General features: G+C 39.1%; 5 protein-coding genes across 9 annotated transcripts in view; 3 read left to right on the top strand and 2 right to left on the bottom strand.

Moving 5' to 3' along the window:
- The window catches only part of si:dkey-157g16.6 (uncharacterized protein LOC561837 homolog), a 26733-nt gene extending 3085 nt beyond the window's left edge, over positions 1–23648 (top strand). The window contains exon 3 of one of the 2 annotated variants that reach the window (XM_017707599.2): positions 18041–23648. In XM_017707599.2, coding sequence (XP_017563088.1) covers positions 18041–20067 — 2027 coding nt within the window. In that variant the 3' untranslated portion in view covers positions 20068–23648. Of the gene's footprint in view, positions 1–18037 lie in introns of both variants that reach the window. The other variant, XM_017707581.2, reaches the window with a different exon arrangement.
- Positions 23649–33499: 9851 nt separating this feature from the next.
- Positions 33500–86535, top strand: stat6 (signal transducer and activator of transcription 6, interleukin-4 induced). 2 transcript variants are annotated; one of them, XM_017707564.2, is made up of 21 exons: positions 33500–33864; positions 40573–40721; positions 42826–42970; positions 44062–44145; positions 44275–44461; positions 49882–49973; positions 55108–55256; positions 57059–57193; positions 60062–60235; positions 64560–64647; positions 64780–64902; positions 69590–69682; positions 69789–69989; positions 71193–71287; positions 71819–71952; positions 72958–73107; positions 80178–80238; positions 80940–81008; positions 81487–81510; positions 82932–83024; positions 83866–86535. In XM_017707564.2, exons 2-21 carry the CDS (start codon positions 40591–40593, stop codon positions 83924–83926), a joined length of 2289 nt encoding a protein of 762 aa, XP_017563053.1. In that variant the 5' UTR covers positions 33500–33864; positions 40573–40590; the 3' UTR covers positions 83927–86535. The 2 variants fall into 2 exon arrangements, with proteins under 2 accessions (XP_017563053.1, XP_017563058.1); XM_017707569.2 differs by having other exon boundaries at positions 83789–86535.
- A 3482-nt stretch (positions 86536–90017) lies between these two features.
- mipa (major intrinsic protein of lens fiber a) lies at positions 90018–91852 on the bottom strand. Its single transcript, XM_017706165.2, has 4 exons — positions 91404–91852; positions 90844–91008; positions 90557–90637; positions 90018–90305 (listed from the first exon to the last, which is right to left on the bottom strand). The coding sequence occupies exons 1-4, from the start codon at positions 91761–91763 to the stop codon at positions 90120–90122; spliced, it is 792 nt and encodes a 263-aa protein (XP_017561654.1). The 5' UTR covers positions 91764–91852; the 3' UTR covers positions 90018–90119.
- A 6309-nt stretch (positions 91853–98161) lies between these two features.
- Positions 98162–102738, bottom strand: ptges3a (prostaglandin E synthase 3a (cytosolic)). The gene is made up of 8 exons (XM_017707550.2): positions 102509–102738; positions 100523–100636; positions 100352–100421; positions 100172–100270; positions 99990–100079; positions 99849–99905; positions 99366–99393; positions 98162–99221 (listed from the first exon to the last, which is right to left on the bottom strand). Coding segments are annotated over exons 1-8 (480 nt in total). The 5' UTR covers positions 102511–102738; the 3' UTR covers positions 98162–99201.
- Positions 102739–104595: 1857 nt separating this feature from the next.
- dtx3 (deltex E3 ubiquitin ligase 3) lies at positions 104596–112509 on the top strand. Of its 3 annotated transcripts, XM_017707520.2 has the most exons (5): positions 104596–105111; positions 105266–105307; positions 107305–108116; positions 108561–108778; positions 109308–112509. In XM_017707520.2, the coding sequence occupies exons 2-5, from the start codon at positions 105295–105297 to the stop codon at positions 109381–109383; spliced, it is 1119 nt and encodes a 372-aa protein (XP_017563009.1). In that variant the 5' UTR covers positions 104596–105111; positions 105266–105294; the 3' UTR covers positions 109384–112509. The 3 variants fall into 3 exon arrangements, with proteins under 3 accessions (XP_017563009.1, XP_037397407.1, XP_017563025.1); XM_037541510.1 differs by lacking the exons at positions 104596–105111; positions 105266–105307 and adding an exon at positions 105361–106599; XM_017707536.2 differs by lacking the exons at positions 104596–105111; positions 105266–105307 and adding an exon at positions 106607–106934.
- Positions 112510–121817: the final 9308 nt, after the last annotated feature.

The following is a 121817-nucleotide window of genomic DNA, read 5'->3' as shown; positions in this document are numbered from 1 at the left end:
GCTTGTAAACAGCATTGGACATTTTATTTGCAGCTTGTAACAGGCATAGTAACATTGCTTTTACCTTGTAGAAGTTTACACTGACTCATTCAGTAAAGAAGCCTGGCTTTGAGCTACTGTTTTTATTTCTGACTGAAATGCAGTGGTCAGTCTACCACTCATACTCGCAATCAGTGACATATCTAGAACTTCCAGAAGACCAAGAGTGACATTTTTCCCCAAAAAACTGGTCCCTTTGTATATCAAAATGTGATCGGTTGAGTCTGCTTTTCCTAGTTATGTTAGAGGTTAAGCTGATATATTAGGCCTTCTGTTCAGCTCCTAAAGACCTAACCAATAGGTTTGTTCATTTTGCTGTATCTACCTATAGACCACAGAGAAAATAATTATTAGATTAACTGATTAGATTATTTTCCAGTGAGCATTTCAGGAATTTAACACTTTTGTTTTGTTTGCAACTAAGAATGAACAAGCGTACAAGTTCAATAATTGCAGAGTTTAAACACAGCAGGCATATTTATGTTAAATCAAAAAGAAGAACAAAACATTTCTGACATTTATTTTTTATCTCACAGAAATTGAAATGTTTTAAGGCCTAGAATGCCCAGAGGGTTCATCTCTGCTACATGCTATATTAGTTTAATAGTAGCTGAATAATTCAAAGTTACTGAAAAATACGATTAAGATTAATAAGTGAATAACTAGCCTATGATTCAAGGTGATGACTGCATATCTTATGTTTGTGTTTAATTGTAGTTAGTTACTGAGTTTTAAGATAGTTTACTAAACAATAAGCCTGCAGTTTAAGGGGTTAAAATGCCTCATTTGACCAAGACCACACCGCACAAGGGTGCATGTTTCGTGTCAGGGATGGAGGGAAAAAGGAAGGAGAGGGTGGGGTGGGTGTGTGTGAAGGGGGCTGATGGCTTTAGCAGTAGAATCCCTGCAGTTCTGACAGTGTCATCTCACAAACCCCACTCAGCTTAGCAGTACTCAACTCTCCACTCACTCACTACCCCCTCCACAATCACACAGAGCAGTCTTCTCTCTTCTCTCTGCCCTAATAACTGACATGTCCAGTTTTAGCCCCCATTCCAAACCCCCCTGCTAGGCTTCATTTGAGCCAGGCGCTGGCCCTCTCCAAAACAGCATTGTTTGTTAGTCAGCATGGGGTTTTTTTCTCCGGCGGAACGGCCTAAAGAGCTACTTTAGCCGCTGTCTTCAGCTCGCCTCCTCTCCGCTTTATCGGCATGACAGCTACATGAAAAGAGGGAGAAAAATCAAACCCCACCGCCAAGTCCAATCAATTTTAGATGTAATTACATAATAATGAATGGCACTGAGCCTTTTTTATCCTTGACTTGAATGTGTTCCAGGATGTAAATGCTATTTGTAGCTCTGAATATGCTGTTACTGTTTAGTTGAATGCATTTAAAAGCACCAAAACTAGTGTTGTTTCTGAGAACAAATGATGTTTGGCAAACTCTCCTTGAAAGTCCTTTTCATTCCCATTGTCTGTTGCATAATCTGTAGACAGATTTATTTTCTCTGTGCTTAAAAGAAAGGATCACAGTGTTCATTTCTCACATGAACCTATCCACTGACTATCAGTGCTGACGATCTTGACGTTGTTAAAAAGTTAGTCGCTCAGAGCATCTTTTGTGCGCTTCATGACTTAAGTCTGGACATGTCAATTTAGTCAGATCTGTCCTGAACAGTTCTTGACATGCCACATTTTTTTCTCTTGCCTAAAGTGACATGACCACAATGGAAGCTTAGCCCTAGTTAACCACCAATCTATATAATCTCTTCAAACGTAGTGCTCACAAGCCTGAAAGTCTTATACATCATCTGTAAAATGTTGCATAATTTCCTGTATTTACAAGCTGGATAAACTTTTACTTTCCTTCTCTTGAGGTCTTCTCTGTGTGTTTGTTTTCCAGAATGTCTCAAAGACCTGGTGGAATATTTCACATTCCTTCAAGACATTGTCACTGACTTTTATTTTTGTGTTATATCTGAGTATTTTAGCTGGCTCACTCTGAAGTGACTGGAGTAGCTGGACAGAGCCTGTTCGTCCAGTGTTACAACACTCGGCGGCTTTAATGGAACTGGTCCGGTTTTTGTTGGTGGGAGCTGGTGTGATCTGATGAGAACAGGCTGTTTGTGTGTCTTTCTGAGCATGTAGTGTGATGTTAGGACAGCACACACGGGTGTTAGATATCCCTGATGTTTACTCTCTAAGCACTTAAACACAGGAAAATTCCTTCCTCTCCCAAGCCCTTTCACCAGTCCTGATATAGTCTCACTGTGGTAAAGACTTTATGGTAAACATAAAGAAAAAGGAAAGAAAATGTTTGATAGTATAACAAAATGTTGTTCCTAATAATGTTGGACGTTTTGTTTCACACAATGGAAAGGAAAGCTGGTGTTTTCAAAAGACGCAAAAAGAAATAAAAACCAAAAAGAACTGGAGTTACAAGGTTTTGTTATGATGGTGGTGGCATTCTGTTGCACATATTTCCTCAGTGTCTGAGTCATCTGAACACAAGCCCATGTGAATAGTGTCACGTCCATGCTGGAATGTTTTTTTGTGGAAGGAGCCAGTGTTCTCTGCACTTCTGTCCATAAAGCATAAGCATACGTATACACATATACACATACACTTTCTTATAGGATCTCTCATGCTTTCACCCTGATACTTAAACAGTGTTCTTATGGATGAGTCTGTGTTTTTCAAACATTGAATAATCGTTAAACTTTATAATATAGTAAATTAGTTTAGAGGAAGATTTCTGATTAGCAATTTAGCTTCTCTCTGTGTTACATGTTCCCATATTTAATAACCATGAGATATATTTATACTTTACACTTAACTAGAGATCACTGAAGAGTTTGCGTCTCGAGGTTCTGTTCATAGATTCTTATTTCATTCAAAGAAGGAAGCATTGAAAGACTTCTTCAGAAGTCTTCTTCACTTAAGGTTATTGCACACCAGATGAGAAGCAGACAGTACAAAGCACAGCTATGGCACATAGGAAGCACCAACAAACATTGCACTCAGACTCATCTTGCATTTTGCTACTATAGATTTATTAGAGTTAAGCCTTTAAATATCATTTAGAAAATTGATCATTTTTGGTGTCAGGTAACTAACTCTTTAGCAAAAAAATGCATTTTCACGCTTAAGGTGAAATAAGTTATAATGTGAATAGGCTAATAACATTAGGTAAAGTGAACACTTAGCATTCGTCTGTTTATCTTAAAAGACTTTAGGTTAACCACCTTCTGTGTAAAACCTAATATGTATTTTTGTGGTCTGCATTTATTACTGTACAATAATAGTAAGATGCATTTTTTTCAGTTTTTTTTTTTAAATTTGATTAATGTTTTACATGAATATCAAAATACTTAAATCTCACATCTTGTGCAGATATGGTTTACGGTTTGGGAGTGTATACCTGGGTCTGACGAAACAAGTTATTGAAAATGTTGTTGCCAATACTGATTTTAAAGGGGAATTGTCCAGATTTTTCAAAATGCATAATTAAATTGTTGAACAAAATCATTCAGAGTAGTTTTGTGTGAAATTCTAGAGAAATGTTCAAAATTAGAGTTGTTCAAAATGGTGGTGATAGGAACCAAATGCCTGAAAATGTATGGATAGGAACCATAGGAATGATAGGAATGATAGGATAGGAATGATAGGAACCAAATGCCTGAAAAATGTAATGCCTCTAAAAGGCAAGGCAAAGCAAGTTTATTTATATAGCACCTTTCATACGCTGTTATTCAAAGTGCTTTACAAATGATAAAATAGTCATTTTAAAAGTAAAGGAGACTAGAAATTAAAAACATGATTAAAACAATCAAAACAATAGATTTTAAAAGAGAAATAATTAAATTAAAAATCAAATTAAAAATTAAATTAGGATGATAAAGCAACATTACAGAGGAGAAGGGATAAAAGAGCTAACAGTGTTTTAAACTGAGCTGAATCCTGCTCATATAGGAACACTTTGAGCCTAGGTTTAAACATGTATAGTATCCACAATGTATAGATAAATAATTGTATCTAAGAGTCTGTAACAAATTGTAACAAACCGGTAGCCACTGTAGGGATTTAAGGATGGGGGTGATGTGGTCCCTTCTTATAGTCCTAGTGAGATTCTGGCAGCTGCATTTTGAATCTTCTGAAGCTGTTTGATTATCTTTTTTGGCAGTGTAGTTATGAGATCATTACAGTAATCAATGCTGCCAAAAATAAAGGCGTGGATGATTTCTTTAGGTCTGGTTTAGTGAGAAAATCTCTGATCTTGTTGATGTTTTCAAGGTGATAAAAAGGTGATTTAATAACCACTTTGACATGACTGCTAAAACTGAGATCAGAGTCCATTATCACACCAAGGTTACATACTAGTTCTTTAGATTTTAGAGCCCTTAAATCCAGATAGGCAGCTAGTCTGTGCCTCTCATTGCCATTCCCAAATAAAATAATCTCTATGTTTTTTCAACTGCAGAGAGTTTTGTTCCATCCAGTTGGTGATGTGCTCAAGGCATTTACAAAGTGAGTCAAGGGGAACATATTAGTTTGGAGAGAGGGCCAAGTAGATAGGAGTATCATTTGCATAGCTGTGGTAAGATATTCCATAGTCTTGTAGTATTTGGCCAAGAGGTTGCATGTATAAATTAAATGAGAATGGCCCAAGAATTGAATCCTGGGGGACACTACAGGTCACTGGCACTCTCTCAGAAATATTATTTTCTATTTCCACAAAGTAGTCCCTTCTTTGCAGGTATGAACTAAACCATTTTAGGACATTTGTTGAGAGCCCAACCCAGTTCTCAAGTCTATCTATGAGAATTGTATGGTCAATGATATCAAAGATGTTTTTCTAGAGTATTTAAATGGATGCTATTAATAATCTTAATTAAAGCCACCTCAATACTATGATTAGTCTGAAAACCTTACTGAAATTTGTCTAGACAGCTATTTAAGGATAGAAAGCTGGTAAGTAGCTTAAGGACAATTTTCTCAATATTTTTCCAATGATGAAATCTCCCTTACAGAAAGCTATTACACAAATATTACAAAGAAAGCTATCACATGTGTGTTTATGATAGTTTTGACTTTAGGTTAAGATTTTAAGGCTAAAATTAATTTTTAAATCCATTTATGATGGAAACTCATGAGGGTTCTTAACCATTGAATTATCCAGAAATAAAAAAGAAATTGGTCAAATTCCCTTTAAGAAGCTTAAAATTCTGATAATAACTCATACAGTACACAATACTATATAACAGTCCATATATAAAGGGAACAGTATGCCATTACATGTGGTGTGTGTTCTTTAGAGTATAAAATGAGCCACTCAAAATCAGTGCTTTATCAATGGGAGTTTTGCCAATACCAATAAATGCGAATGACCAACCGATATATCAGCCCTAGCAGATGCACATATTTTCATAAAATCTCATATGCAGATCTGTCAGTTTTCTCTCTTTCACGTACATTTATATACAAGCACATTATCTCCACTCACCACCTACGTGTGTTACCTCTTCCCAGACTTTTTAAACGCCAGTCCATGGCAGACCTGGAGGAAATTTGAGAGAGATTCCAGGGGCCACAGATAGTCCTGCAGGGATTTGGTGCAAAGAATCTGTAATCTGCACTTCAAACACTCTCCTAAATCAGTCCCAGGCCAGCAACCCACGAGTGCCTCAACTCTTGTTGCTCAGAGGCCCGCTGCTCCACGTATATATCCCTCTTTCTTTTTTTGAAGAGCGAAACAAATACAGCCGCCACTTCTTCCTCTTTTCAATGACCTCATTCCTTCCCTGCCTCACTAAAAAAGAGAAAGAAAGAAGCCCCGACCTGCTGAAGCGCTCTGATTACATCTGTTAAGTCATTAAGGCTTTTGAGGGTACTCTGAGGGAAAGGGGCACGTTGGGTGCTTCTGGAGCGGCATAACGATGAGCCTCCAAACACATCTAGCCTAATGAGAGTGGCGGGCTGAATGTGGCTCTGGAGGGGCGTGGGGGGTGCCCTTGAGTAAACAGGCAGTGTGCTGGAGTGTTTGTGTGAATGAGTGAGGGGGTCATTAGCGGCGGGTGTGAATGGGCTTTAATTAGCCCTCAGTGTGCTATGTGGGATGGAGAAATAACGCGACCTGTAGAAAAGAACTAGTTTGAGATGCGCTGTGCTCTGCATCAGTAGACCCCCTCCCATCCTCATCAACTCACTGTCAGCTCATTAAGCCCAGTGTAGTTGCACTCCCAATTAAAGTGGTAGTTTGTCAAAAATCAAATATACACAGTTTTCCCCTGGTGTCTCTAAATGTAGTTGAGCAGCCAAGATATGTTTGGTGTCTGATGTCCTTTTTTTGCACTGGACCTGCAAAGCTAATGTAGCTAAGTAATTGAACCTTATGTACATTACTTAGCATTGTGTAAACTGCATACCTCCATCATCACACATCTGCCTCAAACTGTTGAACTGTAAAATAAACTCAAGTTCTCTTGTGTCAGAAACCAGCTCAGAAACTCTGTTTGAGTTTACTTAACAAATCAGTATGGTTTGATGCAATTGTGATAACTCAGGCCTCCTGCTTGCCCATTGCTAATTGGAGGGGTATAAGCTCCCATCATCCTTATTTAGCTTCGTTAGCCTCATAATTAAAAAATTCAAAACTAAAGAAACAACCTTCAGACACCAAATCGACCACAAGGAGAAAATTATGTGAACTGTCGAACTGACCACTTTATGGCCCGGGCTGCTGAGGCTTGCTTGAGGTTTCCTGCACTCTCCTTGCTGCTCCTCAGGCAACTGACTGGCTCAAATGAGCCGAAAGCTGCAGGTCCCTCTGTGGAACTCTCCATAGGTCTCCTAATTAAGGCCCTGCTGAGGTGAATTATGAAAATAGACATGGCCCTTTTGCAGCACTTGTGTCTCGATCTACTTTCTGAGAGGTGGCTCTGAGACCGTGCACTGAACTGCCCTCACTTCAGCTTTAAGCCACGATCCGTTCATTCACTCGCGAGTGCGCAAACAGAAAAATCCTGAGCTGCTTGTAGAGTCAATAAATAAACAAAGAGAGGGAGAGAGGCCAGGGGATTTAGCAGGGGGGAATGCAACACGCATGGTGGGACTGGGAGAGGGGGGCAGGGGAGGGAAGGAGGGAAAGCGAGAGAGAGAAAGCAAGAAGGATTGGATGGAGGAAAAAAGGGGGAGATGGAGGAGAGATTGGGTGAGGGAGACAGATGGAGGGGGTGATTGGTCATCACAGAGCCTTAGGACAGCTGTTCTTTGATATATTAGTGGACACAATGACCTAAACCCAGCCTGCAGCCACAGAAAATAGGGACCCTGTTTTTCTTAAAGGGGAGGGGTCTGTGTGTGTGTGCATGTGTGAGTGTGGGGGGTGTTTTCAGCCATTTGTGGACATGAATTAGCAGGCTAGGGGGGTGGGGATGTTGTTTCTAAAATTATGAGCATCGAGCCAAGCATCTAGCCATTCCATGCAACTGGCCACTACAGGCTTTGGCGTTAGAAATGGCACAGTGAAAAAGGAGATGCATTGAATTTACTTGTTTGAAAGAGGTACATTTTTTTTGGTGCTGCTAACCATTAGGCCTTTAGCTTTAGAATTGGTACCTACAGATATTAATCACCCAAGCAAATCAGATTTTTAATGTTCATTTATATTATCATTTTGGCAAAGAGTATGAACAGATGCTCTTATTTAGCTCTTGTCAGTACTAAAAACATCAGCAGTGTATATACAATATAGTGCAGAGAGAGACCACCCAACATGTATTCTGTTTCCAGTCAGAACAGCCAATCAGTACAAATGATATATATAATTATATGTATTATATTTTTCAGGGGATATTCATGAGGTGATTAGATGTAAGATAACACACTTGCAAAAAGAGGAGAAAAGTTAAAGAAAAATGTGAGAAAACTGGAGTTCAAAAACTATGAAATAACACAGAGACCTGGTAGACCACCAACAGATACTTAAAGCTTATATGTCTGAAAAAATCCACAGCTGTGTTTGTACATCATTCTGTTGTGAGAAGACAACTCAGCACTATGAGTCTGAAAGGATGTGTAGTTGTCGAGAAGCTGTTACTGCGTCCAGACCTCCATGTCATCGTTGAATGTGTTTGGCATTGCTTGGATCATTAGAAGCAGAAAATGCAACCAACTTCTAAGACTGAACTTTGGAGGAGTGGCAAAATATCCCTGCAAATTTCTGTGAAAAACTGAAAGCAAGTCTGATGACAGGAATGGAAGCTGTAATAAAGTCATAGATTAAACACACTAAATTCTGATAAATTTTAATGTTATATATAGTTGTTGAGGTTTCTGTGTACTTTCCTGATAAATAAAAGTTTTCTGCTTTTTCTTGACACTAAAAAAATGAGAATAACTCATTCTGTTTTGACTGGTAATTAAACAAATAAAAGAGTGGTCTGTGACTCACATGACTGTGTGCACTATTTGTTATAAAAATAAGTGATTTGTACAGATAACATTCTTGGAAATAAATAATATGTACACAAGAGAGAAATCCAGTGTACTGTGTAGTCAAGTTCCCTGAGAGAAATACACAGTACACACAGAATTGGCCTCATTTTCCTTTCCCACAATGCACTTATCATTCTTTATTTCTCTCAGTGTAAACAGCATGCGGCCTGTAATCAGCACAGATCAGGAATGATCTAACACGGCTGGCTACACTTACAGTGGAGAACACGCTGAGGAGAGATAATGCCTTCAAAGCTCAGAGATTACAGAGCTGCGGAAAGTGTGAGAGAGAGAGAGGATAGAGGAGATCTTTCACTGCCACTCCACAAGATAGGCCCTCTCCTCTGGGGAAGCCTGCATGGCCTGTGTGAATAGAGGCCACTGGGCAGCAGGTGTGAAAACTCGTAAGAGCCCTCCAACTCTTCTGTTATTACATCTTTTTAGTGCCATGAAAGAGGGAGCAGATGAGATCCAGAGAGCCAGAGAGCGAGCGCCGCACTGGGATTGGGTTTCTTTTGATTGATCACATTGCTGTGACTAACGCATAGATTTATAATAATTTTCTCAGCAATGCCCAATTATGCACGGCTTATAAATAATGACAGCCTGTTGTCCGATGCAGGGGCATTATCTGAGCCTAACAACACCTGAGTGGAGAGGAGCTTCTGGGACCTCACACTTGTTTGGAGAATTTGTGGTTCAGAACCCAACGCTGTTCTTTACTCTGCTATTGTAGCTGCTCTATTCAGGCACGAATACTGCACATATTTTACAAATATACTGTAGACAGCAGTGTTGTCCATATATTGACAAAAAAACTTTGTGCTTTTGAACAGACAGTGACAGTATTAGTAGAAAACCAATGTAGAGTACAGTGCTAGTGTGCAGTGCTGTACTGTGTTGCAGATTTCATTTTTAGAACTCTTTCCTCTTTTGTACTTACTCAGACTGGAGCAGTAGCTGTAGATATGGTGCCCTATTGAAACCCTGTTGATACTGGACTGAGCATGAAAAAATGCCTTGATTGGATTTGGGAGACTGGGGGAAAAAGCTTGGATGATGAAATTTAGGTAAATGGGTTGTGTTTGCAGAACTGTTGCAGTAGACAAATGTGCTGTGATCCGAATTTAGAAAGTACAACATGTGAGTGTTGCATTTCCCAATATGGTAAGATAATTACCATAAATTACCAACAGGGCTAGCGTCTAATATTACTCAATCATTTATTATAATACTATATTCTCCACAGACAGCATGTAACACAACTAACATCCAGTGATTCTCCACATTTGTTTAGTTAGAAACCAACATATTGCCAAACTGGCCTGTTGGTGCTTTTCTTCTGGACAGGCTTCTCCATTTTACTCTCTGATGGACAGTAGATCTTGCATTTTATTTGTGCACTCCACTGTTCTTTGCCACATTGAAAATCTTATATCATTAAATCGTTATATTCAGACTGCAACATTCAGACTGTATATATACGGTTAATAAGTTGTTAATGTTCTATTTGTGTAGCCTGTAATAAAGAAAAATCTTTTCTATTGTATACTTTTCTGAACTGATCAGAGATTAGAATGACTGTGAAAAGAATGGTTAAATAGAGGCGTTTGCATCATTCGTAATAATTTGTAGTATTGATGCAATATATTTCATTCACCTAGAAATGATGTAAACATATAAATCAAGCAAATTCTGTTCAGTGTATCAAAGGGTTAGCATACATGTGGGCTAATTTGTAAATGAAACATTGCACATGGCATTTTTTAGAAACCATTAGAACAGGCTTCCCAAAGCCATAAAGACACTTGATTTCCCCCCAAACTCCCTCATGAGAGGACATGTATTTGTATTTTGTGCTCTACTGTGTAGCTGCTTTTGTTTTAAATGTATTACCGAAGTACATTTAGTATAATTTTATTTTTAAAAAAGTGAAAAAATCTATGACCTCACTGACTGCAATGCAGATGTTATAACACTTAGTTAGCAGTGTCAAGCTAATAGAGCTTAACAGGTGATGCTACATGGACAAGAGGAGATTTAGAGACCACTACTGTGAAGAATTTGTTTTTGAAATGATAGTGTTTTTTAAATGTGAAGATGTCCAGGCTAGCTAAATGTTTTGTGTTTCTGGCCCTTAGCCCACTACAAAAATTATATTTTTGGCCTCTCAAGACAAAATGTTTGGACAGCCCTGCTCAAGACATGGTTAGGTAAGAATGTCCTACTAAATCTGCTTCATTCTTTAACAGTCATATTCTTCTGCAATGTAGGCCGTAGGAGTAATAAGATTTATTTTAGTCGTGTGGCAGACTCACTGTTGCTGATTGTACACTCTAAAGAATACATTTAGACTCGTTCTGCCTCACTGAATTGCTGAAAGTGTCTAAAGTCTTCTACAGTTTTGTAAACCTTTCTAGATCATTGATCCTCCGATTGTTTGAGCTGAATACAAATCAGCTAATGATTGGAATGCTGGGTCTTATCTTCCGAGCGCTGGCATGGTTAATTCATGTAAACAAGCCTCTTTCTCAGCCCTACCCTGTTTCCCTCTCTTCCTCTTTATTTCTGTTTTCTACCTTTTGTATTTCTCTTTTCCTTTCCTGTTTTCCTCTTCTCACTCTTCTTTTCTCTCCATCTTCCTTTTGTTCTGTCTTCCTCTGCCTGTTGCACATTCTCTCTGGAAAAAAGACTTCCTTTTGTAGCTTTCTTCAAAGAGCCTTCAACACAGGACATCACCCTGAACCTTCTTCATATATTCAGTTGGATTCTTTTCTGAAAAGACCCATAAACCAGGTTCTCTTGTATTTTTTAAATTTCCCTCTCTGCTCTCGGGACGTTCATGTGAGTTGATTGAGCGAAAACATTCACATACCTCATTTTCAAGAATAGTTCCATTCAAGGATTCAGAAGTGGAAACAAAAGTACTTTTGCTCCAAATAGCCCCTTTTTGGCACCTTGATTGTTGAGCTGCAGTCTCATTCAGTCTAATTTGACCAACCTTTCTCAATTTCACAGTGTGAGTGCCAGATAAAGGCTCTCCATCTTTATTTTCTCCATCTTTAGGCCAGTTTACTGGGTTGCGTGTGTGGCTAGTGGTGTGTGTGATAGCACCTGGCTGGATTGATTCCTCTTGTTGTTGTTCACCATCGCTCTCTCAGCCTGCTTTAATGGCAGACTATCCCAGAAGGCATGTTGAATTCAAGTAGGTTTTGTTCCTGCAGGACAGGAAAACAAAAGTGGGGTGAAGACAGAGAGAGAGAGAGTGTGTGGACCCAGGGGAGCTGTGAAACTGCAGAGGGTTCCAGCCTGTTTCTCTCACATTACAAAAACTGTGGACTCACTCTTGCAAACTGGCACTGGTGCATCTGCAAGGCTGGGCTGCTATAGTTAACTATGTTATTGCAACAGAAAACTGGAGCTTATATTCTCTAATTTGGCCCCTTATATTGCTACACCTTTTCATCTAATACTTGTGGGTAGCTTCAATAATTTAATAATATACTTGAATGTTACCTTACATTAGAGCATCCGTGGGAAAACACACAGGAAAAGCAAGTAAACAAAGCAAATGAAATTGTATTTTTTTTATTATTCATTGGTCATTTTCATACAGTGGCTCATTTATTTCATTTGCACTTTGGGCTACACAACCCCCATTATTCCACTGTGCCATGCTAGGACATTGCAGTTTTAGGTTTTGTGATGACAGCTCTTCTCATGTAGGATTGCCAGGGGAAAGTTTTAGACCTCCTGTTTTACTAAAAATGTTGTGATGTTGAGTAAATGTGAAGCGGATTAGCTGAAGTTTTGACTCTGAGTGCAGGATTCTCACCTCCTCTCCCCTCATGCTCACCCAGATGAAGTCTTATTGTGAAGGTGGATGTATCGGTTCGGCTTGTCTAGCTTCTGCTCTCGCACCTTCACAGTGTCTCTCTGGGCTTTGTCAAATACTGAAGGAAGAGATGAGCAAACATTTACTGTCATGATGCTTGATGCACAGTGTGTGTCACAGTGATTAGTTGGGATGTCGTAATATATTGTATTATATCATAATGTATCACATCATTGTTGTATCATGATTAGTATGTTGGCTTGTGGCCAATATGTTAACTTGTCTGGGCACTCTCTCTCTCTCTCTCTCTCTCTCTCTCTCTCTCTATATATATATATATATATATATATATATATATATATATATATATAGTGTTGAATACTTCCAAAAACTGAAAATAGAAACATTAATATATCAATATAAGGCACATTTTAAGCCACTCATTGTTTTTGCTGTATCGAAAAAAGTTTATTACAATTCAGACAATTTTGTGAATTGTTACACTCCTAGTATTTCGTGTTTCTGCCATTTGTAAAAAGGTTGGAACAGAAATAAATACTAAAAATGGCTACAGGGACTATGAGTACAACAACTTTCTATTGGTAAGTATATAATCTAGATGTCGTAAGAGGCATCCAATCAGCTAATTGTTACTTTGCCGTTTATGCTGTCACTGTCCACTGGTCATTTACAGGCTCTCTGTTACTTTTTATGATAGATGCATGTGGTCAGTATTGTATAAATACTGACTCAAATTTATATGTTCACTTTGATTACTCATGATATACTCAGAGAATTGTATTGTGGCATAATTTATCACAATAATGATAATGTATCATCATATTGCCTACCCAATATGATCCCTAGGCCTGATCTCCATCACAGACTGCTTCCAAAAGAAAAAAAAAAGATGCAGCACACACTCGCACACAGCCAAACACCCTCAATAAATCCCAGGGCAGCACAAAAGCTGTCAGCGGACCTCCCCTGAATAGATTAATAAGATTTCCATAATTAGGCAGGCCTTTGACAATAGGATCCTTCTCCTTTGTCTCAGATCCAACAGGATTGTCAAGCTAAGGGGACGTCTGCTGGACTGGCCGTCCCCAACAATGGAGGCAGAGACAGTAAGGCGGTCAGTGGAAACATCTGTCTCCCCTGCCATGCTTAAACCTGTGCGGAACTGCCACGACAAGTCCGCTGCCTCACACAAAGCAGTGGCCAGGAGCCCCCGTGTGGACAATGGGCCAGCCTGGTGGAAAGCGCTCCGCTTTTCTTAATCTAAAAGCTGCGCCTCTGTTTACTTAACTGACTTTCCATGTTGATTATGCTCATGGAGTGGGCATAATGTGACCCAGCCTGGTCATATGGCTATCTCTGTGTTTGGAGAGGCGTATGTGGAGCTTAAGTTGAGAGAGAGAGAGATTGCAATAAATGATGCTTGCTTGATCTATGGGATTTGGGATCGTGCTATAGAATGTACTCCAGTGTTTTTCAACTTAATCTCTCTCTACTGTATCTGTAGAATATACCTGATTACCACAGACAGTAATTTTGACAAGTTATTTCTGTACTTAGGAAAGAAAATCTGCTGACTTGAAACTTACAGTGAATAGAAGCCGCTGGGCAGATGCTTCAGCACTGAGATTGAAAAACACTAGAGTTGTCCTTTAAATGCTATAGGAAAACTTGTGCTATAGAACATCTCAAATGTCATCTTGCAGTATTTTTGTAATGATATTGGTGCTCATTTCTTCATTTAGCAGTAATTTAGCTCTCTACAGTCCACCCTTGGTGTCTATTCTTCCTCCTCTCTCCATTCTAATCTCACTATTTGTTCCCCAGGGCTAGAATAAATGAATCTGTGGAAGGGCTATGATTTAATCAGGAGTGTGGATTAAACCCTGGCCAGATTAATGTGAGATCCTTTTGCTGGGGTGTTTTAAACCCCCAGTCTCAAAAGCCTGAATGTAATTGTGAGCCACAGTCTTGTGTCCGGTCCATTTAATGCTGTATGGAAGAGCATTTAGTGAGGTGAGAGGACAAAAGGGAGCTGTGACATGCAGTGGATGAAGGTAGGAATGTGGAAAGAGGCATGTTCTTCATCTCTGTGTGAGCAAAGATATCTCCTTCCATCCCAAATGGCTCATCCATGCTGTCCAGTTAGAATGTGGATGCATGGGGAGGTGGGAGAGTGGACAGCAGGCTCTCTGATCGGGCGTGTTTTATGTGTGTATGTGTGTTTTTGTTTTGCATTTTTTCAAAGCAAAAATGCTTTGTAGGCTTTGTAGGAAAACAGCCAACACTTTTTAAAGTGCTTTTTACAAAATTTTTTTTGAGAAAACGTAAAACATTTCTTTTTGGTTACTTACATATACATATAATACAAATTGTATATAGATAGATAGATAGATAGATAGATAGATAGATAGATAGATAGAGATATTTGGACATACAGTATATAATACATATGGAGCTTATTAAAACAAAGTACTATTGGAATGCATGTATGACCATACTTTCTTATATTGTTTGTTTGTATATGTGAGCCAGTATGCACGGCTCCACGTATATTGATGGAGAGGACAGCAGTTTGGCTGCCTGACTGAGTTCCTTAATGTCACGCCCTGTCCCCACACACACACATGCGTGCACGTGCACACACACTGGTCAGAGCGTCTGCTGTCCACTCTCTCCCCTCCCCTCCTTGCTGCAGGTTTTATGAGCTCCCTTGGGCTGCTATCCATCTCTGTCATGCACTGGCCCCATTATTGGGCTCCACACAGCCCCTGCTCTGACCACAGACTGCAGATGGGAAAGGCCTGCAGGACGTCTACTGTTTCTGCAGCCTGGACAATGACCTACTACTAAAAGCTCAAATCTGCTGCAGTCATACGCCTCACACTGTCTTGCTGGCTTTTTTGTGCTGCATTGACCTGAGTTCATTTAAATGTGTCCAGATGAATAAAATGCACTACTTAAACACTGTTAAGGAAGTAAACTGAAAGACAAAACTGTGTTGATGTAACACATTTTATTTTTATGGAAATTGTATACACATATTAATTAAGTAAATTCAGTGCTTTACTGTTGTTTAGTACTACTGGTATCTATTCTTGTAAAAATAAAAGTTGTAAACTGGTTATGAGCTTGGATGTATGGTTCTAGAAAAACCTTGTTATAGAACCTTTACATTATATGGAGATTTCTTAAGTTTTCTAACTGTTTCTAAGTTACAAAAATGATTATCTAAAAAAACATTCATTGAATGGTTCTTCAGGGAACAAAAGGGGTTTTTTCTATAATATCACTCCAAAGAACCGTTAATGACATCTTTATTTTTCAGAGCGGAAGCTGCAAGACTGGCTTAATTTTGGTGGAATCGTTCAGATACAGGAAACTTAAAGCCCTTGGTTTAAAGAAGGAGGACATAGTAGTCCAGTGGCCATCTGGAGAGAGCGAGCAAGAGAAAGAGAGGGAGGAGTGGGGGAGGGCAAAGTTTAGTAGAAAGATTGAAGGAGAATGCAGTATATGAGCCTGACTTTTGATTTAAATGGCAATAAAGCAGCAGCCCCACATACACTGGCAGAAGTATGAATAATGAATCATCACTTTCTCCTCTAAAGGCAAAGATGTGCTGCCTGTAATGAAGACTTGTGGTTTTTTATTCTTTTACCTCTACATTTTCCCTCTCACCTCAGGCCAGATTGTGACAGTTCAATAATGCCAAGCTATGCCAGGAATTTCAAGCTAATGGCTCTGTGAAGAGGAAGCTTCATGATGTGGCTGTTTTCAGTGTCCTAACAATCCCAAAGAAAGCCCTCTGATGAAGTTCTCCTCTTATAATTACAAGAAGTAAATTAATCTTACCAAACGCTGCATCTCTGATACATTCAGAGGACTATTTGTCCCCTTTAACTCATGAAAGCCTTTCCATAGAGTACTCCATGTTGGTCATATTAAAATGGATCAGTGTGTACATTGTGTTTGTGACTGTGTTGCTTATCACTGTATAAAAGAAGTTCCGTGCTGCCTTTATTGTTGAATGCTGTGGTAGTTTCACAGTGATCTTATTTTTATTTGGACAAATTAAATTACATGCTCCTCTTGTTCTTCTGAAGTTTGTACCTGAGGAAAATGATCTGTTGACACATGACAGTCATGCTTCACTCCAACTAACCGCAATTATGGGAGATAATGTGGTTTGGGTGGGCTGGTAGAGAGATTTCTGTTTTGTTTTTCCTCCTGGTCGTTACTCTATTAGTCCTTCTTTCATCCCTTTAGCATTAGGCCAACATAATGAATTGCAGGGTATAGAAACACAGATAGCCAGAGGAAAAGCCGCTCTACGCTGCCGATGTTTCATGAGAAGTCAATGAATAGCACAACTATTCTGTTCTGCTAACCCATCCCCCTTTTCTCTCCACCACTACCCCCTCTCTGTGTCCTGGCTGCAGAGGGCTTTTAGAGAATTGCTTTGTGGACAGACTGAGGTGGTGGTGGGGAGGTGTTCAGTGAAACATGCGCTGGGTGATAACAATAGCTCCTCTGGGAAGGCTGCAGATGCTAGCACATAGTAGTGATGTGCTCTAACTGGGAAAGAACAAATCCACCCCTTTTACACACAGGGGAATACACAGATACGCTGTCCGTTTGTGCGTGTGTGTGTGCACATGGACCGCTAGACTAGAAAACAAGGAACTAGCAACCTCAAAGAAAGTCTTCAGTAGGCCTGAGCAGTATAAAAATCCTATATCTTATTACTATTGCTGTTATATAGTCTGAATATTACAAATAGCCATTTAATATGGTTTAATGTGGTTGGGACATTAAAGGGAATACCACAGAGTTTCCAAAATTTCTGCATAATTCAATGGTTAAGATGTAAAGAAAGTCATCCAGAGCGGCTTGATGTGGAATGTTGCATTGTAGTAATACTGTTTTTCTTTACAGTGGTGGTGATAGGAACCAGGGGTTGCAATACCTATGACACAAATGTAGCCATTTTATTTACTATGCAGTGACCAGAGAACCTACACATGTATTCTGAGTCCGTTTTAACGTAATATGTAACACTGATGCTAAAATAGAAGTACATCCTATGATTTCACTACTGTGAACAAGTGAGGTAAGGTTGTAAGGTTCTCTGGAATTTAACATTTTACATCAAACTTATCTGAACAAATTTGTTTATATCTTAATTTAATTCTGCAAAAACATTCCTCTTCAAATCAACTTTTCCTGTATAGTGCATAACAGCTACAGAAGCTTGTTTTGTCACAATTAAATATGAAAGTGTGCATGCATGTATAAAATGCAAAAAAACAAAACAAAACATTTTGTTTATAATCAAAAGAAAGTAAAATGATTTAACTGTGAGGTCAGTGATATGCAAAACAGTGTGGAAAATGATCAGTTCATTGTTATTTCTAAAGCACAGTGTACAGAATAATTTGTAGCCAACATCTTCTGAATAGAATTTTTTTATAAATATTTTTTCAAATACAAATTAGTATTTAGAGAGATTATAATAACTCTAGCACACAAATCTCTACTTAGCTCTGCCTCACCCAACCAACAGCCATCCAACTTGCAGTGTATATTTGATATAATCTTTTCCCCCTCAGTGTTTCATGTTGTGACATGATTTGTGCTTGTGTATCCAGCAGGCCTGTTGAAGATGCACTGGAACCCCGAGCATGCCCAGCCCCTGAGCCAATGGCCTGAGCAGCATTTGGATGTGTCCTCCACAACCTCCTCTCCAGCCCACAAGTCTGAGCTTTATCCCCACCGAGGCCGTGGCTCGTATAGCTACGCCTGGGCCAATGATGACATTTCGGCCTTGACCGCCTCCAACCTGCTCAAACGCTATGCCGAGAAATACTCGGGTGTTTTGGACTCACCCTATGAGCGACCATCCATGGGTGCATACCCTGAGCCAGGGGCCTTTGGGGCCCTTAATGGGAGCCAGAAGAGTGAACTAGAGCCCTGGCCTCTTACGCACAGCACTGATGTGGCTTACCCTTTAGTACCCCCCTCATCCCATGACTCTCTGACTGGCCCCAAGGTCGCGCCTACATCTGCGGGACCACCTGTGTCAGCGGTGAGCAGCAACCTTTCGGACTCGGGCTACAGCGGGAGCAGCTCCTGCAGTGGTCCAAATTCCAGCGAGTACCCCCCCAGCTATAATGGCACCTACCTCTCCTCAGGCTATTGCCCCCAAGCCGGCTCAGCACTTCCCTCTGCCCCTCTACATGCCCTGCAGTCCACTCCCACTCTCGTGCCTAGCTACACTCCCTCTGCTCCTGTCTACAACTACCCGCCTAGCACCTATTCCCATCAGACGAGCCTTGCTCCAACCTACAGCCACCCTACAGCCCCTTACCTGCCTTCTGGCATTGCTGCCCCTACCCCTATCACCTCAAGGCCCACGGTAGTGGGGGGCAGTTATGGCTACCAGAACAGTGGCATGGGCAGCTCCGAGCCTGGGGGCTCCCTGAAGAGGAAGGCATTTGAGATGAGCCTCGATGAAGAAGATGGAGACAGCTCACGCTACAGGAAGTATGGCTATGACCCTTTGAAGTCTGCTGGTAATTCGCCGTTTGGTGTAGGTGATAAAGCGGAATGTCGTGGAAATGGCTTTGTAGATCCCCAAGCCTTCAAGCCTAGCAAACCCTCATCCCAGTCAGGCCTGGGGGGCGATGAGGTGGGCAAGTACAGCACCCTGAAGCCCCTGCTTTCCCCACCCTATGGAGCAGCAGGTGATTACAGCCCCCCAGCAGCTATGACAGGAGAAAAAGGAGTAGAACATGGGTTCTCCCACAAATGCACCCCTGAGCAGTTGAAGAGTGCAGACCAACGCCTCCTTGAGGTGGTGAATAATGAGTTGCAGGACTGCACTCCTGCCCCGCTGTGGACGGACCTGGCAGGCCATGGTCGTGTCAAAGATGCCCTTGAAGAGGACATACTGTGGCCAGTGTTGCGCCCTGATCCGGCTGTGCGCCCACCCAGAACTGTCCTACTGTTTGGCCCACAAGGAGGGGGCAAGACCACGCTGGCCCGCAGCATTGCGTCGCAGCTAGGGGCTGCCTTCTATAGGCTTAGCAGTAGCACACTAGCATCCAAATGGAAGGGCGAGGCAGAGCAGCTTCTAGCCACTCTGTTTTCAGTCACTGCGGCCCGTCAGCCAGCCGTGGTACTGCTAAGTGAGGTGGAAGCAATGGCGGAGGAAGATGGTCTCAGGCAGCATTTACAGGCCCACCTAGAGAAGACCCAGCGTGGCCAGGGTGGCCCAATGCTGGTGGTGTGTTCCACAAGGCGGCCAGACCTGCTGAAGGAGCCTCTCCTCCGCTGCATGTCCAAGCGCTACCACGTGGGCGTGCCAGACTTGGGTGCACGGAGGCAGGTGCTGCTGCAGGCACTGGCGCCACAGGGCTGTGGCCTGAGCGAGAGAGAACTGGCTGTGGTGCTGCAGCGGGCAGAGGGCTTCTCTATGTTGGAGCTGCAGCAGCTTTGCCAGCAGGCCCTGGCTTCAGCCTCAGCCTCAGCCTCTAGCCAAATGCACAGCCTCTCTGGCCCCCTCTCCTCTTCACCGGCCTTTAAAGACTTCGAGAGCGCCTTCTGCAAGGTACGGCCACATGGCACCCCCAAAGAACCTGACACTTGTATGGAATGGAGCAAGGTGTACAGCCACTGAAAGACAAGTCAGCCACTGGATCGGGACTGCTTAATCGTGTTTTTGGTGTTGAGGCAAGAAAAACCTCATAAATCTTTTTGTTTTCTTTTTCTTTTTTGTAGCTACTTACTTGCAGCCAAAAACTGGGGTTGTGTTGGGAGACTACATTTTATTGGTGATGAAGCATTTTGGATTGAATGCTTTTTTTGTTAGTTTTTCTTGGAAACATGCCGTGGTGTGTTGTTTTTCTATAAATATACATATACTTTATTTTTTCCCCAAAGAAATTAAATATTAGGCATTTCTTGGAGGGGGGAGGCAATTGTTAGTTGCTGGCTGATGGTAGGAAATCTGAAATATATTTTGGAGTTTCACTAGAATTCCAATAAGCCTTGATTCTTGAATAAACCCGGATAATGTATGTTTTGAGAAATCCCCCCATTAACTGCAATTTTCAGAATCCTATTTATTGTCTCTCCACTCCAATGGCATTATATTTTTTATTATGATTTACTCTAATTTGATCATTTGGTGATAAAGGGCTTGGGGTATATCAGAGCAAACAGAATGTTTTTGACCAAAAATGATCAAAGAAGCACCATATCGCTTTTTAAATAATATCTGCCCTGTTGACAGCATTTTACCAAAAGGCAACAACATTTATGCAACCTGTTTAAACAAACAGTATTCTGGAAAAGAATGAGAAGTTGTTAGACCGTGGTCATATTGTGTGCACTTTGTCAAAGCGCGGTCTTTTTAACAGTGTATGCATTGCTACCCAAATAGTATTAAGACGATTTAAGATGTAAGAAGTAAGACAAGAGAGACTGGCCCTTACTGTCTGTACAATCTTCTCTGTACACTGTACCAAACAAACAAAGCAAAAAGCAAATACATCTAATATGGCTACCACAGAGACCACAGTGTTCTGGAGGGTATTAAACCCATAACCCTCTACCACGAGTTCCTGTAGTTCATTTCACATTCCTCATCCAGTTTCTGATTTCCTGCTTTGGACCCCTGGAAAAACAAAAGAACAAGAAGAATGGGTTCCTCAAACGTCTAGTATTCTCTTCTACTTACTCTTTTGTTTTGTTTTGTTTTTTTTTCTTAGTATATGTAGTCTTGTTTGAAATACTCAGGAAGAATTTCTTTACCTCAGAAATGATAAAGAATGTATGTAACCTTAGGGTCTTAGTAGTGAGTTATGAGGTGTTTCAGAGGTGAGAGACAAACCTGTCACAGATCTGTACACACACTGCAGCTGTGGTATTACCTCATAGGAGAAACTTGAAAATGCTACAAAGACTAACATTGAATGTAATTCAGGTATTTCAGAGGATATCTGATGCCATAAAAATCCACATTTTGTAATTCTATATAAATACATATTTCCCTCATCCTTTCCCTTTATTTCTGATGTAGATTTCGATGGAGTGATGATTGTCTTCATGAAATGTTATAGTAGACGGCAGACCAAATGCTACATTTTGTTGGACAAACTGTTTCAAAAACCACCATGTTCACAACTTATTCCTTCCCTGGTGCGAGATGAATCTGTCTTAATTAATACAGGTACTTAAAGAAATGGTTCAGTGAGAAATCAAATGTACACGATTTTCCACTTATTTCAGATGTAGTTGATAAGTCAAATCACAAAACTTGGCTTCTTTAGTGTTCGAGCTACAAGGCGAACCTTGCTAACAAACACCAGACATCAATATTCACCCAGAACTTTTCTGTAAATACACTCACAAAACTCAGAAGCTCAGAAGTCATCCAGGTCTTTACAGATGATCTACTGCAAACTAAGAAAATTAACTTCACTATGTTGCTGAACGCAGGCAAACGGACTCTAGCTTAAAGTAGTGATTTCTGTTGTAGCTCTTTATAAATATTTATCTGTTAGAAAGTTGAAGGTTAACAGTTATTTATAAAAAGAAACAACTGTTACTGCAGACATACTCTATACTCAATATATCTGTTGTCTGAAGTGGCTGCCCCCAGCATTCAGCTACACTGGGAAGTTCACAGTACTTTGTTATACTGTGTCCTAAACCACCTTGACAAGTCTGAATGACCTTAATGAAGAGCTAAATGCAGTTTTAGAAGTTTTGTGTTTGTTTTTGTGGAAAAGAGTTGGGTGACTATTGACTTCATTTGCCTCGTAGCAATAGTAATAGTGTAAAATGAGCAAATTTTGGACACCGAAATTATATGTTTTGGCTGATTGCATAGTTGAGTAAAAAAAATATTGTAATTTTTTTTACCTAACTATTCCTTTAATACATTTAAAAACGCACGGATCATGGAAAATCATACTGTCACTTTCAGTTACAATGTTAACAGGAACCAACCCAAAGATTAATCAGAACACATTTGTATGCAATTGGCAGCTAATCATGTCTAATAATCGATTGTAAATGTGTCTCAACATGTAGACAATCCAGAAGGAGCAGCTTCTACAATGTTAGTTTCTCTATATTCTGGCGATTACTGCAATGCCACAGATTCAGCATTTCAAACATCAGCAGCATTTGTTCTGTTTGTGTTTTCATAAAGTCAAAAAAACACAATTACTGCACCACAAATTTATTCCACCATTTTTAAAAAACTAAGTAAGCAGTTACAAGGTTTTCTTAAGGCAGAGATGATATTTAGGTTCTTTAAGCTGGATTATCTGCACAAAAAATGCATTTAATTTCCTTGATTCAAATGTGAACATCATTTGAGCACAATTATACAATTATAGCCAAAAGAAATTATACACACACTGAAAAACAAAATCATGTTGATGTAAGATACTTCATTATATTATATTCATGTGAAAATAAATGCAGCAAATGAAATGCATAACTCAGTGTGGTGTGATAGGGCTGTTTGGGCTTGTTTGGGTTAGACTATGTGTTGGCTTGTTTGGATGGCCTGTGTGATGTAATAGCTCCCCGCCCCACCCCTCTCGTTGGCCCCGTGTGGCTTGCTGTGCTCCCCTCCCCCGCTCCTCCATATCACCACAGCCTTTTGGAGTAGCCATATTCTCCTCTGATGTCCGGTAACCCTATAGCACCATACGACCCCTCAAGCCCAGCTGCTGGGTTCAGTCATTGCCGTGCAGGCCGGTCAATCAGAATGATCCTCACAGATCGTACTGAGCTGTGTCTACGTGACAGAAAACCACAAGGCCCAGGTGACTTAGACGCTCACCCTACACACTGTTGACCACTGGCCACTCCTAGTTATGCTGAGATGTTTCATGTAAGGCTTTTGTCCCTCTTCTCAAAAAATCAATACAATTCCAATGTTGCAAACCTTTAAAACTATTTAGGCCCAAATAACAGTTTGTTCAACAAAATCAGCATTTCTTAACTGTTTTTAATCCATTAGTACAGTAACTTTGTTCTTGGTTATTGTTCTTGTACATTTTCTGTAACCATTTCTACCTCATTTTTTTGCGACATATTGTACATGAAAGTATTTATTTCATGTCTTTTTTGATGTCTGTTTTAAAAAATGATATTGTTCTTGAACTGTAATGGTCTACCTCAGAAAAGACTGTATTTTATGAGAAAAGTATCACACAATATTAAAGAGAATATGTCAACGTTCAGACTCAGCTTTGTTTCTCACGCTCTTTGTGGTTGGGGGGTTGATGTTGCTGCACTTGGCAGCTTACCAAGGTAAACTGCCTAACATCACTTTTCACTCATATCCTCTACTGACCTCAGTGTATAGGGCAGTTGGGTGACCTAGATTCATTAATGGATGATTAATTAATTCAAAACAGGTAAAAAATTCACCTCTGGTGAGCTAGTGCGGTTAATGGTAAAGTGAAAACTTATTATATTAATAGTGGTAGAGATCCATATTGTAGTTTTGAGCATATGACTATATAACAGTCATATGACTCTGTTATATAGATTGTTTATTTAGTGCATTAGTTAATTGTGATGGAAACTGCCTTAACTGCTTTAACTGAATTTAACTGCCGCTCTTTTTATTGATTTAGTATTTTTCACAAAGATTCTCCCAACTTTTGGCAAAGCTGGTTGCTCCACAGCAGGCACAGGTAATTATGTGTTTACCGGTTTTGAATAGGGCCATTTTTTAAAGAGGAATTTCCAACTATTTCTCAAAACATCTGTATAAATAAATCACTAAAATACAAACAAAATCTTTCGGAGTGGTTTGATGAGCAATGTTCTGTTAAGGAGAAACTTGCATTGTCAGAATTGTGGTGATAGGAACCAGACGTCTGAAGTAACTAATTCCTCTAAAATCTACGTCACTGAAAGTGGCTACATGAAATGGTTCTAACATGCTGCCTGATACCTGAGACATTAATTTATGATTTAGTTATGAGATAACATTTTTAAAGTTCATTCATGTTAGGTTGGAACATGCAGGGCATTTTAAGACAAAACATTCCCCACCACTATTTTGCTATTAATATATAATCATTACATATAAAGCTATAATAAACATTGCAACCCCTGGTTCCTATCACCACCACTGTAAAGAAATTGGAGCTAGTTTCTCTGTAGTGCCCCCCTCTCAGCCATTGAATCATGCAGAAAACCCTGAATAACCCTAATAAACCTCACTGTTTTTAGTTGAGTCAATAGAAAAATGGCAGATAAAACTCCATACTTTATATCAGTGTCTTTCTTTAACTGTCCTACACTTTATATTCTCCCTAACTGTACTCTTTTCTTCCCTCTCTAGAACAGGCTAATAGCTCTGCAGGTAACTTGGCTACAGGCTAAACAGCTCCAACAGTAATAGGAAACAGGCTTGAGGCACTGTAAAACTGCTGAGTACAAAATAAAAACTGTAAAAAAAAAAAAAAGTTACTTGGCTTTTATAAGCTTGAAATGTCCCCTATTAAGCTGGATCTACCATGAAACATGAACATAAGATACTGCTAGCTTGGTGCTAATATCAATGCGAACCATCATTGCAACGTATGTAAGGGTTATTTAAATGTTACATACACACAATATCTTGATGCTCTGTCCATTATATATTGATTTAGCAGTTAAAAACAGGTATCAACACTGAATGAATGGCACAAAATACCACTTCAATCTTGTTCTGGTGCTGTTTCGTCTGAAACCCTCTGTTCTTTATGGAGCGTAGGCCTTGCAGCTAGGTAAAGCTCTCATCCACTTGGAAAGTACTAATACAGAGCAGCTAATACATAAAACAGTGTTGCTGACAAGTGTATGCAAACATATAATCTGATTACTTTCACAATTTATAGGTCTGCTTCTGTGTATAGTATTCTTAGTAGGACTACACAAGATTCTGTGTTGGTGTGAAGTGTAACTCAACCGTCTGAGTATTTCATCTGTAACTGTAGTAAGTGATTATGTGCATGCTAAGCCTTGGTGAGACCCTGCTGAGCTATTTTCTCTTTTGTGCAGTATCCCTCAGAGATTTAAAGAGCATAGCTTTCAGTACGACACTGCAAAATGCCGAGGAGCAGCCCCAGAGTTTACATGCATCCAAGAACTAACTTATAATATCTATTTTATTCAATATGGAAATACTGCAGAGCAATTCAGTTGAAGCATAACTGACCATTTGCTAAATTCTGCCAAGCAGCCACCTCTTTTAGTTACGGTTGATACATTCATTAAAGCAAAAAAGGGTTCTGGAAACTATGACTACATTACTTAAACTAGGCAGATCTTCTAGCCACTGGATGTTAAAGGGACAGGTTTTTATGTCTAAAACAAGGAGGTTGGAACATAGGAAGTATTCTAGTAGATGAACTAATGCTAAAGCTACCGCTACAGCTAACACTGGAGCTAGTCAGAGAAATACTTGATGCTGAGGAGCACCTTTAGCAAACTTTAATCTGATTTATCAAGCAAAGCATCAGCAGCTGGTTAATAAAAGCTAGCAGATAGCTAGTGAACTTTTTGTGCTACATTATTTATCATTAAACATTACATTAAAAACTGTTTTAGCAAAAACCAGAACCTGTATTCATCTGTCTGTTAATAGTTTTGCCATTGAGCTATGAACATGGTCTTCCACATAGATTAATCCACAACTTCCTCAGCAACAGGAATGGAAATAGTCACAGAACCACCCTCCAAACGACCAGAATAGTGTTTGTTCACATGAAAGTTTCCTCAGTATCAACATTTGACATCTCCTTACATTCTCACTGCAGGTTTGTTGTGAGGAGTTCTATCAGAGTTGTTCCTTCACTTTTCAGAGATCACTGTGATTGCCTGAGAAGTGTGTCTTATCGTGAGATATTCGCATGAGAAAGCACGATGAGAATCAGGATCAGGTACATTTTATCATATCATTTTATTATATATGATACATTTATTGATGTATTTATGCTTTGCGTAAATGTTGTTATAGCTAATCAAAACTAGTAGGCTGGAAAAGACAAAAAAAAAGAAAGAAAAGAAAAACTACACCTGATCTCTCTTAGCAGTGTAAATTCATATGATTTTGAAATTAATTACACTTCAAATGTAGCTATAATGATAAAAACTGAGCTGCACGCTACAGTTCCTCATTAGTTGAACAAGGTTTTTGCCAAAGTTCCATAAAGCTTGCCCAACCTTGCGAGTAACAATTTAATGGAGAGAATGCATCTATGAGCCGAGCTGAGCCTGGATAGGTACCGCATGTTCTACATCTATACCATAGCCTCTTTTACAATGGCAACCGCTCTGAAGAATGTGACTGGGTGAGTTTGAACTTGATCTCTGGACTGGGGCATAAGCTAAATTATAGGACAGCATGTTCGTATTCATACACATCAGAGGAAACTAAAAATGAAAGGAGTTTTCATTTCAGTGAATGACTAAAATGAATGGAGGATCAGCATTTATCAATATAGAACATAAAAAGAGAGAAATTCCATGCAGTTTATAACTCGGCTAGGTTTGCTTCATGTAACAAGAATGTAGCTGCACTGCATCTGTAACATTCATTATACTTTCATTAGTCCATAAAACTAGAATAAGCATGCACTTTCTTCCCTTCTACTTTAGATTACATCACCCTGTTGCACTCACCCCAATCGTGATGAAGTACTTCATCACGATTGGGGTGAGTGCAACAGGGTGATGTAATCTAAAGTAGCAGGGAAGAAAGTTCACTTCATTGAGAGAACAGTCATGACTCATATCCAGGAGACCATTCCAAACACTATAGATCCTCTCCAGTTTGCATTCTGTCGGAACAGGTCCACAGATGTCACAGTGAACACTGCCCTTCACACCACCCTCACACACCTGGAGGGCAAGGACACGTATGTCAGATTGCTCTTTATTGACTACAGCTCAGCATGTAACATGGTCATCCCATATAAACTCTCAGAAAAGCTCCTCACCCTCAGACTGATACCTGCTCTCTGCAACTGGATGCTGAATTTTCTAACAGACAGACCCCAGTCAGTCAGAGTCGGCAGCTGCACATCCAGCACAAGAACAGTGAGCACAGGGGTCCCCCAGGGCTGTGTGCTGAGCCCCCTTCTGTACATGCACTTCACATATGACAGCGTAGCCTCCCAGAACAACATCAGCATCATCAAGTTTGCTGATGATACTACAGTCATTGGACTGATCATGGGTGGGGACGAGACAGCGTACAGAAAGGAGGTGGCCGAGCTGGTGGCCGGGTGTCATTACAGCAATCTTTCCTTGAATGCAGACAAGACCAATGAAATGTTTGTTGATCAGGAGGAAGCGGGAGCTGCACACACCCCTGTAGATTGGTGAGACTGAGGTGGAGAGGGTGAAAGCCTTCAATTTCCTTGGCATCCACATCAGTGAGGATCTCACCACACACACCTCATCATCAGGAGGTCCCAGCAGCGACTGTACTTTCTGAGAAGGCTGAGGAAATTTGGCATGCCAGCCAAAATTCTCAGCACCTTCTACAGGAGTACGATCGAGAGTGTTCTTACCAGCTCCATCACAGCCTGGTATGGACACGGCACTGCTCAGGACAGAAAGGCTGTCCAGCGTCTGATCAAAACTGTACCATCTCAGGAGCAACCTTCCCCTCACTACAGGACACTTATCATGCCAGGGTCATCAGGAGGGCCCACAACATAATCAAGGAGAGTACACACCCCCAGCACAGCACAGACTCTTCACACTCTACCTTCAGGAAGACACGACAGGAATGGCAAGTCCAGGACTACAAGACTGACAAACAGTTTCTATTCACAGGCCATCAGGCTTGTGAACACCTCACTCACTACCCCCCACCTCCAACCCCCCCCCCCCCGTCTCTGAACTGGTCTACCTTTGGCCAACCTTGCACTCAATAACTGCAACTTACATACACTGTACTGCTGTACTGCTGTTGTCAGAACACTACTGTTTACATCTGTTACTTGCACAGAAAATTGCTGTTTACATCTCTTACTGCACAGAACACTGCTGTTTACATCTGTTACTGCACAGAACACTACTGTTTACATCTGTTACTGCACAGAACACTACTGTTTATATCTGTTACTACACAGAACACTGCTGTTTACATCTGTTACTGCACAGAACACTACTGTTTACATCTGTTACTGCACAGAACACTACTGTTTACATCTGTTACTACACAGAACACTGCTGTTTACATCTGTTACTGCACAGAACACTACTGTTTACATCTGTTACTTGCACAGAACACTACTGTTTACATCTGTTACTTGCACAGAACACTACTGTTTACATCTGTTACTGCACAGAACACTACTGATTACATCTGTTACTGCACAGAAAATTGCTGTTTACATCTCTTACTGCACAGAACACTGCTGTTTACATCTGTTACTGCACAGAACACTACTGTTTACATCTGTTACTTGCACAGAACACTACTGTTTACATCTGTTACTGCACAGAACACTACTGTTTACATCTGTTACTACACAGAACACTGCTGTTTACATCTGTTACTGCACAGAACACTACTGTTTACATCTGTTACTTGCACAGAACACTACTGTTTACATCTGTTACTGCACAGAACACTACTGTTTACATCTGTTACTGCACAGAACACTACTGTTTACATCTGTTACTTGCACAGAACACTACTGTTTACATCTGTTACTGCACAGAACACTACTGTTTACATCTGTTACTTGCACAGAACACTACTGTTTACATCTGTTACTGCACAGAACACTACTGTTTACATCTGTTACTGCACAGAACACTACTGTTTACATCTGTTACTTGCACAGAACACTACTGTTTACATCTGTTACTGCACAGAACACTACTGTTTACATCTGTTACTGCACAGAACATTACTGTTTACATCTGTTACTGCACAGAACACTACTGTTTAGATCTATTAGTTGCAACATGCACTTTATGAACTGCTGCTCTACATACTTGCACATATGCACATGCAACTTTAATTTTATTAACTTAAAAAACTTTGCATATAACTGTACTTTTTACTATGATTTTACTATTGTTTTTATTGTTATTCTTCTATTTTCTATTTTTTTCTAATAATATATTTGGTGAATAGATGAACAGCAAAGAATTTCATTGTACAGTGTAACTGCCTGTTTCTGTTGTGCATATGACAATAAAACTTGAATCTCTTGAATGGTAGTGACTTAGGCTTTAGCCTACACTTCTTCTTAAGCTGTTTATTCATTGCATGTGTTTACAGCTGTGCACATTTCTCCATTTTTTAAGTAACTACTTGCCTGTGCTCTTTTTTCACATACCTTAATTTACTAATCTTTATCAACTGTGCTATGAATACTTGATCTATTTTAAAAGAACAAATGAGATTCTATGGAATGATTTGCTAACATTTCCATGCTAAGCTAAATGCAAAATACATTAGCTTTCCTTCAGTATCTTCCATGCTGCTTAACCACTGACATTTGCATTGCTAGGACTAGCCTTTGCATGAGAAAAAACTTTCATTTAGAAGTCTTTAGCACTGTGCATTACACCTTACAGGACCACAACATGTCGAATGCATTGTCCCTCAGAAAGGACCGAGCCTTGAGGCCTATCACAATGAGCAAAACCAGGAAATTCATAGATACTTCAGCTAGCATTTAGCTTTGTGGTGTTGCATAACCTGGAACTAGTCTTTGGCTGTACTTCTGCATATAGGTGTTCTTGTCTCTGCCTCTCCATTGTCCTGTCTAGCCTTGATACTGACAAGGTTGACATCAGAGGAGAGCCCTGACACCGGGTGAGTTAGGGCGGCCAGCTGGTAGCAATCAAGTCTATTTTGAAGTCAGGGACACATGGACCCCTAGGGCCAAAGCCGTAACTAGCCCAACCTGTAGCCCCCTCTCCCCCAAAACTCTAGTTACCCAATCTTGTGGTATTGATTCCAGATGTGCTAACCCCTCAGTAGAGGGACTTTACCTAAGAGGACCCTGAAATAATCACAGCTTCACAAGTTCTTATGAAGGGACCCAAGAATCCAGTGCATACTTCAGCAATATAAATAAGCTTACTTCTACCCACTTTGCATTGGTAGAGGATACTCGGTCAGAGCATGTTTGGACAAAAATATCTTTTTTGCACATTGATGCAGATGCAAGAAGATTTCATTCCATTTTTGTTTAGTAATTTCGGTACATTTCTATTGGAACATTTATTATGAAATGTTTACACCATGTAAAGAGTAACTGGCATTTTCATTGGCATTCACTGGCATTTTGTGGAAAAACAAAAACAACAACAACAAAGAAGTTATTTGTATGTTTTATTTTTCATTACTGACAGAACAAAATCTTGTATGTGCAAAATGGTACATTTGAAGAAGCAGGAAAAACATTCTTACCTTTAATGGAAGTTAATGTAACCACATTTTTTCTTTTTGTCCATTCATCATAATATTTAACACAGTGTCAGGGGCCAAAATTGGAGATACAACAGCAGTAATACGTTCCCTGATCAAATCACTCACTTAAATGCTGGCCAACTTGAAACATCCCAACATTTACCATCAGAATAATTTTATCTGGGGGGCTTGTCAAACTCTATCAGTGGGAGATTGATCAGGTAAACCACTGGTTTTGTTTAGGTTTGTGTGGGACATGAAAACAAGCCCTCAAAGCTCACACTGAATTCTGCTGACCTATCACAACAGTCCATGCACGCAGGCCAAACTCATCACAGTGCTGTCAGGAAATGGGCTGTGATATGAGGAATGCCCTCACATGGACCTCTTCAACCTGGCACCCCCTCCCCCCCAACCCAACCCAGGCCCGCCTGCACATGAGATTTCAGTCACATTAATTTTTAAAGACAAAAGTTTTATTTTAAAACTTCACACAGGACTTCTAGGCAGGCATGTTTCTGCATACATCATGACATTTAGTATCTCTTCTGGATCCAATTTCATGACCAAATAATCACAAATATCACAACAAACTGTGCAATAACCCATGCATTTGACTTAATTTACCAGGTTGTGTACACTTTCTGACCTTTAGTGCTAAAGACTTTCTCAGGGTTCATTCAGATGCTGAGTTCGTGCAGAAGGTGCCAGGCAGATGTGTTGGCATTCAGTTCTGCAGTTCTAAATGAAACTGCTTGTGTGCCTTAAGCTCAAATCGCTTGGAGGTCACCGAGCCTGTAGATCAACCTTCAGGTGGATCTACTGCATCTACAAAGACCTTGAGCTTTTAGGACGTTGTAGACTTTTCCACGCAGTTGATCACTCTTATAGCTAGCTGCTGCCCCCTTTCGGCAGTGAGGTATTATTGCAGCTTGTCGGCAACACTTAAACCACTGTATTCTTTTTGTGAGTCGTTAGATTTTTTTTACATCATTTTGGCAAAAAGCCAAATGATGTCAACTTCATGCATGGCTTAAGTACATTCCAGAACATTAGAATGCACTGCATCTCGACCTTTTACACAGCCAAGACCTGCTAGCAGGTCTTAACTACCCCAATAACTGAGCCAGTTTACATTGGAGTTCATGTAGGTGTTGAGTAATATTCCTTAGACTGTAATAGGCCTGTGATTTAAACATGTTTAAATTGCATTAGGTCAGAGTTGACCAGACTTTTATTAGATTCTCAGCAGTCACACAGTTTAGTTTCCTAAAAAGAGGAAGAAACAGAGAATCAGCTTACCAATTAAAAAGAGAAAGTCCCCTTAACTCACCCATCCCTTCAAATGCCCCTCAAAGTACCCTTTATGTAAAATCCCCACATCACTGTTAAGAAATAGAACATCACACACAAACAGTCCATAAATAACAACAGCACATTATGAGTCTTCAGAGAGAGCGCGAGCGAGAGAGAGTGAACAGAGAGAGAGCAGAGAGAGAGAGACAGACAGAGAGAGAGTGAGAACAGAGAGAGAGAAGAGAGAACAGAGAGAGAGGGAGAAAACAGAGAGAGAGAAAACAGAGAGAGAGAGAGAGAGAGAGAGAGAGAGAGAGAGAGAGAGAGAGAGAGAGAGAGAGAACAGAGAGAGAGCAGAGAGAGAGAGACAGACAGAGAGAGAGTGAGAACAGAGAGAGAGAAGAGAGAACAGAGAGAGAGGGAGAAAACAGAGAGAGAGAAAACAGAGAGAGAGAGAGAGAGAGAGAGAGAGAGAGAGAGAGAGAGAGAGAGAGAGAACAGAGAAAGAGAAGAGAGAAGAGAGAGAGAACAGAGAGAGAGAGAGCAGAGAGAGAGACAGAGAGAGACAGACAGAGAGAGTGAACACAGAGAGAGAGAAGAGAGAGAACAGAAAGAGAGAGAGAGAAAACAGAGAGAGAGAGAACAGAGAGAGAGAGAGAACAGAGAAAGAGAAGAGAGAGAGAGTTAGAACAGAGAGAGAGAGAAAACAGAGAGAGAGAGAACAGAGAGAGAGAGAACAGAGAGAGAGAGAGAGAACAGAGAAAGAGAGGAGAGGAGAAGAGAGAGAGAAGAGAGAGAGAGTGAGAACAGAGAGAGAGAGAAGAGAGAGAGAAGAGAGAAGAGAGAGAGAACAGAGAGAGAGAGAAGAGAGAGAGAACAGAGAGAGAGAGAGAACAGAGAAAGAGAAGAGAGGAGAAGAGAGAGAGAAGAGAGAGAGAAGAGAGAGAGAACAGAGAGAGAGAGAGAGAGAGAGAGAGAGAGAGAGAGAGAGAGAGAGAGAGAGAGAGAGAGAGAGATACACCCGGAAATGTTTCGAAACCAGCCTTCTTACTGGAAATGGTGCCAGCGCGAGCCGAAATGACGGCCAGAGTCTCCGCCCACTCAAACTCAAACACACACACACATACACAGTTAAGTTGTGTTACACACAGAGCGGAGATTCTGCTCATCGGCTTTATTACAGCTTCAGTCACACGCATGTTAGAGTTAAAATGGCCTTAACTGACTCCGAGTAGGAACACGACACAAATCCCAAACTTTACGACAGCACACAGGCGGTCATACCACACTGTAAAAGACAGGAAATGTTATGAGGTCGAACCTGGCTTCCTATTCACAAGCCTCTTCTTCGAATTATCCGTTCCACCTTAAATGCTGCACCATTTAAGGTGGAACGGAAACGTCCAATAAGAAGATATCATCAACTTCTCTCAACAATAACACGTTTTTCCTCTTCACTCCGCCTGCAAATAAACAGAGTCAGTCCAGAGCTTTAAAGCTGAAAGTCTTGTTGCCGGCCTACCTGAGGGCTCATCCTCTGAGCTCCACCGCGACTGAACGCTTGAAGGTGCTGGCGCTCAGCGCTCAGCTCAGGAAAGTGAAAGTACAGACGAGTTGGGAAGGGAAAGAAAACACGGTCACAAACACGCACACACGGAAGGCGGACAAGCTTATTTCTCTTTACATGTGAATAAGAGCTGGCGTCGACGAGAAGTAAGTCAAATATCTTCGTACTTTTCCTTTTTTCCCCCGCGTACATGCCGTCTGTTTGTTGGCAGTCGTTGTTTATGGCGCAAAAAACGCTTTTGTCAACGTCAAGGGAGCGAGTTGATGTTCTAGGCCACTGAACTGACGTACTTGATATACACTCTGTTCTCTTTTTCCTCTGAGTAGAACTAATTAACTAAGATTAAAGAGTACAGTGCTAGCAAAATGTGTTGAACTGTATTATTACAGTATTGGTTGTAGTTATTTCTTATGATTTTGCGATTTTTTACAAGGGGTTGAAGTCTTGATTTATGCGAATGGCTGTTCAAACGACGTTAAAAGAGAGATAGGCCTAAAAGAACCACCTGGGCTAGTTGCATTTTCAGCCAGGAAGAAAAGCCACAGAATATTGTGTATTTTGAAGGAATATTTCTGTAAATGTTGTATAACTGGAGTAAGTGTTCTGCTGTGAGGCCCCGCCTCAAGTCCCGGTACTAACAAACTGACAGCAGTTGGTATTTACTAGGTTCCATGCCCTTTTCTTCTGGGCTAGAGTTAGCTGATACCGTAGTGGACCAAATAATATATCTCTTTTTTTTTTTTAGAGAATCTGACTGCCTGAAGTGCTAGTTTCTGTTCCCCTTAGATCTGCCTGTTTCTCTATGGTAGGCCTACATGAACAGAACCAGAAATAAAGCTTCAGTTCTCCTCCACAGCACAGCCTACTACACAAGTAATATGAAAGAAGTACTACATCTATTAACATGGACTGTTTGGGTTCTGTCACCATGAATAGGTATATGTTAGTGGTCAGTACATGCTGGGCTTTGCAGTATAGTAGCCAAAATGCATTACACTAGCTAGTATTTGTATTTGGAAGGGGAGATATTTGCAGGGGATATTTATTTGTCGTGCCTTGTGTTCGTATCCTGAAATGACATAGAATGAGTTTGTTTTCAAAGCGTTATAGGTGACAAGGCATCCTGTGGTTAAGGTAAAGCGCATTCAGCACTTATGACTGGTAAAACTGCCAGTGAGTAATGGAAACCAATCCTAAATATTATAAAGTCATGAAAATCAAACAGTGACACACAAGTAAAGTGTTTTTCCATTTCCCAATCATGCAAAAAGTTGTGGTGGTTGTGTGTTATATAGTGCATTCACATTGCTGATTGCAGCAAGGCTATTTTCATACTTATTTGACCTTTTTGTAAAATGCAGTTTTAAGCATGTTAAGTGCCCACGAGGCAGCATGCAATGTGATGATACACACACCTAAAAGAATTGCATCCTGTATTGTCAGTTATGATTTCTGTTCTCCATATACAAAACAGCTGTATACACTTTCTTTACAGCCAATTGAGTAGAAGTATTGTGTTCTGCTAATGACAAAGCAAAGCTATTTCCTGTGATTCATGTACAGTGTTGTGGGAGCGTATTGTAAAGAAATACAGTTGCAGAGAGCGGGCCCTCTCACAGGGACTACCCGGCCTACTTGAGTCTATAAAAGCTTCTTTTGGTGACTCATTATCAGACACACCCTTGTGTGTTTTGGTTTTGTTGTGCTGCACAAATTAATGCCATGTCATGGAGCTGATGAAGATCAGAGCTGCATGCCAATGTTGTTTAGATAAGCTTGTGTCAAACAAGAATAAATTAGTACACGTGTGTCACTTGGATGCACTGCTGTTCTGAAGTTGGGGTCAGTGTTTTCAGTAGTGTAAGACCAGTTTGGCTGCAGATACTAAGTGGTGCTTCTAATATGTTGATTCTGTGTTGTTTCACAGGTTTCAAAGAATTAGTGGCAGACTGAATCCAGAACAATTATGCTGAAATGTCTGAGAAAGCTGAATAGCATTGAGAATTATGCTGCACGTTATGCATAGTAAATTCATATTCAGAATTCATCATGTTTCAAGGCAGAGAATTTCACAAGAAATTGCTGTGTATAGTTAACTACAGCATATTTTTCATGGAATACCTTAAAACACTGAATGAAATGTCTAAAAGCTGTACAACATTGAGAATGAACTTATTTAATCAAATGAATTTCTGGAACATATTTCAAAAGTGGTCAAATCTCAAGGCAGATAAAAATACCGTACATAGATAATTGCAGTGTATTATTTGTCAACAAATACCTTCAGTTCTTGGAATATTAAATAATGCATTGAAAATACCTTTTAGTAAATAGTTATAATATTAATAATATTTTAATCAGTGTATTAGTTTCCTTTTATTGTTACATATAAAATAAAAAGGAAATATGAAGAATTAATGAAGTGATTCCAAACTTTTCAATGCAAACTTTAAAGGCTGAAATTGCAGATGCACAGAAAACTAAAAGTTCTATTTGATAACTGCGTCTAGATTGTTCTCATACGTTGGGCCCGAGAACCTCCACGATTAAATGTTTCTTTGGCAGTTTGTGGCAGAGACTCCTATGATACTCGTCCTTTAACATGAGAAAAAGAAGTAAAAAATAAGCAGCGACAACTGTGACAGCCTGTAGAGCTATAACCTTATTCTGCCCAGTGCTTTTAAGTATAATCCTGTCTAAAATAATGTGTGTATCACCTTCTGATGAGGCTAATCGGTGTTAAATGTGCAATCCTACAACTACAACACTTTTCATTGCAACAAGCAAGCAATACTAGTGTGTTGGCCAAGCAGGCTTAAATAGGTCTACTCGTTTCCACAACTGCACGGTTCATTTAAAAACTGTCAAGATGCACCATCTATTGTGTACTGTGTGCTCCATCTCCTTATGTTAGCTGGAGATAAAGCTGACAGGATGTACTCTCTTTTCTCACACCAAACAAAAGTCAGACCACCCCCCCACACCCACCGGTTCCTGTTCTTAAACAACACATGAAAGCCAAAAGACCACTGATGGCCGACTAAACCCGAAACACTGAATGTGGATCTAATTTACAAGCGGCCTACAAAAGTCTCCCACTGAACAGGAATAAAAGAGATATCCAAGCATAATATCAAGCCTGTTCCTTTTTAGTCCAGGTTTATATACCACTAACACTTCTCAGCACTTCTCAATTCATGGCATATTTGTCCCCATATGGCTTCATGGCTTTATTCATGGCTTTGAGTTGGGCATGTTGTTGCTGTTGGAATAAAATCGTATTGTGGGAACTGTGGAAAAACATTTTTAACTTAAAGTGTAAGTTAATAAGTAGAATTTTAAAAAATGAAGAAAATGTGGTTTTGGTCCAACAGCAATGAAATGGAGACATTAAGGTCTGCAAATAAGTCTGAAGATTTATTTATTTATGTTTTTATGAATACTTGTTACAGGATTGCCTTTAATGTAGATTTCTCTCTCTCTCTCTCTCTCTCTCTCTCTCTCTCTCTCTCTCTCTCTCTCTCTCTCTCTCTCTCTCTCTCTCTCTCTCTCTGTCTCGCTGCCCCTATTTCTGGCTTTTCCCCTTCTCATTTCTCTTTCTTGTACTCTTTGAATGTCTCATTCAATCATACATACTCTGTTAATCTACAGGTTTGAGGCCCCTTCATTTAGATTTGACCGGTACTTCAAACCTACACTTGTTGACATACAGTCTAATGAAAAAAATTAACCCCCCCTGGTCAATTATAAACTACAGATTGCTTCATCAGCATAAAAAAAATCAAATATCAGCATCAGCCCACAATTCTTATATCAGGGCATCCCTAAAATAAAGACATCACGTCATTACCTTCTGGTTTCTAGCTTAGCATTGTAAAAAGAAGAGTGAACTTCCCAGTTTACAGAGATGACATAGTGGGTTAACTAAAGCACTTAAAGTAACACAGATGCCTCATCTGTGAGCTGTAATCATTTTCAGCATGTTATAAATATAAATGTATTACTTTATTCAGGGTGAGATGTGTGCATTGCTTTGCAGAAGAGCAAATAATCTGAGGGGGCCACATTTGTTTTGAAAAAATGATCCCTTATTTAAGTCATTTATTTCCATTTGTAAAATACCAGCAGCATTACTGTAAAGTTTAGATTTTTCTATATTTTACACTCTTCCGTTTGCTTGCAGAAACTTTATATGTTTTGAGCTATGCTATAATATACAGTTGAATGCAAATATTTGGTAAAATTACATGTTTGTTAGATTTTTTTAAGTGAAAATATGTTGTTACATCCTCTACAGAGAGCACGCTTAAAAATGATTTTAACATATTGGAAAAAATAAAGCATGAAATATAAAATTCACTTGTTCGCTTACACTCACCAGTCACTTGATTAGGTACACTTCAATTGTTCAATTGCTTGTTAACACAAATAGCTAATCAGCCAATCACGAAAATGCCTTGTTGATGTGAGAGGTCAGAGGAGAATGGGCAGACTGGTTTGAGATGATAGAAAGGCAACAGTAACTCAAATAACCAGCCAAAATCAACAAGGTTTCCAACACCTTGTTGAAAGTCTGCCACGAAGAATTAAGGCAGTTCTGAAGGCAAAAGGGGGTGCAACCTTTTACTAGCATAGTACCTAATAAAGTGGCCGGTGAGTGTATTTTCAGTTAGAAAATTAAAATGTCATTTGACCAGGGGCACCATAACTTTTGCACACTACAGCACACAGTACTGTTCAGAAGCCTCATAATAAGCATCTAAGAAAATGATATGTAAAGCTGTTTATCAGGCCATTTTCAAAGCTGTCCTTGAGGAGATCCAATATTTACAGTTACCCTCATGGCCACAGGTGTCTAAAACTAAACACCTAGGCATGCAGACTGCTTCTACAAACATTTGTGAAAGAATGGGTCACTCTCAGGAGCTTAGTGAATTCCAGCGTGGTACCGCGATAGGACGCCACCTGTACAACAAGTAGGAGATCCAGTATTTACAGTTACCCTCATGGCCACAGGTGTCTAAAACTAAGCACCTAGGCATGCAGACTGCTTCTACAAACATTTGTGAAAGAATGGGTCACTCTCAGGAGCTTAGTGAATTCCAGTGTGGTACCGCGATAGGACGCCACCTGTGCAACAAGTCCAGTTGTGAAATTTCATTACTAAATTTTCCAGTCATCTGTCAGTGGTATTATAACAAAGTGGAAGTGATTGGGAACGACAGTAACTCAGCCACGACGTAGAAGGCCTCATAAAATGACAGAATGGGGTCAGCGATGTGCAGAGGTCACCAACTTTCTGCAGAGTCAATTACTACAGACCTTCAAACTTCATGTGGCCTTCAGATTAGCTCAAGAACAGTGCATAGAGAGCTTCATGGAATGGGTTTCCATGGCTGAGCAGCTATATTCAAGCCTTACATCACCAAGCACAAAGCAAACCATAGACTGCAGTGGTGATTCATGTTTCTTCACCTGCCAATCCAATGAACACATCTGGGTTTGGTGGTTGCCAGGAGAACGGTTCTTGTCTGACTGCACTGTGCCAAGAGTAAAGTCTGGTGGAGGGGGGATTATGGTGTGGGGTTATTTTTCAGGAGTTGGCCTCGGCCCCTTAGTTCCAGTGAAAGAAACTCTTAATACTTCACCAGACCAAGAGATTTTGAACAATGCTCCCAACATTGTGGCAACAGTTTGGAGATGGCCCATCCTGTTCCAACATGATTGTGCACCAGTGCACAAAGCAAGGTCTATAAAGACATGGATGAGCATGTTTGTTGTGGAAGAACTTGACTGGCCTGCACAGAGTCCTGACCTCAACCCAATAGAACTCCTTTGGAATGAATTACAGACTGTGAGTCAGGCCTTCTCGTTGAACATCAGTGTCTGAACTCACAAATGCGCTTCTGGAAGAATGGTCAGAAATTCCCATAACACACTCCTAACCCTTGTGGAAAGCCTTCCCAGAAGAGTTCAAGCTGTTATAGCTGCAAAGGGTGGGCCGACAACATATTAAACCCTATAGATTAGGAACAGGATGTCACTCAAACTCATGTGTGTGTGAAGGCAGATGGGCGAGTACTTTTGGCAGTATAGTGTATCTAATGCAGCTGTATTGTTTGAACATCAAAGTTTATGAACATTCCGCACCACTGACTAACTTGTTCTAGCATGCCTCCTGCCTTCAACTCTGTCATTAATAAGCTGTGTAACAACATGGTTATAGTAATTTTTCTTCATGCAAATTGTATTGAAAATGTCATTAGAATATAGAATTAAGAACAAAGTTTCATGACTCAAATTGAATTGTGAGGGAATCATTGTGCGTCTACTGCTGATGATATGATTTTTTTAAACAAAAGAGTTTAATGTAAAATGAAAACATTGTTACAGTTTTAAAATATACCATTCAGTCCCCAGTCAACACAGTTCATATATGGACTCCAAGTTGCAAAAACAGCCCGTTTTGAATTTATTGTTTTTGTGGTATCATAGATCTGCCCATAGATGCGCCTTAAAGGTACAGTAACAAAAACATCATGACAGTGAATAATGACTGTTTTTGGTACATAAACCTTACAGATGTCATAAGTGGACCTCAATAAAACATTAAAATACAAATATTAAAATCCATGTGATGGCTGAAGTGCAGCAAAAAGTCAGTATAAATGTGCTCTTCTAACCAAGATATCAGTAATGTTTTTTATAGATATGCATAAAATGTTCTTCTCTGTCTCTGACTTCTGTATGATACTGTATGGTAGTGCTGGTTTTTGTATTGCACCGTCATTCTAGTTTAAGCCGGTCTCTCTGTGTCCCTTGGTCTGTAATCTTTACATGTTGTTTTGTGTCAGTTTCAGCTTTGCCTCGCTATGGCGCTGTGGATGCAAATTTCCCAGCAGCTTCCACATCTAACCAACCAGACCCTGAACGAGCTCTACCCAGACACATTCCCCATAGACGTCAGGCACTACCTGGCCAACTGGATCGAGGAGCAGAGATGGTACAGTAAAATAGCATTTGGCTTAAATAGCATAAATAAGAACGGTATTAAATATACCAACAGCTTCTAACATGTTCTTTGAATTGTATTGTCGCTGACGTAACAAACTGGTATGTCTCATATAGAAACTTCATAGGAAAAGAAGAAAAAATGTATGTTGGTCTAAAGAGATTTCTTTCCAAGTTCGTCTGGAAGATTTCTGTTGATCATTTTGTAATATCCAGACAGTGAAAAGAGTGATGGCAAAGAGTGTTAATAAAAAAAAAAAAAAAAAAAAAAAAATTTAACCTGAAATGGTTTTAACCTGATGAGGTTTTGATATGACCACAGCGATACACATATTTTCATAAGCACATAGTTTCCTGTGGCTCTTCTCACTAACATTAGAAAATGACGTGAACTGATAGTTAGTTAGGCTGTGTAATGGATTGTGGTGGTTCAGTAGCGGGAAGAACTTGCTGTTTTCACTGTTTGTTTTGAGGACTGATAATTCAGGGTTAACTTTCACCTTGAGTTTCCAGCCACAGAAATAATCTTTGATATGAAGTGATGATGGCCGATATTACAGTCTGTTATGAGTGCCCTAGATTTATATTGCTGATGTTATTTCTCACTGCATACTTAAAAATACAGATTTAGGCCATTTGTAGAGAGCAGTTCAACGTGTTGGCAAATCTCAAAAAATTTGATATTATTACCGTATTTTCCAGATTATACGTCGCTCCGGAGTATAAGTCGCACCAGCCAAAAAAATGCACAGTAAAGAAAAAAAAACATATATACGTCGCACCGGAGTATAAGTCGCATTTTTGGGGGGGGGGATTTAATAAAATCCAAGTTAACGTAACATGAACAGTTATTCAGATAACAATGACAAACTATAACAAAGAACATGCTAACAAGTTTATCAAACCATTTTTATCAAAGTTTATATCACTCCAAATCATCAAATCCATTGAACTCTTCATCCTCAGTGTCACTTATGAACAACTCCGCTAACTCTGGAGGTGGACGAAGCGCCGCTTCCTCTTCTTCGTCGCTTTTGTCAGACTCGTCGTCAGTTACATTTGCAATTATTCCAGCCTTTCTGAATCCCAGCAGGATGCTTTCGGTTTTCACGGAAGCCCATGCCTTGCTGATCCATTCAATGACTTCCGAGAACGTAGCGTGGCGCATTCTCCCGGTTGCCGTGAAGTCCGTATTTTCCGGACTATAAGTCGCTCCGGAGTATAAGTCGCACCCCTGGCCAAACTATGAAAAAAAGTGCGACTTATAATCCGGAAAATACGGTAAGTGTATTGTGTGATTGAGCTGTTAGAATAAAACTTATATTCCCAAAAAAGTAACAAAATTTTATTCTATTTTGAAACATTTCTCTTGGTCCATTCATCATGACCTTTGAAACACCCAAAAACTGAAAAATGACAAAAAAATAGACATACAACATTATTTTCTGACAGCAAAATCACAGTGCGTAATGTGTAAGGAATATTTGTAGCGTCTAGATGAAGATGCTGAAGAAGAACCAGAGTTACACATGGGACATGTGGGCAAATGCTCTTTTATTAAACAGGCAACAAGGGGGATTTGTCATCCAGCACACTTATGACAGCACGGTCAGTGGCAAGACGCCACATAGCTGCCCCTTCAAGGGTTAGCCATCCTGGCGACTTCACAGAGTTTGGGCCGAGCAGTGTTTCCTTCTGGTCCTTCTTGCCTGTACCCAACAATATAAGTTACAATTATATATTTTTCACACACAGAGGGATGGGCAGTACGATGATAATTTATTGTTATCATGGTACTCAGTATGCTTGTTTGAGCATATTGTGGATATTGTCAGTATTTAAAGAACTCTTTAGCATTTTTTTAAACATGACATTAACTAGCATCAGTGCCAAGGTATTGTGAGACATATAGTGTATCACGGAAAGGAGGCAGTACCATTAAAAAAAAAAAAAAAAAAAAAAGTTTATGTGCTTTGACAGATATGTACATAAAAACAAATCAGATATGGGCGTCGGCCCACAATTCCCATGTCAGCACTGTGGTTGGCCTGAGTTAAGGACAGCATAAGTATTTGATATGTGTGTCTTTGTCTCAGGGAGGACTTTGACCTGGACAATGCAGAGCAAGAGCCCCTGGCTCGGCGGCTGCTGGATCAGATGTTGGAGCTCCTACATGAAGTGGCCTTCCACAACCCCAATGTCGTGGAGAGGGTCAAACTCCAGCACATCAGCCGGAACATGGTACTCATATCAGTTCTTTCACATGAAGCCTGAACACATGGATCGTAGTGTGAAACACATTTGTATTGCTTGTTTTCATAAGTGACTTACACCGTTTGTCTTCTGTCTAGACAAAACTAAAGGCCTCTTATGTTTTGCATGAACATGTCATCTACATTTGATATAAGACAGTCTACTGTTGTATTACTTTGTGCATTTTAGACATCTACAGTACTGTGCAAATGTCACCACTCATCATTTATTTGATTTCCCAAAAACGGTTATTCATTCTTCAAGAGACATTTCTGAGGGCAATAGATATAGGATAATCCACTTGCATGAGAAAAAATGAAAGAAAAAAAACAAGAGTTCCCACCTGTTACACCACCAAAACTGTCCTCATCAGATAAGCAGCACTTAAAGCTTTCATCTTTGAGAGAGAGGAGAAAATCAAGCTGCTTCAGATCAGAAAAAATTGATTTGTTGAAAAGTGTTTCTGTCTATCCTTCCACTGTGAGAAATCAACTCAGCAGTATGAGTCTCAAAGGATGTGTAGCTGTAAAGAAGACCTCGCTGAGAAAAAGAAAATAGACTAAAAAGAAGAAAATTTACAAATCACCAAATGTGTTTCAGATCAGTTGGATTGTGAGAAGCAGAAACTGTAACCAGCTTCTAAGGGTGAACTTTGAAAAATTGAAGATGTAATAAAGGCAAACATTGGACACATAAAACTGAAAAACTCTGGTATTATATTTAGTTGTTTAGGCTTCTGTGTAATTTTCTGTTAGATATGTTTTCCTTTGTGGTGAAAAATGTATTACTTGTGCTTAATGGCCATTTTGGCTGGAAATTAAATTGTAAAGTAAAGTGGTCTCTAACTTTTTCACAATACTGTACAGAAGCATGTGAATTCTCCATTGGCTTTTATAAAGTACATAGACTGTTATTTTATTTTTTATTCATAATTCTGTTTGGATTACAGTTTGGCAGCTTATTGTTTTTTTCATTCTCTAAATGTAGAGCCCCAAACCGCTTCAGCTGCATAGCCCATCCAGTCTTGCTCATTGTGCCTTTACATTTGGTGCAGCCTAACCTGCTAAACTACTTTTCAGAGCGTGTTCCAGACCCAGCCTATGCAGCTAGTCAGAACAGTGAGGGATATTCTGAGGAAAGAGAGGCACCTACTTGGGCAACCGGTAAGCCAATACATTTCCCAGGATGCAATAGGATAGTTTATTGTACTTAAAATGAACCTTCTGTCAGTCGCGCATTTGTTCACACTACAGACTAAAGCTCTTTCGGTGGTTGCTCATTTTTTTCCTCAGCAAATGCAGCCCTTCCAGCAAATACCGGCCCAAATCAACGGCACCACACAGCCCCCCAGAGAGGCCAGCAACCATGACGTGGACGCACTGGTGCTGAAGGTGCTGGATATTCAGACCTGCCGTCAGCAAATCCACCAGCTACAGGAGGAGCTGAACTGGGAGAAGCAAGAAGCTGAGCCAATGCAAGGTACAAAATCTGCTCACATGCTCAACTGAATGTAATGAATGAATGGATATATTACATCATTAATATTAGTTTCAGACTAATGGTGTACATTCAATATTACTGGTTGTTTTTATATTATGACTTGTGTACGGTTTTTAGATTAAAGGGGACCTATTATGCTCACTTTCAGTGTTCATAATTTTATTTTGATTTATATGCTATAGATTTACATGATTAACACATTTTTCTAATACTGTGCATCTCTCTTCACCCTCTGTCTAAAACGTTATGTTGGTGCTCCCGTGCCTTTAAGCCTCGCCTTCTGATGAGCCCCTTGTGTTCTGATTGGTCAGCTTGCCCACTCTGTTCTGATTGGTGAACTCTCAGAGCGATTTCCTCCTTACATGTTGTACCCCTGTCTTCCAGCCTGCAGACAGGCCTTTCTTTCCAGAGCAGCTGTAAATACCACTGTGGTTTTTCCAACAGAGTCGGTTCTGCAGTATCAGTTTGAACCAGAATCAGATCCTGAAAGTCAGATCAGCATCTGCCTGACATGGCTACAGAATTTAACAAATTGTTCCTGGCCTCCAGTAGTTGCTGTGCAGTGTGTGAGAGTGTGCCAAGCTTGGTGGTAGGTGGGCGAAAAAGATTGTGTTAAAAGATTGCAACATCTTCTAACAAAGGAAAAGGCCTTGAATTCCAATGAGGCCTTTCAGGAAGCTGAGAAATGTGGTTTTTGTGGAAGAGAGTTTCTCCCAATGTACTTTAATCCTTGTGATGTTGCAGACTGTTTACATGCACGAAAAGCTAAATGACATTCTAAAGGAAAGGGAAAACCAGAAAAGCATTGTAGGTCCCATTTAATTAGTCCTTTTATCATACAGTATGCTGTCCTTTGCCAAAGTTTGGGCGCCCTTGGTCAAATCAAACGTGTTCTTGATTTTCTAAATTATGTTAACACCTCCTCTTCAGAGGGCACACTTAAGCACATTTTGATACACAATTACTGTTTATTTGCTGAATTGAAAATATGGAGCATTATGGGGCATAAAATGTAGCCTGGGGAAAATGTTATGTCGTGTTTTATTTATTTCCAATATGTTAAATTTAGCATATAATAGAAACTGCACAATATAATTAGCATTATTTAATTATTTAAGTTTGATCCATTTAGAGGTTGTGTCAAACATATAGTTTGACAAGGGGTGTTCAAGCTTCTCCATACAACGGTATGTGCTTTGAGAAGGTTCAGCATTACACACTCACACAACTATGGAAGTAAATATTAATTTAATTAAATGAAAGGAAGAATACTTGCAACTAAAGCGGTATACAGGTTATATCATAGATTTTATTTTAGAATAAAAAGAAAACATGAATTGCCGTGGAGAAATGTGTGCATGTGTTGTAATTATTATTATTATTACTATTATATATTTTTTTTAAAGAGATTTGTTCCGGACAGTTTGGGCATGTAAATAAAGGGAGTGTTAATCAAACGTACAGCAAAGAGTTGTTGGCTTTATAAGGGTTAACATAGATGAAACTCGTCTTTGCTGAGCGTGTTTCAGCATGTTTGTTGTTTGCACTTTAGAAATCAACCAAATCAACATTCTCTATATTAATTTTCTATATTTATTTCCCACTGAATAAACTATATTTAGTTAGAGTTGATTACACTGAGACATTCCATTTGGATGAGTATGTGGCAGTAAAATGTTGAGTGGCTGCCATATTCAGGCTGCAGTGCCAAAACTGGGACAGGCTCAGTATCGTAGTGGACTGAGTAACCTCACCACAGACGTGCATGTGTCCAGTCCAGTGAATTTTAGTGGATTGCTGTGGTGTTTCAGTAAAGTGGTGTTTCAGTAAAACCACTGCATGTCATGCCTGTAAAATATGAGTGCATGTATATATGCAAAGGTTTGAAACACCTTCAGTAAAATTATGTTTTGTAAGTGAAAATAAATGAACACATCCTACAGGAAACGCACTTAAATCTGCCATTTATCTGCAAATGTAATCATTTGTTGAATGTAACGTATTGAAATAAAATCTAAAATGTGCTATAACCTTTGCATGTGGCATATTTAATGTTTTATTTTCCCACTGTGTTAAATTCAGCAAATAAACGGTAATTCTGCATTAAAGTGTGCAAAAGTGTGTTCTCTGTACAGGCTGTGCTCACGTCTTTTCACTTCATAAATCAACACTCCATTTCATTTGACCAGTGGTGCCAAACTTTTGCATATGACTGTACAAATGATTGCAGTTTGGCATAGTTGATTGGTGGTGATTTAGTACGTAGTTGCAGGCTGAAGTGATTAGCCTTCATCTATTGACTCATTAGGGAGAGTGCAGTGCATGCTAGCCAGAGTTTGTTTACAATTACATTAAGAGGGAATACAGGGCTCTAACTTTATCACTGTAGTAACGTAAACAGACGTACATGAGTGAACCCATGCCTCTGTGCGTTTCTGCATGTCCATGTGAGCCATCAGTTTTGTGTCTGATTTTGTGCAAAACATGACACGTCTGTCTGGAGCTTTATTGTTGTCCAGCATCGTCTTAAAGTACAGCTTTTTTTTTTAATTTAAAAACCACGATAAAACATTACAATGATTTTATTACATTTCATTTTTACTTACTTTTTTATTCTTTTCAAGTTTTTTAATATATAAAATACAACATTATGAAGTTTGTAGACACCCGCTCATCAGCATTTATTCAGAAATCAAGGGTATTAATAGGGAGTTTGACATCCTTTGCTATAGTAACAACCTGTAATCCTCTGTGCAGGCTTTACATTAGATGTAGGAATGGATTTGATTGCGTTCAGCCACAAGAGTGTTCATGAGCTGAGGTACTGATGTTGACTGATAAATGCTGACTGCCCATAGAGACAAAGCTTGATTTTAGGCATGCTGACCTTAGGCTCATGTGCAGCTGCTCAAGAATATCCCATTTCATTGGCAGTGCATTTTTATAGCAATTATACAAGCTGTCTGTTCAATAGTACATATACACTCATCTCCTTGTCTTCATGTTTATACACCAGAGAAGTAGCCCCAGCGTGTTTTGTCATCCTGTTCCCCCTATGTATGTAAAATGACAGTGAAGTTGAATAGAGTTGAATTAGAAGGGGGTCTGGATACTATCGGATTAAATATTTTGATTGAAAGTCTTTAGCTTAGGAGTAGGTAAACATTTGTAGGTAAATTTCCTGCAGAAATTATGTATACATTTAAATCAAGTAAATTAATTGCATTCAAGACTAAATGCTGTTTTGCAACAAACATCGAATTATTCCTAGTTGTGGCTCTGTAGGATCTTGAGTGAGGGATCACAGTTTCATGGCGCTGTGCATGTCTGGTTTTACATTTACCTTGTATACATTCATATTACCTATGAAGTGGATTAACAGGATGAGTGAGCTGTTCCCAGGAATAGCGTTGTCATTGTTATCTACAGGGGGAAGTCCTTCTGCAAAGAAAGGACCTAGTAAGATTAGCAGACTGTCTATTCAAGGTGTGGGACATATATGCCATATCATGTTACTACATGCCTGATTAAAAACTATGTCTTTGTTGAAAATATGCGGAAGAGAATACTATAAAAAGACATTTGAGTACAAATTGGTTCAGTTAATCCACCATAGGATTTTACATGTCTTTCCATAGAACTCCATACATCTGATTACTTTGATTTAAGTAGTTTGATTGAAAAGTAACAATGAAAACCACTGTGTGTGTGAAGGAGGGAGTAATGCAAAGACAACAGCAATAAGTAAATAATATATTGCTAGTAGGGACATACAGTGATATCAGATTTAAATTGGTATTAGCAGATAATTGTTAAAAACAGCATTGGACAGATGATTAGATTTGATGGATATTTCAGACTGACATTTGAGCACATGTGTTGCTTTATGGCAGAGCAGAACAGGTGACCCTGGGTTACTGCGCTGAAGTATCTGCCTTTCATTCATTTTACTGCATTTGTAACCTTATACAAATAAATGTTACATTTCTCTGTGATGCTAGTTTAGATAGATGTGGTCTCAATTTCATAACAAACAAAGTGTATATTATCGGTATCAATGGCAGCAGATGCAGTACTGTGCAAAAGTCAGAGACCACCCATTATCTTATTTAATTTTTATTCAAAATACCATTAAGTACAAATACTTTCAATGTCAAGAAAAAGCAGACAGGAAATTATACAGAAACCTCAACAATTCAATGCCTTATCAATCGGATTAGATCATTTAAGTTGGATTACGTGTTTGGTGTCCACCCATTGCCTTTATCACAGCTTCTGTTCTTTTTAGAAAGTTGTTTTCAGTTCTTCAAAGAAATCTGCAGGAATATTTTGCCACACCTTCAAAATCTAGTCTTGAGAAGTTGGTTGCAGTAAAGAGAAACGTACCCTGACAGTGGTGGTGAGAAAACAGGATTCACAATTTCTACAACACAAATATAACTATTTTATTTTCTACCAAAACAATGAGTAAAACCTGCATGCATCTGCTGAGCTTTTATATATAATGTTAATAGTAGTAGAATGGTGATGAAACTGAAAAAAAGTGTAGTGGTGCCACTACTTATGTCTATATATCATAAATGTCATAAATCTATTTTTAAATTTTTAGGCCAGAACTTTGTGTGAGCGATCTTTAAGAGGCATTAACTCTAGACGTCTGGTTCCTATCACAACCATTGTCAATAGTTCTGACACGGGAAGCCTCTCTAGAAAGGACCATTTCACACCACACTATCCCGAATTACTTTGTTTACATCTTAATAATTGAATTATGTGGACATTTTGAAAAATAGGTGGATTTCCCCTTTGAGTCCATTTTGTTGTTTGTATTTTTAACTGATTACACAATTACTAATAAAATCATTAGTGACAGCCTTCCTTGGCAGTGGCTTACAAACAGCCATCAGCAGTCATTATTGAACGTAGAAAGTTTAAAGTGTAGTGAGAGAAACATCACTTTGTAAGATTGGGTTTGACTTTGTTTTAGTATGTACAGCTCTGTAGGTGAAGCTTTTCATAATGCTGTGTAAACACAGTTCACTGATAAACTGTGCATGATATACATTAGAGGTGTAAACACAGAGTTGAGGTCTGTTCTGTATGCTGTTTGAGTAATAACGCTGTTTGTAATGTTTGATTTCTGTGTGGCGTGTCTTGTCAGACGGTTAGCATTGTTCTTCAGCAAGGTGTTGTTAACCTTATATGTTTGTTTACCACCATGGTTGAGCTGCTACACTGGAAAGTGGCTAAAGCTAAAAATAAATAAAACACACTAATGAAAAATTGCCAGTTAAAATAATGTCTCAAATCAGATGGCACATGAGGTTTCTGTCTCTCTCACGCATGCGTGACTCTGATGTCACATTATACAACATGTTTTTAATTTTATTCCTTCACAGGCCAGAACGAGTTGGATGCCACACATCCGGATCAAGTGACAAAACAGAACCGCATAACACAGCTGGATTACAATTATCAAGTCTGTGCAAAGGTAAGCATTTCGAACACAGGCTCGCTTTGTTTTAACCCTTAAAGGCAACCTTAGGCACAGCTGTGTGCAGAAGTTCAGGTGATTCTGGTCAAATTACATGTTTTGTTTTTTTTTTTTTCATTTTTTAAGTAAAATTAAGTTCAAATACCTACAGAGAACACACTTCTGCACATTTTAATGCATAGTAACTGTTTATTTGCTGAACTCAACAGATTGAGAAATGCAAAATAAAACCTGTGGCCTGGCATAGTTTAAGTTTTTTCAATATGTGAAAGTTGTTCTCTGTGGGGGGGAAGTGTTAACTAACGAACTAACTAAATTATTGATTGACATTTTCCCCAATTTTCTCCCCAGTTTAATTATTCTAGTTCTACCCGTAAAGACAGGTTCTCACCCACTCACGCAATACTCTTACCACTAGTAAAAGTGCTTCCTCTGGGTCTTGTGAAGCCAGCCATAGGGTTTTTTTGTGGAGCTGCCATTTCACTGTCATTGGACAGCTCAGTGCTTTGGTGAGGGATTAGGTATTTTTTAAAACGGAGGCTTTCCTTATTCATTAACAATAAATAAATAAATAATAATTTTAGAAAATCCCATCCACACTGTGGCCCAAGTGGGCTGTAATCGCTTCACATACTTGCCTTAGTACTTTTGAAACCGCTTATATTGACAATCCAATAGGCATTTTCCATTTTGCATGATCTCCCTTCAATAGCAGAGTGTGAGGAATAGAATAGAGTGTGCAGGCAACTTCTTTGACAACACTGACAGGTGTCATTACAGTTGTGTGTGGGCAAAGCAGCTCATTATCACACAATAATTCTCTCACCATTTTCCTGCAACAACCATTTTGTTTTCAAAGTTGACCCAACAGCTAGGGGTCCTATGTTATGTTTGCAGGCGGGGTCTGTGTCGTAGGAGTGCTTGATGTAGCAGTGATCTCTGTAGCACATTCTGGTGCCTCTGTTCTTCAAAATAGTGTAAGAATAACTACAGTTATGTGTAAACACAAAACAGGTTGGCCTGTTAGCAGTGTTAAAACCAGCACTATTTTGGCAATGTCTGCCAAGTATTGTGACACGTGAACAGGAGATAAAGATACACACTCTATCATCAAACAAAGGTGTTGAAATTTTGATTGTGTGAAAGTAAACCAGCGATAATGAGCCCCTCCCCAAAAGCGAGCCTAGAATTGGTCCTTGGTATTGACTCAAGTATTTCAGACAAGTGGGGAGAGGGCCTTAGAGACTTGCTGTGTTTATTTACACTTTGAACACTCCTGGTTGTTGTATTTCTCAGTTTTATGTATGTTGTTTGTACGATTAATTGATAATTAGCTTTACTGATGTTTTACAATACATTTGGCAAAAACAAGTAAAATAATAAAATTTGTATTTGTAAGATATTTACATTTTGTTTGCCACATTAAAAATAGGTGAGGTAGAGGGTGAAATGACGTGACACCTGAGGTATGCACTAAAAGGATAAGATGATAAATACCACTAGAGCATGGCTCTACTAATGAAGAGCAGCTGTATGTCTGGTATGTAGATGGAGTGGTTTGTCTTTGTTGAAACTAGTAAGGAACTCTATGCGTGTGCCAGAACCTTTACCAGTTTATGGGTGAAAATGCAGTGTCTGTGGGCCAAGCCTCGTTCACATCTGAAGTGCTTGCTTCAAACAGACGAGTGTCTTTGTCCATCCGTCCACTGTTGGAACACAACACTGTGGGGCTGAAAGGATGTTCAGCTGTCACAAAGCTCTTACTGAGAAAAGATAGACCAAAAAGAAGAAGATTTGCAACTCAAGCAAAGGAGCTGCTGCTATTCTCAGAACAATGGATTGACCACCCCAGAGTCCTGACCTCAACATCACTGAATGACTTTGGGATTATTTGGATTGCGAGAAGCAGAAAATGCAGCCAACATGTCTATTACAGCTCTGCCTTCAATTCAGGTCAAAAATTGTCAAAACAGTAAAAATATGAGGAAAAAATTCTGATTATTCTAACTTCTGCTAGTGCCTTTATGGAATTCTAGCATGTTAGTATTGAACTAATGGTGATTTGCATGACCATTTGTTGGCTGTTCTAGATTAAACACAGATAATTTAGGCTTCTAAAAGACATTACATGATTTACTTGAAGCTTGTGACATACATATTATCATGAATTTTACCTTTCACAGTGAGTCTTTCATTAGAAAGTGTTGTAGTAGAGCTGCTGTCACTCTTCTGTTTCTAATAACCCAATGTTTAGGCTGCTTTTTAGATTCAGAGTCAGTACATATCACAGGCTTTCAGAAGGCCTAGAGTGATATATTTTCTCTTGAAATCAATCCTACTTATTGTAACTCAGATTCCACGGTCACTTCCTAATTATGCTGATAATTAGCCTAACACATCAGGACTTGAAGTCTTGACCAATAGCAGAGCTTGTTTTGCTACATCTTCCTGTTTACTATAGACAAAAAACAGTTCCTCATTTTCCACTGGAATTGAACCCTTTTGTATCCATCCAAAACTTAATGAAACAAAAGAGGACATGCACTAGAGGGAGACGGATGCGTTTCTGTCTGCTTCTCGCCAAAAGAAGTTGTAATGCTTTTATAAAGGCTGTCATTCAGCTATGAAGTTTTGGTACAGCATCAGTGAACAGTGTTGCTCAACGACTACTTTGACCCGAATACACTCTTAGTCAGAAATACCAAGGAAAACATGGAGACAAAGGAGAAGAAGACCATGATAGCAACTCTGCTGTGTAGGATAACTGCGCTATGGCAGATGCTACTGTTATATTTTTAGTAAGGTCACTGCAAATAATGCAGAGGTTTTGGAAGTTAAATTTCCAGCAATTTGCGGGCCAGTCTCTATGCCAGCAGAATGAACACTGATGAGAAGAGTGGACGGCTGGAACGGTGACTTTTAGACTACAAGATGGCCGTCCAGCCACTGAAGGCAAGATGAGCTTGAGACAAGTCATATTGAAGACCTTGAAAACAGGAGCTGGCAGCAAAGTCTAAAAATTCTTGGTCAGAAGGAAAAGCCAGTTGCATTTTATGAAAATACATCCCTAAAATTGGTGACATGATGGTGAAAAGTGCAAATATCAAACTGCAGTGTCGTCTTGGAGCCTGGAGGACAGAGCTGGGTACTGAAGCCAGAGTGGTGTGGCTGTGGATAAGTGATGAGTCACAATGTTGGAAAGAGACAATTAGTGTGTGTGAGCAAACAGAGTAGTTTTTTCATGAATTTTCACTGCATGATGCTGGGATGAGGTACACAATTCAAAATCCTGCAGTAAAATCTTTAATGCCCACTGTTCTGCCTGCAGCAAAAAAAGCAGAGGACTTTTTCAAATGCCCTTAGCAGAGAAGTGACTTGGGCAAGGTGTAAAACTCATGATTTAGGCCTGAACACCATTAAAGCTACGCAGTACTCTGTGTATAATTGTAAAGAGGCTGATGATGGTGGTTTTCTTTTCCTTTTCCTGTCCTCACTGACATGCTTCGTTTTTATGTGTGGACACTGTAATATGTGGGCTGATGGTTAAACGAAAATATCGTACATGTAGCATGTACTTGGTGAGAGGGCTAGATGGAATATGTATATTCTCTCTACTGATTAATCCCCGGCAAAGTTATCTGTGAGGAAGGCAGAGTGGTGCTAGGAATTCTACACAGTAAAAAAAATTCTGAAACTCTGTATATGTGCCCCAGTTGTTTTGTATGAACATTTCTTTGCTGATATGTTTAGATATTGTTCTTGGTGGTGATTTTAATTTTTCCTTCTAGCCAGCAGTAGATAAACAGACCCAGTTACAGCACCTTTTCTCATACTGTACATCTCTATTTATCCTCTGCCTGAAATGCTTTGTTAGTGCTCTTCTTTTTAAGCCCTGCCTCCTAATGAGCCCAGCATGCTCTAATTGATGAGCTCACCCACTCTGTTCTGATTGGTCAACCACTAGAGTAGCTCTTCTGCTAAACATTCCGCCCCTGTCTTACACTCTGCAGACAGACCCTTCTCTCCTGAGCAGCTCTAAACAACGCTGTGGATATTTTTCCAGTTGTGCCAGTATATGCTGTATCAATTTGAGCTCCATGGCCAAAAGAAAACATGACTCAATGGGCAGCTGTATCCTTCCTAGCCCTTACTCAATGATATGACATTACTATCTAGATTTGCTTTCCACGTTAGTCACACCCATTATCAAAAAAATTATTAAAAAGGTCTAAATTAATGAATGCCATTGTTGAAATGGCCTGGCAGAAAGCCCAGAATTAAACTCGAAACAGCTTGTCAGTGTCTGGGGTGATTGTGCATTCTCTAACATTAGATACTGTTCATGGTCAGTATAAGCTAGAATTACCACTGGATTCATACACCATCAAATTGCAGTTGGGTAGAGATAGAGACTTTCATAAACCTGTATAACTTTTTAATCTTTTAAAAATAATCCATTAAGATTGTCAGTACTATAAACATTGCGCAAAATGACAAAAACAGTGGCATACCACCCCCATTTTTATATTTCTTTATCTCTTTATTTTTATATGTATCTTTAGTTGGCAACCCTAACATCTGTTCAAAGAAGACTCCGATTTTACCAACTGGCAACTTGTTGGCATCAATGATCTACTTGACAATGGGGAATTTTTAATCTTTTAAACAACTTTGTGGACAAAATATCATGCCCACACTTGATTTCTTTAAGTTTCTTCAAGTTCAGGCATTATATACATACATACATATAATAGAGATCTAAACTTCTTATTCCTTGCATTAATTAGAAAAAGTACTACAATACAAGGAGCCAAGAACTACAATACAACACAGACAAAAGTACATGGGAGTATATTCTTTCCAAATTTCAGTCTCTGTGGCGCATTGACTGTCATGAAAATGTAAATTGTGTAAATATTAATTCAAACCACACAAATGTCATCAGTGGACTTTGAGGGGAAAAAGAAAACAAAATGATAAAATGTAAAAAATTTGTCCTTTAATCTTAGACTAGGCCACGTCCACCAGTTTTTTAGTCCAGCAAAAGCTTTTTAGTTAAGGCCCTTTACAGCAGTAGTCAGTTCTGCTATTACAGCTGTGATCCATGTATGTATTGTTTGTTTTTGTCCAGAAACGTGTGCAGCTCCTGCAGGAGGCAGTGTGTAGTCTGGAACAGTGCCAGACTCGTCTTATCCAGCGTATTAAGTCTTGGCGGTGGGAGCAACTCCGCTCCACCATTGGCCTCGCCTTCGACGACAACCTAGTCCCTCTGCAGACATGGTGAGCTCCTCTACACGATTTTAGTTTTGCTAGTTTACATGTGAGGCGCATGTCTACTTCAGTCAGAGTACTGCAAGGAAGTAAAGTTACTTCGATACACCTTAGTCACACAAATGATGTTGCAGCCTTGATGTCTCTGTAACTGTGTAACATCTGCTTCTTTTATAGTACACAATTGGGCTTTGGACATAATTGATAAGGCACGTACCATGATTCCTTTTTTTATACACTCAGTCTGTGCAGTTAACAACAGCAGAGTCAGTACGTGCAGACTTTGTTACCCCAACCTGAAATGCAATTGCAAAAAAAATGGGAGCATGTATGTCCATTTTTTATTAGTGTAGATCCACAAACTGTGAATGAGTTTTGTTCCTCTGCATCATGAATGAGGAAACAGGATGAATTAAAATAGAAAAGATTTTCACAGATTATTTACACAGATGATCAGTGCTGTGAGCTTTGTGTTGACTCGTGTTCCTGGTTGTGTTGCTATGTAGATGGAAAAAAAATCTGCAATTTTGTTACCATTGACACAGAAAAACAACAACATTGTAGTCTATATGACTGTGAGTTTGTAGTTTTCTAATGTTCAATCTGTCTTCTGTTTTAATCACATTTTAATCAGGGAGGAGTGAGAACCCTCTGGGCATCTTTCAGTGAAAGCCTAATGATTTCTGTGAAATAAACAAAAGTGTCTGTAATGTTTAATTAATTTTCGTTTAAATCAGTCATCATCCTTGCAATTCATTGTCCAGTTTTGGTTGGAAACAAATGGGTTAAACACCCAACAGTAAAGTGTCTAATCAGGGTTTGTTTTGTCCAGGTGAGCTTTCCCATTGGTTTGGAGTTCAGGATCTGAAAACTTAATGGTTCAGATTAACAACCAACATCATTAGGAAGTGACAGTGGAATTAATATTACACTACAATTAGGAAGTGACTGTGGAATAAGACTGTACTACACATCTAGTCACATTTTAACTTACAATGGATGGGACCAACATGCAGAGAAAATCTTTTAATCTAGACCTAGATTCGTCACTGAAGTCCTAAATTCGTAAGTGACTGTGACTAACCAGGTTTCAGTCAGTTGACAGAAATAGGAAACAGTGGTGGCAGCTCTAATGTTAGAGTTCTTTACTGAGTCACTGTATATCTGCTACAAAGTAAATATATGTTAATATGTCTATTACAAGATTTAAATAAAACATGGAATTTCATTTACAAGCAGAATTGCTGAAAGCCTAGTGCTAATGTACAGTTCGATCCCCATAGATCAGGTTTTGACACTTTTAGCTGGCCTGACTCTAATAGTCACAGTTTGCCACGTATATCATGGCAGAATACTTTTTCTTTGTTTTTAGAAACAGCTGTTTGAGGTAGTATGTATAGATAGTTAAAATGTTTTAATTCACCCTTCTGTCAATACAGTCCATGTATAGAAACTAAGCTGTGAAAAATGTGCGTTTTGAATTCATTGTTCTTGTGAAATCAGCCCATATAATTTCTAGGAATTACAAGAAGTTAGAAAATAGTCACATTCAAATGATGTATGGCTGATTTTGGTAAAACCACATCATAATTGTTTCTTCCCAGTACAGTTCAGATTGGTGAAGCAAATGAAGGGCCAGCTGTAAATAGCTTTTGCGTATTTTATGACTGTGAATATTTGTAGCTGCTGAATGATGTGCTCTGTAGACAGAGGATGAAAGAGCTATGGAAAAATGATCATTTTCTAAGATAAGATTAACAGTGTGTATACACCATCCCCATTCTCTCCACTCTCTCTTTCTCTCTCTGCAGGTGTGAGCAGTTGCTGGGGGTGAATAGTAATTTGAGACAAGAGGTGATGCTGGTCAAGAGGGACCATGGAAGTGCTGAACATTTCCACCAGCTGGAGGAGAACCTCAACCGTCTTCTGCAGACACTCATCCAGAGGTGCGACAAGCCTGTTTAACTCTTTACCTTTCCATATGATAATATTGAGGGATAAAATACCATATTGCAGTTTTACTGTATTCTGAAATACCATGTGGCAGTTATATTGCTATATATCCTAATTGTGACATAACCGTACGCAGTTTCAAAGAGATGGCCAGTGTCCCCAATAAAATCGGCCACATTAAATTCCACCTCAAGATTTCTTCCACATCATTGGCTTCCACTTCGCTGTGGGGTGGGTATTTTTGACTTTAAGGGAAGAGATGTTTTGCCATCCCATCAAAATTCTCTAGATCCACCACTGGGCATACTTGTGATAAGTTCATATAAAAGCACACGGTGATATAAGTTTAAAGACTGCATCATTTAGAGTAAAATGATATGTTTATCGTTATAGTGCAAAAAGAACTTTTATCATTTGAGGGCAGCAGTTGTCCTTAAAATTGTGTGACTGTGCCAGTAGAAATTATCCAAAATTACTTATAATGACTTACATTAAAAGTAAAGAATGTTTTTTTGCCTTTTCTTGCAAAGTTACCATTTTTGAGATATATGCTTCAATATGTGTTGGCTGTGTATCAGGAAGAGCTTTTTGCTAATAGTGTAAAATATTGACAGTTATAAGAGGAAGTGTTGAACGTGTGTTGGGGAGGTATGAGTGTGTGAGGAAAGTAGTGCATTGAAATTAATATATTCAAATGTGTATGTAACACCAGTCAGCGATGAGGAGGACGCACGTGCTGAGTAAAGCGAATTTTATTATGGGCAAATCCAAAATCAGGGTCAAGATGGTCCAGGTTCATGTAGCCAACATTGAGAGATTGGGGTTCAGACATGATGAAAGAAATACACAACGGAGAAACACACCAAACAAATCAAACATCCAAACATATCAAACAAACAACAGCAAACACGAGGGGCAAACACAGGGCTTAAATACAAAATAAGGATAACGAGGGACAGGCGGAAAACAGGTGGCAATGATCAGGGGTGGAGTCAGACAACAAAGGGGCTGGACTAAGACTCAAAACAAAGAAGCAGATGGACGATAAATAGTAAAACAAAAAAGCACATGGAGAGGGAGGAGCCAATCGTGACAGTGTACATCATTTTCACATGAATAAAATCAGTGGTAAACTGTAACTATTAGAGGTTGTACGGGTTGTAAAAGTTAAACAGGGAAAAACACCATAATACCATGATGCTAATTTCTGGTAGCGTCCATGTGGGATTTTAGTAGTAATGAAGTAATGGAATAACTGAAATTTGGGAGGAGGACCTTGGAGGATCTTGGCATCAGTCCTGCTATAAAACTGCATCAGCCTAGTGTCTTATGGGCTGGCTAGGTGTCTGTACCTGTGTGCAAAAGAATAAACTTCACTTTTCCAGAAATACAGCTGGTCCTCTAGTTAAGGATTCAGGATTCTTCACCTGAAACCCCTCCTCCTTCTAAACTAACACCCCATACATTCCCATTGCAGCTTTACAACCACAACCCCATCTCCCTTCTGTTCCTCAGTCATTGTAGTCCTTTCACAGTGGAAAAAGAGGAGGTCTGGCCTTCTAGCTCCAAGCAGAAGCTGTCCAGAACTTCTCTCTCTTCCCTCAGTCAGTCTGGCTCAGTCTAAACTTACACAATTTTGGGGTAGATAGAACTGGAGACTAGACTAAATTAGTTTAAAAATGGATATTTGATGCTTGAAGGACATTCCATAATTTATTTAAAGGTTTAAACAGACATATTAATGTATATTTTACCTTAAGCAGTGCTTCTTAAGTGTTTCAGTAAAAACACCTAGAGTTGAACTACCTCTGCAGTTTTCCATTTATAGCAAATGACTGAGACTTGATTAGAAGCTGTATGTCTGTGGTATGTTTGTGACATATCTAGAACTTCTATAAGGTCTGCAGTGATGTTTAAGATTAAGTCTAAAATTACGCCCACTCATTGGAAATCAAATGTGATTGATTCCACTGTCAGTTCTTAATTATGTTAGCAGTTAGTTGACAATGAAGAAAAATGAAGTAGAAACAAGAAAATTACCACAATACTTGCACAGTATAAATACATAATTTTTTAAAAGAACTACAAATTGCTGACTTTTTTTATTTAGCACATTAGGTAGTTTCTAAAGGTCTATAAGGTCCTGAATGTTCTCCTCTGAATAAATGATAAAACATCAACACAACTTCTGCCAAATGTAGGTAAACTGGGAGTCATAGTTGGTGTTGATGTAATATATTTTGTTTATGTAGACAAATTCAGTGCATCCCTTTTAAGGAACAATTCAAATGCAGTATTGAAAAACTGAAAAATATATACGGGTGAAGCAGGGGTCTGAAATTTAGAAGTGTATTGCTGATACATTGCTCAACTAGGCATATGGGTGCACTCTATCAAATTAAAGTTGCTACATATTCTAAGTGAAATTGGAGGTTATGAGACATCAAATGCTGACCTCAGAATCATTTACATTTATGGAATTTGGTAGATGCTCTCATCCAGAGTGACTTAAATATTGGCTTTTTTTTTTGTACAGGTAGGCAAAGGTAGTGTTAGGAGTCTTGCCCAAGGACTCTTATTGGTATAGTTTAGGGCACTTATCCAGGTAGGGGATTGAACCCCAGTCTACAGTGTAAAAGGCAGAGGTGTTACCCGCTACACTATACCAACCACTCCTTCAAACCTGAAAATATGGGTATCATTGCACTCCTGAAGATCGAGTGATCTACAGCACGTCTACAGTGTTCTACAGGGTTCTCATTATACGCTGTACAGTCTTCATACATGGTGTAAGCTACTGCCTCCTTTCTCTTTTGCAAACCAAAGAATGTCACCAAGAGCATTTTGTTGTTCCTCTACAGCTCGCTGGTGGTGGAGAAGCAGCCCCCTCAGGTGATTAAGACCCAGTCCAAGTTCTCCAGTAGTGTGCGCTATCTGCTGGGAGAGAAAATGGCTCCGGGGAAGCCAGTTGTCCTGAAGGCCCAGATCATCACCGAGTCACAGGCCAGGAACCTGGGACAAGGGGTTATACCCACGTAAGCATCAAATATACATGTTTGTTTATGTACATGTTTACATGTTTGTTTATATACCTTGTCAGAACATGGGGTTGTACATACATCTCATATTATGTATATATTGTCACCATCATGCAAAATCTAAATCTTATATTTGTTTAATCCTTTTCGAAGGAAGATTCAAATTGTGGGAATTCTAATTGCTGGTCCCAGGATAATTCACTGATGTCAGGATCATATTTGATCATATTTATTTTATTCCAGAAGAGCAGAGTATTTAGACACTCTGGGCTACTAAGATAACATGTTTCTTATTAATTTCACAGCATTTATTACCCTAGAAGAATAAATGTTACATTTCCCCATAATACTAATCTAAGTAGCTCTAGTTCCAGCTTCTACATTTTGTTCATGTCTGTGTGTCATAGACAGACATATGAAAGATATTGGATATTGGCATCAGCCCACCCATATCGGTGCCTCCCTACACAGGGAGGATAATTTTGTTAGTCCTGTTAGTTAGCCCTGTTTATGTCAGAACGTTCCTATGAAAACAAACCCGCTCTGACACGCAGTGTTTTCATTACCTCAAATGCATTAAATGTAAGGTAAAGTACAGAAACACTAAGGCTTACCTTAAAGAAGCCTACTTACTGATGTTTGTATGTAAAATGTGCAAAGACCATACCCTCTTGTTTTACTGTTCTTGTGGCATCACAGAATGCTCACAAGGAATAAAGCATCTACATATAGATGCACAGTGATAACTATAGTGCAGTAAGTTGTACATTTTACCGTTACACCTTACCAAAACAAACACAACAAGATGGACAGGAGACACCACACACCCATACACAAGAAGGCTTAAATCTTAGGCACAAACATGAGCAGCTAGAATTCAAACTAGATGTTACATGTGCTACAGGGTTTGCACAACCACCACCCACAAGTGTTGTAATACCTCATTGCTACATCTGATGCCACAGAAAAGACAAAAAGGTTACAAACCTACTTGTGTGCCTTCCTTCTAGGCTTTATATGCACATATTACTTCCCTACTTCACTTCCACAGGAGTACTCTTGACCTTTTAACGCTTCACTGCTGTAAGCAAGCAGCTTCATGAAACACAGACCAGCAGCAAAAGACTTTTGAAAGCTAACACTTGCCTACTTTTAAATGTGTTTGTGTGTGTGTGTGTTTGTTTGTGTGTGTGTGTGATTGTGTGTGTGTGTGTGTGTGTGTGTGTGTGTGTGTGTGTATGTGTATGTGTATATATATATATATATATATATATATATATATATATATATATATATATATATATATATATAATAAAATTCAGCACTAACAAGTACTTCTATAGTTACGTGTGTTAAATGGACAGAATGTACAAATATGCCTCAGGAGGTCACATGACCACTGTCATCACTATGCTTCCTGCTGCAATCTACCCACAAAAGCTGACACAGCTCAGAAATTAGTATCACACAACCCAGCAGGAGTCATTCGGGAAACGTGGTTGCTGTGAAGGTGTGGATTAACTGCTCTTCCTCTGACGTCCTGATTTGACTTTCTGAGCAAATCACAGACACAAGCAATGCTTTTGCTGCTGATTCTACTGGAAACATTCTTGGAGTTACTATGAAAAGTTAAATCGAGTGCAAATCATACGGAAACTGATCCTGTCATACTGAACTGTAGCTGTTTCATGAGTTTTTGCACTGTGACAGCTAAACATAGCTTACTGACATTTTGCACCTCCCCAGGCCTTATTTGGTTTATTTCATTTGGAATATTGTTGCTAGGACTTTGAAATCTAGATTTTGATTTTTATATCTAAAAATACTTTTCTTTGTTTGGAATTCCGGTCCTGAAACATTGGACAATATGTATATAGTCTTAAGCACCCAAGACACATTTTCAAAATCTATTTATTTGCGTAGTATGTGTTTATTTGCTGAGAGAAGTCAGAGAAGTTTTGGTATTTGAATAAACAAAATGTATAGAATATTAATTAAGATAGATAGATAGATAGATAGATAGATAGATAGAATACTGACTTTATGGATGTTAGTGTGTTTGTTTAACCATTTCAAACCTCTCCTCGAGGAAGCCCAGTATTATATGTAGTTAAAAAGCAACTCCTGGTTTGACCAATCAGTGCTTCATTAAATTGTGCTCATGATGTAATTGATGATGTTAACAGGTCTCTGTGGCTGTGAAGGTGTCAAGGAAAATATGGACCAGAAGAAATTCTTGTTGCTTTTTATTGTTTTTATGTTTATTTGAATTATGAATATGACTTGCTTAGGTGCCTAAAGTTTTTGCACAGTACTGTATATATACACACACACTCTATATAGACAAAAGTATTGCGACACATGCACGTTACACCTACAACAGCTTTTATGGCATCCCATTCTACATCCCCATAGGCATTAATATGGAGCTGGAACCCTTTGCAGCCGTAACAGCTTCCACTATTAGGAATATTTATTCAAGATTTTTGAATGTGTCTGTGGGAATTTTTGCCCATTCATTTGGGAGGTCAGACACTGATGTTGGACGAGAGGGCCTGGCTTGCAATCTTTGTCCTAGTTCGTCCCAAAGGTGTTTGATGGGGTTGAGGCCAGAACTCTGTACAGGCCAGTCAAGTTCTTTCTCACCAAACTCACCCTACCACATTGCTTTGTAGAACAGAAAATGGTCTTTCCCAAACTGTTCCCGCAAAGCTAGAAGCATGCAGTTGTTCAAAATGTCCTGGTATGCAGAAGCATTAAGATTTCCCTTCACTGGAACTAAAGGGCATAGACCAAACCTGAAAAACAACCCCATAGCATTATCCGTCCTCCACCAAACTTTACAGTTGGCACAGTGCAGTCAGGCAGGTAACTTCCTCCTGGCATTCGCCAAACCCAGACTTATTCATCAGACTGCCAATTTTCAAAATTACAGGGTTTGAGCCCCTTAGTTCCAATGAAGAGTGATGTTAATGCTACAGTATAGAAAGACATTTTAAACAGTTATATGATTCCAACTTTGTGGCGACAGATTGGGGAAGGCCCTTTCCTGTTCCAGCATGACTGCCCCTGTGCAGAAAGCGAGCTCCAGAAAGAGGATTTTGGCACGTTTGGTATGGAGGAACTTCAGTGGCCTGCCTGCAGCCCTGACCTCAACCTCACTGAAAAGCTTTGAATTGAATTGGAATGTTCATTGTGAGTCAGGCCTTCACATCCAACATCAGTACCTGACCTCAAGCTCTTTGTCTGAATGGACACATTTTCCCACAGATATACTCCAAAAAGGTGGAGGCTGGTATAACTGCAAAGAGGGATCCCCGTGGTTTGAAATGGGGTGTCCAGCAAGCTGATATAGATGTGATGGTCAGGTGTCCACATACTTATGCCCATGTAGTGTACACTGACATATGTAACACATATATTTTAATATTTTTTTCTTTGTTTGGAATGTCAGTGCTATATTAACATACACATATATATTGTATAGAAGGAAATATATGCAAATAAAAGCAAAGACATTGCATTTATTGACAGATTTTGTTTTGCAAATATATGAACAAAAAACAGTACATATATGTAAATATCCGTCGAATGTCTGTGCTAGGACTTTGCATATATTGACTGACTACGCGCATATATTTGTTTAAGAGAAAATATATGTAAACATATTGTTCTTCATTTGGGAATTTTAGTGCTAGGACATCACATATATTGACAAATTTGATACATATATTTTGTATAAAAGGAAATATACATAAATATTTTGTCCTTTATTTGGAATCTCAGTGTTTGCGCATTGTATAGATTGACTATGTACATATATTTTGTATAAGAAAACAAATTTATATATATATATATATATATATATATATATATATATATATGTATATGTATATGTATATATATATATATATATATGGGAATGTTTTTCCCTCATTTGGAATTTCAGTCCTAGAACTGAAAGTCCTTCAGTTCTTGGTGCTGTTACATATATTGACAATTATTGTGGATGTATTTTGGTTATGAGGAAATACGTACATATATTTTTCTTCTGTATGAGCTTAGATGGACCTTCAAAGTTACAGGTATTCAAGATATCGTAGTGCTTATTACACATCAGGCACTTATGCATTTTATAGATCTCTGCATCTGCAATGTTGTCAAATGTCTAATCTAATACTCAAACAGACATCAACAGAAATAGAACTTTACACAAATGTATTCTGTGCCATATAAACATACCATTGCAAACATACTGTTGAGTGTTCATGGGTAAAAGTAAGGTTTTTTTTTGGATAATATTTCTCTTCTTTTTTTGTAGTGAGAATGTGGGGGAGCTGATCAACAGCACAGCCATCTTAGAACACAACACTGCCAGCAAGAGCACGTGTGCTACTTTCAGAAATATGGTTTGTATGGCTTTTTACCAATTCTACTTCTGTGTCCATAAAGGACCCTGTACAGACATTGTACGATAACGTTGATGTTTGAAGGAATCCCTGTGATAATTGTTGTAATCAGCCCTTGTTTCTTTCCCATAGTCCATCAGGAAGATCAAGCGAGCAGACAGGAAAGGCTCTGAGTCAGTGACAGAGGAGAAGTTTGCTCTCCTTTTCACTGCTGAGATAACCATCACAGGCTGCGAGAGTCCTTACATTGTCCAGGTAATTCTTTTTTTTTTTTGCTGCCCCCCCCTCCCCCCTACTGTTAAAATGCTCAGACTGCCATAGAAGTGGGCAATATAGCAATCATATAAGACTTTTGCAAGTGGTTCCCAAGCAAGTTGAACAAAACTAAATAAACCAGTAAAAAACGCTGTGAAAAGGAGCAACATAGGCTAATTTACAGGCAGCTGCTTGTTACTATGCAGTTTATGCTGTTACTGTACTGGATTTTGTTGTTGTTTACTATAATTAATCTTAATGTTAATCTTTATGGTATATTGAGTGTTCTAGAAGTACTGGCTTACTCAGAAAAGCACATTGCTGCACAGTTTATCAGTTTTTTAATATGTTAGATAACATATTGCCACATCTAGACTACCATACCTACATCCTTCAGGTAGTTCTATAAAAGTTCTCCGAAGTATAAAAAGATGATCTAAGTTAAAAATGACATTTAAATATTTCCAAACTAAGCTGGACCATAGCACCACCACAGTTATTGTCTGTTCACAGATGTGCTGAGAATACCTAGGTTTTCAAAGGAAAATGTAAAACTTGTGCAATATTTGATACAAATACCAGTGTATGTAATCGTAATAGACCTCTGTGCGTCATTCAGTATTCAGTCACATGCCCAAATTAGGAACTCTGGCTCTAAGTTAGTTTTCTGTATGACAAAAATCACACATAATAACTCACACAGACATGAATACAAATTTGCACTTCCATAGAGGCTTAACAACCTTGCAATTTAGAGGATTCAGAGATGTTCAGAATGAACATCTACACAGGCCAAAACAGGAACCTTTTACAACCCCAATTCCAGTGAAGTTGGGACGTTGTGTAAAACATAAATAAAAACCGAATACGATGACTTGCAAATCCTTCTCAACCTATATTCAATTGAATACACTACAAAGACAAGATATTTAATGTTCAAATGGATAAAATTAGTTTTTTTGCAAATATTCACTCATTTTGAATTTGATGCCTGCAGCACGTTCCAAAGAAGTTGGGACAGGGCATGTTTAGCACTCTGTTACATCACCTTTCCCTTTAACAACACTCAATAAGCATTTGGGAACTGAGGACACTAATTATTGAAGCTTTGTAGATGGAATTCTTTCCCATTCTTGCTTGATGTACAACTTCAGTTGCTCAACAGTCCGGGGTCTCCGTTGTCATATTTTGCGCTTCATAATGTGCCACACATTTTCAATGGGAGACAGGTCTGGACTGCAGGCAGGCCAGTCTAGTACCCGCACTCTTTTACTACAAAGAACATGTGCAGAATGTGGCTTGGCATTGTCTTGCTGAAATAAGCAGGGACGTCCCTGAAAAAGACATTGCTTGGATGGCAGCATATGTTGCTCCAAAACCTGTATGTACCTTTCAGCATTAATGGTGCCTTCACAGTTGTGCAATGCCATGGGCACTAACACACCCCCACACCATCAGAGATGCTGGCTTTTGAACTTTGCACTGATAACAATCCGGACAGTACTATTCCTCTTTGGCCTGGAGGACACGACGTCCATGATTTCCAAAAACAATTTTAAATGTGGACTCGTCAGGCCACAGGACACTTTTCCACTTTACGTCAGTCCATCTCAGATGAGCTCGGGCCCAGAGAAGCCAGCAGCATTTCTGGGTGTTGTTGATGTATGGCTTAATTTTAGCACAGTTTAGCACAGAGTGTGTAGTGGTGATTTTCAAAAATTTGCATTCATTTTCATCATAGAGAGAACCAGCTTAGACCTAGAGTTCCTAGTATGGGGATGCAGAATAATGACATGTCTTCGGGGATCAATGAGCCATCTAAAAACATGATTTTGAGTGCAGAAGGTATTTAAGGCTTAATCACAGAGTATTCTTGAAAGCAGGTTGGTGAGCACATTTTCCCACTGTAACCAGAACTTGTGTCCAAAAATATAAGTGTGGTTGTACATGTGTGGTAGCCCAAAAATACGAGTGCTTACCAAGTCCTCCAGTAAAGAATTGGTCACTTATCTCTTTTAGCAGTAGAAATTGTCAGTTAGGACACAGAGCTAAGGGGTATCCTGACCATGCTTAGTAGGCAGATTTCTTGCAGCAGTTCTTTTGCGCCTGACTGAACATTTAGAATGAAACCGGCTTATGCCAGGGTTAAAGCAGTGACATCAGGGCAAGCAAGAACGAGGAATGAGGAGCTGACTGGTACGTTGATTTTGTAGATAAGAGTACTGAACTTGCTGACACAGGTTGCCATGATGTCTGGCCAAAAAAAAGTTGGGATATCCAAACAAATGTATTCAAATTGCATGTCAGTTGTGTGGTTGCTTTGTGGTCAGTATACAAGATCAGCCAAAGTCTTGTGAAAGCCTCTCAGTGATACCTGTTGAAGCAAAGCAGTGCTGATAATGAATGGAAGAACTTGATATGAACGCAAAGATGACGTATACACTGAGAGAAAAAGCAGTCCATGTTTGCGCTGCTCGATAGGGACAAAATGCTAGCATTGAGATTATATTCCTGCTTACATGGACTGTGATATTTACTGTGATTCATCATACAGTCACTAAAACACTCATCTGGATCTGTGATTTGTCAGGAAGCTCACAGTAAACAGCATTGCTTACAGGGGCCATTTGCCTATTACAACCTTTCAGGATTGCCATAAAAAATTAACAGATGATTTATTGCACAGCCCTTATTCTCAGCAGTGGAATTATTTTACTATATCAGTAGTCAGCTCACTGTCCAGTTAATTAGCACCAAACAGGACATTTGGTGGTGTTATTCGTTCTCAAAAAAAGAATAGAGACATTCAGACTTTATATACACGGATAAGGCATAACATTATGACCACCTCCTTGTTTTTACCCTCACTGTCCATCTTATCATCTCCACTTACTATATAGGTGCACTTTGTAGTTCTACAATTACAGACTGTAGTCCATCTGTTTCTCTACATACTTTGTTAGCCCCCTTTTAACCTGTTCTTCAGTGGTCAGGACCCCCATGGACCTTCACAGAGCAGGTATTATTTGGGTGGTGGATCATTCTCAGCACTGCAGTAACACTGCATGTGGTAGCTCTGGCCTGAGTGGATCAGACACAGCAGTGCTTCTGGAGTTTTTAAACACCATGTCCACTCACTTGTCCACTCTATTAGACACTGCTGCCTCGTCAGTCCATCTTGTAGATGTAAAGTCGGAGACGATGGCTCATCTGCTGCTGTACAGTATGAGCTGATCATCCTCTAGTCCTTCATCAGTGGTCACAGGATGCTGCCCACAGGACGCTGTTCACTGGATATTTTTGGTTGGTGGACTATTCTCCGTCCAGCAGCAACACTGAGGTGTTTAAAAACTCTGGCAGCACTGCTGTGTGATCCATTCAGGAAATCTATAACAAGACCAGACAGGCCCCAGGTGAGTTTCTGAGGAATTATGTATGGAAAAAAAATAGAATGTTTATCAGCTTCATGCTAGGAAACAGAAGTACTGACTGTTGAGTAAGTGAACTGCGAAAGATGAAGTGCCAGACTAAACTGTGACTGACTGAGGTGCCTACTTGTGCCAACTTGACACGCATTCCGAGTATGCTTATTAAATCTCAGTTTGGGTTGATGGCCTCAAACATTTTTTTCTTTTCCTCATTGCTGAGCCAAAGACAGATTAACAGCCAGACAGCCGGAAAAAAAACAGCCAGAAAAATGCTTGGCTGTGAAATTGTGCCTCTGAGAAATTTTGACGCTGATGTGTAGTGCCAACTATACCCAGGGAAATCTGGACCACCTGGCGCCACCTGCAGGGAGAGAAAAATGTAAACACGGTCTAACACGACTCAGTCTTTCAATGTGTGTCAAAAGCCACATCTGCTTATGAATCCTAAAGGTGTAGATCTTTGACCTCACCATGATTCAGTCCAGTTCTGATTATTTAGGAAATTATTTAGTATGTCATAAAATATTGAATTTCACCACAAAATGATTCAGTTGGATTATTTTTGTGCAAAAAACACAAATTAAACAGTAAAAACAATACGTCAGTCCTTTTCAGATACAAAAGCATTGAACATTTTGGGCAAAAAAATGTAACATTTTGGCCTCTTGATTGTGCTGTCTTAAAAATAAAAGTGTGTGAAAGGCTTCTTGATGCCATAAAAGAACCTATTTTGGTTCCCTAAAGAACCTTTCTAGAACCCCATAAAGAAGCATTTTTACATTTTAAGAACCTCCTTATAATGTATAGGTTCTAGGAAGAACCCTGGTACATAAACCCCTTTATATTATGTAAAGGTTCTTTGAAAGGTTCTTCACATGCATGCTTCTTCTTATTGAATCAAAAGTGATTCTTCAAAGGCATTGCTCAAAAAAAATTGTGTCACTTTTTCCATTAAGAGTGCACAAAAAGTGCCCATGATGTTTACTTTTTTAAATGTTATGGAATATTATTATGGAATATTTTATCGAGTGTAATTATGATTGATGATATTAATAATCAACTTTAAACACGCAGTTGAATCACCACTTTCAGGTCAGTGCATCAAGTTGCAGTGATACATTATTACACCTCTAATATCATGTACTTACATGCTCTTCAAAACTGGTCACCATCATTTTCATGGATGCTGTCCTGTGTGAGTGTGATTGGTTGTGATTATGAGTTCTGTTATTAATGTGATATTTATTTTCTGTTTCCAGATGATATCTCTTCCTGTGGTTGTAATCGTACATGGCAGTCAGGAGAACAATGCTATGGCTACAATCATATGGGACTGTGCATTCTCTGAACCTGTGAGTAGCAATAACCACTACATTTATAAACCTTGTTAAACATCATTAATCAGATTAGTTATTGAAATAATTGAAAAAATCGTGCTGTCTGGTTTGTTGACCTCAGAATAGGATCCCGTTTGTGGTGCCAGAGCGCGTGCCCTGGAGCCAGATGTGTGAGGCTCTGAGCAGTAAGTTCATGTCCGAGGTGCAGACCAGCCGCGGTTTGAATGGATACAACCTACACTGCCTTGCTCAGAAAATCTTTGACAAAGATATCTCTGGGGACTTCAACAACATGCCTGTATCTTGGGCTCAGTTTAACAAGGTATCTTTTACATCTTACCAGTGGTGCCTGTCAAAGGTTTTGGGATAATTAGCTTTGCTAAATGTTTTTAATAAATGAGCATTTTTTCATTGTTGGTTTGCAATATTGTATTAAATAGAAGGCTGTTTCAATTTTGCCAGTTTTCTTTGCAAAAACTGCAAAACAACTGACAGAAGTCCTACAGTGGCAATGGCCATACATTTTTTAACCCTTTGTTGTGATGTCAGCACTCAACAGCACTTAAACCCTTTAGCTGTTAAAACCGCCTTTTTAATATGTAATTTTAGCAACAGTCTGTAAAACACTACTGTCAAATCATTATTTAGGCAAAACCATTTTTAACCCAGTTTGGCCATTGCCACTTCCATTTGCGAGCTTCCCACCCCATCATATAATGCTACCAAGCTGAGAGGGTGAAGGGCTAGCAGATGCTTCCTCCATGTGAAGTACCATGACATCTTTTCAAACTGCTGCTAACACAAGGTCATTGAAGAGCTCAGCATGCTTGGAGGAGAACACTAACTGCAAATTCTGCTACGTTAGCTAATACACAGCAAAAAATTGCTTATTGGCAAGCAAAGTTGTCTTAAATCTAGTTGATATATCTAGTATTCCTCATTTTAAGATCCTGTAAGCTAATAATAAGATTATTTAAATTATTGAGTAACAACACTTGTTACTTGTTTTGAGTAATTGTATTAAGTAAAATTATCTCACTATATTGGGAGTTAATTTTGCTCATTTTAAGGAATATGTTTAAACCAGCAAAATTATTTGCTAATTAAGTGAGATCATTTTACTTGATCAAATCATCTAGAAATAAGTTTTATAATCTTATATTTGTAGAACCATCTCAAAATGAGAAATGTTAGAATTTATAGTAGATTTAAGATTATTTGTTGAGACATAGTTTTTTTGCAGTGTAGACACTCACATTGGCTAGAATTGCGCTGACTGATTGAAGGAGAAGGAGAACCGTCTTGCCCACACTGAGAGAGTGAGAACAATTAAACCAGCCACAAATTACTCTGTGACCTTAATGAAGCTAATACTCAAATGATTAGCAAATAGCTTTTTTATTTTAACAGTTGTCCCTTAACCTCTGACAGGCAGTGTAAATAAATGTATGTGACACTTTGTTTTATCTGTACCATTAAGATTATTTACAGTCAGATATGAATTGTTTCAATGTTTCTGTTACAGGAAGTTCTGCCTGGCCGCAACTTTACCTTTTGGCAGTGGTTCGAGGGAGTGATTGATCTCACAAAGAAATGCCTGAAAGCTTACTGGAGTGAAGGGTATGGAGACCTCAGTGTTCCTAAATGTTTCACTTTTACAGTAGGTTCAATGTTTGAGCACTTTTGTAGCACCTTTGCATGATTAAAGGGACTCTTTGCATCATGGAAGGGTTCTTCTGATTGATGGAGAATGAACTTTAGATGGTTCTTTATGTAACCTGTTGGAGAAAATATATCTATATAACATAAAAAGGGTTCTTCTTTTGTTACAAACTTGATATCGTAATGATAGAAGAACAGTTTTTAGTGGCATATAGTACCCTTTTCAAAAACGTTCTATGTAGAACCACCAAAAGGACATTCTACATCAGTCCCTTAAATTATGCAAAGGGTTCTTTACGTGGTCCTGGCTCTGTACAGCATTTTCTTGACTAAAGAACTCTTAAAGAGTTTTTAAGAATGTACCTTACAGGAGAAGAGGGAGCATTTTTGGCTGTAATGTACTTTCATGCACCAAGATTTTATTTCAAAGTATTTTGACCATTGTTCTTGGTCAATTTGTCATAAATTGTGTTTGATTGTCTACTACAGGCTGATCTTTGGATTCATTGGAAAGCAGCACCTTCATGTCATTTTGCAGAATAAACCCAGCGGCACATTCTTGCTGCGCTTCAGTGATTCGGAAATCGGAGGCATCACCATCGCCTATGTGGGCCCCAGTGAGAGTATGTGTAAAAAGAAGATTTTTGTTTTTTAATAATTTTTGTTATTGCAAAAATGTGAGTGGACTTCTGTTTGGTGGCTTTATGTTTAGACATTTTGTGGTTTCATTATGTGGTTCTGCATTTTTGCAGCAGTGGTGATATTAAATGTACTTATGATTAGGTCCGGGTTTCGAAATTCAATTCCTTTGAGACACTGACCGGATACTATTGATTTTGAAATATTAGACGTCACTCAGTACCAAAGTTCAATACTTCCAATAGTATTGAATAATAGAGCCAATAAGCATGCTTGTTCTTAAATCTAGACTACTGTTTAAATTAGACTCCAAATGTATATTACTAACATCAGCGCCTTTCTGATTAGTGTGCAATTCATTAAAATAGTGCATTATCCATTAAAAATTAATCAACTTCCAGCGTCTCGTACTCCTTGCTGGTTTAAGCCACAACCACTTTCAGTTTGGAATTTTAAAGAAAGTATTGTTAAAAAGGGCTGTTCAGACATAGATATAGAGATTAAGGAATAGATAGTGGTATCAGCATCAAAAACATTTCAACAACACTCCACCCTTTTCAACAACACTCCACCCTATATAAGATACATAGCTCTGTGTGTGTCAAGTAGTGGTCTAAATCTCTGCCATCACAAAGTTTTGATTCAGTTACAATTCCTTAAGAAACTACTTATTGAATCTCAAACCATGATTCAGTTTGGTTACACAAATATAATAGAATACTTATTTACACAGTAGTGTAAATATAGGGGGTAAAAGCTGCTTCCTGCCTACTTTATTGCATGTTATTATAAATGCAGTTGACGTGCCACCTTCAGATTGATGCATCATAATGCTTTATTACCTGTTTAGTGTCAAGCATTTCAGCATTTGTTCTCTTTGAATTTGATGTGAAAGCTAATACTGGAGTTTAGGTCAGCTTTTTTTCCCCTTCAGGAGTTTCATATGACTATTCATGTCCACTCTAAATGTCATGCCTGTGTCTCTCTAGGTGGAGGCAGGAAAATACAGAACATCCAGCCTTTCACTAAGAAAGACCTGGACTCCGCTGGCCTTGGCGACCGTATCCGGGACATCAGCTGCATCAGTCACGTGTATCCAGATTTGCCAAAAGATGAAGTCTTTAAGAAGTTCTATACAGGCAAGTACACAAGGCTCAATATGGAGAGATTGGTTCAGGATGAGAGGCTAACCCACTGCAGATCTATAGATGTCACCATCACAGACTCTATTTTGGTGTTAAAAGTTACATGGTTCCTTAAAAAGGCACAATGGCCCTATAATATGATCAAAAGGGCAGCCACTGTGCTTTTGTGAAGAATATTAGGAGGAGATTACTGTTATCACCTACTACAATAAACACCTACACAGATTTACAAAAATTAATAGTAAATATTGACTGTACTATTTAATGCCTGAGAAAAGCTTATGTTATCATTGCTGCTAAAGTAGCAGCCTTTGTTGTTGCTCACAATAGCCAACCCTAAAATGGAAGTCTGTTGTCAAAATATTGATTATACTTTCTCAGACAGTAACAACTCATGACTACATCCAATATATTGAGATATCAAGTTGCAATTTTAAGAGGAAGACTGAAATATTTGTGAACACATTTTTTTTTCTACTACTTATTTCCATACAAACAGGGCACAACCAAAACATTGCTTTGTAATGTGCTTGTCAAATGTTAGTGTTTCACCTGAGTTTATTTGCATGAAAGTTTTTAGTATGTAGTCTTGTGGAGCAAGGCATAAAAACATGTCTAGGGTCAACTTGTTCAACATTTGGCTTATCTTGTCCAGGGTTTGACAACTTTCAGCTCCAGAGCTGCATGCGTTTCATTTATTATCCTGTTTGTGGCTCCATAGCTGAATTAGACTTTTAGGTAAAAGTAAAATAATCTTCCTTTGCAGTAAAATAAAGCTCTGCTGATCAGTTTCAGTTTCAGCAATGAATGGTCTGAAACTCTAGAGTTAATATGTAACTGCTAATTCACCCTTTAACCCAGAAGGTTGGTGTGCAGACTGCTGGTCACCATAGCAACACAAACAACCTTGCCTAGCTAGTAGCTAATGAAACAACAAAGAGAGAGACTTAAGACGAACATTGATAATTTTGGAGACGCATCAACTAATTTGCATTTATAATCACTCCAACTGGTTTCCTGATATGTTTAATCTGCAAACGAGAAACTGTCAAACACTGAAAACTTGTGAAGCTGAAGTCTTCTTGTTCTAATTTTCCCATTCCACCTTGGTGCCTCAGCCACCATTTAAGGTGGAACAGGAAAATTAGAACAAGAAGATGTGAGAAGCAGCTATAGCCGAGCTTAATCTTAAAGCAGAACAAAGTAAGTCTGTGTTTTCGTTTATATTATATTTATTATCCTATACTAGTAAATTAGCACGTACTGAGACATATTTACAGCCAAGATGGTAAAATGAACATAATATGTGGCTCCCTGGCTGGTTTGGTTGAAGGACAGAATGGCTCTTCTTACCATTTGGGTTGCTGACCTCTGCTCTTGTCCTTTAATGTGCAGAATGCAATGATAACACAAGCTCACAATCACTCGCTACTTTGAGCCTTCACTGGATTGGTTAAAAAAAATCCTTCTCAGTTTGTTGCCACTCTAATAGGTCTATATTCCCACACACATTCAGCCCACAATTTCTTATACTACTGCTGATTAAATAACTTGCTAAATTGCCGTCTCCTACCAGCACAAAATCTCTGTAGTCTGTTGGCAGTTAGCACATACAGTGCTTTGCGTAGTAATGGAATAGTCTGGGATTTAAAGGATGCCATTTAAATTTCAGATTTTATAATACATCTATTTTTGCTATTTCATAGAATAGCATAAAATATTGTTAACAGTTAGCAGCACCTTAGAGTAAAGATAACATTACTGTTCCTTAGCATCTGGTGGTCAGTGGACTGATACAAGTCTGGTGAAGAAACATGCTGGTATTAGGTAGAACAAAATAGGTGAAATACTTTTCAGCCCATCAGAGTGAGCAGGGGCAACTGTCTATTGTATAGGCTGTTGTATGTCAGACAGTACCTTTCACCTCATCTCATACAACACTGATGACTCATTTATTATTTTTTTGCAAGCTTGTAACCTGAGAGAACAGATCCCTTCATGTGGCAGCACTGCTGCTTATGAATGACAAGCAACTTCCTACCTGAGAAACACGTGCCAATAATAGCTCCAAACTAAACAGACAACCTGACATACTCAAAACTGGTTGTTTGGTTATGCTTAAATATTTATGACAGTGCACATTAATAAATATCCTGCAGATGTGTCAGTTTAGCTGAGTGATTTCAAACTACTACTAAACTCACTTGGAATATATACATGTATAAAAAACCTAAGAAAAAAACTTGTAAATGTACTTAAGACAAATTCCTAAATGTTCATATGTATCTTCATAAATGCAATTCTTGAAGAAAAAAAATTCTCAAATATTCTCTTAAGATAACCTTATTTTCTTATGTATGCATTCTTCCCCATACCATAAATGATGGTACATTTTGAATATAAATTAACTGGTATTTCTGTGGTTTAGTTTAATCCAATAAATAGAGGTAAAACATCAAGCCAAGTGTTTAAAAATGTTAGGAAATAAGAACTAGTGGTGATTGTGGAATAGATAGCCAGTAAGATCTAAAACCTCATTGGAAAATACAATAATTGTGGGGTGTTGGATGAGGATGCGTAAGAGTAGCAGAGACAGTGTCTGCAATAAATTTAGATGCTTACCATGTCCAGTTAAGAAAACATATGAATATATTTCCAAGACTATCATTAGTTCTTAAAATTGTACTTAAGAAAATATGAAATTAAGAGAATTCCAAAGACATTATTTAAAGAATAACACTTTCTCCTATTTTTTTTTAAAGAATGAAGTCAAGAAGAAACACACATTAAAGATTTTTTTTCTTAATACACTTTCATGAATCCGACCCCAGGTTGTGTTAAGCTATGTCATGAGTAACGTTGTGCAGCTCTGATCATTTGAAAGCCAAAGCCACTCCACTGCTGACTAAAGGAATCCTCAAAATCAACTGGTCAGCTGTAAATGACATGCTGTGTTTTTTCAAGGTGATTAGCCATGTGTTGTTTACATACGTAAGACATACGTAAAGGTAGAGGAATACTTTTCTGTTGTGCTGTGCATTTTTTCATAGATGACAATGAAAAGAAGCATGCTTGAGAAAGTTTGAAGACATGTTGCCTTTAGGCTTTGCTTTAATAGTTGAATACCTTAATCAAAGACAAATTGTATATGCAGTTTTAATGTTATTGAAATATAATAATTTATTCATTGTGACCTGAGACCTAGAAGAGCCAATATCAGCCAGTATCTTTAATTATAGTTTAAGTTAAGATTGACTAAAACCTTAACTGAACCATCACAACCAAGCCATGCTGTTTATATGATCATAGCTTAGACTAGCATTTTAAATTAAGTTAATATTGAATTATTGGTGCGCATGTAAGTGAAGTAACTGATTCAACATGATTAGCCAAATGTGGCCAACAGTTTGTTGTCAGTGTTGTGTCTGCTTCCTCATTTTGTGCTGCCTTGTTTCTAAGGATGCTGTGTTTATTTACTGTAGCAGCTCGCTGGTCTGTTTCCTCTATTTGGCTGCAGCTTTTCTTTGGAAGAGGCCACAGAGATTCCTCATTAACAGCGTGGAACCCTCCACGTGCAGCTTTTCACTCTGCTGTCACTAGGGAACCCATACTCAGTCAGATAAGCAGTTTAGCCATCTTTGGCACTTTTCTTTCCCATGATCTCACTGATAGCAAACTCTGAGCTAATATACAGTGGTGCTTGAAAATTTGTGAACCCTTTACAATTTTTTATATTTCTGCATAAATATGACCTAAAACATTTTCACACAAGTCCTAGAAGTAGATAAAGAGAACCCAGTTAAGCAAATGACACAAAAATGTTATACGTGGTCATTTGTTTATTGAGGAAAATGATCCAATATTACATATTTGTGAGCAGCAAAAGGTTGTGAACCTTTGCTTTCAGTATCTGGTGTGACCCCCTGTGCAGCAATAACTGCAACTAAACGTTTCCTGTAACTGTTGATCAGTCCTGCACACCGGTTTGGAGGAATTTTAGCCCATTTCTGGTGGGTTTCCTCACATTAACTGCCCACTTCAGGTCCTTCCACAACATTTCGATGGGATTTAAGGTCAGGACTTTGACTTGGCCATTCCAAAACATTAACTTTATCCTTCTTTAAACATTCTTTGGTAGAACAACTTGTGTGCTTAGGGTCGTTGTCTTGCTGCATGACCCACCTTCTTTTGAGATTCAGTTCATGAACAGATGTCCTGACATTTTCCTTTAGAATTCTCTGATATAATTCAGAATTCATTGTTCCATCAATGATGGCAAGCCGTCCTGGCCCAGATGCAGCAAAACAGGCCCAAACCATGATACTACCACAATGTTTCACAGATGGGATAAGATTCTTATGCAGGAATGCAGTGTTTTCCTTTCTCCAAACATAATGCTTTACGTTTAAACCAAAAAGTTCTATTTTGGTCTCATCCGTCCACAAAACATTCTTCCAATAGCCTTCTGGCTTGTCCACATGATCTTTAGCAAACTGCAGATGAGCATCAATGTTCTTTTTGGAGAGCAGTGGCTTCTCCTTGCAACCCTGCCGTGCGCACCATTGTTGTTCAGTGTTCTCCTGATGGTGGACTCATGAACATTAACATTGGCTAATGTGAGAGAGGCCTTCAGTTGCTTAGAAGTTACCCTGGGGTCCTTTGTAACCTCGCCGACCATTACACGCCTTGCTTTTGGAGTGATCTTTGTTGGCCGACCACTCCTGGAGGGATACAATGTTCTTGAATTTCCTCCATTTGCACACAATCTGTCTGACTGTGGATTGGTAGAGTCCACACATTTTAGAGATGGTTTTGTAACCTTTTCCAGTCTGATTAGCATCAACAACTTTTTTTCTGAGGGCCTCAGAAATCTCCTTTGTTCAGGCCATGATACACTTCCATAAACGTCTTGTGAAGAGCAGACTTTGATAGATCCCTGTTCTTTAAATAAAACAGGGTTCCCACTCACACCTGATTGTCATCACATTGATTGAAAACTCTAATTTCACCTTCAAATTAACTGCTAAACCTGCAGGTTCACATACTTCTGCCACTTACAAATATGTAATATTGGATCATTTTCCTCCATAAACAAATGACCAAGTATAATGTTTTTGTGTCATTTATTTAACTGGGTTCTCTTTATCTACTTTTAGGACTTATGTGAAAATCTGATTATGTTTTAGGTCGTATTTATGCAAAAATATAGAAAATTCTGAAGTGTTCACAAACTTTCAAGCACCACTGTATGTATATCTAAGGGTGTGCTTTGAGGATAAATTTCCTTTGGAGCTACTGGATATTTTGTTTCCATAATCTGTTCCTCTTCTGCCGAACACTGTAAACGTGGACAAACTTTAAATCAGCCTGCATGATGATTCTTTCCTGTTTAGTCTGTGTGCTGTTTGAATTAGTCATGAAGGAAGAAATGGGTCATTCCAATGAAACTGCTGATCCAAAAACTTTTACATAATACAGAATTCTGACATTGTGAACTTTTGAAATCTTCCAGCAGCTCTGACACAGTTCCTATAGTTTCTGACTGTGGCTTTGCAAGAATAAGTGCACTGTGTGTGTTTACGTACACATTCAGTGATCATTTATCATCATTTAAATACACTCAGAGCTTTTAAAACCTCTCCTTGTTTATCCATTGCAGGTACACATGTGAAGTAAATTCAAGCTCTTTTTGCTGTATTATTTCAATGTTATTACATAGCTCCTTATTTAATTACAGTGTTCTGCAAAAGTGAGAGTTCATCTTCCATTTATTTCATTTCCAGTTCAAGGAGGACACTGGAGGCAGGATTCCGAGCTGCAGCAGCCATATCTTTATTCTCACACAAAATAAACAAAACCAACACAATGCTGGCTTACACTAGACTTTTCAGTCCCTGTCTCAAGCGTTTCAGCTCTTCAGTCTTTTTTTTTGTTGTTGTTGCTGCTCGTCCCTCTCTCTCTCTCTGTGCCCTGTCAGCTCTTTTTAAAGGCGTTTAGGCTGCCCGCTAGATGAGAATCAGCTGGCTCTCATTAAGGGCAGCGTGAGCACCGGAGCCGAGAGGGAACGGGAGCTCGCGGCTCCGCCTCCTCGTTATCACCCCCAGCTGGTAGCTTGGCCGCCTGGATCGAACGTAGCGGCCTCGCTGCATAACAGTGTACAGGGCCTGGGCTGTGGAGCTCAGGACTTGTTCCTTTCTCCGGTGCCTCTCGTAGCTGGCACCAGCGTCGTCCTCCTCCTCCTGCCGTCACTCCCGCACGTCAGGGAAGCTCGGGTTCGGGCGCTCCACCCCTTCCACACTCGCGGCTCTCTCCCTGGTGTCCTTGCCAGGGTTCGTCGCCGCTGAATGTTCAGGCCCCGACGATGATGGCTGAACACGCATTGCAACACCATTTGTCTTTGTTACTGCTTCCATTCTGAGGAAACTCACTTTCGGTTTTTCAAAGAAATCTGCAGGAATATTTTTACCACCTCCAAAGTTCAGTCTTACAAGTTGGTTTGCATTATCTGGTTCTAATGATCCACTTAATCCTAAACACTTTCAGTGATTTCCTTTTCTCAGTGAGGCTTCTTGACAGCTACACATATTTTCAGACTCATAGTGCTAAGTTGTCTTTGGAAGGAGAAACAGACACTGGAAATTTTTTTTTTTAGATCTGAAACAAGAGTGAACCTTGATTTTCTCCAGTGTTGAAAACACCTTTTGTTTTCTTTTGACTTTCCTCTTCATTATGCAATGTGCTTTTTAGTTATGTAAGAAAATTACATTGAATTTACATTCTGTATCAGCCGATGTCTTTTCCATTTGTTTCCATGTCAAGAAATGACAATTCTTTCTGCAAAACAGGAGTATACATACACCTGTATAACTCTTGTTATTGTACAACTCTTTGTCCAATTCAAATCATGATAAAATATTTTCTCTTATATACAAACTGAAAGTTTACAATCCAAACTAAGGCTTCAGAATTTATTAAAAACTTTTTTGAAAACTATTGAAAATAGTTTTTTTTCCTGTTTAGTTGAATAAATACATGTGAAGTAAATAAAATGTTTTTCTCCACAGTTCTGTCTCCTCCACACCCAGATGGATACCTGCCATTCAAACTCACCACTGTAGTGGACCCGTAAGTAACATGCATAAATCCTTATGGACTTTTTAAATCAAATGATTGTGATCTGCTTGCTGTTGTGCCCCAAATCATGGGCTTCATTATACCATTCATTTACTGAAATGGCCAGTAATCAAAGTTACAGATCCTGAGTTTATGAAAACGTGCATTGAGAGACTAGTCATGTTGCTATGAGTTCCTAAAGGCAGAGCACACTGGCTCTCTCTTTCTAGTGTTGACTGTTTTAAAAACCAAATGAATTAATGTGAGTGCAGGAGAACATTTAAGAACAGCGTGAATGAGGGAGAACATTCAATAACAGTGTGCATGGAAGAACAGTGTGGAAGAGGGAAGCATTCTAGAATGGTGTGATGGAGAGAACATTCTAGAAGAGTGTGAGGGAGGGAAAGTATTCAAGAACTATGAGACTGAGGGAGAGCATTCTAGAACTGTCAATGGTGGGGGTGTGGGGTCATTCTAGAACAGTATGAATGGAGTCCACTATTTAGCAGACACTTATACTGAACAATGAACGAGTAAATTATTCAGAGTTACATTCGGTGTGTGTGGTGGGAAAATAATAATAATCATCATCATCATCATAATCATTATTATTATTAGTAGTAGTAGTAGTAGTAATAATTATAATATTTATTAAATTTACTTTGTTTAAGTTATTTATGCTGGTCTTGTGTATATTTCTTATTTATGTCTAGGGAAGTGCTTGGAAGTACTTCTACCCCGAGCATGACACCACAGCCTGAAACACCCCAGGATTTTTGCTTGTAATATCTCTCTCTCTCACTCTCACTCTCTCTCTGTCTCTCTCTCTCTCTCTCTCTCTCTTCCTCACACACAATTATAGGGCCTTGACACACCAAGCTGACACATTCTGACACATTGCCTGGATGAGCTGATTTTACACTTAATGTATTCAGTTGGTTTTATAAGAAATGTGTTAACTTTGATAAAAGAATAGCTCATACCTGTAAAGAAGCACAAAGACCTGATTAACCTCATGTTTTAATGCTGCCTTTATAAGAGCATGTAGTTCTGACTGTAAACAAACAGGAAATTTGTGTGAGTTGTGCTAGATTGTGCAGATTGTTTTGATTCCTCTCATTAGTGTATCCAGGCAACATAGACACACACAAACGTTGATATTTAGACCTATCTAAGAAAAATATTATTTTTTTTGCATTTTTTTGTTTATTTTGCATTTATTTAAATATAATAATCATTAAAATTTCTTTGTCCCACTAGAACCCAGGACCAACCATTCCAAATGTAAGTATACCTGTCTATAGCAACTCTTTGCAAGGCTGCGAGCAAAATGGATGCCTTTTGGCATTTAAGTAAACTTCTATGTAAGGTTGTATGCAAAGGTTTGAACACCCCTGGTCAAATTACATGTGTTATTGATTTTCTCTACAGGGAACACACTTAGCTATGGCAATTTTCTTGAAAAAAAAATTTATACAGTTTTTAACATATTGGAAAAAAATAAAGTGCCATAACTTCTGAGACATTTTATTTATATTCTTTCCCCCCATTATGTTAAGTTCAGCAAATAAAAAGTAATTGTGTATCCAAATGTGCAGAAGTGTGTTTACTGCAGAGGATGTTATTCTCCTTTAGAAAATCAGCAAAACTTTTGCATACGACTGCATGTCTGCATTTTTTCTCTTAGTGTCTGAAACATAAATTGAAATTCCAGAGTGATTCTTCTGAGGACACTACCATATCCCATAATGCACTTGTAATTTATAGTGAACATCATAGGTCACAGCATCAGCTGAATGTCTACCAACATGCATGGCATGGTCTTATATTGCTGAGCAACAGATGGAGGAACATTAGCTAATGTTAATGGCTCCATTGGGGTTTTACTGTAAAGCTGAAAGTTAGCGCTGTAGTGGTGACGGTGGTGGAGGCGCTTCAACTGCATTGATTTTAGAATGTTATAATCAGTTAATATTATAATTGATTATATTATTATTCAGTAAAATATGCACTTACACTGGACATCCAAAAGACCCAGCTTATGCACCTTTTTTGTAATCAAGAATGTTAATAGGGGATTTAATCTACAGTTTCTACACTGTTACATTATGTTACATTCTACACATGTAACATTCTACGTTGCTGTCAGGATTTGATTGCATTAGTGAGGTCAGGTACTGATGTTGAATGATTCATTTTCAGTTGCTTTAACTCATCCCAAAGGTGTTGGATAAAGTTCCATCACTCCAGATAATACAGTTTTACTGCTCCACCGACCAGTGCTGGGGGTCTACATACTCCTCTACTCAGTGATTTGGGGTCTACATACTCCTCTAACGGATGCTTGGCATTGGGCATGGTGACCTTAGGCTCATATGCAGCTGCTTCAGAGTATTTCATTCTATTAGTAATGCTTTTCTACAGAGATTATACAAGCTGTGTGTGCATTGAAGTGCCTGTGTCAGCAAAAGGCTGCTATTTAACCCCTTCAATAGCCAGGCCCCACTGGTGGGCTCAAAGTTTTATTACACACTTCTAGAACCTAATAATAGCTCATCCAGATTGCATTGAAGTTTCTGTAATTACTTACTAATAAGCCTTAGTATGTAAGTGTCTTAGTCTCTCTGTGATTCTTAGTAGATGCTTAAGTAGTGATATATACCTTTAGCTGTGCTAATTTTTTTTTTTTTTTTTTTTTTGTACAGTTCTGCTCCTCTTCCTGGGGGTCCCTTTTCTCCATCATATCCCGTTGATCCCACTGTGCCACAAATGTACCCTCCTTTCTATGGTGAAAACATGTGAGTTGTCATACGTACACAAACATGCATGCACACACATGAGGGCCGTTTCTTGCTAAAAGTGGTATAAGCGGTATAAGCCCCCCAAACCACAAAGGGTTGTATGAGTATTTTTTTTCTGTCATTTTCTTAATGTATTGCCAGAAATTTTATGATGACATAATTAATGGCTAAAAATCAACAGGACACTTTGTGATTTACTTCATTTTTGTCAGCTTTGTTTAAAGACTCTGGGCCTGATGTAGTAAGCCCTTTGTGTTAGTTTCAGGCACAATTCATACATATTCCCTGTTATTGCTTTACAAACTCTATTAAACTCCATTAAAATACCACCCCTGTAGCATATTAGGTGGGAAAGAACATCACCTATTAACGGTGATATCTCTTCATCGCTGAATTAAATTTTATGTCTTGAGCTGTATGATGGCTCCATTATTTCACTGAGTCTTTTAAACCTTGACAGTCAGTGACAGTTAGTGGACAGAGCTATGCCCATTTTGTGAGGTAAGCTGCTGGTTTAGTAAATCCAATGTTAAATTCAGCTGCATTGCTGAATGATTTTTGTAAAGAAACTATCTACCGATATCAATATGATTCTGATGTCATTGTGCCTAAAAATAATATGACTAGTATGATTTTATTTAAGGCCCCCAAATGTTTAGAAATGGCCCTAACACACATGCTCACTCAAACTTAAACTTATTTTTTTTCCCACTTTAACACTGTGCATGCTGTCTTATCACATTCTGTCTCATCTCATTCAGGGATTTTATTTACCATCAATAAATAACAGCTGCAAATATCAGATTTGGTAAGTTAGCCCACCCCTTTTTGTTATCAGGAGAACAGAGCCACAAGACCACATGGAGCTGGAGGACTTTCTCTCAACACTCAGCACTTAATTAAAATACTATCAAAGACTGCAGCCGCCTTCTGCTACAGGAGCCCCACGCAGAAACACAAACATACTTTGTGGAACATACAGAAGCAAAGCATTACGCTCGAACACAGATGCTGACACTCACTGCTCTTTCTTCTGGGTGCATAGTAATTCAGTAAGCTCTGTGTGGATGGAATGTGGCTTTTCTTTATCGTATCGAGGATATCAAATGGCCTGCTACACTAAGGATATGCAGAACAGCACACACTTTTGTCCAAGTCGTTTTATCTCTGCCGTCTGTGATGGATTGATGCAGGCAGGATTTAAAAGTACACTAAGCAGATTTTTTCATTAAAAACTAATGAAATACAGAGTAAAGTGTAATATGAGTATTACTGAAAGGGGCGCTCTGGCTAAAGTGAAAAATCTATCCAATGCTATATCTATTGTAAACATTCCTACTGTCCACAGTGGGGCCAAAATAGTCTTGAGAATGGGATTTACCTGTTTAAAGCATGGGATAAACACCTTCTGATGATGTATCTTGACAGTGGGAGGAAAACTACAAGTGGAAACATGAGGCCGCCGTGTTTACTTATTATTTTTTAATGCTGGCTGGCTCATATAGTAGAAAGCCATATAGCTAACTTTACTGCTAGAAAATCAAATATCATGTCTGTATTTATGAGCCTCCACATTGGGGGATTTTTATCTCTGTGAGGGGAATCTCTAATGTTGTATTATGTATTTGTGTAATGCATGCTGGGTATTGAAGTGAAAGAACATTGATGTCAAACTGACACAGTGCTTCATGACAGAATGGTCAACAACATGACAAATAACATATTAAGTGCTAGTTTTAGGCCTGAATGCCACTTTCACAGTATAATGTGAGACAAGCCCTGTGGTGGCAATTCATTTTCTGCTGTGATCTTACCAGGATGTTCAATTCCTGCCATGCCAAGTCATGTGAGCGAGTATTATGTGACTTACAAATGAAAATGGAAAATATTGCTTAGTGTACCTTTAAGCCTGTAAAGTGGTAGAGAAAGACATTCATGCACTCTAAAAAGTGATGTGTTAAGTAACAACACGACTATCTTAAGGTAAAATGTGTTGTTTAACATACCTGGTTTAAGAGTGTGGTATAATGAGTTTCTCTGTGCCTCACAGGGTCTTTTTAAATATGCTATTCTGTTGATATTCTGTTGGATGTTCCTGCCTTTACATTATGACCACGCATATATCGTTTTCCTTAAAACCACTTTGAGGAATTTGCAAAGCCATTGTTTATTACTCCATCCGTCACAGTACATTCCTATGGGTTGCCAAAGCTGTTATAAATAATTTAGCGCATGCAATACATGGATTTTAGTTCTTCAGAGCCAAATCTGTGAATTTTTCCAGTTTTTGCCAACTTTGCTCTGAAATTCGTGATTGTGGCTTCAACCAGGTATTTTGTATTCATCTTTATAACAGTGTGGCTAGTATGTACCATATTGTACAAAAAAATTTTAAATGTTGTCTTTGATGGCCTTGAAAGATTTTCCAACATCTATTGTGTAGCGTTTTTCTTATAGTTTTCACAAAAGGATGAACTCCAGTACTATCTGACATGTTTGTAGAGTGGCCGAGGCACTCGCTCTGAGTTTCTTCCGCCACTGAATTTGCTCCTGTTCTTCCTTGTACATCTTCTGGCTTCTGTGTATGCACAAGCTTCATCGTTCATTTTATTGTGTGTTCTAAAAGCACCAAAGAGCTAGCCCAGGCCTGCCCCCTTTGCAGAGGATACTTATAATATGTCTGTAGTGTTGCTATAGTGTATGAAACAAGTGCTCAGTTATGACCCAGTTTGTGGATATATTTTGATGCCATGCTCATGATATTTGAATTGACCTGACCTGACTTAACCAGTGTAGTCACATTCCACTTCATTGCCTTTAAAAAATGAGTTTGTGTTGTTTCAATACAGCGATGTAGAATTTGTTGTTGCTGCACGCTAATCTATTTCTATACAGCCTCTTGCCTAATGCATACTTTACTTATTTGAACTTCTGATTGCTCTAATTGTCAGTACAGAATAGAACATATATCTAATATTCAGTATTCACAACCAAAACATGCTACTCTGTGATTTGTCTTTAAAAAAACAGTATGTCTTAAAATTATTTGTGCAACATCTGTGCAAAGTCTTTTTATCTGGTTTTTTTTTTTTTTTTTAAATCTATATCAAGCTAGATGTAATAGACTTTCTCTGGGATGATGCATTCATAAGTCTGGAGTTTATAGTTCAGTCCTTAGACTAGACTCTTTAATGATGTAACGCTCCATGGTGTATTTTTCTGCTTTACATCCTTGCACATTTGTCTCATTTCAAGGGAAAGTACACAACCATAGATCATAATGCAGTGTTTTTGTGCACCCCTCTAGGCCTTCTGCCCTTTTTTGAGATTGCTAAAATTGAAATGTAATATACCTATGTCCTTCAAGCCATGAAATGTGATGTTGCTTTGTAATAATACTGTTTTTTTATCTTGTAAAATATTCTTTTGTGCAGTGAGTGCTTTGTTGGGGGGAAATAGGCTGTCAGATGACATGCAAATAAATAAACAATCAAAATTATGTATACTCCAATAGTTTTAACTCCTCAGTGTCTTGTGACTAACAAGCTTTAAAATTATTCTCACAGAGACCTTTTTACCTGTGAAGAAAAAAAAAAAGATGACTGTTACAATCACCAGTAGATTGGCCATAAACATTTTCAGGATCTTGCAGATGGCAGTGAAGATAACAGCTGTCTTGCTATCATCTCACTTAGGCTAATCTAATAACAGGGTTGGGATGTAACAGAATACAAATATTGGAATTGCATATTCAGAATACAGAAATTAAGTGTCTGTATTCAAACCAAGTTTCACTTTTCAAAGGGATTATTCATAATAGTTACTTTTTATCAATGCTTTTTGACTATTTTAGAGTCAGCGTATGACATGTAGCAAACATGCATGAAAGACAAACTCTAAAGAGATGAACAATTAACAGCTTCTTTACAAACACTCAAGTTCACACTAAAGCCTGAGTAGACTGATAAATTGGTGAGCCAGCTATTTACCTCAGTGCTACTGAGTTCTGCTGAGGTACGATCAAACTCCTGTTGGGAGAAAATGTTGAGAATTTCTGAATTTCATTTAATTAAGTGAATTTTTCATGAAATATATTGACAGAATTCCTCAAGATGTATTCTAAATGCATTCTGAATACTTTTTGATGTTGTAATGGAACGCATTACATTTAGGACAGTATATTTAGTATTCAGCCGTTACTACACTACAAGTATTTTGCCCAACCCTGTCTACTGAACTACACAGATACACATGCTGGCTAGCCAGGGAAATGTACTTATGTTCCCAGGGTTCTGTGTTCCCAGAGCCCTATGTTCAGTTTTTTATATGATACTTCAATATTATATACGGAGTCAATCTATGAAATAGTTTCCAAGGTTTTGGCGTGGGTTTATAAAAAGTCATGCAATATGCTTTGCATCAGCTTGGCTAGTCTTAGCGATCTCTTTAGCTTTGTAATTGAAACCGTTTTTGAGACATTGGAATATAGAATACATTTCTTTTTGAATAATTGTTTTGTCTAGATTGTTTCTGGTTAACTGCGCTCCTCATTTTCTTGTTGCAGGGTATGTTAGCAAGCTAGCACAACAAAGTAACGACATGGGGAAGTAGAGGGGAAAAGGTGAGAGCATGTAGCTTAGGGCATTTTTAAAAAAGTAATTAAAAGGAAGCTCTATGTACTGGATATGTATGTTTATATACCAGAGGCATAAAAGTTACATGTATTTTCATGCTGAGGAAATATGATTGAGGAAACATAGAAAATTGAGCCATTTCACATGAAAATAGCATGTGGTGTGACCCCCTAGCCAGCTAGCTAATGCATTTTTTAGCTAACTTTAGCATTAACTACTCTTTGCTGCAGATTTCGGTTTGGAATACTAATACCTCTAAGCTATTTCTGGTTTTAGGTAAATAGCTATTTACCTAAAATAGCTATAGCTATTTAGCACAGCAAGTATTGATGTAGCCACCACAAACTTTGCTTTGCCTACTTCCTCACAATTAGCTGCCCATGATGTTGACCAAATGCAACTGCCATTGACACAAAGCAGTCTCTACCCAAAGAAAGAAGGAAAAACAAAATATGAAATTGGTTTGACTGAGGGACATGCTGGATATCTGAGGTATTAAAAATGATCCAGTTTAGGAAGAACACACAAGAAAGTTTTTAACATGGAGTGAAAGATCAGTGTTAATGAACACGATTGAAAATGTGTTAATGGTAATCAAGCCTGCAAATTCTGTGCCACTTCATTACATTGTTTTCTCACTCTTATATTATCAAAGAAGAGACAGTCATTTACTTGAAATAATCATTTATGTATATTTAGCTAGTTTGAACAATCATTTGAAATTTAAAAAAAAAAAGAAATCTTTACACTGTACATAACATCTTGAGCACAATATGGTGTCTAGTTCTCATGTAAACATTGAAGAATCTATGTAGCCCATCCACTGAATTGAATGTCTTGGAAAGGCTGCTTCCAAGGATGATAAGGAGGAATCTACTGCCCTACAACGCTGGCTGGGAAAAAACTTCAGCTGATCCTTTTTGGGTGATTTTCTGATCTCCCTCATCCCTCTATCCCCTCCCAGGCTCTTTTTGAGCCTAGATCAGCGCAGGCCTGCTGTGAGGAATGAGGGATGATGTCAGGCTACGAGCAGGGAGGTGAAGGGGGGAGGAGAGATGATGTGCCAGGGTGAAGCCACTCCTTCAAGGTCATAGCGCTGAACTGTGAGAATGCAGATGCGTGTTTACAACACTAAGGGAATCTTACCATTTTCCTGTCTTCTAGGAAAAGTTGACTCTAATGTACTTTCACAGAATCCAAGAGGGAACATATTTTTAAAAAGCCCTAAACAAACAAATAAAGTCCCTCTATGACAGTGGAAGGAAAAAACAGAAGCTAGATAGAAGTCACTGCATCTTCATGCACTCACACTTGCTCAACTTAATATACTTGTCAGTCATTTTATCACAACGAACACAAACAGGCTGGTGTCCATGACAGTATCAGAGCCTAAAACTGCTGTTTAACACAATATTGGCAAACCCAAGTAGCCTAAACATTAACCCTATGCATGCAAAGTCATATGGCATTACGTGTTTTAGAATCACTAGAAAATGTATGAGAGAAAAAAAGCAATCAGAGCTTGAACACTGAACATATTGTAAGCCCTAAAATATTGGAGGTACTCAACAATTTGTTTTCAATCAACAACAGTATCAGTAAACATCATTTTGTAATAACAAGGAAAAAAATGACAAGCGGTTGTATCAGAAAAGAGAGCTAGGTTAAGAAAAGACCAGTTCTGTTTTGTGGGTTTGTGTTTATTTAAGAAAATAATATGAAAAAGACTCGACTAGTTTGAGTTTTCACTGCTTTATAGATTGCTATCACTGCGTGAGGGGGGTGGGGTTGTTTCTTTTCATTTTAGAAGAACAAGGTCTGATACAAACACAGTATGGTGGGAATAGAAAAACCAAAATAAAAACTGTCAGTAAAACACATGCACACGCACACACAACTGAAAGTATAGTTGAATAAATTGCTATGAAATGCTAATAATATGTATCTTATAGTACATTTGTTTGAAATTTCAAGAGAGAAAAAAAGAAAAAAATTGCTGAAACAATAGTGAGAGCGCAAACTGTGTGAAATCTGGAAAAGCATTCAGAAGTCCACTGCCCTACTGTAGCTCACTCCTAGTAGACTATAACTGAGAGAGATGCCCCTGTCCTGAGCAGTTTTAGCCTGGACTGACCCGCTCCCAGCGGCGTCCTTGGAGGCCAAGTCCTCTTCTAACCCTCATTCTTAGTCCTGCAGTCCAAAGAGGTGGGAAGGGGAATGTTGTAGGGTTTAGGGTGTAGGTTGTAGGGTTGGAGAGGGTAAGGGAAATGATGAGGGCCCTAGCTGCCCCTGGTTGTCCAGGCTCTGGAGGCAGAATGAGGATGAAGGTGTTTCCTACGTAGATATGGGTATTCTGAGTAAGGAGCAGTGGGTCAAGAGTGTAGGCAGTGAGGCATGTGAAATGTATATGCATCTTGTGAAGTGTCGGGGAGAACAAGCCAACCTTTCCTTGCTGTATTTATAGGGCCTGTGTCTTGAGCTCCACAGGCTCCCCCCGGGTGTCCTGTTGACCCTCAACCTCTGGGGGCCTACTGCCTTTGAGCATGGCCAGCCGCTCAGACAGGCCGCGCATGCGTGGGAACAGCATGAAGTCGTACAGCAAGGCACCCATTGCTCCGCCAATCATGGGGCCAACCCAGTAGACCTGTGACAGAGGTAGAAATGTCAGTAATAGCACCCATTTCAGGCTTTAGTCAGTGAAGCTATGGTCGCTCTTGCACAAAAACTTATTTATTTTTTTTACATTATTTCAAAATACTAACTGTCCTTTAGTTCTTTATATGAACATTTTGTAATGGATGGTCCAAAGCTAACACTTTGGAAGTTACCATTTTGGGATACTATGGTACCATTTCAGCAATGCTATAGCAACTAACAGGGAAAAGTTTGTCTCACCCAGTGATTGATGAAGTTCCTGACAAGCACAGCAGGCGCGAAAGATCTTGCAGGGTTCATTCCAGCACCGGTGTAGTACATCTGCAATGGATTTGCACCTTAACTCTAAGACTTGATTCAGCTCAATTGTCTTTTAATGCACATCAATTTGTCTAGCCAGTAGTACGTTTGGCACTTAAGGCTTAACTGTCCCTTAATGCACAGCAAAATGTCTACTTATCTAACAGTGGTAACAGTCTGGGGAAAGCCCCATAGAAGCTGAAGAGTCTCTCCGTCCCGCCTCTTACCCCCAGCAGATGGCCCATGAGCACAGAGAAGCCAATGGCCAGAGCAGCAGAGCCCAAACGGCTGTTACGCCTCTCGTCGGTCACAGCAAAGATACAGACAACCAGCTGCAGAGTGAGGAACACCTCCATAGTGGTGGCCATGCCCAGGCTGATGCCTGGTTGCAGCTAATGAGAGGAAGTCAGATGGATAAAGCATGGTCAGCATCAACATTTCTGCTTCCACAATGACTGTTCTATGAAACTGAAGCTCTTTGGAATCTGAGTCAACAGTTATATTAGTGCTGTAACAGTGTTGGCCAGTCATGGTGGTGGGATTTCAGTGGCTGTGATGTGGGAATTTTAACAAAATTTGCTCACGTTGGACATGCTTATCTATATGAGATCTAGAAGTGGCACAAGACATACAAACAATGTAAAAAATGTACTCTTGTACAGTCATTACTATTTTTGAAACAGACAGTAGTTTTGGACTAATATCCAACAACAAATGGCAAGAATCCAACATTTTTAAAGATACTGCATGTTCAAGGTCAGGAACATGGGATAGTCCATTCACTTACTGTGTTAAGAGCCAAATTGCCTCTCATGTTGCTTGGCGTCACCCCATACAGCACAGCTGCCCCAGCCAGAGCCCCCAAACACTGGGCACAGATGTAGAAGAAAGCACGGAAGAGGGACATCTGGGAGCCGATCAGGTAGGCGAATGTGACAGCCGGATTGATGTGGCCACCGCTGATGTGGCCTATAGACTGGATGAGGGTGGCAGCCGCCAGCCCAAAGCAGAAGGCTACGTGGAGCACATTATGGGAGCCAGTGGTCCAACGCAGAGCTGCACCCAGCCCAAAGAACACGAAGAACATGGTGCCATAGAACTCAGCAAAAACTGCCCGCCAGAAGGAAAAGGACCGGAACTCCCACATGGCTGCAGTAGTTCAGAGGCAAGCTCAAAAAAAACTGGAGGGATGTAAACTGAGAAGGAGTAACACCTCCAATTAAACCAAGGCACCAAAAAGGGAAGAAATCCCCTAGATTTACCTGCAATGACGTGGTGTATTTTGGTGGAAGGACTCAAAAACAAAGGTTTAGTAACTAAAGTAAGATCATAAATTCCTCCCTAAACTACAGCACTACTTTACCAGCTTGCAATCATCTGTCCCATCCGCCCTCACAGCTACTATTTGTTGTCATAGAGCTTTATGTGTGGAGCTGGCTGTTGATGTCTGCATCTATATATGAGCGCAGGTTAATGGTAATAATGGGACATGGACAGACAAAAGTTGAGCATGTCCTGCAGACATTCAGCCTCTCTGCTGGGCAGGCGGTGCCCATGGGGGTATTTATAATGCCCTTGGCCCACAGTGACGCCATAATCCCCCTGCAGGCCTGTGGGAGGGGTGTGGGGATAATACCCGAATCAAAACAAAAAGACTTAACCCTTTTCTCACCTGCACTTCCTAACAGCTAGTTCATGGTCAGGTGCTATGACCACAGAAGTGGTGAGAAGCAAAGACATTGGTGGCATGTGCAGAAGGGAAGTTCAAGTGGGAAAAATTCACTTTCACTTCAGTTTTATAGGTACATTTTGTTTCTTACACTTCCACAATCAGTGTCCTCAGTTGAACCCTAATTGAGCTTCAGCTGATAGATCTGAAACAGGAACATAGAGCACTTTGAAATCTGCTCCTGTCCAATAGGTACACCTGACAGGACAGATTTGAAATTTAAATCAACTAGCTCTACGCTGGGCATGTTTTCAGTGGAATGTCCATTATGCCCATCATTAGGCTTGGCCTAGAAAAAGAGGCCCTAAAGTGCTCAGAGGAGACATAGTAAACTGAAAAAATAAAGACGTCGCCCTAGCGGCCACTGTCCTAGCCCAGTCTGCAGTGTAAGGCAGTGGTGTGGCTCCTCTGGCTTCAGCTGAACTAGTATTCTACATTTGGGCCCCTAAAAAGCTCCAGTGCTCTCACAGTGAGGATTAAGTGCTGACAAAAAGAAACCAGTGGACAATCCCTCTCATTGAGCAGGAGGGGCCCCAGACGGAACTGCCGTAACACGAGCGACTCTATGCATGGACGAGAGAACTCTAAAAGACTGATGTGACTGACAGGCATTTGGATTTTTTTTTTTACTTTGCGCAGATCTTGAGGTCTTGAGTTTCATGCTACTTCATATTTTGCATCCCACAAATCTGTTTTTCACCCTGGCATGCAAAATAGCATCCATATGAGTATTGTTTTTCTCAGGAAATATGAAACCTCTTAATAACAGATTTTCTCACAAAATATGAAAGCAGTGCTGTGTTCTTATTAGCTTTATATATCTTATTAGCCATGCTTAGAGATACATCAGACTATATCTACAACTCCATCCACATCCACACATCTCCCATAACGTCAAATTTAAATGAGAATGAATAATTTCTCTAATGCAATAGAACACATGGGCTTGGACCCAACATCCATTCGGTCACTGGGCTGTGCTAGTTTGTTCGGTGCAGAACTGATTAGACAGAGTTTTACATTGTGTGTGCTGGCAGGGCTATCAGACTGAGGCCCAATAAAAGCTCTGGAAAATCCATGTTTGGAGAAGAGGAGGGGACAGGGGGGCTGGTGTTGAGCCTCAATCAGAGAGAGCTGGACATCACTGAATGGATACTGCTGCGCTCATGCATTTGCCCTTTCATTTGGAGGGGAGGGAAGGAAACAAAATGCTGGCAGCAACAGTTTCTGTTGCCTTCTTTGATTGGTGTTGTTCTTGCTAGGCAACATATTCAATACAAATTGCTCTCACAGGTGAAAATTGCTAGAAGATTTGTGTTCCACTACTGCATATCAAGAGATAGAGGCTGCAAAATGCAAAGCATATGCTAAATGTAAGCGGATCGGGTCAATGCTCTCTGTTTCAATGCTCAAAGAAGACACAGTTGCAAAAAAGGTGACAAGCATAAGCAGCTTAAGCAGTTTCAGCTGTGCAGGTAACAGCAAAGCATCAAAATTTTTATTTAAGGTCTTTTATGATCATCTCCAATACCATGCAAAATTCAGAATCAAAACAGCAATTACAGTTTATTAATTTTTTATAAAACTTTATATTTCTGTGGTAATTAGATGCAAGATAATCCACTTGCATATGCAAGGAGACTATAAAAAAATGAAAATGGGACTCTGTCAACTATGTAAGATCTGGTAGACCAACAAAACTCACAGATAAACAGTACTCTTCTTTGAGAGAAAGAGAGGAGAAAATCAAGCTGCTTCAAACCTGAAAAAATCAACAGGTGTTTCTGTCCATCCTTCCGCTATCAGAAGGCAACTCAGTGCTGTGGGTCTAAAAGTGTGTAGCTGTCAAGATGCTCTCCCTCAGAAAAGGAAATTTGCAAAACAAATTAAGGAGCTGAAGGTATTCTCAAAACAATGGACTGACCACCGATGGATTGTGAGAAGCAGAAAATACAACCAACTTCTTTGACGAAATTTGAAGGTGCACATTTCATATAAGCAAGTAAAAACCAGAAAAGAACTGAAGCTGTAATAACATTAAACACGGACACTAAATATTGACATAAAGGGCATCTGTGTAATTTTCTGTGGTAATGGTAATGGTTTCTGCTTTTCTTCCAGATGCTAAAAAATTAATTGTTTGTATTCAGTGTCCATTGACTACAGTGTCCATGACTGCAAATTAAATGAATGATGGGTGGTCTTGTACACAGTACACAGTACTGTACACTCTCAGGAAAAATTGACTAAATTCACTGGGGTACCTCAAGGGTACGTCTTCAGGACCTTTAGTTTGGGAACATAATTGCAACATGTTTCATTACAATTATTCACTAATATTAATTATTACAGTAACTGTATTCCCAAATGGAAAAAAATACATGGACGTATTTTTATATATTTGAAAGACATTTCAAATGCATTGCAATCCTTGCTGAAATACATTCCAAACACTAAAATGTATATCAGAATATACTGCCATATTAATATATTTTAAAATGCATTTATTTCAAAATGCATGGGGAAATATTGCACATAGAAATGTACCACATAAAAATAAATATGTAAATGTATTTCTCAAACACATTTGACAATAGCTAAAACGCTTGTCTAATGCACTTTACTCACTATTTACCTTTTGAAATGAATTTGTATTCCACTATCTTCATATTATGTATTACCAAATCAACCTTTAACATGGCAAAGCAAGTGTTATGGGTACCGATACACTGTCAAAATGCTGATTGATAATTTGATATCTTGTTTATTTGAAGTACATTTTGTGTGAGTGCTGTCTTGCATACATGGCTAATGCAAAGTACAATGCAAGTATTCAGTTAACGTACGTTCAGTTCTATCTGTAACCACATACAACTAAAAATATGACAAATACAAATAAAGGCATCTTAAATATGTGTTTTATTTTACTGCTCTGTTTTAAAACAGTAGGTTGTGAAAAGGTACAAATATGCCTCTTTCTCCTGGGGAAAAACTTGCCGAAGGTGCACAGCTAATCCTTATAACCACATTTACAGTTTTGTATCTTGATGAAAGAAAAATGTACCTGCACCTTTTTTTCAACACTGCAGATCTAGGCCTTCACGTTTAGTATCAAATTACTATCAAATCAAACAAACTGAGGAGCAAGAGTGGAAAGAGAAACAGAAGCATTGAGAGAGACTAACAACACAGTTAACACAGAACCAGGTAAGCAAGTCTGTATGTGGTGCTATATGTCTACACATTGAGACGAGGGTGTCACTGCAGTAAGGCAGCACCCAGGTCGGCCTTTGATGTGGAAACAAGACAGTTTGAAGGGCTGACAGTTGTAACGGCTTTGCAGTTGTAACCAGTTTGTGTATTTCTATTGTGTGCTTGGATTAAAGCCCTCTACTCCCTGCTCATGTGCGAGTAAACCTCCTTTTGTGAGCTGTAAACCCTGAGCACAGGGCAGGCCGTTTAAACCCGCTTGCGTGGGGATTTTTCTATGACACCCCCCCTCCCCCCCCTCAGACTGCTGACATCAACACAACCTTCCTGCAGCCAGACATCATATCCAAAAACCCCATACTGTCCCAGGCTCATCTTCAGAGAACTGCCAGCTCAGACATCTCATTCCTCCAAAAAATGCAAAGCCATAGAGACACTGTTATGGTGAGGGTGGAAATGTGGGTGGAAATTTGTTCTACGTCAGTGTAATACAAAGGCAAATGCTTTGTCCATGCATGCGTCAAACCTGAGCAAGGATCACACATGGACCGCCTGTGATGTTGCTAAAATTGCATGCTTAAAATGGTTTTGCAGGCTTTTAAATGGTACAGAAACTTAACAATATGATGAGGATCTGAGATCAAAAAGAGTCCTCATACCTGCACATCTGTTGCAGAAACAACTCTAAAAAATTTTTTTTAAAAATCTCTATCTGCATGTTCACATTTCTCACGTCAGTCAATACAGTTCAGATACTGAAATAAGCTGCAAAAACAAAATACACTGTTTTTGTGATGTCATGAAACCCTACACATTTACACATATCTGCCAACTTTAGCCCCGCCCATTCACGTTGAAGTTGGGCAACCTTAACAGAACTTATTTACATAAATCAGTCCAAAAGACGCTATAATAGAAACTAATACTAAGGGATAAAGAGAGGTTGAAAAAAGATGGTCAGCATGAATTACGTCTGTTTTGGTAAATAAAACCACACAAACCTTAGAGAAAATAATAAATGCCAAAAAAGGGGACATATGGGCCCTTTAAAGAACCATCTGTCAAGAGGTTCATTAAGAAGCCATAATATTTTTGTCTCTTTATTTTCAAATGTCATCCAGCAGCTAGTTTTTCAGCTCGTTATGTGCAGCTTAGATACTTTCAGCAAAGCTTTCGTCTGGCTCACTCCACTGCATGATGGACTATAATGAAGTGTAGTGCTGTGGCGCCCTCTTGTGGCTATTTCTGTTGCCATTTACGTCAGTTGACCTCCGGTCCCGAAGTGTCCCCTGATCCAGCTTATCAGCGAATTAACAATCCTTTCCTGAGGGGAAATTCCAGAAATGAACTGATTTTTACAGGGAAATTCCACAAATCAATTTTTTTTTCAAACCAGTCATTCAGAGTGGCTTGATATAAAGAGATTTAACGCCCAGAAATTCACTGCCTGGTGGCGATAGGAATGAGTTCACCATACAAGTATAGCCATTTTATTTTCTATCCAAAGTAACCAGGGAACCTTCATGGGTCTTCTGAGTTTTTATATTTAATGCTGATAATGGTAAATGGGCAAGGTTTAATTGAAGTCCATTTCTGCCACTGGAAAAAAAGTTATTTAATTATCCATCTCATCATTACCATAATTACGTCTTCTCATGAATATGACTTACTTTCTCATGACTTAGTATGTCATAACTTAGCTTCTCATAATTATGAAAACTCATTATTATGAGTAATGATTATGCGATACTCAGCCATAATTATAAGAAACATTTTCACTATCATGAGACACTAATTATTATTATGAGACAGCAAGCTATAATGAGATGATGTCATAGTTAAGAAACACTAAGCCATCATTCTGGAAAACATTCTCATTATGACATACCAAATGGCATTTTTCTTCACTGTTAGAACCAGAGACTTACATACCATTTTGTCCCAAAACGCTTTGCAGGCACCTCTACACAAGGCTGGAGTTAAAACATAAGTTTGGGCCAAAACTTCATCTTAAACCAGTATCACAAGCTCCACGAGACTTATTTGTTGAACTAAGGTTTTCTAGAACAACGCATTTCACGTCAAACAACTATGAGTGGCTATGCCGACATCTGAACCTTTTTTAATCCATGCAATAAATGTTCATAGAGCAGGAAAAACACGAGAAAATTGCAAATGTGGCTTGGCAATTGAATTAAGCTTTATAAACACTCAAGCTTTGGACCAAAAGCATCGTATAAACAAACTTTTGCTGCATCCAATACCATGCACTACCACATAACACACACAACAAACGGCATATGATCTTGCATGGCACTGAGCACTTTTGGATGAAGCCTTTGTCCAGAAGCTGACCCTTACCACCCCTGAAAAGCTCAAAGCAACAAAAAGCTAAAAATTAAGCAGTTTCCAATATCGGACTTTTCTTCTACAGGACTTAAGTCGTTTAAAACCATAAGTGCCTTTAATAGTAGAGACCAGCTATAACTGAAGATAAATCTATATTTTACAATCTGACATCATACCAACCTAATATTTAGCTTTGCTTCCCTGCCTTTAACAAGGATGAATACATTGGTCTTCCATGGATTATACAACAAGAGGCAGTTGTTTAGAGACAGTTTATTAGAAATATGTAGACAAAACCCCACTGCGTTTAACAAACTGAAGTTCCTCAACCTGTGGTGACAGGTTAGCACAACAAACATTTTTTTGTTTTAGTCACACTTGCATTGATATTAGGAGTGCAAACACAATTTGGTCAGCTATTGATAAGTTACCCTTTTGTTCTGTACAGCGGTGAAGCTTACATTATATCACTTTTTACATAAATGGAAGATATCAGTGTTCAGATGCCTGCTACACATTTGAGTGTGACAATGAATGATAACTACTGAATTTAAATCATATTTGTAAAGCGATGTGTACAGACAGGACTATGTACTTTGAACTTTTGATTTACACGTCAACCTATTTGATGGATAAAACCCCGTCCAGAAGGTCTATAAAAAGTGTGTTTACCAATGAAGCAGAACAAGCAAGTTCATTGACCTCAAATGCAGCTGTTTAACTCCAGTAAAATGATTTGGCTAGTATTTGCGGTTGAACAAAGAAGCACAAGCCTGAGCAGAATGCTTGCTTCACCCCCACACAAAAAAAAAAAAATTAACATAAGAATTTGAATGAAATTTACAGTCTGGACCAGGTCTAATGCAACTGGGGGAGAAAAAAGTAATGTATTCTAATCACTGGGGGTTACAATGTGTATATGCTATATAATGGACAGCTTACTGATACCAAGGGTAAAGGCGAAGATTGTTGCATCTCGGCACTACCCACCTCCAACGTTGAGTAAATGGACAATAACTAGAATCCACAAAACATCATGGAGAACTTCAAATTGTCCATGCAGAATAAAAAGGTAAAGACAGCACTGCTGATGACGGAAGAGAGTCACCAACACAACGGTACTAACTCTGGTGCGACATGTTCGTGACACTCAGAGCCCAGGAAAACAGCTCAAATTTTTTTGTTTGTTTTGGTTGGTTTTTCATTAATGATTACCCACTCATAACTAGCCTTTTCTTCAAATAACAGTTAAATGATGATCCTTGTTTTCTGCTGTAAGATGACCGTCTTCTGAGCTTTACTCAAGATCTGGCATCTCTGTAATTAAGACACATCTAGTTAGTTTAACATATATACATTACATAAATACATATATATACACTCAGATTTTCTGTGCAAAGTTACCAAACACACAAATATTTGTTCTGGCCCGACAGCAAAAAGCAATTCAGACAGGCTTACTTTCATCATCACTATCTGCAGACTCTTCCTGCAATTCAAAGCCAAAGAGAAAACATTACTGTTTAGAAGCATGAAGCATCAACGTTGACAATTTTATTCAAGCCCAAGTATCAGATCTTTTTTGTCTAAGCAGATTATTTTAGGTTTGAGACATACAACAGCAAATTGGAAGTAGAAGAGACACCGTGGCACTACTCCTGTGCAACACTACTTTTTGCATGGTTATTTATCCAGGAGTTTTGACCAACTGACTTTACATACACACACACCAACTTCAATCAAGTAAGACACCTTCTAAAAATTCTGTTTTTCTGTGTGAAATGACCAAGTAATTTACTAAAATTTACTAATTTTAATAAATTGATATAAGCTAGTCATTTGAATGTGTGATGATTGTGACTTTAGATTTTGAAAGTATCTTTTACACATAAGGTATTAAACTGAATGAAGCATGCATTTTTCCTGACAAGGAAATGATCTTACATCATCTGCACCATCCATGTCAGGCAGATCATCCTCCCCTCCCATGTTGTTCATCATCTGCAAAACAACACATCAGAATACTCAGCACGATTCCTCGGAGTAAACCAATTCATTATAATTCTCAATATTAATAATAATCACCTCTGAGAAACGGTCATAGCTGGACAACTCTTCATCTGAATCATCTTCCCAGTCTTTCCAGTTATTGAAATCAACACTCAGCCAATTAAGCTAAAAAAAAAAAAAAAAAAAAAGACAATGAACACATTTCTGTATCTTTTAAACAAAGACTATGTGAATAAAACAATTACAAGAAATCTTACCTTTGTTTTGACTTTTGTTAACCTAGGCCATGACTTGCCTGCTTCTGCTTTTCTTAGACAACAAAACACAGATCTGTCTGTGCGTTTGTGTTTTGACTCCTGCAAATAATGGAAAGAGAGCCTTCATTTAGTACATCACCTGCTAATGAAACAGAAGATAGAGAAAACGACTATACTTACATTTGGGTCGATTGCCTCAAAAAGGTCTACTTCATTATGATATTTGACGGTATCAACTCCACCTACACAACTGAAAACACAGCATAAGATATAGATGTAAAAAGTGAGATGAGAAATAACACCAGGATCGAGACTGAAAGGAATTGCCATTTTTTCAAAATGAAATCATACCTGAAATCGAGCTTTGATTTGTCAAATTTCACTTCAACGTCCACGCTGTCTTCTACACAGAATTCAACAAAGACAGAGTCCCGTCTGTCATACCACTTAGCATTTGCTGAGTGCCTTTTAAAAAAAAAAAAAAAAAAAAAAAAAAAAAAAGCAACATTGGTAAAATGTGCTGGAGGACATATGAAAATGCCTATTAACACTATTTCACTCCCAATCATACTGCATAACTTACTCATATACAAACTGTAACATAGAGAAGCAAACACATGAAATAACTATGATTTCATTTAGGTAACATTAGCATTAACATTAGTTAACATTAACAGTTAATGCAAAGAACACAGTACCGCAAATTCTGGATTTAGTGGTCATGTGAAGTGGATGACTGGGTGATGGTGATCGTTACCTTGGCAACACTAGCTGCTGCTCAACCTCAGTAGCTAACAAACAAATGCTGAGACAGTGTGCCAGTGTAAAGGGGAGTTCCGTCAATTTTTCTAAATTTGTGCATATTTAAACGGTAGAGATGTAATTAAAGTCATTAAGAATGACTTGGTGTCAAATACTCCCTTAGAGAGAAACTTACCATATCAAAATTGTTCACAGCAGTGGTGATAGGAACCAGATGTCTAAAGTGTTTAATGGCTCCCTCACATTACATAGTTATGAATATGTTGCCTGGGATATTGTTTTACTAAAGTTTTGAGGTAAGAATTTACCCTAAAATACATATTTTTAAAAGCCATTCATGGTGGAGGGGTAGATGTAAGAGGTTTTAAGGCAAAATAGTCCCCAAAGGAAATTTTATTTTTCCAAACTTACCACTATTTTACCATGATCAACATCACATATAAAAAGATCAGAAGACACATGTAGGTTCACTGGTAGTTTTGAATAGTAAATAAAATGGCAAGTGTGTGTTGTATACAAGGTGACCCCTGGTTCCCATCACTGCCACAAAAAAAACTAAGTTGGCATGTTTCTCTACAATTAATCATTACTCATAAAACTACTCTGAAATAATTTGTTTAGATACCAATAACTGAAATACAGAAATTTTGAAAAAATCGGTTGAACTCCCCTTTAATTGACTAAAGCTAACGCTAATTGAAACTAGCTAGCTAACTGCTGTGCATCCGATGCTGCAACACCACACCTTTGCGTGAACTTGGCCATCTTACAATGATATTGCGCAGACGCAGTAACAACGCCTCGCTAACCCTCCTGTAGGAGTCAGCCTGAGCTCAACTCAAATAAATACATATATTTTAATCACCGCTAGCTAGCACATGGGAACCAAGTTTGGAATATGATACTGAAAGGCCATGGTTAATCCGGGGAACAAAGCCATCCCTAATTCTGAACAACTAGCAGGCGACAGCTAAGCGGCTTCTCCGCTTTCCAGGAGTTTGCAAAGCGCCAGTGCTTTACGAAAAAAAATCATTTTAAAGGATCTACACAGCCAGTCCGCTTGCTGACTGGTTGCTAAGGCGTGCACAGTTAGCTAGTTAGCTAACGTTAAACAGAGGCCATAGTGACGGGCATTTATCTCCCTGCAGGCTTAGCTAGCTTTCTGATTTAGGTAACGGTTACTGACAGATATCACGCCGCGGGGAAAATCTGCAGTCCCTCGAGCGTGTTTAATACATATTTTCATAGATCATGCAGCGTTAGCTAGCTAACGAGGCTGAAGTCAGCTTCCTATTCCAATTTTCCCCGTTCCACCTTAAGTGGTGCAGCAGTTACATTCTGGCGCCTCAGGCACAATTTAAGGCGGAACGGCAACATTTGAGCAAGAAGCTGTCGAATAGGAAACTGAATTCAGGTCGGTGAAAACAAAACGTATTAATTCATCTTTTTCAAACAGCTCAGGATAGCTAAAAAGCTTAGCTAACTGGCTAACAGCATCGCTAGCCGATAATACGCACTGCTAGTTAGCTTAGCTAGCTAACAAGTTAGCGTCCCTTGCGCTGGTAGCACACTTACATGTTGGTATCAACTTCTATCTTTCCGCAAGGTTACAGTTTTTCAACCGAGTGCCCTCGTATGTCGGGAGTATGTTTGACGTGCGCTCTGCTAAATCTTGAACAAGCACACAAAGTAAACAGCCGCGCTGCTGCTGCTGCTGCTGCTGCTGCTGCTGGACTCTTTAGCGCAAACCTCTCCGGCTGCCTCCTCGCGTGTCCTCGCTTTGCGCGGTGACGCAGCTCGTACTTTCTGGCCTCTTCTACGGCGCGTTCACGAAGCCGGAGAGGGGGTTGGCTCTCTGCGTGCCGGGTGACGGGCGGAAGTGGCGGCTCTCGTGACGGTTGGAACAGCCACTTCACCATCACTTCGAGAGCTCCGAACGCGAAGCCGTCTCTATGGTAACATGTTGTCCAGCCGTTAACTGTCTAGTAAACAGTCTAGTCAAAGCAAGTATGGCAGGTAAAAATTTAAAATATTAAGTAATGAAATATGAATTGAATATTAAAATAATAATAATAAAAATAATACTATTAAAAAGAAAAAAATGAACTTAAGCGAGTCAAAGCAAGTATGGCGATTAAAAATCTTAATACTATTAAAAAAAAGAAAAACATTCATAAGTAAAAAAACTACCAAAACCTGATGAGACAAGGTGTGTAAAAATGCTAATGCCATTTTAAAAAAATTGACAAGTACATGCATGAATTCAATTGTGAAATACGCATTCAAATAACATTTTGACATGTTGAAATTCTAATTGTGTTACATTCAAATTGTTTTCACTATGGGAATTTGAGTTTGAAAAGTTGGAAATTGGAAGTTGGAAATGCTCATGCAAAAATTTATTGAATCTGATTTTGGTACAAAAACACATGCAAATGTTATAAATGATAACAAAACGAAAATAAAATACAAGAAAAATGTAATTAATAGCATAGAGTAGTAATAGTACACTTGATTACTCTCCACCCTGCAAGCTGGTTTACCAGTTTGGTCTAGCTGGCTGTTCATGGAGGGTCATAATGACAGGCTATGTTGGTTGAGCTGTCAAGGTGTGTCCAAATGACAAAAGGTCATTAGTGAAGGCTGCTGATGACCATCAGCAGACCGTGTCTGATCTCACAGTGCATGTAGCAATGCTCTTTGATATATTTCAGTACGTGCTTATATTATTAATATTAATATGTGTGAAAAAGATCTTCATCAGAGTATAGTTAGTCATATTCTTGGATAAATGCCACATCCATAATGTCAGAGTAATGCGTATTAAACCTCATCTGAAAGTTTACTGTACAGGTCTTGTCTCCTGTCATCAACCTCTTGTTAATGAAGTCACTAAGCATAAAGCTATGAGGACATCGTCTATTAAAAGGATTTTGAAAAGTGAAAAGTTTTAAATCCTAAAAAAGTGCTTGGTCTAGCGTGTCAGCATAATACTGTACGGTCACTCTTTTGCAGTAAAATAAACAATATTACATTATTATTATATTGTAGTTATATAATGTGTACATAATATTATGCATGATTATATTATTACCATGTCCTCCTTTCTCACTTTAGTTTTTTTTTATAGTAAGTTCAACACTGGCTTGATGAGTGATATTTAAAGTAAACAAAAACAAATGAGGATGAATCATATTGAAATCATAAACTTATATTATTCATGTGGGACTTTTATTCTGGAAAATATATTTAGCCAAAATGCACAGGTAATTTAACCCACTTAATATCCAGCTAATATGACAGCAGAATAATTGAAAAAGAAAAAGCCTCTTAAGTGCTATTCAGCAGACTGAAATCATAAATTTATTGATCAGGGATTTGTATTCTGGAAAATATTCAGCAAGAAGCAAAATTGCCAAAGAGAACAGCTAACCAATTCCACCTCCATCAACCCACAGTCAGCTAATCTGACAGCAGGCTAACTGGAAAAGAAAAAGCCTCTTAAGTGCTATTCAGCAGAATTAAATCATAAACTTCTATCATTAATCTGGGGCTTTTATTCTAGAAAAAAATATTGAGCAAGTAGTGGGTTTGCCGAAGTGCACAGGTAACCCATTCCAGCTCCAGCTAATCTGACAGCGGACTAGCTGAAAAAAGAAAAAGCCTCTTAAATGCCAGTCAGCGTCTACACTGAGCAGGGCGCCATGCAGTGGACAGATCAGCCTGGACTTTAATCCTGTGCAATCTAAGAGTGACGAACTTCCTGCTTACATTATCATGCGTCCTACGTGTGATCCATGGTAATTGGGGGAACTGTAGGAGAGGAAAAGATGACACAGAAACACTCCGTGTACGGTGCCAGTACGGTTAAGACAAAAACACAGTCGTCGTGACTGACCGAAAACAAACGGAGCCATGACTGCTTCCACTGGTTACATGCCTTCCGCGACCAAGGACAGGACGTGGGACCGGGAGGGCAGGAGAACAGCCTGAGTTGGTGCAGGTTTAGGCAGACTCCAGCCTCTCTGGACTCGCGGGGCGAGCAGGGCCAGTTCGACTCCAGTGTCATTACAGTAAATACAGAGCTGGCCTCATCGTTTCATCGAATGGAAAAGTACTTTCAGCTCGCAGTTTATCCCCCTATACACCGACCTCTTCCGTCAGAGTCAGTACAGAAGGTGAGAGAAACACGACAGTCTTAAAAACAACTTTAGCTCAGAAGATACTGGACAAACATGCAACAGTGTTTGCGATCGATTAGACACACCTGCTAAGATGTCTCAAAAAGCTTAATGTGTCGATCTGATCTGTCCGTATTTCTTTCCTGAACAGGATTATAAAGCTGCAGTTAAAGAGAATTTATGGGATCACAAGGTAAATAAGAACTTTTTTTTATTTAATATAAAAATATAAAGCTTTCCGTTCGGTGTCATGCTGCCGTGAGCGGGGGGCGGGGCTTGGAGCACGGTCCCTTTGTTTATACCGCGAGGGGATTTCAGTGATGGGTAGTTAGATTCAGTTTACCGAACCGATTCTTTGAATGGTCCGGAACTGTTCGTTTTAATAAACCGAGCGTTCGATTCAGTGATTCATTTTCATGCCAGACCGGGCCTTGGGGCGACAAGAAATGAAGCTATCTATTTTATTATTGTGTATACACCCATAAGCCAACATTAAAACTACCTCCTTGCTTCTACACCCATTTTATCAGCTCCACTTATTATGTAGGAACACCTTGTAGTTCTGTAATTGCAGACTGTAGTCCATTTGAGGCTTTGCATACTTTGTTAGCCCACCTTTCACCCTGTTCTTCAATGGTCAGGACCCCAACTACGACCACTACAGAGGAGGTATTATTTGGGTGGTGGATCATTCTCAGCACTGCAGACACACTGGGTCCACTCACTCTCCACCCTTCTACCTTGTCGTTCCACCCTGTAGATGTAAAGTCAGAGGCAGTAACTAGCTCATCTGTTGCTGTACATTTTGTGTTGATCATCTTCTAGTCCTTCGTCAGTGCTCATAGGACAATGCGTACAGGATATTGTTGGTTGGAGTCCAGCAGTGACACTGAGGTGTTTAAAAATTGCAGCAGCACTGTTCTGTCTGATCCACTCATACCAGTGCAACCCATACTAACTGAATCTTAAGTCAAGTCCAGTTTATTGTGTATGGAAAACTTGTGTCCGGCTACTTCTCAGTACAGCAAAGACAGCAAGTTGAAAAAAGCCCACTGTAGTCTCCAGAGAGAAGCGAAACTAAGAGGTTTGTTAAATGTTAGACTTTATTTTGTGAGTTTGTGGGGCTTCATAGCGAAAGATTCTTGTTGCGATTCTAATCTTATTAGAATCCCCCAGCTTCAAGTTGTGACTTGTGAATCTGTTGTTTGAATTAATTGAAAAGAATCGATTCAGAAGAATAACCGATTCGCTCACGATTCGGGCATTGCTGGTGGATTTTAGGAGCAGCTGCAGCTGATTCGATTTGGCGCCTGTTGATGTTTGACGTTCTCTTCTTCGCGTGACGATAAACTCCCCTCAGCTCCTCAGCAACATTTGGCAACTTCGAGAACATTCTGTTTTGAATGCATGAGGTCCGCTGATAAAGGCACCGGGAGAAGAGCAGCATACTGTCTCGTCCGGCTCGACACAAGCAACACAGATAAGGTAATGCGAGTAGTGTTTTTATTCGCGGGCGGATGAAAGCTGCTTGTGTCGTTTTTCGTGACAGTTCGCTTCCCTAACGAAAATACCTTTACGTCAACGTTACCTCACTCAGCGTCCACAGTACAGGCGAGGCTGAAGTGAGGTTTCTATTCTCCAGCTTCTTGTTTCACCGTTCCACCTTAAATGGTGCAGCAGTTACATTCTGGCGATTCAGGCTGACTGACTTTAGCTTAGTACAGCATAGCATAGGTTTGGAAATTTCTCGAGGACTGTTGAGAAGGCAAATATTTCGGTGTAGCTAGGGCCTACCAGGTCTGAAAATACTAAATTCTTGGGTGAGTATGAACTAGATAATGTTCTATTCACGTTACAGTACATTTCTTTTCTGCCCAATCGTATCTGGTGTCTGTTGTGAGTAAATGTGGATACAGCCCCCGGTAATGTCACGTGATCTGTCTATGTAAAACCTGCCCCTCATAACTGGCATAATATGATAAAATAAATGTTGCCATTAAAATAAGCACAATTATTTGAGCTGATACTGTAGTACATAACAAACTATAGTAGTAAAATACATAGTATAAGCATAATGTGCTTTGTTTTGAACTGCTATCAGATTTATTATTTTATTAAAATATTGGAATTTGTTTTAAAAAAATAATCCTTTCATTTGTCACCTCTTGAAATTTTTTCTTTTATATCTAGTTTCATCTGATGAGATGAGTGTGCGTGCGGGGCAGGGCAGTGACGAGGTGTTGGTGTCTCAGGCTGTGTGGGATTATCTCGCGGCGGCTGGGCGACCCTGGCTGCTCGACTTTGAGGATAAGCAAGGTCTAAGTGCTGGCATCATCCGGCGTGGGGAGCGTGGTGGCTGCTGCGCGGTGCGGCTCTCTCCGGTGGAGGGCAGCACCAGAGCCAGGACCGGCATGATGGAGGGCCCAGTGTCCCCGGCCACACGGAAAGCCTTTATAGACCTATGCCGTTGTGCCCGCAAGGAAATGACCAAACAGGAGTCTGCTCCCAAGAGGAAGCGCTCTCTCTTACCCTGTGTTGGGGTGATGGAAGTGGATGGGGAGGGCAGTTTACTTCCTCCTCCTCTGCCACAGCCACGTCGTTCTCAGAGGCAACAGCAACAGAGGTACAGGAGAAGCACTGATATGGAGACCAGTGTGGTTCTGCCCATGCAGCATGAGGCCACTACAAGGACTGAAGCTGAGCTCAGTGTAGGCCAGCCAAGTGAAGAGGATAGTGCCAGCTGCTCCATCTGCATGGACGAAATAGTGGAAAAGACAACTCTAGAGAAGTGTGGCCATTCCTTCTGCCGCTCTTGCTTGGATCAAGCTTTCCAGGTGAAGAAGGCTTGTCCTGTCTGCAGGTTGGTTTATGGTCAGCTCATTGGGAACCAGCCAGCCAACGGTAGCATGATGGTGGAGAGAGACCCAGACCTGGAGTTGCCTGGGCATGAAGGATATGGCTGCATATGCATTATCTATAGCTTCCCTCCAGGGTTCCAGTCAGTAAGTATATCAGCAAAGTGCAGAATAAATGTGTGTTTTTTTTAATGTGCCAGAAATCTAATTAATAATTTACACCCCAGATGCAGTCAATTAGTCAACATGTGCTTAGTGTTTGACATTTATTTCTTTAGCTTTGCCCATGAGTTTTGATGCTAATGCAGCTAACATGTAATGGAAGTTTTTAGCTCACGATTAACATTGTCCAAACCACAAACCTAAATCACACATACTGACATATGACACTGACAGTAGCCTCAAAGCTCCTGTGCAAAACAGTATAAATGGCTAAATGTCCTGAATGATTGTGACTGAAAGTGTAAATTTTGGCTAAACTTGCTTTGACTTGCCAGTAAAACACTGTCCCCTCCTACTAATGCTGAATTCTTTTAGGTATTGTAGGATTAGTTATTCCTGCTGTTTTGTGTATCTTTTAAATTTTTTTAGCAAGAGCACCCAAACCCTGGAGTGCGGTACCCAGGCACAGACCGTGTAGCATATCTACCGGACAGTCCTGAGGGAAACCGTGTGCTGCGTCTGCTGCGGCGGGCTTTTGAACAACGGCTCATCTTCACTATAGGAACCTCCATGACTACAGGCATGCATAATGTCATCACCTGGAATGATATCCACCATAAGACCTCTATATGGGGTGGACCACGATGGTATGTTATGTAGTATGAATATTAAGCAGCTGAAAAAGTAGGCTTACTAATGTGGCATCCTGTGAGCACGGTCTCTGATTTGAGCTGTGCTGTTTGCATAATGTAGTTGGATGCCAGCAGTTCAATTTTTGCTGAATAATGCTTTATTCAGACATATGTAGACCTGTGGGAAAGCATATATATGTAGATATGTCAAAAATATTGAATATAAAATTTCCATTCTAGTAATGGAAAGGATGTTTTTGGAAGTGGAATTAAGGCAGTAGTTTATAGGTTCTGGTTTGGGCTGCAAAAAAATAGGAGAAAATATTATATTGCAGATATACTGCTACACATTTTGATTGCGTTAGTCCTTCAAATATATTAAAAACACATCAGGGAGCCCTTGATGTTGATGAACATTGACCTGAATTTGACCAAAGTTAATGATATTGAATTATGTGAATGACTTGATTTGTCCAGACATCCAAAACTGAGATCCAATTTAATGCAAAAAAAAAAAGTAACATGCCTATGCCTTCTTTTCCAGCTTTGGCTACCCAGATCCTACATACCTCGTGCGGGTGACTGAGGAGCTGCGGGAAAAGGGAATAACAAACGACTGATTCTTTGATGTGCAGGACGCTGGGCTTACTATGGGACTGGCACATGGGCTGACTTGACCACAGGTTTACTGTGACAATGCAAGTCACAGCCATGTTCTGCAGCAATGGTTTGGACAAGAAGATTCTTTGTGCACCAAGTTTGTTTTGTCTCTTTTTGTTTAAACTTGCTCTTGGAGTGATGCGTTATAAGTGAGTGCAGTGCATTCCACACATGTTATTTATTTCTCTTTTGTTTTTGTTTCAAATGGAGCACTTTGGAAGGACAAGAGCAAGAGTCCAGAGTACTGTGGTTTGCTGACCCTAAGTAGCCAGTGCACTGCTGAATTGCAAGTGTTTCAGAACCATCCAGTTTCCTTCTGCTGTGGTAGTAGTAGGAAGTGCACTGTTTTTGTGTTCCAAGCTGATGAGAATAACTGGCTGTCTCTTAACCTCTGTGTAATCCACAATTAGTGGTCTTTGGCTGCTTCCATAAAACATCTTAAGTATTTATCTTAAGTTAAAAGTTTAAGAGATATTTTTAAAGCTGTTTATTTACATATTAACAGATGTCAAAAATGTAAGGGCTGAAACATAAACTTGGGTCTAAAATTCTATTTACAATAATGGATTTTTTCACTTTGCATTTACATTTCCTTGAAGCGATTTTACTCAGCTCACTTAAAGTCAAGAGACAAAATTTACTTAAGATGTTTTATAAGTGACCACTGGTCATATTTTGTGTCAAAAAAGAACAGGAATAAACACTCTTAAAATAAAGGTGACAAAAGGAGTTACTTGGAATGATACCATAGAACAACTTTTGACTCCCAAAAACTGTGGTTTACAAACCAGTACTCAGGGCTCTCAGACAGTCCACATTTTTGCTCTTTCTTTATGTGTTGACAATTGGGATTGAGCAAAAAAGTGGGCCACTCTCAGGGCTTGTTTGAGAACCAAAGCTCAAAAGAACATTTCATTGGATAGTCAGACTGGTTCTCAGGTCCCCCTAGATGTTCTCATATTTGCTCTATCCTTGTCTGCTCAAAATGAGATTGACCAAAAATGTGGACCATGTGGGCAGCCCTGAAGGCTGGTTTGAGAACCACTGCTTGAAGAACTCAGTTGACCACTCAATTAAAAGGTTCAGTTTCCTAGTCCTGCTCCTATATTCTTAAAAAAAGATAATTCTTCAAGGGTTCTTTAGTAAAGAAAATGAACCATGAACAATCAAAGAACCCTTTGCATGATTAAAATGGTTCTATATAGGACATTTTTGAAAATAGTTCTGTATAACACCCAAAAGGATCTTTCTATTGTTACGGTGTTAAGCTTCTAATAATAGAAGAACCCTTTTGGGTGCTGTATAAAACCATCTTCAAAAAGGTTCTATATAGAACCGTCTATAGCACATTTCTGCACGTTTTCTGTCAATCTGAAGAACCCTTACATGAGGCAAAGCACCCTTTAATCATGCAAAGGGGTCTTTGAGTGTTCATGGTTCTTTATATTTTCTTTACTATTTTTTTGGATTTCAGATCATAAACACATCTAACATTTGGGGTGGGTCTCCAGGAGCAGTATTGGGAAACACTGCTTTAGGGAACCAGAAGTCGTGGTTCTATGGAAGGAGTGGGGAACTAAGAGCCTGAGTCCAGCACTGTTTCATGATTTCTCTGCTCTGATGGAACAACTAAGCCTAGAGGAGTGTTTGAGCAGGAAAATTGCCAAACTGTATAGGAATCTGGCCCCCAATCTTTTTTTCCTTCTTTCTTTCTATGGAATCACTCCAGTGAACTCTTTTTGGAACCTTTAAGGAATGTAATGATCAGATGACCTCCCACAGCTTTACTGATACTCATGGGACAATCCCACTCAAGCAGGTTTTTTGCTTGTTTGTTTTCTTTAAGCAGCACTATAAGGCACTTTGCAGTGATGGAAGTGAGTTACTAATGGAGATCTTTGCGATCGTCTAACTGCTAGAGTCTGATGTCAATCCCTCTGAGCTTTTTATCTTCCTATAAACTTCCCCTTTGTCTGATCAAGTGAAAAGGGCAGTCTTGTATCAGGACTATGGGGAGAAAAGGCCTTGTTTTTGTGTTTGGCCAATTGACTATCTATGATTCGTCTTCTGTTAATGTTCAGAAACTAAGGAATTGCTGCTGCTATCAGGTCGGCGCTGAATTCTGAGGTAGGAGAAAATGTCAAGTGAAGATCTCCGACGCCAGAAGGTTTCTTTAGCATGTTTACATTTAGAAGATTTCTATTAATTATCTATTAGTAAGTGCAGTGTTGCTGCAGTTGCTGATTGGGGCTTTAATGTTCAAAATTGATCAGATTTATAAGATGATGTCATTATAAAAGGTCCTGCAGACCACCCTGAGAAAAACAAAAGGCACAGTCATTCCACAGTGTAACTATTGTACCTTAACCTCAGCTCCAGAGAATGCTAAGCACTGGATTTATTTCCACAATGGTAGGTTAGCTTCATTTATATCACACAAAACAATATTCAGTGTTTTTCAATGTTCAAGTGAATATCTGAAGTATATGCAGCAGTTTATGATTGGGGGAAAATATGCAGTAATGTTTTTACATCATTCAAAGTGTTAATGTACTTTCAACTAAAGGTCACGGCATGATATAACTAACAATAACCATTTCTACATAGTAGGTGTTCATGGGTTAAAAGTCGGAAGCCTTCGTTTGTTCAGGTGTTCTGACTCTAAGTGGAGATGTGCCTCACAATAGTGTACTTGCTCTAGAATTTGGTTCACAGATGATTGAAGGCATAAAAATAGTTTCAGCTATGCCACAAATATCAGGTTTTAGATCAGATTAATTTCAGCCTCATCAGGAAGAAAGAAGTGTAGAATATCTCTAAACATTTCCTTTGTTCGCCCCTCTTTTTGTTTTACGGGACCAATTCAGAGTTACCTTTGAATGACATATAGGTGTACCTATCATGCAAAATTCTATGCAGTTCAAGTTAGATGGGAAGAAAATAGACCTCTTCAGATAATTGATTGTTAATCAAGTTAATAATTTGCCTTTATGATTGTGTTGATTTGTACATGACAAAACTGTCTGCTACAATTTAAAATGTGTGCTTTACATTTTCATACTTGAATAAAGAGTTCTGTTCAGTTGCTTTGTGTCTTGAGAGATTTTTTCACTGCTGATAATGCCCATTACTTCAGCTGGAATTTGGAGGAAATCTAGCAAATCACAGGTTTTCACATGCAGTATATTCTTTTACCTTGAATATCAATATTTGAACAAAATCTCTTTAAATTTATTTATTATTTTACAGATTTTAGTTGTAATGGGAGTTATAAGTGCCCCCCCCCCTCCCCCAAGTAATTTGGGATCACTCAAAAAGTGGACAACTTTTTTATGACAGTGATGATATACAGTATTCTTCATTTTTTGCTTTATATTCAGTGCTCTGGACTGAATACAGTGGAACACAAAGAGCAAAACATTTTTTCCCAATTTTTTGTCATTAAGATGTAAATAAAACGTAATTTGATGTGAAATGGTGGTGATAAGAATTCAGACTCAGACATTACTTACAGCCCAAGAAAAGCTCTTTCATTAACTACCCAAACAACCAGTGAACCTATTCATGTCTTTTGAGTTTTCATATGCAATGCTGATTATGGTAAAATAATGGTAAATGTGGAAAAAGAGTTTTCTTTGAGGACTATGTACCTCTGCATGTACCTCTCCACAATAAATGGCTCTAGAAATGCATTTTAGTCCAAAACCTTCTCAAAACAATGTCTCCAGCAACAGGCACCATATTCATAACCTTGTCACGTCTGGCTCCTATCGCAACCACTGTGAAGTATTCTGACTCTGTAATTATCTCTAGAGGGGAGCATTTCTTATCAAATCACTCTGAATGACTTTGTTTACATCTTCATAATTTAATCAGAGAGACGTTAAAAAATTCTTTATGGAATTTCCCTGTAATGTATTACAGTTTCCTTTCTGGTAGTAACAGGATTATGTATATTCTCTATTTACATTTCAACAATGCATATTAAACTCCATATTAATATGATCCCATGAAAATATGAAAGCAGTCCATTTTGAGGCTTGGGTTAAGTACTGAACATGGTGCTGTTTTCTTTTTTTCTGAGTCTTCAGCAGGGGGCACTACTACTCCACTCTTGATAGATTAAGATATTCATACACAGGCTCTCCAGCCAAAAATAAAACGTCAGAAATGTCTTTTTTTTAATTGTAAGATAATGTCTGAAAGACTGGGTTGAAACTAATCCATAATGGTGCACCCAACTTGGAACAACCCCATGTTTCAGCTCCATGTTGTCTCAGTCATGCTAACAACCTCCAGTATATTTATGAATGTGCACCTTCTTATATTCAATGTTGAGTAAATAATATCCAAAATGGGACCTGCTTCCAAACATAAGGCCTTCTGAATGTAGGGCCTTGGGAATATAAGGCCTTGGGAACAAATGACATTGGGAATTTAGGGTAATGGGAACATAAGGCTTTGGGAGCATAGGTTCTTCAGAAAATAGGATCTTTGTAACATAAGGCTTTGGGACATTTGGGACATTTTTGTGAATATAAAACCTTGGGAACATTGGGCCTTGGGAACATAGGGCCTTGGGAAAATATGAACTCTGGAATATTGGACCTTGGGAAAATAAAACCTTGCTAATATAGTGCCTTGGGAATATAAGACTTGGGAACATAGGACATTGTGAATATAGGGTTTTGGAACATAAGACCGTTGAGTGAAATGTGTTTCCTGCACTGGGATCTTAAAAAATTACAGCAACCCTGTATATTTCAACAGAAGTGTATGAAAATATTTTTGTCCTTAAAGCAGCTCTTCATACTGTGAGACTACTATCCCTGTAGGAAAGCACAGGTTAGGTTGCTGATTGCTTTTGTCCGCAAAACCCCAGAAGAGGGAGCTAGAGCTGCTTTCCACATGAGCAACTAGAGAACTGGATGCTGATGAAGGATGAAGTGATGGAGCAGGGTAGAGAGAAGTGAAGAGCAGAAAAGGAAGAAACTGAGGAGACAGTTTGGAGATCATGAGCTCTGCTCAAAAAACGTGGAAGTGATTTCCAAGTACAGACCTTGACAGAATGCAAAGTGGATGAGCAGGCCGAGATTGTGATAACAAGAGAGAGAAGATATGATTCTATCAGCAGCACCTGTCATAGCTTTGCTGTAACACAGAGAGGTGCAAGATCTGAAGCAGAAACAAGCATGACAAAACCTGAATCTACATGACAAAGAAAGAAAGGAAAGAATAGAAGTAGATGAGGAAAATGCAGGCTGAAGAACCAAAAAGGCAAAATAAAACTCAGATGAAAAAGAAGCAGAAGACAATGAAAGAGAAACTTCTGGGAAAAATGCCTGTGCTGTATTTAACAAGAGAGAGCGAAGACTGTGGAATAAAAAAATCAGACTGAATGACTTTTACAACCCACAATAAATATTATTGGATGCTTGTAACAATAATGTTTTATTTAATGATTGATTTAATGATTTTTTGACTATTTTGGATTTGAATTTGCATTAATGAGAACAATGTGTACAAGAACATGCGTTTACGATTATAGGAGAAATGGGAGAGGATCTTTGACTATATCAATACATCTAACAGAGTTCAATTGTGCCTTCACTTCTGCTGATTTCAGGAGGAATAAATGCGTTTCTTTATTACTATATTTTATTATTACTATACGAAAGCTAAAGGCCACAGAATAGGAGAGAGGACATGGTGAAAATTTTCCACAAGGCAAGTAGTCTTGGCACAAAGCACGTTAAACAGTCCTGCAGAGCCTTAAAAAGTCTCCCATGGTCTTAAAATATCTGAATAAACAAATGGAGAAACATGACATGTGCAGATGCCTCCAGAAATGCACAGTGAATGATACGATTAACTGGGTAATTGATCACTGAATGGTTTTGATGAGTGACTTGGGCACAGTCATCAGATCTCAACCCAACTGAACACTAAATGGCGATTCTGGTGGGATATTGTTAGAAAGTGCTTTCCACTCCGTTATCTATCCACTAGCTAGATTATCTTTGAAGAAAAAAAAGGTGTTTCATCCTTCCAGTACAGTTCCAGAAACCCATTCCTTCTTTTTACCCCTACCCCTTGTTTTCGAAGCTTACCCTAACCCCTTGGAACTGAGTTACAAGGGGTAGTGGTTGAAATCTTGCCCTACGAAACGGGACAACCCTAAAAAAAACCAAACAAACAAAACCTTACTTCATTAACAGGCTAACGCTGCTCGGTTACCCTGGCCGTCTTTAGTGATAGCAGAGGAGGGAAAAGTTCAGCGACCTCGCCGCTGGGCTTTAGTTACATTTAGAGCGTCATATCCTTTCAAAGAGGGGGTTTAAGACAATTATTCATTATCACCCACTCCTAATTCTTTGGTGATACGAAGCTGAGGTCAGCTATTCCCCAGCTTCTTGTTCGAATTTCCCCGTTTCACCTTAAGTGGTGCAGCAGCTACTTCAGGCGTCAGAACTGCTGGGACTATTTAAGGTGGAACGGGAAAGTTAGCTACCCAACTACCGAGACATTAGCATGCTATTAGCGATTTTCTGTGCTTTTGTGACCATAATACATTTAAACGACTTTAAACTAAGATAATACAATGGAGAAAATACTTATATTTGTGGGTTCCTTTGGTCGCTCGCGCAGCCATCTTGCCGGTTTTTCTTTTTTTCCTCATAACGGAGGGCTAAGGTCTAAGTGGTAGGGGTAAGGGGTGAAATGGGACTGGGCCTTAGAATCGACTAGAATCGTAGAATTGATGCCAGTGTACACTGAAGCTTGTAGAATCTATTCCAAGTTCAAGGCAGATTTCGAAAGCCTAATATTTTGTTTAGATTTCCCTTAATTTGCCATCCATCTCTATATAATGTGCACATCTACACTCCCTGGCCACTTTATTAGGTACAGTAAAAGGTGCTAGTAAAAGGTTGGGCCCCCTTTTGCCTTCAGAACTGCCTTAATTCTTCGTGGCATACTTTCAACAAGGTGTTGGAAACATTCCTCAGAGATTTTGTTTGGTTATTTGAGTTACTGTTGCCTTTCTATCATCTCAAACCAGTCTGCCCTTTCTCCTCTGACCTCTCACATCAACAAGGCATTTTCGTCCACACAACTGCTGCTCACTGGATATTTTCTCTTTTTCGGACCATTCTCTATAAACCCTAGAGATGGTTGTGTGTGAAGATCCCAGTAGATCAGCAGTTTCTGAAGTACTCAGACCAGCCCGGTGAGTGTATATATCCATGTTCTGAGTTTATATGACAAAAAAACCCTCTTGATTTGATTATGCATTGACTACACTATTTCTGTTAAATATAGCTACTTTGCTAAACTTTTTTGTGTTTGCATAGCTTTGTTAGTCTCATAGCTGCAGTACACAACTAAAAAGGGCCAACTTCAAAAGGACTGAAGGACTATATTTCGGTAAGGTGAACATCGTCACATTGTATGAGCTTATGGCTTTAATACATTATTAGAATATGTAAATGTGTAGCCCTTTGTGTACTTTCAATAAAACAGCTTGAACACTGGAGAGATCATTGCCTGAAAAACTAGTGAATGCTTGTTGGCTCCCACAATAGATTTGTTTTAGTGTATCCAGACATCAATACGGACAAGAAGAAAGGTAGAACTTACTCAAAATTCCCACATAAATAAATCGTTGAGATGTAAACAAAGTCATTCAGAGTGATTTGATGTGAAATGATGCATCACAGGGAAATAAATCAATTTACAATTAATTTCTTGATAGTGGTGGTTACAGGATCCAGAGGTCGCAATGACTGCAACACAGATAATTATGTTATTTGCTACTTGAAATGACAAGTAAGCCTACATGTGTGAGTTATTCTATATTGATAATGCTAAAATAGTAGTAAATCTGAACTCTTTAGGGACCATTTTGTCTTTCCACACCCTGCACATACTTGAAATACTAATTTAAAAATATATATTTAGGCCAAAACTTTAACACAGACCTATCATCAAACGGCATTTCAGGGATATTCTTTAACTTTCTGTGTGAGAACCTTTAGCAGCATTAAACACTAAAACACTACTGGTTCCTATCACCAGCACTGTGGATAATTCTGACTAGCTAAGGTTCTCTATAATGGAGCTTTTGACATCAGACCATTCTGTATTATTTTGTTCTCATCTGAGCCTTTTAATACAGAGAATTTTACAAATAGATGGAATTTCACTTTAAAATCAGCAGATGCTACAAAACAAGACCAGACCTTATAGGTAACTCTATGCAAGAAACTCAGCTGACCACCTTGCAGGGCTCTTTGTATCCACTAGAGTGCGGAAGAGAGTGCTTCACATGGCGTGAAAGTGTGATGCTGTTGCCAAGAGCGCCTCTCCTGTTCCCATATGTTAGGAGTATTAGCAGATCCATTAGAAACATGCAACATTAGTGTGGGAGATGAGTCACAGGCCTGTGCAGAGTAGTAGCTGCTATTTACCATCTGCATCTAAAGCCTGATCCTGCTTTTGGCATATATGTGTTGAAATCAGCTCACTGATCAGGTCCCGCTTTAAATCAAATACTTAGTAAGGGCCAAACCTCTGAACCTACTGCTGCCAGTGTGCTACCCTTCCAGGCTGATTTGGTGCCAGATGAATCCAGCGGTGATCCACGGCACTAAGGGACCCATGGATGGGTGGAGCAGTGTGGGAGTGGATAGTACTACTAGTACTACTACTACTACTACTAATAATAATAATCTCCATCATCACTTTTATTTACAAAATCCCAAAGAATAAACTAAACAAATAAAACATTACAATTTCTGTGAAAAAAATAATGAAATAGCAACAGTATAACAGATTTGTACAATAAAAAGCAAAGAAGACCCAAAAAAACTAGTAAATGCGTCTAGGTTAACAATGTTTAAGAGCTAATATGAAGAGGTTAGCAGGAACTAATGTGGAGAGCAGTAGTTGAGAGATCATGTGAAGAGGTTAGCAGTGGGTGTCAGTGAGAGGCCAGCAGTGGTTAGAGGCTAATATAGAGTTAAACAGTGGGCAGGAGCTAATGAGCGGCTAGCATTCATTATCTAATGTAGAGAGTTTAGCAGTGGGAAGCTAACAAAGGCTAGCAGTGGTTAATAGATTACATAGAGAGGTTAGCAGTGCTCAATAGATAATGTAGAGAGGTTAGCAGTGATTAGGTTCTATTGTGGGGGGTTAGCATTGGTTACAAGATAAAATGGATGGGTTAGTGATGGGTAGGAAGGAACGTGGAGAGGTAGGTGGTGGTTAGGAAATAAAATGGCTAGTTTATGTGTGGTTAGGAGATCATGAAGAAAATGCAGCAGTGGTTAGGAGATAATGTGAAGAGGTTAGGAGCGATTAGGTATGGATGTGGAGAACTGGCTCAGGTGCTGTGGACGTGGACTCAAATACAGTGGCCCACAGTGCTGGCCCTCAGAGCTCAGCCATGTGGGGCTCAAGGGCAACAACAGAGCGCTCAAGCTTCTCTGGACATCTGCTGTTCTATCACTGCACAGCCTGGCCCATCTGGTCAAGCGTGCCTCTCCCCTGACCACTCTCATTCTGCTTCAGTCCAATGTGCTTGCACTTTTTCTCATTCTATTATTCTGTGTGTGAAAAAAATGCATTTTTGGTCAACAAGGCAAATGTCATGGTGGTAAACTAGGCAGCTTGCTGATCTCAACATGTTTACATCTGTGCTACAAAACATGACTCTGATGAAAGAAGTTAAAGCTGGCCTATTTCAGAACGAGTTCAGTGAAAAATGTAATGATACATAAAATGACCGCTCAATGCTTCTTCTAATCTTCTAATGCTTGTTATTATTTAAATCTTCATTTAAATCTTCAAAAATAATAAAGCAAATGCTTTATGAGTTATCCTTCACTGTGCAAATATGACCTGTTTGTTAGTTTAAAAAATGTGTCTAAAATGAACAGTCCAAAGGCTTATGGATACTGTGACTGCATTAAAATTGTATGGCTTGTGATTTGGTCGCTGTTTCCCCAGGCATTCTCACTCATGTCATTATCCAGCTGGCTATACGAGAGGACAGGAGCAGGGAGTTATTGAAATGCAGCCAGAATGCAAATATGGGGGGAAATGATTGTCCTGAGCATCTCCGTGCATGTGTTCGGAATTAAGCAGCAGAATTGGTTAAAATCGAGAATCAGAGGAAAGAATGATGAGATACAGCAACAGAATATAACAGCATTGTTATATTTTCTCTGTAGTGTAACAAAACAAAAAACGAAAATAAAAATGTGGTGCATTGAATTGACATTCATATTTGTGCATATTTTTCACATGTATAAAATCCATTCATCCATCAATACAATTATTACCAAAAGTAGACTGAAAGACACAAGAATGACACAGATTTTCGTACAAATGCATGACGTCTGCATGATATTTTGCTTGTTATTGTGGAAAGGATTCATATCAGCCTTTAGATGCAAATTCAATTTCTAGCCCAATATAAATTGCCTTTTCGCCTTCTTACAGACTCGTATATGTTGTTTTTCACTGCTGTAGGCTGAGCAGCTTCTTCAGTGTCTGTCTGCTGCTGTCTCTTCATGAGCAGGAGTGTGTGGGAGATTTCTCTGTGTTTTATGAGTGTGTGACACTGACATTTGTTTGCTGTTTCAGTGGAGTGTTGTCTACCTTGTGCCCCCTCCCCATAGTGCTCTTTAATTACACAGGATCTGTGCTCCAGGGACAGCCTTGGCATAGCACCTCTCTGTCTTCCTGCTTTATCTTTTTCCCTTTCTGTCTTTTTCTATACATCTCTGTTCTCTTCTTTCATTTATCCGTGGTTTGATACTCTGAATCTGACAAAAAGCAAACTAAAAATAATACACATAATTCAAACTTAAATTTGTCCACAATTTCCACATGAATGAGACATTAAAATATCGCTGCTGTCAGAACAAAACCATATATTGCCATATAAACCATACTTTGTCATTTTCCAGTATTTGACATTTTAAAATACCTGTTGCCCTTTACATTGTGTGTACATTTCATGTTGAATGGACCAAAAGAAATGTCTTGAAAAAAGTCTGGTTCCATTGACTTTTATTAAAAGTAGAGTATGTTTTTTCCTTCTCCTGTAAAGTTTCCATTTTGGAGATGCAATGTTTTCTTCCAACAACAGTGATATATTACAACTCAATTCTTGCTGAAAGTAACTGAAAGACAAAAGAAAACCAATGTAGTGTTCATGAATTTCATTTATCTGAAATGATGTACACAACTGTGAATTCAGCAGCACTTTTGATTGTGTTTTGAATATTTGTGATATATTTTGATTCAGACAGTAAAAGCTAAAGTACTACATGCTATCTGTAAGCAAAGTGAGGACACCTACTAAAGAATTCTGCGACACCGACCTGCCACACATCAATACGCATCCAAACACACAAACACACGTATATACACAAACATAGCATTTAACCTGTCCACAGTTTACTGCCACTGTAACTCTTCCATTCTTCCAATCTGAAAACAACTGCATCCCCCCAACTAAAGCTGTTCCCAAACATCGCACAGACGTTATGATCCTTATAAAATAGGTGCTAACACTCACATACTAACACAAACTAACCTTAGCTGCTGTGCACAGTTGTTTCTCATGCGCATCAAAAATAGCTAGACGGAATATTTCTGAAGACAACAGATGTAAGATAATGCACTTGCATAAGAAAGAGGAACATCAAATGAAAAGAAGCTACACATTCTTTCAGACCCTTAGTGTTGATAAACACCTCTGGATGTTTTCAGATCTGAAGCAAGAGTGGAGCTTGATTTTTCTCCTCTCTCTCAAAGATGAAAGTACTGCTTTAAGTACTGTTTATCTGATGGTGGCAGTTTTGGTGGTCTACCAGGTTTTGCAAGGTTGTTAGGGATTTTGGAAGCTCACTTGTTTTGCAAGTAGATGATTATATCTAATCTCCTCAGAAATATCTCCTGAAAAATCAATAAGTTGTATTTAAAGGCTATTTTAATGGGAAATTGAACAGACGAAGGGTTTTTGCACTGTACTGTATATGATATGTTCTTCAGTGCAGTACTTGGAGGGGAGGTAATTGTGTGTAGTAATACAGGATAGTACATTTCCTGTAATGTTTCCTTCAATACATTCATTACATGTGTGCGTGCACGTGTGTTTGTATTCATCCTCTATGGTTCTGTGCTCTGATTCATAGCTGTGTGTAGCTTTTCTCGGCCTGATTTAGCTGAGCACACTCTCAGCCTCTCTCTCTCTCTGCACAGTGCTGACAGATTTACACACACACACACACACACACACACACGCACACACGCACGCACACACACACACATTTATACCCACACTTCAGCATTAGGGTGCAGGAACAGCACTGGGCTTTGGCTT

Source organism: Pygocentrus nattereri, chromosome 9 (genome assembly GCF_015220715.1).
Source record: "Pygocentrus nattereri isolate fPygNat1 chromosome 9, fPygNat1.pri, whole genome shotgun sequence".
In the NCBI taxonomy this organism is placed as follows: Eukaryota; Metazoa; Chordata; class Actinopteri; order Characiformes; family Serrasalmidae; genus Pygocentrus; species Pygocentrus nattereri.
The sequence above is the reverse complement of the archived record's forward strand: the minus strand, read 5'-3'. Positions and strand labels throughout refer to the sequence as shown.

Coding starts and splice junctions, on each gene's coding strand:
- stat6 (XM_017707564.2), top strand. CDS start 40,591: ATGGCGCTGTGGATGCAAATTTCCCAGCAGCTTCCACATCTAACCAAC. Junction 60,236..64,559: donor GGACAAGGGGTTATACCCAC/GTAAGCATCAAA, acceptor CTTTTTTTGTAG/TGAGAATGTGGGGGAGCTGA. Junction 64,648..64,779: donor GTGCTACTTTCAGAAATATG/GTTTGTATGGCT, acceptor TCTTTCCCATAG/TCCATCAGGAAGATCAAGCG.
- mipa (XM_017706165.2), bottom strand. CDS start 91,763: ATGTGGGAGTTCCGGTCCTTTTCCTTCTGGCGGGCAGTTTTTGCTGAG. Junction 91,009..91,403: donor GCAATTTGGCTCTTAACACA/GTAAGTGAATGG, acceptor TCCTCTCATTAG/CTGCAACCAGGCATCAGCCT. Junction 90,638..90,843: donor TCATGGGCCATCTGCTGGGG/GTAAGAGGCGGG, acceptor AATCCATTGCAG/ATGTACTACACCGGTGCTGG.
- ptges3a (XM_017707550.2), bottom strand. Junction 100,422..100,522: donor AAATCAAAGCTCGATTTCAG/GTATGATTTCAT, acceptor CTGTGTTTTCAG/TTGTGTAGGTGGAGTTGATA. Junction 100,080..100,171: donor TAACAAAAGTCAAAACAAAG/GTAAGATTTCTT, acceptor TTTTTTTTTTAG/CTTAATTGGCTGAGTGTTGA.
- dtx3 (XM_017707520.2), top strand. Junction 108,117..108,560: donor TCCCTCCAGGGTTCCAGTCA/GTAAGTATATCA, acceptor AAATTTTTTTAG/CAAGAGCACCCAAACCCTGG. Junction 108,779..109,307: donor ATATGGGGTGGACCACGATG/GTATGTTATGTA, acceptor CTTCTTTTCCAG/CTTTGGCTACCCAGATCCTA.